The 141,126-nt window shown below is 38.0% G+C and overlaps 16 protein-coding genes and 1 pseudogene across 18 annotated transcripts in view; 7 read left to right on the forward strand and 10 right to left on the reverse strand.

The window, feature by feature from the left end:
- Positions 1–580: 580 nt before the first annotated feature.
- On the forward strand, positions 581–1,555 carry LOC144662478 (uncharacterized). The gene is made up of 2 exons (XM_078523289.1): positions 581–1,130; positions 1,239–1,555. Exons 1-2 carry the CDS (start codon positions 803–805, stop codon positions 1,316–1,318), a joined length of 408 nt encoding a protein of 135 aa, XP_078379415.1. The 5' UTR covers positions 581–802; the 3' UTR covers positions 1,319–1,555.
- A 1,184-nt stretch (positions 1,556–2,739) lies between these two features.
- Positions 2,740–9,465, reverse strand: LOC144662493 (thialysine N-epsilon-acetyltransferase-like). Its single transcript, XM_078523305.1, has 5 exons — positions 9,397–9,465; positions 9,128–9,182; positions 5,189–5,383; positions 4,476–4,520; positions 2,740–3,216 (listed from the first exon to the last, which is right to left on the reverse strand). Exons 1-5 carry the CDS (start codon positions 9,463–9,465, stop codon positions 3,047–3,049), a joined length of 534 nt encoding a protein of 177 aa, XP_078379431.1. The 3' UTR covers positions 2,740–3,046.
- A 7,145-nt stretch (positions 9,466–16,610) lies between these two features.
- On the reverse strand, positions 16,611–20,976 carry LOC144662678 (uncharacterized). Its single transcript, XM_078523530.1, has 3 exons — positions 20,843–20,976; positions 18,030–18,456; positions 16,611–17,342 (listed from the first exon to the last, which is right to left on the reverse strand). Exons 2-3 carry the CDS (start codon positions 18,439–18,441, stop codon positions 16,897–16,899), a joined length of 858 nt encoding a protein of 285 aa, XP_078379656.1. The 5' UTR covers positions 18,442–18,456; positions 20,843–20,976; the 3' UTR covers positions 16,611–16,896.
- Positions 20,977–21,530: 554 nt separating this feature from the next.
- Positions 21,531–22,391, forward strand: LOC144664319 (melanopsin-like). Its single transcript, XM_078525421.1, has one exon. It carries the CDS (start codon positions 21,531–21,533, stop codon positions 22,389–22,391), a length of 861 nt encoding a protein of 286 aa, XP_078381547.1.
- A 3,171-nt stretch (positions 22,392–25,562) lies between these two features.
- LOC144664321 (chymotrypsinogen A-like) lies at positions 25,563–30,610 on the forward strand. Its single transcript, XM_078525422.1, has 5 exons — positions 25,563–25,617; positions 26,414–26,626; positions 27,736–27,948; positions 29,401–29,742; positions 30,515–30,610. The coding sequence occupies exons 1-4, from the start codon at positions 25,563–25,565 to the stop codon at positions 29,724–29,726; spliced, it is 807 nt and encodes a 268-aa protein (XP_078381548.1). The 3' UTR covers positions 29,727–29,742; positions 30,515–30,610.
- Positions 30,611–31,376: 766 nt separating this feature from the next.
- Positions 31,377–36,834, reverse strand: LOC144662098 (chymotrypsinogen B-like). Its single transcript, XM_078522841.1, has 7 exons — positions 36,689–36,834; positions 36,093–36,290; positions 35,406–35,612; positions 34,065–34,385; positions 33,583–33,615; positions 32,442–32,543; positions 31,377–31,475 (listed from the first exon to the last, which is right to left on the reverse strand). Coding segments are annotated over exons 1-7 (918 nt in total). The 5' UTR covers positions 36,744–36,834; the 3' UTR covers positions 31,377–31,473.
- A 2,132-nt stretch (positions 36,835–38,966) lies between these two features.
- LOC144662097 (chymotrypsin-like protease CTRL-1) lies at positions 38,967–42,884 on the reverse strand. Its single transcript, XM_078522840.1, has 7 exons — positions 42,749–42,884; positions 42,028–42,225; positions 41,555–41,761; positions 40,835–41,152; positions 40,329–40,367; positions 39,721–39,822; positions 38,967–39,079 (listed from the first exon to the last, which is right to left on the reverse strand). Coding segments are annotated over exons 1-7 (921 nt in total). The 5' UTR covers positions 42,804–42,884; the 3' UTR covers positions 38,967–39,077.
- Positions 42,885–48,074: 5,190 nt separating this feature from the next.
- On the forward strand, positions 48,075–53,177 carry LOC144664322 (uncharacterized). Its single transcript, XM_078525423.1, has 7 exons — positions 48,075–48,414; positions 48,525–48,740; positions 49,003–49,139; positions 49,276–49,575; positions 50,060–50,325; positions 50,745–51,739; positions 52,267–53,177. Exons 1-7 carry the CDS (start codon positions 48,183–48,185, stop codon positions 53,175–53,177), a joined length of 3,057 nt encoding a protein of 1,018 aa, XP_078381549.1. The 5' UTR covers positions 48,075–48,182.
- Positions 53,178–56,385: 3,208 nt separating this feature from the next.
- On the reverse strand, positions 56,386–71,799 carry LOC144662095 (chymotrypsinogen B-like). 2 transcript variants are annotated; one of them, XM_078522838.1, is made up of 7 exons: positions 70,721–71,799; positions 69,862–70,059; positions 68,977–69,180; positions 68,038–68,358; positions 67,391–67,468; positions 58,151–58,252; positions 56,386–56,515 (listed from the first exon to the last, which is right to left on the reverse strand). In XM_078522838.1, coding segments are annotated over exons 1-7 (960 nt in total). In that variant the 5' UTR covers positions 70,776–71,799; the 3' UTR covers positions 56,386–56,513. The 2 variants fall into 2 exon arrangements, with proteins under 2 accessions (XP_078378964.1, XP_078378963.1); XM_078522837.1 differs by having other exon boundaries at positions 67,391–67,477.
- A 3,008-nt stretch (positions 71,800–74,807) lies between these two features.
- LOC144663521 (uncharacterized) lies at positions 74,808–78,982 on the forward strand. Its single transcript, XM_078524491.1, has 2 exons — positions 74,808–75,531; positions 78,609–78,982. Exons 1-2 carry the CDS (start codon positions 75,204–75,206, stop codon positions 78,944–78,946), a joined length of 666 nt encoding a protein of 221 aa, XP_078380617.1. The 5' UTR covers positions 74,808–75,203; the 3' UTR covers positions 78,947–78,982.
- Positions 78,983–90,311: 11,329 nt separating this feature from the next.
- LOC144662275 (uncharacterized) lies at positions 90,312–94,590 on the forward strand. The gene is made up of 2 exons (XM_078523052.1): positions 90,312–90,704; positions 93,746–94,590. The coding sequence occupies exons 1-2, from the start codon at positions 90,383–90,385 to the stop codon at positions 94,048–94,050; spliced, it is 627 nt and encodes a 208-aa protein (XP_078379178.1). The 5' UTR covers positions 90,312–90,382; the 3' UTR covers positions 94,051–94,590.
- A 5,690-nt stretch (positions 94,591–100,280) lies between these two features.
- Positions 100,281–104,168, reverse strand: LOC144662180 (homeobox protein vent1-like). The gene is made up of 2 exons (XM_078522937.1): positions 103,737–104,168; positions 100,281–101,584 (listed from the first exon to the last, which is right to left on the reverse strand). The coding sequence occupies exons 1-2, from the start codon at positions 104,071–104,073 to the stop codon at positions 101,283–101,285; spliced, it is 639 nt and encodes a 212-aa protein (XP_078379063.1). The 5' UTR covers positions 104,074–104,168; the 3' UTR covers positions 100,281–101,282.
- Positions 104,169–110,038: 5,870 nt separating this feature from the next.
- Positions 110,039–113,394, reverse strand: LOC144662179 (homeobox protein vab-15-like). 2 transcript variants are annotated; one of them, XM_078522936.1, is made up of 3 exons: positions 112,975–113,393; positions 110,563–110,856; positions 110,039–110,531 (listed from the first exon to the last, which is right to left on the reverse strand). In XM_078522936.1, exons 1-3 carry the CDS (start codon positions 113,297–113,299, stop codon positions 110,518–110,520), a joined length of 633 nt encoding a protein of 210 aa, XP_078379062.1. In that variant the 5' UTR covers positions 113,300–113,393; the 3' UTR covers positions 110,039–110,517. The 2 variants fall into 2 exon arrangements, with proteins under 2 accessions (XP_078379062.1, XP_078379061.1); XM_078522935.1 differs by having other exon boundaries at positions 110,039–110,856; positions 112,975–113,394.
- A 4,948-nt stretch (positions 113,395–118,342) lies between these two features.
- LOC144663614 (uncharacterized) lies at positions 118,343–120,882 on the reverse strand. Its single transcript, XM_078524624.1, has 2 exons — positions 120,553–120,882; positions 118,343–118,779 (listed from the first exon to the last, which is right to left on the reverse strand). The coding sequence occupies exons 1-2, from the start codon at positions 120,830–120,832 to the stop codon at positions 118,430–118,432; spliced, it is 630 nt and encodes a 209-aa protein (XP_078380750.1). The 5' UTR covers positions 120,833–120,882; the 3' UTR covers positions 118,343–118,429.
- Positions 120,883–127,340: 6,458 nt separating this feature from the next.
- Positions 127,341–130,132, reverse strand: LOC144664323 (uncharacterized; annotated as a pseudogene).
- Positions 130,133–132,676: 2,544 nt separating this feature from the next.
- LOC144663985 (SH2/SH3 adapter protein NCK1-like) lies at positions 132,677–138,256 on the forward strand. The gene is made up of 3 exons (XM_078525080.1): positions 132,677–132,811; positions 134,985–135,866; positions 136,698–138,256. Exons 2-3 carry the CDS (start codon positions 134,985–134,987, stop codon positions 136,899–136,901), a joined length of 1,086 nt encoding a protein of 361 aa, XP_078381206.1. The 5' UTR covers positions 132,677–132,811; the 3' UTR covers positions 136,902–138,256.
- A 412-nt stretch (positions 138,257–138,668) lies between these two features.
- LOC144663984 (ubiquitin-associated domain-containing protein 2-like) overlaps positions 138,669–141,126 on the reverse strand; it is a 7,732-nt gene continuing 5,274 nt past the window's right edge. Inside the window, exons 7-9 of the mRNA XM_078525079.1 lie at positions 140,727–140,957; positions 139,606–139,794; positions 138,669–139,072 (exon numbers count right to left, since the gene is read on the reverse strand). Coding sequence (XP_078381205.1) covers positions 138,962–139,072; positions 139,606–139,794; positions 140,727–140,957 — 531 coding nt within the window. The 3' untranslated portion in view covers positions 138,669–138,961. The remainder of the gene's footprint in view (positions 139,073–139,605; positions 139,795–140,726; positions 140,958–141,126) is intronic.

Raw genomic sequence — 141,126 nt, forward strand, 5'->3', positions numbered from 1 at the left:
ACCATTTTCTCGATTAAACGTCGGACCCCGATTAAACGCCGGCCTCGTATAAACGCCTGGTCAAAATTGCTATTTTTTAAATAAACGCCGGGGCGTTTGTTCGAGGTCCCGGCGTTTATTTAAGGTCAAACTAACAAGTAAATATATTCTGTTTGTTACAAATCTTGATTGCAACATAAACTATTCAATCCGTAATAATGCATCTTTGGGAAATAATCGCCTTTGGATACCCAGGGACAGTTTTTCGGGGCAGAACGAAGAGAAAAATCGTCCCGCCTTAACAAACTGCCCCTTGGTCTCGAAGATCGGTAACAATAAATCAATCAGAAAAATTGGCAGAAAATTGCAGTCCGTTAATAAACGCCGGGCTCCGATTAAACGCCGGCTTTAAATAAACGCCGAGTTCACCAAGCCAAGTTTGAAATAAACTCCGGGGCGTTTAATTGAGAAAATACGGTACTTCCCTAGTGGACTCCCCAGTGCTCTTCGATTCAGTTCACGATAAGGCAATAACATCATGATGACGTCATCGCCTACAAAGCGAAACCAAACTCAAGGGATTGTGGGTCAAAATAACCAATTTGTTTGGGCAGGAGTCATGGGCTCCTGGTTTGGGAGAGAAAATAGAAAATATCAAAGCCAGACTGTAAGCTAACTTGCACTCGCAGTCTATTTTTCTCTCGAATTTCAGTCGGTACCACCATTCTGCGTTCGCATTCCTGGGGATATAAAAACGCTCGTCGGATATTGAGAAAAAAGACGGACTACAAGTAGACTAAAGCCCACTGGACCTGTACTACTGATGGAGTCAGCAACGGACGGGAAAAGCCTCGAGAAACCTCCCCTCACATCAAAGTCGGCTGACGGTTCGTTTCGTTCTTTTTCACGGCGATCTCGCGGCACCGCGAGTGTGGAAGAAAAAGTGAGAAGACGACGGCAAATTCAAGAAAGAACGGAAAAACTTAACAATTGGAGTGAAAACGAACGCAAAATACAACAACAGCTTACGGAGCCAGCAACGAACAGGATAAGCCACGAGAAACGTCTTAAATTAGCTGCTTTGGCCTGGGCTTGTACCCTCACACCACCAACAGGCTTTCCCAATGATCAGCATGAGCCACCGTCGGATGGTTCGTTTCTGACCGTTTCTCTCTTTTTCATGACGTTCTTGTAAAATTTGCACCGCTTAGCTCCATAAAACACAGCGCTAACATTAAGTTAATTTTTTCGTTTCATAGACGAGAGCCTGGAAGACAAAGTGAGAAGAAAACGGCGAGAGGCACTGTCTTACAAGTGGGATGAAAACGAAGGCAATTGACATGTATTAAAGATTATAAACTAAAGTAATCGACAGGAGTTTCCGCATATTAACACCATACTAACATACTTAATTATGCATACAACTCTCATTCTATTTACAACTACGGTTTCGATACCGTTCGCCTGTGAAGAATTATGTGGAAAAATTTGCATGTTTAATTTTAACCACAAAAGTTTGGGGCTGTGCAGAAATCTTTCTCGTGTATAAATAAATTAAGTCTCTTGCTTAATTGATGGTAAGAAACTGCTCATTGTGCTCTTGTCACTGGTAACAGAAAACTTCAAGAGTGCTATAGATATCATATCCAACCCTTGGTTTGATAGAATACGAAGCCATGAGCCGTGACCTTGGAAAATTCTGCGACATATCGAGACATACATTTTCCTATCTATAGCGTTCTTCAGAGTCACTCAATATCAGCCAATATCATAGTTTGGATTGGCTAAGTTCTTTTGATTTATAAGAAGTAAAAGATAAATCGAACTGCCGCCGAATTTCTGACCGTTCGTAACATTGGTTTGTAACTTGCTTTTAATAAAAGATAAAGCTACAGAAAATTAAAATTCAAAATTGAAAACCAGCACTGCACATCCGTAAGTTAACTTTTTATCCCGGACCGACATTTGAATGCGATCACATGAAGTTTTTCAGCCCGTTTGCCCGGGCCATAAAATCGCAAACGTCTTTTTAAGAAGATTTCTTCTGGAGGCCGAGCTGTTTACAAATGGAGGAGGAGAACTGAAGGGATCAGGGGGCGGGAAGTCTACGGCATACGGAAAAAAAGAGAGGCCTGAGAGGGGGATGGAAATAATGAAACATTTCTCGACATCGGGTACTATGGGTCAGGAGTTGTTTAATCCATGGACCAGTAGAAAGTAGAATATTGCTGGCCTGGTAACTAATTCAAAGCTCTTCATGTACACATAATGACACACATGACTACAGCATCCAAAGTAATATTTATTCCAATTTGATGTACTTAATACAACACGCGAGCTCCGCGGGGGGTCGAACTAGTTTGCTGAAGATGATATGGGATACAACAAATAAATCATGGTTTAGCAATTTTTGGCCATGACTTCTATACTGTGGCGGATTTAATTAGAAATCAAATAAAAGTGTACTAGTTAACAGTGTAAGGTGAGAAGAAAAATGTGTCCCAAAGCTCAGTAGATACCAATGATCATCCGACACATGGTGTTAAGGGAGTGGAGGGTGAAACAATGATTTTCCAAAGAGATCTACTCGCTATGATGGTGAAAGCAAAACGGGGATGGATTTCAGCGAGACCAATACTTTGTACTCACAAACAGCTACGCTCTTCAACCTGATTAGCTGTTGTGTCGCAAGATAAACCACCACCAGATCGACCAACAGATGTGCGTGAAAACAATAAAAGAGATTCTATCCGGCGACACAAATAACATCCTGCCTTGACATGATGTTTGGTTTTATTTCACAATTTCTATACAGTCTTAATAATAACTTGAAGCCCAGAAGAAGTTCATGCCATTTAATACACACTGTGCAGCAAGTACTATTTTCAGGATGGAGTTTCCCAGCTAGTGATTTATTTGTAACATGACGTCACCTTCTGACATCAATCTGACATACAACATTTGGTACGCTCGTGAGTGTTTGCCGTGTATATTGTTTAATAGGCTAGTTGCAAGTTTGAAAATCTTCCCTTTTACTAAAGAGGTTTGTGAGCCACATTGGTGCTTGTTACTCTATTTTTGGTTGCTTGCCAGCAAATTCCAGTAAATTTTCTCCGGTGATGCGATACAACTTCCACTCATCCAGACACACTGCTCCGAGCTTCTCATACAAGTCCCTGGCACTTTTATGCCAATTTAAAACAATTCCATCCACTCTGGCACAACTTTGCTCTACAGCTATCTGAAATTATAAAGTAAAATTCACTTTACCTTGTTGGTAAAGGTAAAGTCTGTGTCGGAGCCTAAGTGGCCCATACAGCCGGAGCTTATCCCAGTTTCCGTAGCATTAAGCGACTGAGAGTATTACTACTCCCCCCTGGATGGGATGCTAGTCCATCGCAGAGTTATCCCCCAGCAGTAAGTTCGCCGGTACCCATTTATACACCTGGGTGGAGAGAGGCACTGTGAGAGTAAAGTGTCTTGCCCAAGAACACAACGCAGTGCTCCGGCCAGGTCTCGAACCCGAGCCGTTCGACTCAGAGCTGATCGAGCGCGCTAACCATTAGGCCACCGCGCCTCCCATGGACCCTCATGACCTCTCCCTATTCTTTTCTCTTCTCTCTCTCCTCCCCCTCCTGAATAATTTTTCATTATAACGGAAGACAGACATTCATGAAATGAGGCAATGATGATTCAGTTCAAATCTCACAACATCCATCATTTTTCACGACCAAAATCTTGAATGTGATGTAAGAAGGTATAAAAGTGGGCTGGGGGGGGGGGTATCAGAGAGTATGGAGGTCATATATCTGCAAATAGGTTTTTATAGATACAGTATTCTCTATGCCAGTTAAATCGATGAAAAACTCCAACATAATGGGACTGCATTATTAATTCATCAAATAATCAGAAAAAAAATGAAAGGTGAATTCAGTTCTGAAATCACAGTGATATCAGCATGAAGCGCCCCTGGATGGAATGGAATGGCTTCCATGTCTGGCTACTATGCCTTTATTTCCTTCTGCGATTTTATTTGGTTCACTATCAATACTTCTCCAGAAATTAGAATTAAAGAAATTAAAAAAAATAAAAAGACATAAATTTGATATTTACAATAAAAAGAGACTGAAATTTAACTACATTGTTTACAAATAATTTTAACAGTAATTCTAAAGTAAGTTAAGTAGATCATGTGCTACATAAAACACAATTCTCGCATTCATGGTTAATTTTCGGTGAAAAATTGCAGAGACGGTAAGTTTTAAAAGTTAGTTGAGATTCGATTCCACAGCATAGGTCCCATATATATGTGTTTCCCATAGGTGACAGTATTAAATCTGGGCATGTGGAAATATATCTATATCCAAAATCTGGGCATGTGGAAATATATCTATATCCTGTAGCCTTCTTTCATAATAAAACCAACATTTTCAAGAGAGACCATAGTTTATGTTTTTTCAAGGCTTGAGAGAGCTATGTTTATATACAATCTCCACCTACCACACAAACTCTTTTCAACATCTCTGTGCCAATACCTTTACCTGTTAACAAGCAAATCAATATCAAATAGATAACACAAAAATAAACAAATACCAGTATATGTAAAATTAAGGTTCAGCATAAAGTAAATTATTACAGTTCTACATGTATACAGGCTTTTAATTTAGAACTACATAAATCAACTTCTTATTGTTACTTATTTTCGCGGGACTTTAATTTTCGCGATTCTCGCGATTTTCAGAAAATTGCGAAATTAAAGTCCCGCGAAAAACGGTTCTCGCGAAAAATAAAGTCGCGAACTTTAAACCCTTCAATAAAGTTCGTTACAATTAATCAACGTTTCGGTCATTTTCTACAAAAATTTTTCTTGGTCCTTTTGGTCAGTTTTCTGCAAAATTATCTTGGTTCAGTCGTCAAACTAGCTCTACTTTATGTTAACTAGCTCTACTTTGTTACAGAGGAACATGCCAAACTGTTTTAAGTGTTGTGTCAATTTTGAGACTTACTGATTGTTATTGCAGACCAGTATTTTGACAATTTTCGTGACATTTAGCCCCTTTAAATGCATTTTTTTGGCCAAAGCTCAAAATGTGAGTCCCATGAAATATGCCCGTTCCATTTTCGCGAAATTAAGTTTCCGCAAAAATAAGTAGCAAAAGGTAATTTAATTTCAAATTGATACAAATCGGTTCTGTTGTTTACACTGTACCTCTATAAGTTGGATCGACATAAAGGTCTTCCAATTGTAGGGACCGCCCATCCCACGTAGAATAGGTGTAAAAATATGATACAAAACCAATTGCCTTTTTCTTTGGTAAACAATTATTTTCGTCAGTGAAACATAGCTCCTCTGTTATTAGGCATCCAAACCACGGCTTCTCTCCAAATCCGTCCCTAAGCATTTCTGCAAGATACCGCAACAGATTTGATTTAGCACGTTCCTTTCAACAAGCGTCCCCTACCCAATGGCCAGTGCCTCTTGGGTATCGTTTTTTTTTTTCAATAAGTGCTCTTATTCCCTATAAGCATCCCCATCACAAAAGAGGCATTCGAGATATTTTAATATCTAAAAAACAGTCAAGTGAATTTTTTAGTGACTACAAAATTTACTTGACTGTTAAATATCAACTCTCCCATCTCGGGGGCGGGGAGGGGGGGGGGAGAAGGGGGGTTCAGGGTAGCAAAAGGGTTATGCGTGTCATGTGATTTGACAAAAAAAAAACGCGTGACACGTGAAAACAGCTCAAATCAGGCCGTGTTCCGTGAATTTCCCGTCCAGAATGTCTTTCGTTCGATTTGCTAACTTTTACGACCGTTATTCATGATTCATGCTAAAATGTTCGTGTATAATTTATGGTAGTAAACCGAAATTGACAAACGACACGAATCATGAAGACAAAGATTGTTCTTGTGTGGAGGACAGGTTTTTCTCGGCTCGAATTATGGGGTTTAGGACTTTTTTTATACACTGAGTTTGCCTGAGAGTTCACGTCTCGCTACTTAGCTGTTACTAGGCTTTTGAAAGGTAATATATATATGTTATTTGCCGGCCGGGAGGTCCGTATTGGGAAAAACTGTACCTGAGGTCTTGAGTTCGGCCCGAGGCCGCAGGCCGAGGGCCGTGCTCAAGACCGAGGGTACAGTTTTCCCAATACGGACCGACCTAGGCCGGCAAATAACATTTTTATTTTTTTTTCTACGGTTTACTGATTATTTCTTCAAAAAAATGTGCGCAAGCGGTGAAAGCCGTTCTCAAACTTGGCGCGCGAGTGGATTCCACATCTCGGCCATGAAAGAATTCTGTTTGCAGAATGTTTACCCAAGGAGATTAAGATTTCTGCTGATTTAACGTATCAAAATGAGAAATAAGCAATAAGCGGTTGTTTTTTTACCTATGTGACAGAAAAAGGAATTATTGCAAAGAAAGGATAATCAGGAAAAACGGCACACATTCAGGAAAAAAAATTATAAATGGCTTTATTTATGGTCATACAAGCCAAAACGTTACCTACTCTGGTTAAAATCAATGAAGTGTAAAAACGCCACTCAAATGCTTTTAAATGCCTCTCAAATGCTAAAAATGTCACTCAAATGTCACTAAATGTCGCCCGAATCCATAAAAGGGAAAATCACCTGATCTGTTCATGACAGAAAGTTGTCAAAGCTTACAAATTTATTCATTTACAATCTGCCGAAAGTTTGCCGTGTTTTCGCAAAGCTAAGAAAATCTTTTCAAATACTAATGTATGTAAACTTTTTAAACACGTTTCAAAAGGAAAACTTTGTCCTCAATGATTTTTAATCCGAATCGGAATCATCGCTTATGATCGCGACGCGTTTCTTCTTTCTTGAGGGCCACGAGGTGCTGTCTTCTGAACTCACCGGCGCTGCAGAGGACATAAAATTGAAGGTACATCCTTCGAACTTGCCAATCGTGGCTCCTGAGAAAAATCCTTCAGTCTTCGAGGAAGAGGCTTCTTGCTGGACTGACTGACACATCTTTTCTGTTTTCATCTCAGAGTTACCAGAGAAACTGGCGGAGGACCGGCTCAGCACCATTGACATTCGTCGCTGATGACCTTCAGATGCTGCCTTGTATGAATCTAAACTTTTCAGGTTTTTGTGTCCGCTGAGTTGGGCTACGTAGTTTTCCGGGAGGTCTGCATCCATTAAACGAGATATACATGTTTTTCTTACTGAGTGGTTACTGATTTTTCCGGATAGTCCTGCGGCTTTGGCTGCGTTTACGAGGAATTTACCGATCGCATTCTTACCGAGAGGACTGTTGCAGTACCATATCTGTGAATCTGGCTTCCTCTTGTGGTTAATGGCCAAAAAGAACGGAGAGTCCGGGTGTTTCATCTTTTCCGAGCGATGAGCGGCGAACATCTTGTAGAGCTTTACAGGGCAACGCTCGTTGTTTGTGGGCCGCGCGGTTGGATTAAATGCTCTTTGGTGCGTACCTTCGCCATGTCTTGTTTTTGAACCTCTCTCAGCTGCCCACACCAGAACTTCTTCATCACGTTCAGGATCTTTTTCAATGACAATGTCTCCCCATCTTAATTTCCGGGACTCGTCTCGAGCTCTGAAGCCAAAATGCAGGGATAAAACCCACCAAACGGTTCGCTGCAGTACCTCTGGGTCGTGGTCACCGAACTGTTTCGTACGAAACAACAAATCTTCTTCACTATCGGTGATTGCCCTTGCCGCTTGTGGGCGATTTCCCTTGGCGTGCTTCTCAACCAGCTCTCTTTTCTTTGCAAGGAGGACTTCTCTTGACTTTGCAAACTCCATGTCTTGGAAGATATTAAAAGATGAATGTTTGTCCTTTAGTTGCCGCTAAATACTTCTTTGGAAAGAGGTCAGGGAAGAGGGTTCGTAAACACCGCCATCTTTTTTTCTCACGTTCATGAAAAATTTGCACAGCAGTACGTTCAGTTCGTTGGCTGAGATATTTTCCAGATTTCTACGCTCACCGATTGACAAACAATATCTGTTCCAGACATTTATGTCATATCCTGTTTTCTTGGTCGTATTTTCCGGTCTCTGTTTTTCAATGTACTCTTGGATTGTGAGCATTTCATCTTCTTCGTTGTCGTTCCTCGCGTTTCCGTAATTTGTGTTGGCTGAAGGTATGTTTTCCTCATCTGGATAATAGAATTCATTTCGCTATGATAGCTATCGCTGTCAGAAGCCATAACAGTTTTAGTTTTTCTCGTTAGTGTTTACATTTTTCTTTTTTTAGTGTAACAAAAACTTCTCGAAAAGTTGCAAAGCTGGAAAACTCGGAGCGGTCCGTAACCGGGGTCCGGTTGAGAAAAACCGGACCGCTGCGGCGCGCGCAATTAGCCAATCAGATCCAAGGATTCAGGATTCCGGACCGCTGAGATGCTTGAGAAAAAAATAATTAACAATTATTCGCCGAAGGCGAAGTGATTATTGTTGAATAATCACTGAGCCTGAGGTGAATAATTGTTTTAGTAAAATTTTTAGAGGTGATCATCAAGAACTAAAAAAATAACGATAGCAAACAAGAAAACAGCAAACACAAGTGTTCGCTTGCATACAGTGTAAACCAGTTTAATGCTTCTGGTTTAATTCATCGATTGCAATCAGAATTTATTTAGTTAAAGCAATAAAACGGAACAAAACAAACACTATGAGAAAGATAGATGTCCGGTACCTTTGTATGATTGTTGATGACTTCTAAGCGAATGTGCGAATCCTCTCGAAAATGAGTAGCTCCGGTGAGAAGAAAACTAAATAATGTTCGTTCAATCGATCTGACTGAGTTTCTCATCGATCGCCAAAACCGCCGTGTTTACGATCATTTCTAATTCCTTGAGAACCAACTCTTGAAAATATGTTCGGTCCAAAAGCCTTGGTAGTTAATTTGAAAAATTCCCAATGTTTAAAATATCCAGGACTTGGACTGGTTTCTTTCAAATCAAAGAAATTTTCATTCAGCAAGAGCGGCCATTTTTACTTGCCTGGATGTTAAAGGTGGCGTGGCTAAGTAACCAAGCCTTCAAAGCTATAATCACCTCGCGCGGGGTGATTATAGCCTCATAAGCCGAGCTTCTCGACCAATCAGAATGCTTCAATTCTTATAATCACCTCTGAAATTATACTAATACTGCAGTATTACCTTCTTCAGTGAGTTTTACTCTTGATTCAGGTTTTTTCATAAACAAAGCTAAATCCTGCAAAATCAAAATGGAATGAGTAAATTAATAAATTTTACTTTGAGTGTAGAATAAAATATCCTCATGTTGAAGGCAGCCTCAGTTACAGAGCCAATCACCCCCGCCACTGTGCAATGTTTTTTTTGCGCGTAAATGGTGTGACTCAAATCACACTCTTGCTGTCGATGACCTGCCCTGCACTGACGTGGTATAATGCATACTGGCAACTTACTTTTATCATTCTCAGGATAACTGGGACATCCTCTGCTACTGCTTCCCGTATTCGCCAGTCAGTTTCCATCCTCGATCAGTCGCAAATGACTCCTTTACTGCCAGAAAACTCTAGGTTGTTAGTAAAAAGCGTACTGGATAACGCCGTATAACGAGAATCGACGTGACTGCAGCTTCTGTTTTTTAAAATTAAATTTTCATTTTGCATTTTTGATTCTTGTAAATCCAAAGAGCTTAGTCAATCCAAAATAATCAACAATTAATTATTAAGCGATTCAGAAGAGTACATTAAATCAAGCCTTGGGGGGGGGGGGGGGGGGGGGGAATGTCAGGGTGCTCATCGGAAATATGCGAAAAGACCCCAAGAGGTACCAGAAACTCACTTTAGGGGTGGCTCAAATTCATTTTCACCGGCCCTACCAAATATCTGTTGAGTAACGAATAATTCCCTTCTTTTTTTGGTACCGAGATTGGTTTTAAACACCCTTAACGGTACCAATCTACAATTTTTTTACCCTTAAAGGAACGACGAGCAAAATGTTCTATCTTAAAGACGGCGCATGCTATCGAGCTAAAAATCTTCAACAAGATATATATTAAGGACTTCTAATAGCCAGTGAAGGATAAAAACTCAGGGTTCTTGCGATTCTGGGTTTTAGAATTTTGATGACGTCACGTGAAAACCAAGAACAGCGCTCTTCTGAATCCTTTAGTTAGCACTTCTTAATTGACATAATATAGTTTGGATAGGCTAAGTTCTTTCAGTTTGGTTTACAAGAACTGAAAAAATTTCGGACTACCAGTCATTTAGTGTTTTAAAGACCTCATAACCTTGAATGCGCGAAACAAGTACAAAATCTTTTGCCCAGGCCACTTATTTACATGTCATTAAATGAGAATCTAAGTAACATCTATTGTGTTATGCCTCATTCTTCAAAGCCTTCCGACACATATAAATGAAGTGTGCCAAAGTGGCCCTGTATTCTGCAGTTGCTTTTTCCTCACATGACGCGAAAATTAAAGAAAAACGGCCGATTTTTACCGATTTTCTCGAAAACAAATCGATATTTAGTCAAACTAATTAAGCACGCATTGATTTGTATCACAGTCATAAAGGGCTCTTTTATCAAAAGTTAAGAATGTAAGTAACAATTCATTTTTCGACGCTTGCCACCGAATGTCTGACTGTTGGTAGCATTGGCTCGTAATTTGCTTTCAGAAGTTTAAAGATAAAGCTGTAGTAATTCAACCCCAGATTGGAGTATCTTTCGAGCGCCTCGACTGTTTGCAAGCATAAAACCAATCGACTGATTGAACTAAAAATTGGAATGCAACGTTGAAAATAACACAAAGGGGAAAGGAGTCACCAACAAATATTAGTTCAATTTGCTGAATTTTAAATTCAAACAAGAAACTTACCTTAAAAAAATTGAGACGTGAATGAAATTTTTAACGCTAAAACCTCATGAAAACAATCCAATTTTCTTTGCTTGGTTGCCTTGTTTAACATTTTTGCCACAAATAAGAAAGCCTTTCAATCCACGCTCTGCTTCTCTTGGACAAAAGCTACTTATTCTTTGTACGTATATAATGACGTAATTCGGCGTTAACTGAAGGTATCTTGACCACTATATGTTTCAGTTTCCATGCCTACAAAGGGTTGTATTTTTTCGTTTAATGTTATGTGTTCCATGAAAGAGGTTCTGAAATTAATGAAACCACGACAAGCTAGCAAAAAGGCATTATTTGACAGGGCGCGAAATTATTTCTTGAAAGTTTACACCTGGGTATAAATTCTGACTATAACATAACAGTATGAAAAATTGCAGGTTATTATATTTCTCCAAGGTAAATTATGAATACTAGTGAATAAATTGTCGCTAAATTATCTATACTCAGGTGATGGAAAGACCGCCTTTAAATCCCTTTAAATACAGCTATGCATGTTGCAACGTGACGGCAAAACAGCTCGCCGTCCAATCGCCAGACGCAAACACCTGTTCTATTGTTCACTTCTTTTTGTTGAACATTTTTTTCGGAAGAGTACGTAAAACTTTTTAAAATTGTTTTGATGCTATGCATTGCAAACGAAGGTAGAAGCACGAATAATATATTTTCTTCCGCGGAATACCTGATCGGCATGTATCTCAGCTCATTCGCTTGCCGTTCTCAACCGGTTTCACCTGAGCTTGAGTTCGAGCAACGGATCTTTCTCTGAGCAAACATTTTGAGCCACTGAATAAGAAATGGACTTTAAAGAACACAAAGGAATCGAAAAAAGGTTAGTACGAATGAGCTTTTATTTATACTTTTGAAGATGAAACTGGGATATTCAGTTTGCGTTAATATGATTGATCTTTGCCGAAATGCTCTGAGCGCAAAACGGCCATTTAGCCCACATTTAAACGTGCCAAATTTGTAATCAGGCACAGCTCCAGAAAATTTCGTTGACAGTTCAGTCACAGTTTAAATTAAACCATTCTAACGGCTACATTCTTGCTAACAAGCTCCGATATAAGTGTCCGGCAAGCGAGCGCACCAGATTTATCCTTGAACTGCAAAAATACACATGCATTCAGCTGTCGAGGCAATAGAAACAGATTAAAACCAACAAATCCCTAGGAATGAAATGTTTTTCGGTTAAAAAATCGGGAAATTTAGCGGAGATCGTGAAACTTAGTATTTAACTTGTATCTAAATAAATGTAAAGTAATAAAAATGTTCGCTCAACTATATACATGACCTTGGTATAAGCGCGGGTTCTAATTGGATCGGCCGAAATATTCGATCAAAGAAAGACCAGAAGCCGGGATTGAGTAAGAAGTTTTACACTTTTATACACGGTCGATTTTGCTTTTCAAGTTTTTTGATAATATACGCTTGTATATATGTCACTTTAAGACCACGAAATTTTGTCGCTTACTTTTCTTTTTCACCTAGCTAAATTGATTTTGGTAACAGTCATGTACATGCGACATGTATGCATGGATGCATATAAAAATCTGCTTTATAATTTTCCTAGTTGAATTATCGATCCTCGCCGAAATTTCTCCATCGGTTCTCATGATATTTTTGGCTAGATCCAAAATTTGCCGCATGATACTCTGAGCGCGAGGCAAAAAGTGAAAGTCATTCTAAAAGAATGGCTTTACTGATCATGAGGGAATTTATCTGCGGAAATAGTGCCTTTCAAGTTTGCCCAGATGTAGCCACCCAAGAAATTTCGGGACAAATGTTTTCGGTGGCTTTAATTATGTGATTTTTGGATTGACTGATTTATTTACTGGCTGATCGAATGATTGATAGATTTTTAATGGGTTATGCATAGTTTCCTCCGGGTTTCAGGACTTGTATAAAGTAATAATCATTTTAAGTCGCAAACAGAAAAAATTATTGTAATTGGCCAGAACTCACTGTATTACGATAAAATTAAGATGATGGTGTCTTTCGTGTATAGCCCCCTCTACAAGGAATTAAAAATTGAGATTCAGGTAAAATTCAAACCTGTCTATGTTGTTTTTAGGGTGTAATGAAAGCTTCTCGCAAACGAAAGTTAACATGACTCATCTCAAATTTTCTAAAAAAGCAGTAAGTTATTCTAATGATTTTCGTTAGATAGTTGAGTTCTCCTGTATGGTCCTCTGTCTCTCCCCCCTCTCCCCTCCCCATTACACGTACACCATCTGGCTTCTCCGTGAGTACACTTGTCATGACCATGCCCCTTATTTCATTTCATTTCTTTGCAGATCTATGACCAGCAGCGATCGTAACGCGGAGAAGGAAAGAAGGCTCAATGCAAACATGATCGAACGAAGAAGAATGCAGAACATTAATTCAGGGTTCACAAGTTTAAAACGACTGCTTCCCCCCACAGATAAGAAGCAAACGAAAGCGGCCATTTTGCAGCAGGCGGTTCAACACATGATGCGTCTTCAACGGACAGTGATTCAACTCAGGGAGAATAACAATGCTCTACGACAAGATTTAGCGGAAGAAAGAAAACAAAATCTATCCTGCAGGGAGCAGTTAGATGCTTTTATTAGCGACAAATTTATTTGGCGGGAGTTGAAAGGACCAAGTATGTTCCAGTTCCCTCACGCAGCGCAAATGAAAGGACAGCCACCGACTCCTCCGCATGAAGTCTGCAACGACAGAGCGTTTAACCGCTGGTCTCCGGTACCGTACGACGGTGCAGCAGTGAATTCTTATGAATACAAAGTCTTTGATCTTCCCAGTTGCCGAGATTCAAGAAAACGGAGTCTTGCTCCAGTGATAGAGAAGAGATGTGAGTCTTGGGATGGCAAAGGACGCCCTGCAAGACATTTTAACCAATTGCAAAGAGCGAGTGGTAGAGCATGCGCAGAGGAAGCCACACCTTCGTACCAAGGGGCAAGCTACTTTACTGTGTCACGTGGTTCTCCGGATGCAGGTACACCTGGTCACGTGATGCGGAGTAATAATTTGCATTGCATCGTAGATGCAATTAATTTGATTGAAAAAAGTTAATAACAAAAGCTAGCTTCATTTATTATCTTTAAAAATGTTACACATTAACGAAAGAAAAAGGAGATCTTCGCTGTTGATCTTCTACCTTATCAGTTAAAAAGAAATCCTGAAGAAAAAAAATCCAGGCTCCGAAGGGATTCCAATTCACCCCAGAGGGTACTCGGGATTTCAAGTGACGGGGATGATCGAATGGGGGCAAAAAACAAGACCTAAAAAATCCCTCGGGCTTCCAACATAGCCAAAAACATCCCTGGTTCAAACTCTATTCGCAGAACTACACAACCAAGGCACTACCACGAATCTTCAGATTGTTTTTTAGATCCCAAAACATCCCTACTTAAATGAAAAAATACTTTCCAAATTTCCTACCCCCCCCCCCCCCCCAAAAAAAAAAAAAATCCCGGAATCGAAAATTTCAAACCCCCCAAAATCCTCTCATCATCCCTGTCACTTGAAATCCCGATTATCTCCCCCCCCCCCCCCCCCCCCGGTCTATTCGCATGGCTTTTAAGATTCCGATGGAAACGCATTAGACTAAGATCATGGGTTCAAAAAAATAAATTCCGTTAGCTTTAAAGATCTCATTTTTCTTTTTTTTTATTTCCACGAGTTTAAATTTTTTTTTCTTTAATTTTTTTTTTTTTTTTTTTTAAAAATTTTTTAAAAAAAATTTTTAGGGGGGAATGAAATAAAAGCCAATACGAAACAGAACACAGAGAAAAAAAGAAGACGAAATGGCAACAGGCTGCGAAATAAAGAGACTTTGTCAACAGAGAAAAACGTCAAGTAACAGTTTATGTTTGTATATTTTGCCTATGCGTGAAGACTGGCATCTTCGTGTAAGATAGTATTGAATTTTGTAGCTTATTGACAGGAACAAATCCATCAAAGCAATCTAGTTAGCTACTGTTTTAATAAAATCGTTAATACAAAAATAGTGTACATAGAAAAATTTTGTGTATAGCATAGAGCATAGAAAGAACAATGTAATTATGTAATTACTATATTTTCATTTTCGACTTGTATCATAGTTAGTATGCTTGTATATAGGAGTTTATTGTAGAAAGGTGTTTCTTTTGTTGTCTGAAAATCAGACGTGTAAATTGACATGGGGGGAGGAGAGGGTAGGTAAGCCCCTGGTGGGTGAGGAGTTGGCTAGTGGCCAAGTGTGCTGCTGTGACGTCACGTAGTTGACAAGGAGGATTTTCTCGCCTCAATGTATTATGTTGCGAGCAAAATTGTGTGGAGTTACTTGTATTGAGAGTGAACATGTACCATGATTAAAGCAATATTCTGGCAGGACCAGATACAGCACAAATAAGCTTGTAGCCTTGTTTAGCATGAAATTATTGGGCTTAAGGATATTTTTTTCCGTATCGTATGAAATGAGTAAAAAAAAATTCTAGCTAGCCTGCGCAACTAGAAGAACCCGGAAGAGGTATGGAAATCAACTTTGTTTTACGAGGGTTGCACATAACAGTCTTTCGACTGACAAACCTGTGGCCCTCGGATTCCCGATCGAATTGGAATTTAGAGGTGTTGATTTTTGTGGAGGGAGGAAAACCGGAGAACCCGTTTGAGAAAAACCCTCGGAGCAAGGACGAGAACCAACCTCACCTGGCCTTGTCCTCGTTCGCTCTTCACCTTTGAGAACTCAGGATTAGCTCAGAGATATTCAGTGCAATTCATTCTATTTTGCTTACTTTAAAGCGCGTGAAAAAATTTTTCTGTCCCAGCTTGATGTTGATACCAAAATAATTTTGATTTCTTTGTAAGATTTAAAGTAGATAACGCAGGTACGCGTGGAACCATTCTATAATCTTAGTACAAGTGAGGAGTATTGCACAAACGATTTACACTACGAATGATATTTAACAAAATATTTTTAGTTGCTTTTTCGTTCGGCCTCTGTTTCGAAAGAGTTCAGAATTTGCATTTATAATTACGGAATGGAAATGCATATGTGACTTGGACAGTTTAAGACTGGTTTTCATATGAGAGATTTTTCTCCAAGCTTCATTTTGCAACAGAAGTGTAAGGAACCAATAATAACCTGTTATTAATACGAAAAAGCAAGTGAAATTTAATATATATCTTCCGTTATTGCACAGATAAATCATTTTAATACTTATTGAATAATATCACAGTTAAAAGCACCCAACCGTATATTTCTTTTCAATCGCATATCTTTCAATAAAAAAAATATTGAAATTGCTACCAGAATCAAAAATCATTTGAAAGTAAAATCTCGAATCCTTTAATTTTGGGCTCATTTCAAACATTGTTTTCGACCTTCGAGTCATTTTAGGACATTTTCGGATATGCTCGGGAATGTCTTAACTGTCCTAGGTTTTACGAGAGAAAGTATTGATTCGAAAGTTTTAGTAAAAATTAGATTTTAATCTTTGACCAATCAGAGTCGAGCAATTTGTCAGTTACGATAAGTACCCTAGTTAGTAATTTAAACAATTAAAACGGCTCATTAAAGTTAGAGGATCTTTGTAAGAGGGTGGAAAAGGACGACGAGGGAGGGTTGGCAATTAACATTTTTCCTTTCATCATTTGTATGATCCTATTAGAAATTATGCGTAGCGGTCACAAAATCCTTGTTTACGGAAAACTGAAAATTGATTATTTTTTTAAGATAATTTTTTTTGACCACGGTCTACGTGTAATAAAGGGCTATTCCGCAGATCATGTTTCACGTAAGAAAGACGAAGGAAAGAAAAAAAAAAACCAGTAATTCCACTTGTTTCACGTCGAATGCTGAATTATTCATTTCACGGCTTGTAAAAAAATATTGTTTACCACCCTCTTGTAAAAAGCCAATTACTCAGATTCGTACCCAGTAGCTATTTATGTGTTTTTGGGGATAGAGGAGATTTTTTTCCGGTATTCCCCTCCCCCCACAACTCCCCGCGCGCGTCGCTTCACTCGTATCCAATCTCTCCTCACCCGAAAAACATTTAGTAAAGACTGGGCATGAGTCCGACAGTTACTGTGTTGGAGATCCACTGCAACTTAAACTATCATTATCGCTAACATCGGTGCTACTGCTGCTGTGTTTTCGTGCGGGGCTCTGAGCAGTTGAGGTTGGACTGTAACTCAGCGCGTTTTTCGTATCAAGGCCGTTCGCTTCGCATCCGTCAATCCGACTGTTTTCCAAATATTGCTGTAATTTTTCGGCTTCCAGCTTTTTCCTGTCTTTTGCGCGCCTGTTTTGGAACCAAACTTGAATGCGATCTTCTGTGAGCCTGGTTGGCTCTTCCAGCTTTAACCGTTCCTCTATGTGTGGATATTTTTCTTTTGCGTACACGGCTTCGAGTATCTCCAGTTGTTCCTTGGTGAGATTTTTTCTTTTCCTCTTCGATTCTTGCTTCTCGGTGACCGTTGGTTCTGGCGAGCTTGTGGGTACATTAGACAAACGCATTTTCTTTGCGACTGAAATAAACCCCAAAAGAATAATGTAAACAAACAAACAAACAAACAATACAAACAAATGGTTTGCTACGCTCATGTATGTTAACGCGCGCTTCATGCACTATTAATAATTTGCGCGCATGTTATCAATTGCTTGAATTAAAATGCAAAGAATAACATAAATTGAATGTTTATTTTCATTGGAGGGAGTGTTTTTTGGTTTAAAGTGAGACTCATTTTTACTGAATGTTTTGCGCTCTGTTTTTGCTTTACACAACCCCAGATGCATGTAACTGAAATTGTGGTATACAGAATGGAATTGTTTAGTGAGAGAGGGAATCTGTTTTGCTTTAATAGCGAGGATTTGAAGAGAAATTTTCCAATCAACGGAGGCAAGTGACCTCAGTTTAACTAGAAAAATATATCGGCAACAAAACTCTCAATGTAAGACAGAAATATTTAAGTAAAGATTTTGCTTAAACTTCCATCGTCAAAATCAGAAAATGGGTTGGAGAGACCGGGTTTTTATTGGCCATACAGTGGAGTGGGTTCTTATAACCGGAAGAAAGTTTCTGTTACCTAATTCTTAGTTGGCGCAAAGCCGAGGTAGAGGGGGAGAAGGGTTAGAAGCAGCATTCTACAATATTCCTGATGGTATCCACACAATAGTGAGAGTAACATGGAAAGATATACTCACGTAACACTCACCTGGTTGAATAGTCTCACTCTCCACCACCCCCTCAGTGGAAGCCACACAAGCTGCACTTTGTTCTCTGGGCGGTCCCACAAAACACTGCGGGGACGCCAGCATCCCATAATATGCAACTGGTTGTGGAAGCGAGCATGGTTGCGCATGCGTCAATGGGAAATGATAAGCCGCTGGCATGGGAGAAATATCGTAGAGATGTGAAAATGGGATGCGATGTCCTGAAAAATAGTGAAGCTGACCAGAGCCAGGATTAAGCGAAGTGAAATCCAGAAATGAGAGTTGATAGCGAGCTTGTTGAGCTTCTGAAAGAAAATATCGCATTCCTCGCTTCATGGCGACCAAAATACTCGCAGCTTCCAAGACATCAGGAGTGAGATTGTTAGGTTTAGCTTCATCTTGAGGTTCCACCATTGTTATTTATTTTTCCTGCAGCAAAATACTGTATGTGAGTAATTAACTTAGACTGGTTTATCTTAAATTAAAATGGCTTCTACCTTCCTGATTTATAAGCACAGAATACATTTAGTAATGAAGTCTTCACTACGTATTTGTCATTTTGCTCACAGTTTTTTATGTAGGAAACCGCAACAGACAAAGTACAATAAAAAATTATAATTTCACGCGCGTTTTCAGACTACGCCAACTCGCATCGATCATAAGTCGTCGGATTACTTCGGAAATCTTCGAGTTAACTTTGAAATTTTCCTGAGTCGTCGGCCTGTAATTTTCTGCTCTTGGTCAGTGCACTTTAATGGCTTTCTCATCTTACGAAACTTACAACCTAGGTGTATACGTTGTAGCTACCAAATTGTAACATATATAGTTATTATTATTGAGTTCCAATACGGAAACTAAACAATAAGTCAATAAATACACTTTAATTTGATTCTCAAAAGCTCTTCTTGTACTGCTCGCTCGCCCAATGTTTTAGCCCTTGAAGATTAAATTCACAGTTTCGAGCAAAAATTTGGGAAAGACCAAAAATAAAATTTTGCCTGTCTTGGTCTGATTTTTGCTAAAGTTAATCAATCTAGACTAGGAACAGTAAAAAACTTGAGGGAAATAATAGCGACCCGCGAACACAAGGGAACGATCGCGAGACGTATTTCGCGCGGGTCTCAAACGGGCCAGGTCTCGCGCGGGTATTTTGGCTCGCCAGTTTTCTCGCTAGATGAACCATAAAGGGAAAAACAAAGAGGGACTTCTCGCAGTCTGAAATAAATTTGAGGAAAATCGCATGTAGATTTTTTTCGACAAAAAAACTTGGTAACTTTATTATATTATTAGCAAATAAAATTAAAGAAACGAAAATACAATAATTCATAAGAATGCTTCGCATAGATTTTACTTTAAAAAAAATAACAAGTTTCTCGCCAGGATGAAAAAAGCCGGCAAAAAAGTCTTTATTTAAAATATCCGATCGGTCCTAACTGTTAGTGCCGGGTTTAAAACAACGAAAAATTTGAGCTTAATTTCAGCTGTATGCGCAAACATCCTAAAATTCCACGACAGTACCGGTTAAGTTGTAAAATCAATGCCTGCTTCTCTTATCCACGTAAAATTTAATATCAAATGGCCGTATAAATCGCGACTACAGAAAGATTATCTGCCAAAATATTTTCATTTTACAATCTAAAGGCTAAAACTAGCTTCAGCGAAATTCGTTGACACGAAGCTGGCGACGGCACCGGGAGCTTCCACTAAAATAAACAATCGAAAACAAGCTCTAATTATTGTCTATCAAAAACGATAATTCTCAAAACAATTAAAGAGTTAGCAAGTTTACACAATTTATTAACTGTTAGCAGTTTCTTGGATCAGTTAAGGATTAAACTGAATCTGCTAAAAATTAAAGACGATTGTTAAATGTTGTGTATCCGATCAAGTCGGTTATTTATCATAATTGTGTTTAATAATTATTATAAAGCTAAAAGTTCACGCGCGAAACTAACCTACACATCTAAAAATGCGGTTTACAAGTACGTTATTGCATAAGTATGAATGAAGAAGGAAAGATTACCAACTCAAATTTTAGCATTCGTCAGTTTAAAACTGATTCAAACAGTTTCACAAGTAAAAATCTCCACTGATTGCGACGCATCGGTTCAGTAAAACCTGAAGCTGACGTTTAACAACGTTCTAATTGCTCGCTCATTTTAGAATGGCGAATAAATCATCAACCGATTGATTTCGTGATTTTTTTAACGTTTGTTTTGAATAAAAGAAACTGATTTAATTACCTACGTTTAGCTAGTAAGTTGAAACCAGTAAAGAGAGTCATATTTAAAGCGCTGATTCTCTTTCAAGGCAATTTGATTTAATTTGCTACTCGGTGAAGTAAATCAAAGATTCAAGGACTTTCAAATTTGTGAGGAATACTTCACGTTGAAACGGTAAAAAGTAGCCTCAAGTTATGATCTTCCATCATTCAGCCGCAATCATTTCAAAGCTTACAGAAATCTGTTAATTAGCTTTAATTCTACAATTCTTATTAAATTTATCGGGTTGGTCGTGCATTAGGTTAGCGATTTTCTGTTCTTTTCGTGCAACTGCAAGGTCGAAAGCGAAGATTGAACTCTCGATCTAAGCAAAAGTTTGTAAAACTATTTAATTTACATTTTCACTCAATTAACATTCAATTATTGGTAGCCAATTTAAATTTTCAGCAGTAAATTTGTAAACAGTAAAGCTGAAAACAGCCGCGAAGAGGGGCAAAACCATGCACAATTTCGCCGGGGTTTCAACAAACTAACTTGTTTAAGAAATCTAACGCTTTCAATCATACTACCGCAAATATCCGACTGGAACTTACCTAAAGTCGAAGATATCTATCGGGATTTGGGTGGATTTAGCCCTTGGAAGGAGAAGATCTCCGTTCTTGCTGACCGGTCGATGCAAAAACTAGCAGAAAGTCCCTCATTTCGACTGTTGAAGACAAGATCATTCATTGTTAGCAACGAATCTTGCGTCAGCTTTACCGCGTGCTGTGATTGGCTACTTGCGCGTTAATTACAGTCGTCACTGCACTGGAATGGTTTCTGTTTTAATTACCCGAAATTTGAAAGAAAACGGCAAGAAACGAAGGCAAGAAAATCCATAGAATAAAATGCATTAAATTAAAGCGGCGTCCAGCCTGACTCGTCTAATTATTTGACAGAACAAACTGAGAAATTTTTGTTGTCTTGCAGAGAAAAATCGCAAAAAAATGATTAAAGGTTAAAGTAGCTTGCGAGAAGTTTCATTTCTCATCCAAAACTGGAATTACGCAGTAAAAAAAAAAAAAATAAATAAATAAATAAAAAAGTAAGTCGATAGTCATAAGTAATTTGCCATGCACACAGCGTCGGCTAGATCAAAGCTAGCCACTCCTATTGTGAGCTGCCATATAAGGCTAAGTGCATAAGCATAATACGTAAAATATAGAAATTATTCGCCTCTCACCTACGTCAAGGGTTGAGGGTCGATGCACTTTGATTTGTGGCTGTTTACAAAAAGGCAAAATGGACGAAAAAGGCGAATTTCCTTCGCCGTTGCACGACGCTTTAGCGGGTTTGATTGCGATATTACTAGTGCTTGCTCCAATAGAGCAAATCCTAACGCTAAAAATTCTTCTACGAGTCGACAACCGTCGAAAAAGGCTGACACCGTATATTATCAACCTGGTGGCGGCAAACGTGTTGTTTGTGTTTTTCAACTTCCCGTTGTCAGTCGCCTCGAACTTATCTCGCAGATATGTGTCTGGCAAACCAGTTTGTATATTTCTCGGTTACATTTCGAGCGCTTCCGTGCTTGTAACGTTCGCCACATTTGCGGCTTGTACAGGCATCGTATATTACGCAACAAACGAATTAACAACAGCCCCACGCGCCGTGAAGAGACGCAAGGACATTATAATCATTCTTGGAATCTGGTTGCTCGCCTTTGCCATATTATCCCCAATGATTGCGTTTTGGAGACAGGAAACATTCCAACCCGGTACCACTGGATGTACCCCCGTGCGCACGCTGCAAACTCCCGGAGACATCGCTTACTTCGTGATCCTAACGGTTGTCGCGTTTTCAACACCAATTGGCATTAGCTTCGTCTACAGCATCAAAACGTATTTGTATTTTGCCCAGATCAAGCCGTTCCAGATGTCCTTTCTTCAGCAACAAAAATATCGGGAATACAAAAATGTCTCCAAGATGATAATAGTTTCAGTAGTGGTTTTCGTTATCTGCTGGACGCCTTTTGCAATTGTGGGCCTGTTGTCGGTGTTTGGATACACACCGAGTCCTGAATTAAGAGCAATTCCCTATCTGCTTCCCAAAACAAGTGTGCTCTACAACCCCATTATTTACGCCATATTTAATGCCAAGTAAGTCAAACATATATTAACCTGCGATCAGGCGTTGTTTCTTTCGCGGCGGTAGTTGACCCTTCCGCCGCGAGAAAAATAACGCCTGATGGCAGGTTAATCATGAATTTTTCTATTTTCTATCTCTCAGAACTGTTTAACTGGCTGTATTCTACAGTACAGCCCTCATCCCTCAGGCTTAATGACTTAAAATGTTATACGCTCAATGAAAAGCGTGCAATCCATAAACATGATAAATCGAACTGAAAACAAAAGGGTCCGTATCTTTAACCATACCTCAGGGCAGAGAGTTTTAAAGCGAAAAACCTTTATTTATTCACGATATTCTTGTGATAAACTCCTTTTTCTATAAGAATATTGTTTTTCCGGCCCAGGCTGAATATTTTTATTTTTCTGCCGATGCTAGGCTGAAATATTCTTGTGAATATTCTTATATCGTAGCTTATGACGTTTGTGCTGTATACCATACATATGTATTACATGTATCGTTCATCGAACTGTCATTAGCAACGAATATTTGGCTAATGTTGGTTTTTATCATTTTATTGGCTAGTTTTGCCGTTGAGAAAAAGGACGAATTTTACATGGTTTAGTTAAAAACATATAATTGTATTGTATTTTCAAATTGCCAACACACAAAATTGTATTCTATTCAAAATCCCAGCCTCCGGTTTATTCCTAAAATATTCTTTATTAAAATTTCGCAAATTTCAGCCCTGATTTTCTTAATAATAAATTCTTATAGAAAAAAAAAGATTGTACAACGATTCTTTTGATAAAATGCTCGGAACCGTTAATTGCTTGTCGAGTGTCGGGCGGACAGTAAGCCAAATTTATGCACTGCGTAATGGTATGTTTAATGATTTCAATTTTTATTTTAGGTATAAAGCATATTAGTCAAAAAAAGAAAGGATAAGACTAACGAATACTTGAGAATTATCGGATGGAAATAGTGGATAAGAATGGAAAAGTATTTCGCTTCAACCCCAGATTGCACAGCTAAATAAATATTTAAAACCCTTACATAACGTTAGTGGCGGTACCGCTGATGACGTAAGAATGATGACGTAAGCTGATGAAGTAAGCAAATTGTATCTCATTAAAAGAAATGTGTCACGGATTTAAGCCAAATTTAGGCTTAGCAAATGGCCACCAAATTCGGTGTAATATAGAAATTACCGCTAAAAACAGTAAAGCAACATTTCAATAACACAGCAAATACAAAAGAAGGTACGGATGGACAAAGGTGATGAAGATGATTGAAACGGATTACGTTATGGGCTTTTGAAATACTCAGTTGGGCTGAACAGTTTTCAAAGTTAATCTCGTTTGCTTGTAATTTTAAATTATAACGTCCGGGAGACATATTGATTCGCACTAAAGCTCTGGTTTTGTCATTTAGATCCATATAGATTTAATTTCTTCGTAAACATTATAAGTTTCATAGCGAGTATTTGGAAAAATTTTATAAAATAAAAAGTTTACTAGTAAGCCGTGACTCAGTCCTTTTAACTTTAATATTTAATTCTTCACTGAATCATTCAACTATATATTACCATCTCCCTGTGGTTACTGACTAGTTCTTTTCTTTTTGTTGTAGGTTTAGAGCCGCTGTTGTAAGCCTGTTTCGCTGTAGCAGCTGTCGGAAGACGCAAATCAGTGACTCGTACCCAAACCACGCAGGACTGCATCATGTGAACCTGCCTCGCGAGATGGTGCCCAGATCCCCTGTAGTGGGCTTTGCTAAAGATACACGTCGTGTGGACATAAATGAAGAGCAGTCCGTATCCTATGATAGCTTGTTTGGTGTACCGCGTTACATAGAGAAATTGACCACTGTTGCATCAGGACTTAAGATTTACTCACTTGAGGAATGCTAAACGATAATGAACGATAATGCTAATTTAATTTATACACGATAATGCTAATTATCCTTTGAAGGAAAAATTTGTAAGCATTTTCATGCAATTTAGCTGCAACATAAGTATCTAAATAACAGCTAAAGGCCAAAATTAATTTTGTTGAATAACAGAGGTTTCTTTTACTATAAAGAACAATCTAAAGATACCGTTAACGTCATGTTTATTGACGAGCTTTTAATGTTGAATAATCCGAAAGTTGAAGCTTCGTCTGAACTTCATCGGAAATCTTCGGCAATTTTTTTTAATCTTCGGAAAAGTTTGAAAAATGTTCGGAAACGTTCGTATGGCCTTCAAACAACACTCGGACAATCTTCGCAAATCTTCGGTCTAGAAATTGCAAAAAGTTGCTGGAAAGGAAAAAGTTGCCCTAACTGTAAAGTTGCTCAAACGTTTTCAAGCATCTTTGGGATAGAACGAATTCGAATCTCTTGAATTCAGTTGTTTTTTGGACTCAAACTCTTTTCATGACTGGCTACTGTAACCTGCAGTTAAATTCTAGAATTTAAAGCTTTCATAAGCTTAAAGGGACAGTAACACGAGAAATCTTCGAAGTTCTTGTGTGTACTGTGCTAGAATTATTAGTTGCATTTAAGCAACAAAAGAAAGGCATAGACTTGTCAGTTCCGAGATGTAAAGGAACAGCAATCAATGGTTTTTATGTCATTTTTTTTCGATTTACAATTGAAACTTGAAAACGTAGACCCGACGTTTGTAAGCCAATTAAAACTCAGGAATTGCAATATACAATGGCTAGTTTTTAATAACCACCGTTAGTAAATACGCTATACGGACCTACAATTCTAAACAAAAAAAAAAAGGTCGCAGGTAACTGATATGAATATGCTTTTATAAAACTATTTCTTAGTCACAGTTGGTTTTAACATGCTAGAAAATGACTCGTCATTGAAGAAAGCAATATAATATTTTAAAGAAATAATAGCGCTCTCCATTTTGCACAAGGATTCTCTTTGTCGAGCTCAAGGTTGTGCTTGTGTTGTATGTCCGAAATAATTAAATGTAAAGTGTTCTATTTAATTAAAATATATTTAAAGTAAACAAAATTACGACGCAGTCAATAAAAATTATTTGAGGACTATTTAATCTAAGAGTCTGTATTTGTGTCCATGAAATGCCGATATTTAGTCACTTGTGCAGGTGGGACAGCTATTAAATTAAGCACTCGGCGCAGTGTTACAAAAAGCGTTTTTCTTAAACGAAGTGTTCATTTTACTGGCTGAACACTACTTGAAGACATGCTTCCCTTTATCATCTTTTTGGTGGCCTTCTTGGCACCATCGATCTCTGAAGGTAAGAATAACTAGAGGAAAGGAAATCATTTTTGCAAACGTATCTATTAGCAACTGGTAATTTAATTTTTAAAATTTTTAACACAATCTGAAGATACGATTTCTCTTCGGGCATGTTGTTAATATTTAGAAAAAAATAAGTGCTTAATTGCGTTTATCTAAATCGTCCAAGGCGCAGTTATGAAAAGGCCACTTGTTTCCAAGAATTTTTTCTGTTTCATTTAAATCTGTAAGGTTCCTCTTCGCTCAAGTCATTTGTACAGATTTGGTATTTTTGACTAGTCTGCATTTCTGGCCATATCTCAAGAAACCTCAACTTCGCCGAGTTATTGTTAAAGGGACACTGTCACCAGTTTCACTTCAAAAACTCAAGAGCCTAAAGACATATGGAAACTACGAATAGTGGTCCAATTTTGTTAAAAAATCACCATGCGAGTGTTCTAAAGCGAAAAACAAGTCATATTATTGTGATGCAATCAGGAACTTAAGATCTCACAGATCTCAACTAGTAAAGTGAGGATGATTTTGTTTTAAGTTTGGATCTTGTGGACTGTATAAACACCTAAAAATTATATCCCCATCTTGATGAACTAGGTGAATTTAATGTACGAAAAGACCTATTTGCCAATTATACTACTTTAAACCAAAAAGCACTAAAATTCCCGTACAGTGTCCCTTTAAAATAAATCAGGTTAATTAGAAGCCAAAAATGAAAAAAGGTCATGTTTAATTTTTGTACCACTTTTATTGTTTCTTCATTTATTCACTTTTGTGCTCGTTTTTCCAATTATTTATTTGCTCCTATATTTTAGCTTGTGGAATACGACCCTTTGGGACCCGTATTCGTGGGGGTAAAGAAGCGGCCCCTCATTCATGGCCCTGGCAGGCGTCTCTTCGTTTCAATGGCAAGCATACATGTGGTGCTTCACTCATCACTCCAGAATGGCTGGTCACTGCTACGCATTGTGTCAGAAATAACCCTGATCCCAAGCAATACAAAATCGTTTTAGGTAAAATATTAATATCACTTTCACTGTAGTTACACCTTTAATAAATAAGAAAGATAAGGCCTAGTGGCCCAATCAGACCGAAGCCTATCCCGTTTATTTCCATAGTGTGAAGCGTCTAGGAGTATTTCTACTCCTCCCTGGATGGGATGTTAGTCCATCACAGGGTTATCCTTTTAGTTTTAAATTCGCCGGTATCCAATAGTGTGCCACTTGGCAAAGAGAGCCACTGTGAGGGTTATTTCTTGTCCAAAAACACAACACAGTGACCCCGGCCGGGGACGTAAACCCGGCCTACTCGGCCACTGAGCTTTCCTTTTATAGTTTAAAGACACTAGAAAAAATGCACACTTTAAACTAGAGAAAGGGCAAAAGAACAATACAACGAACTGCAAATGGTATAAAAGCGAACAAATAAAAAAACTGAAAGGCTGACCGTACGGTAGAGGGATCGAACTTGTATCTTTTCTTCCAATATTTCGTCAGGCACGGCCTGACTTCATCAGGGAATGAACAACTAAATAAAAATCGTTACAATTAATAAACGTAAAGCGTCTGGCGGATCGGGCCTAAGGTCAGATTGAGTCTCCAGATTAGGGGTACCTGAAATAAATTGGAACATAACAACTTTAATTTGTAAGGGGTACCATACATTTTAAGATTGACATTAATCGTTATAACATGAGAGTTGAAAAAGAAACGGATTCTAAACGTAGACAATATATTGTATAATTACATCCCTGAATGATGTTATTCGCTTTTTCCCTAGATCCATGTAAATTTTATTTGGAATACGAAAAATAAAAACCAATCTGATCAGACACACCCCGGATAGATTTTCCACAAATCTTGTGTTTTGTTTTGGCTTGTAACCCAGAGAATTAATAAGGAAAAATAAAAAAGAACGAATTCTCAAACAAGTCTGTTCCAAGCTCGCCCCCAACCCTTTAGCTTTCCACGGTTGCATCAAGTCCTGACTTTGGCGTTCGCCACTTATCGTATTATGATTATTTGAAAACCATTTGTTATTCCCACTAGCTTTTCTATACAATAATTTTTATACACTATGCTAATTTTGTTAATTTTATTTTTCAATCTTTATTAAAACACAGGAGCTCATGAGAGGAAAAATGATGGAGAGGAATACGACATTTCTAAAGTGATCATGTACCCAGTAACTGACTTCAGTGATTGGTTTAGTCTAAAGCATGACGTAGCAGTATTGAAGTTGTCTCGGCCTGCTAAACTGGGCAGGAAAGTGAACACAATCTGCCTGCCACCTCACGGGTCACGTGTCAAACTCGGAACAAAGTGTTTTGTTACAGGTAAAGCAAGTTAAACATCTCACGCCGAAAAGTTCTTTTAATAAATGCCAAAATTTTTTAAATGACACGAAACGATACGACTCTAAGTTTGCTATCTAATCTGTTTGTTCAACAATAAAGTTAAATTAAACACCGTTTTTAATTAAAAAAAAACTTACAAGTGACGGGTTTGTAAGATGTGAGAGCAAACTGATAGAATTCTAATTCAATTGGGGAGTTTGTTTTACGCTCGAACACACTGTCCTCAAACTTCCAGATCTAGCAATTATATACTTCTCCCCTTCCCCCCTAGGTTTAACTGAGAAAAACATTTTAGTAGTCGGACAAAATTACAAATGAAACGTTTTTAAAGTTAAAGGAACTAAACAGCCATGAAGGAGATGGATTTGAAAAACCGTGCAGTTTCAAGACACCGAGTGTATGGTCCACCATAATTCTTTTGATGGCAGAACCTCACACTGAGTTCTTGTACGCGCTTAAATTATATCTTCAGTTTTACGTGCTTAAGTCTGTTATTCGGCGAAAACGAAAGAATACGGAATAGATAAATTCAGAACAAATTTCTAAAGCAGTGTTTGTGGAACTAATCTTTATTCTCAATACCTTCGTCAGTCTGTGAAGTTTGTAAACTTCCAAAGTTTTCGTACAGTCTTTTACCTGCTTTTACTTTCGCGGTGAATGACTCCGGCCACAATTTGCTAGATTTCCACATCAAAGAACTTTAAAATCGTTGAATACATTTTATACCGTGACAGTTTGCCTTTTTCCTTTCCTTTCTTATGACTTCATAGCTTTAAAAGAACTTTTAAACGTTTTTGTCGCGTCGATTTGTGGATTTTGTGTGTGGAGCTGAACCTGTGATTTATTCTTTTGATTGGTTTACCGCGTCATTCGATGAACTTGTTGAGAATAAAACATTTGATCACGAAAAATAAAACAGATTCGTATTTCTTTGAAGAACGTTTTCTATAGCTATTTCATAAAAGCAATAAACCACACTTTCTAGGGCTTTACTGGCGTAATAAAGCCACTTGGGATGTTGGGAGAACACTCGAAAAGCTTGTAAATCACTTGCCTGCGGCTCGCGATTTACAAGCTTTTCTCGTGTTCTCCCAACATCCCGCGTGGCTTTATTACGCCAGTAAAGCCCTAGAAAGTGTGGTCCATTGCTTAAATAATAACTGGACAGCCAATTGCAAAAGGCAATAATAAACCGCAAAGAAAGAAGGATTGTTAAGAGTATAATTCGGAGAAGGTTTATAAAAGACGAGCTTGTAAAATTCGAAAGAGTTTGTTCTTAAAAATAATAACAATTAGTCGGCTCTAAATGAAGACTAAGCCACAGCAACAGTTTGACATACCCACTGTTTTAGAATTGCTTCAGTTCAACGAAACCAGAAGCAATATCTGGCAAGCTTAATATATTATTAACGCTTTCATTTAACAACACAGGGTGGGGTAGAACACGACCCATTATCGGCGTAACTGCGTCACGCCTGAAACAAGCCGAAGCTCCGCTGGCTACCTACGATGACTGCAGGCGTAAAAACGGCGAAGGGGTGTATGACAATTCTATGGTCTGTGTGGGAGGCAAGGGAAGCAGTGTTTGTAACGGAGACAGTGGTGGGCCCTTATCGTGCTTGGAAAATGGGCGCTGGGTCCTTCGTGGCGCGGCCTCGTGGGTAACCGGGTATATCTGCCCCAAAAGGAAGTACGGCGTGTATGCACGAGTGAGCTCCTACGTAAATTGGATCAATCAGCAAATTCAGGGATATTGAGAGGATTATTAAGCTGGTAAGAAAAAAAGGAACGAAATTGATTTTCAAAAAGTGTGTTGTTTCTGTTCTCCGCGATTGTTCAAGCTAACATTGATTCTGTCTTCTTTGCGTCTGCGTGTATGTGTTTGCATAAAGTGCGTTTCTAAGCCCTGTTCTTTAATTTGTTGTGATTTAACAACCCATCGGTTATTTTTTAAAATAACGAATTGCTAAGATTTCATCCGTAAAAAATAAACTGTTTGATTAATTTATACTTATGATCATTATTATGAAGACAGGCCAGTCTGGGATTTAAAAAAAATATATCGTGAGCTTGATGAAAAATGTCAGTACAGAGTATGAAAAATTACACCAATATTTCGCCTTAAAAGTGAAATATTTTTGTCTGAAGTAGGTAAACCTTTTAAAGTAAGGCACCACCACAAAAAGCCCGAGAGTATTTCCCACTCCCCTCTCCCCGGGTAATGCTGTAAGTCTGTTTCGTCTTGTAGAGCAGGTTTCAATTGAGTGTCGTAAAACCAAAACCAAAGTAATTACTCTGGCCAATCACAAAGGACACAGACAAACCAGGGAACCAATCAAAACTCCAAGCAAATTCATGTAGCCGGCACGAAGCGCGGGAAAACGTGGAGGAGCGAGTCACGATTGGTTTTGGTTTTAGTTCTGATTGGCTGAGAAAGTGGCGCGAGATTTTTAAGCCAATCACTAAGCGTAGTAATGCAAAACCAAAGCAAACACAATTAACTTTCGACACTCAAGTGAAAACCGCTCTATGTATTCTTTTTCAGGATCCACCTTGAGGGAATTGTGGTCTACAAATGATGTTACAGTTGCTGAAAACTGAGAGGTTCAGTTGGTAACTGAAAAAGAAATGTAATTAAAAAGGGTTTTTAATTGAAATGCTCAGTCATTTGTGGTGTGCTTTCTTGTTAGCTGTACTTAACAATTGGTTCATGCTTTATGGTGTACAGCTGTACTTTCGAGTTATGGTGCACGTGGGAAGTTTGGGGTTAGATGAAGCGTACGAGGCGATAGCTGAGAGCAACTCTAGCTTCATGAGTGCTCTCCAAACTTCCCAACTACACCATAACGTTAACCTGATAGTACCCAGCTAAAAGCATGAACCAATTGTTTTATAACATTGCTTGTAGAAATTTACATCAAAACCCACGCAATAAAAATAATTTTCAAGCGAAGCGCTATACTCAAGCTACCAGCGTGCACTATTGGATTATTGGATTATGTGCAAACCCGTATCGGGGGGGGGGGGGGTCACGTATACTGAATCTGATTGCACGGCTCTGCATGCATGCTATGGCCTTCACTCCCTTACATTTTATAAGAGGATGCAAGTAAATCAAATCACTGTGCATGTTCGCTAGCTCTGACTGATGTTCGTTATCCTTGAAACAAATGTTGAAACGTAACTCGTTGAGTCCTCGTTCCCCATATTCCCCATATTATAAAATAGTTTGTATAACTATTAATAGTTAGTCTTTATATTAGTCAGCTTTAAGCTTAAAGGTTTTCTTCTGTTCATTTTATCGTTGGTGCGTTTTTTAGCTGTCAGGGTTGCAGAGTGCACATCTAAAATATTTCAAAGCTACTCAGAAACTAAATAAAAACATTTTAAAATACTTTTGACGATAGTTGTTTTTCAACAATATTTATTTCTCTTAAAAGGTTTTTTTTTTCCAACTACAATGCTGTAGAGACATAACTTTCCTGATGTCGCTCGCTTTCCTGACTCTGAAATAAAGAAAATAACAGATAAATCAGTTTGGTATTTTTACGATGATTTTCTTCTAAACCGACCATCACTCTAGCAAAACGTTCACTACCGAGCCCGGGCTTTCTTTAGTTGATACCTACAGGCATAAAAAGCTGGGCTTTCTAACGAAAAGTTTCTGTGCTTTGCTAAACTGGATTGTTCTTGAAAGACTTTATGCTGGACTGATTAGATCATTAGTTCACAGATGGAAAAAATATTTCTCTGTAATTGTCTACTCATTTGGAAATCATTATGAGTAAACCAACAAGTTTGGCAAATAGGAAATTACATTCATAACTCACAAACAATATGCGCGCTTAGTGATTGAATTAAAACTCTCGCGCCACTTTCTCAGCCAATCAGAAGTAAGACCAAAACAAATCGTGCAGGACTAGCTCGCGCACGTTTTTCCGCGCTTCGTGCCGGCTACATGTATTTACTTCGAGTTTTGATTGGTTTACTGGATTTTCCATGTTTTTTGATTGGCTAGGGTGATAACATTGGTTTGGTTTTTGACACTAAATTGAAATCGGATTAATCGGAGTATTAAGTGGAATCATGAGCTCGGCGGAATCGGAGTCGGAAGAATCAGAACGTTTCCATTTTCTTCCGATTCCGCTTATGACTCCGTCACTTATGATCCAGTGAAAACTAGATTGTAGAAGCAAAAGTAGAAGAACAAACTAATCACGATGCTAGCTGTCAGGCTTTTCGAATACTTCTTTTCTGCTTGCAACTCAGACAATAACGTTTTCATCTAAATTAAGCGGAGATGAGAAGTCTGATTACGACTCCGTCAGTTTGATTTTCACTAGATCGTAATCTGCGCATATGATTACCACTCAAACTCCGACTTCGTCGCTAGTTAAAACCATCCTTAGATGATTTGATATTTCTTTGCAAATTAACCAATTTTCAGTTGGATGTACTAGTACTATACTTACAGCATCTCCCGCAAGTCTTTTTGCAGTAAGGGACGAATGACCCATATTTACAATGATGCTTGTACCGCTCACACCATGATGTTCCCGACTCGTCTTTGCAATCTGAGTATGACAAAAACAACATACCTTGTAAAATTCATTAACTATTCATGAGGGTGCAAACCAATCCCAGCACTGTATTCAGATCACAGTACACAACTATAAACCCCAATACAAATTAAACAATAGAATTAACTTTTGATACAGACTCCTGCTCAGCTAATTGGTATTCATTAACTTTTGATACAGATCTCTACTGATTCGCATAACAAAACTTTGCATTCAATTTATTGTTTTCATTTCACAAGTAGAATAAAATATTCGCATCCGATCTGTATGGCCGTTTACAATGGCTCGCCTATCGGCTCGCCATTGTAAACGCCCATACAGATCTCCGGCTCATATTATATTTACTACGTAAAATCTCGGTTATAAGCCCTGAGTCTATACAACTTCGTACGTGGTTTTTAGATGGGCTTATAAACGGAACGGGGGGAGTCTTAAAAGCTGAATTAAAATAAAAAATAAAACAAAAAACGTTTCGTAATAAGCTCATAATACATGATCGAAATACATTTTCTGATTATCTGGGTTTGAATTAAGCTTTAAAAACTCGTAATAAATCAAAGTCATTTCAATATTTGGAACGATATTGGGAGAAGAGGGCATATAATCTGAGATATTTTTTTTTTTGTCTAAAGGTAGATTATTGGGCCTATAACCGGGGGTTATAAGCGGGGGGGGGGGGGGAGCTTATAACAGGGATTTTACTGTGTTATCAACAAAAGAGTTTTGACGTGGAGCAGTGTAAGACATATTTTATCAGAACATCATATCTATGGATAAATAAATAAATAATAATTCAAGGAAGTGAATGTGGAAGAAGAAGCTGTCGGGTTAAAATTTCTACCTGGTATATCTTAGATCCGTTGCTAACTGAAACAAAAATGAAAAGGAAACAAACAAACAAACAAAAAAACCAACAAACAGAAAAGCTTTTTCTTTGTGAAAAGGGCATTTGCCTGATACATTGGTTTTCACAGATAAAAAAAAAAGCCTAAACACTAGGTTATTCGGTTTAGTATTAGGTTTGATTACTTACTTTCACCGCCGCCATCACCACCATCTCCTCCATCTTAAAAGAGAAAAAAATGCATGTACCACAAGGGTTGATGGGCTATGGTAATTAACTTTTTTACGTCTATGAAATGAGCTGGTTTGGAAAAGAGAATCCGCGCGCGCAGGAGAACAGGCAGTCAAAAAGAACGAAAGCTAGCGTTACGGTACAATTGGGGGGCAATCGTCCACAAACGGCAAAATTTTACAACGGAAGTACAGTCCGACCTCTATTAAGCGGCCAACCTTTATTAAGCGGCCACTTTTCAAAGTCCCGAGGGTGGCCGCTTAATAGAGGTCGGACTGTATCTATACATTACCGTCTTTTTACCGCCAAAACAAGCCACAAGTGCACTTTCCGAACTAGTATGCAAGCATAAATTAAAACAAAATGCAAAATACATGACTTCGAACTTGCTTTTTTTCACGTCTATAACCAAAAATATTTACACAAACTATCTCACGCACCTTGTATTTGCTCATTGATCCAGTTAATGTATGAACTAACACGAGCGTACACAGAATACGTGTGGCCCGGGCACGTTTTGCTAGTCACCCATGAGGCCGCTCCCCGAAGGACCCACCGACCACCCTCCATACATGACAAGGGCCCACCACTGTCTCCCATGCAGACACTGCTTCCTTCGCCTCCCACACAGAGCATGGAGCTTTCATGTACTGTTCCTCCATTTTTCTGCCGACACTGGTCGTAACTCACCACAGGAGCAGAGGATTGTTTTAGTCGAGGAGCAAGTTTGTGAAGGTCATTTGGATCGATTCTACCCCATCCTAATCACACAAAGGAAAAACAAAAGTAAAATTAAATATTTTATACTGCAGGGGTAAGTGAACTCACTTGAGTGGCAGAAATCAATTTTTAATATATCTACGAGGAGGGTTTGGTTTTTGAAGTTGATTTCCAGTCCGTACCGCACACTCTCGGGGTTTGTTTGATACGTTACACTTCGTTGATAGCGTACATGAAGTTTGTCTGATATGCTACATTTTGTTGATATCGTACATGAAGTTTTTTAGTCCACCATTACGAGTCGTATCGTTCACATGCGTTCACGAATGCTCAATGAGCTGAAACATTGGTTTGGAATAACGTTGAGCTTCTTCTACTCGTTAAGCATTATCATTGTTTTGCAAGGATATCTGGCGCTGATAATGAAGGAAAAGGTAAGTTTGTCCCCTAATTTTTATTTTGGTTAGTAAACATTCCTTCGAGTGAGACTCACAAAAACATTACAGGCGAAATTGCGCACCTTGTTTACCTCCCTTTTGTGTTAACTCGAATGAAATTTTATATCCGCGCTAAATTCTTGGACAAAAAATTGCTTCTATTTCATGTCTATTTTTACGCTTCCGAAAGCTTCCCGAGCAAACACAAAATGCAAAAGATGTGGATATGGTAATTTTGTAATTTTATTCCACGGGCATTTGTAGACAGACCAATGCATTGCAAAATAGTGAATTTTACCAAACAGCGCTTTTGCATGTGAAATACGATGGAACACTGCGGAGCCTGTTCATAAATATTTCGCACATTTTCGGTGTAACTCGTCGCACTTCGTGCATACAGTTTTTATAAATGCATACCAATGAGCAGAACCTTTCTCCTTCTACCTTCAGAGAATGCTTTTTAGACCAAAAAATTCCCATTGTTAAAACACAATAAAAAAACAATGAATTCATACAACTGATTTTTTGAGAGAGTCGCACTGTTTTGGATCAACATTTTTTTGACACAGGAAAAAGTTCGGGTGATCAACGTTCGGACAATTTATATAACGGCATACCAATCACCTGTTATGTAACACGTTGCTCCCAGACTGACACGTGACCCATGTGACGGCAAGCAGATGGTTCCGATTTTCTCGCCAATAGTTGCTGGACGCGACAATTTCAACACTGCTACGTCATGACGCAGATGCAACATGCTGAATCCAGGATGTTTGATGACGCGGGAAACATAAAAGCGCTCTCCGTCCTCCCCGGTTCTGCTATGAGCTCCTGTAGAAAACATACCAATAATAATATTTCATTAAAAGAAAAATAAATATAACGGACGGAGATTGTAAAAAAAGTAAAATGTTCACCGATATTTATTTCTTAGGCGTCCTTCAGTTACGATATCGTCGGTCCGTCCGTAATGTAGGTAAGGTTTGGTAAAACTTTATTTAAACACGATCATAATTAAAGCTAAAAGCTTTCGTTTGTTTCACTTTGTTTGTTCGTTCGTTCGTTCAATCGTTCGTTATTTCGTTCGCTCGTTCGTTCGTTCGTTAATCGTTGGTTTGTTCGTTCTTTCAATCGTTCGTTCAACCTTTAGTTATTTCGTTCAATCGTTCGTTCGTTCGTTCGTTCGTTCGTTCTTTCGTTTGTTCGTTCGAAAATCGTTCGTTCGTTCGTTCGTTCCTTTCTTCCTTCCCTCGTTCCTTCCTTCCTTCCTTTGTTCATTCTTTCCTTCATTTATCCAGGATTTCATCTTACCTAAAAGCAGTGAATATCGATAAGGGTCGTCACTTCCATCAACGCAATGTGCGGCGGATACAACCCAATTTTGGTTGATAAGGGAGGCGCCACAAATGTGCCCTCCATTAAATTGAAGAGAAACTTGCCAGGGCCATGAATGACGGGGTGCTTCTTCGCCTCCCACAATACGGGACCCAAAGGGCTTCTTTCCGCATGCTGTTGAACGAAATTAAAAATAATTGTTATTTTACTTTTTCTTGCCAGTTAGATGTACAAATGTAAAAATAGTTTTTGTAAGCAGAAAACAATGTAGAACATGCTGGGCCAACTGGTGTTGCCTATAGAAAAGGCTACCAAGTAGTAGGGTTATTCTTTTTTTCACCGTTTTAGTTCAATTTGCTGAGCTGAAAAGCAATGAAGATAATACGCATATCGGAGCAAGTAAATTGCACTTGTTAAAACGGTTCATGCATGGTAAATGAAAAATCCTTCAATTCCGTTTTTTCACATTCAAATTTAGAAAAAATGATAATTACTTTATGTAAACTGCTGTTATTACAATCATGCTGTAAACATAATGTCTAAGTCATAAAAAATGTGGATTCAAGAATTACCTTCTGTAAGCGATGGCGTTAAAACGCACACCAACAAGCTGAGAGCAAAAAACATCTTGGTAGTTATATGACCAAATACATTCACGTTGTTCTTTTATGTTGCCTCTCCCCGCTCCTTCCTAATCAGCTGTGTTTGACCCAACCTTAAAACGAAGAAATCCAATATCTTCTTGTATCAACAGATTTTTTGTATCAGTTATGAAAAACTCGTTAACGATGGATCATTTTTTGTGAGTGTGACATTTAAATGTTTCCAAATGGTATACTGGATTTAATCACCTGGTTCGTCTGTGTTTTCTTCGTTCTTTTCATTCGTACATGCTGACTTGTTGTTGTAGAAAACTGTTTAAATACACTTTTATAATTGGTAGTATACAAGCTTAAATTTTTGTCGTTTTTTAATGAGAGGGGTGAATAGGGGTACGCAATTCCGCCGATCCGTACTATTTCTGCCAAATCCATCAATCCGCCACTGTTTTCGTTGAAATCCGAATCCGCACTACTTGAAAACTTTGTCTGGTATAGTTTTACTGCAACGAAATGTAGATGTCGTTTTTATGCCAATTTTTCAGGAAGTTTTGTTCCATTGCTTATTTTTGCGACAATTTCGCCAACATACTGACAATGACCGACCAAAGTGATACAAACTTTGTTTAGTATCCACGATCGGAACATTCTGACAAAAAGAGTCCGTCACAAAAATCCCCAATCCGTTTGCTTTTTATGAGCAAATCCGTCGATCCACGAACCTATTCACGCACCCCCTCTTTAATCTGGGCAGTAACTAGTGTTGTTCGAATTGAACTTAATATGCCATCCCATAATACGCAACCCGCCTCAAGTCTTCTAGCTGAAGGCCTGGCAAAACGAGAAAACATGCTACCAGAAACATGTGCAGTCCATAATTGTTTAACACGAAAAGGTTTCAGGCGCTGTAGCAGAAGCACATTTTGCTTCTTAGAAAAAAAAAATTGACCCTGGAAATAATGCTTCCCGTGTGGAAAAACTGGAAAAAACTCGGGTAAAAACATGCGGGCGCTACGGATTTTTCTGGAAACATGTTTCCTCGTTTTGCCAGGCCTTAAGGTACGTGATGTTAGCGTTTAATAAGCCGCAATTTTACTTTTGTAAATTGTATTTGTTGGCTTCGAGCGGCCTTTCGAAAAAAAAAAAAGATAATTATATCCATTCAGCTGTGGCGCCTGAATTTTTGTTAACTCAGTATATTCCACAATCTAAAAATGAGATTCAAATATTTGTTTAGCTGGAAAATTACGTTAGATTGAATGAAACGAATCGATCGTTTGAAATCAAAAGTGAAATCAACAACAACCGTCGACCGAGGATTGATGATCCTGGAAATATATCATTATATTATTAGGTTGAATAAGATGGCATAATTATTGCCCAAATGATCATGATTTGAGTTGGTAGAAGCTGGTAAAGATGTCAAGCCGCATTGCTCCTGTTTTGTATTTTCTTTTTACTAATTAATTTTTTGTTCTCTCCCCAACAAAACTTAAAACCCCCCGCCTTATAGAGAGTCGAGGAAACGTGACACCACAAATTTTAAGATGACAACGAATACACGTCCTGTTTTAAGTCGCTTACTTCAGCAAAACCTATAAAGTGGAACAAAAATAATATCAGAAATTCGGCACGTTTGTTCATTACAAACGGTAATACTGTAAGTAGAAAACTACTTCTTCGGTGCTCATACGCAGAAAAGTAATACGTTAAAGCGAATTTTTTTTGGTAAGTTTGGTATTCTAAACGCGCTGACTTACTATGCTATATGTCGATACTAAGTTATGAAGTATTATTTACTAAAAAAAAACTTTTTGTGCGTGTCCGTTGGCGGTTTCAAAGTGTCCGTTGTCCGTCTTAGAGAGGTGTCCGTCTTACAGAGAGTTTTGTTACAGTAAAATGGCTGAAAAACGGCAGGGACCATCACCAGGTGTCCGTCTTATGGAGGTGTCCATCTTATAGAGGTGTCCGTTAAGAGAGAGTTGACTGTAGTGCACAAAAACATATTCAGGGGAGCGGTTGCCTAATAGTTAGTGTGCATGATGGACTCTGGATCGAGCGGCCCGCGCTCAAGCTTAAGGCCGGGGTTACTGTGCTGTGTTCTTGGGCAAGCCACTTCAGTACTCTCACTTATAAATGGGTACTGGCTTATTTAATGCTAGGGTAACCCTTCGATGGACTTTCATTCCATCCAGGGACTCATATAGTCCTTCATGCTACTTCAACCAGCCAACAACTAAAAGACACTTAATAGGTTTTTGACGATAGTTGTCTTTCAACAATATTTATTTCCCTTAAAAGGTTTTTCATCTCATACAAGGCTTTAGAGACACTTCTTCTTTGGTGTTGCTGACTTCAGTGACTCTGAAATATATAACATTACAGAAAAATCAGTTTAACTTTTTTACGATAATAATCAATCTCCTAAACCGACGATCATAATTGTAAAGCTGTTACAAATATCTTGGAGTATGAGGCGCTGGCTAGCAAAAGGAGCATTTCTGTGCTTTGAGCTCACGGATAGACTGGTCTTTGTTATTGGACTACCCAATAGCGAAGCGCGCGAGTGACGTCATGACTCAGACAAGACTCAGACAAACAAACCGAAATGGTGGACGATTTTTCTAAAACTTTTCTAAAACAGCCGGCGTTCCTAAAGCACTTTCATAAAACGAAACCTTCGCGTATATTCGCCTTCTATTTCCCTTAAAACACGCTGATGTTTTCTGAGCCTCGTGGCGGTTATATTAATTTGCATTCTATTTTTAGACTCCGCGCGCTTCGCTATAAAAAGGCAACCTTGTGATTAAGATTAAGTCAATTATTGTGGTTAATGGGAAGTTTCATTCATAAATTAAACAATCATATGCTGACTATTCAGATTGCACGGAGAGAATGTGAAACGGTGTCGAACACGTGGACTGCAGCTGTCTGAGAGAGACACTAAGGCAGAAATTTTTAATTTGATCGATGTACTACTAATAAAAGATGAAATTTTAACTTACAGCATTTTCTGCAAGTCTTTCTGCATTTTTGGTAGAAATACGGGTTTCCGCAATGACTCTGGTATCGCTGGCACCACGATGTTTGAGACTCGTCTTGGCAATCTGTATATATGGCAAAAACAACCTCTTGTGATGAAATAAATACATAATCAAGTGGAAAGTTAATTAAATTAATGTTAAGTAATGTCTACATCAGCTATGTTTCACTTTCCATCAGTTTTTAAAAATCAGTCGTTATCAACGGAAGAGTTCTTTCTTGTAGCAGTGTAAGATATAATTGAGGGCTTTATAATTTCAATTTACATGAACTGAACACGTGTATGGATTCAAAAATTAAAAAAAACCTAAGAAGTGAATAGGCCGTGTGTTTATGAAAGAAGTAACTGTCGGGTTTAAGGGTCCCTGCCGATATATCGAATAACTTAGTTAATGAATCTTAGATCTATCACTAAATGAAAAGAAAAAAAAAGAATTGATTGGAAGAAAAGAATTGAAAGAAGGAAAGCGTTGTCTTTGTGAATACGTTTTCAAAAAGCCAGGGCAGTCACTTGAATATGTGTTTAGAAATGACCCTTAAAGATCAACTATAAAACAGTTTGATCACTTACCTCCACCGCCACCGCCACCTCCGCCAACACCTCCTCCACCTTACGAGAAAAAAAAAACATATGTTACAGGGATTCTATACTAAGTTCTTAACTCAGTGTAAGGTGAAATGAACTGGTTTCGGACAGTGAATCCGCAGCAAAACAGCCACGAGAAGAGTTTTGAGAAGGGTCAATCAGAAAAAAAAAGAAATCTTTAAGGTACAATTGAGAAAACAAACTTACAAAGACAAAATTTTAGAATTGAATAGTCATTTGATTTTTCTCGCACTATTGGTGTCATAACACCGTCTTGTTATGATGATGATGATGATAAAGATGATGATGATAGTCATTTTTATCTCGATCTTAAAAGCCCTGACCTGTCTATTGCTTGGTTAAAAGGCAGGAATTATTGGTACTGATGTTGTCGAAATTACTTGTAAAGTATCTGTCAATGAAACACGTCTTGAAATTTTTTTGTCGCTTGCTTGTCTGACCACAAATATTACCCAATCTATCTCACACACCTATTTGCTCATTGATCCAGTTAATGTAAGAGCTGACACGAGCGTACACAGAATATGTGTTCCCCGGGCACGTTTTACTAGTCACCCACGAGGCCGCTCCACGAAGGACCCACCGACCACCCTCATTACATGACAAGGGCCCACCACTGTCCCCATTACAGACGCTGCTTCCTCTTCCTCCAACACAGAGCATGGAGCTTTCATGTACTGAATTTCCATTGGTTCGCTGACACTGTCTGTGACTCGCTACTGGAGCAGAGGCTTGTTTTAGGCGAGGAGCAAGCTTAAAATTGTCCTTTGGATCGATTCTTCCCCATCCTGGTTACAGAAAGAAAAAATAGTAAATATAAATACTTTGTACTGGGCGAGTGAGTGTATTCGCTTGAATAGCAGACACATGCGGTATCAAAGAAGGAAAGGACCACGACAGAAAAAAAACACCTTACCAAAATCAATTTTCTCTACATTTTCACTAAAAGCTTTTTTTTATCTTGCTTTTAATTCATGTTTTACATACCCGGTCAAATTATTTGACCAAAACTTTTGGTAAATCTTAGGCGAGTGTTGTAAGAATGTGAAGACAGACATTTGCGCTTAGTTTGGTTTGATTCATTGGCAAAGTTTAACAAATTTTCAAATCACTTTTTTGATGATCCAATATAACGGTGCCTTTCTGGGTGCAAGAGGGTTTTTTTGTAATATAACTGAATACGAACTAACCTGTTACGTAACACGTTGCTCTTTGACTGACACGTGACCCGTGTGACGGAAGGCAGATGGTACCGATTTTCCCGCCAATAGTTGCTGGACGCGACAATTTCAACACTGCTACGTCATGACGCAGATGGGACATGCTAAATCCAGGATGTTTGATGACGCGGGAAACTCGAACCACCTCTCCGTCTTCACCGGTTCTGCTATGAGCTCCTGTTTAGGAAAATATATCAACAATAATATTTTATTAAAAGAAAGGATAAAATAACGGAGATTGTAGAAAAAATATTTAAATGAAATGTTACTGGGAATTATATATTGCGCTTCTTTTCGTTCGTTCATTTGTTCGTTCGTTCCTTCGTTCGTTCGTTCGTTCGTTCGTTCGTTCGTTCGTTCTTTTGTTCGTTCGTTCGTTCGTTCGTTCGTTCCTTTCTTTGTTCGTTCGTTCGCTTTTTCATTTATCCACGACTTCAACTTACCTAAAAGCAGTGAATATCGATTAGGGTCACTGCTTCGATCAACGCAATGTGCTGCAGATACGACCCAGTCTTGGTTTACAAGGGAGGCGCCGCAAATGTGGCTTCCGTGAACACGAAGGGACACCTGCCAGGGCCATGAATGACGGGGTGCTTCTTCGCCTCCCACAATTCGGGCTCCAAAGGGCTTTCTTCCGCATGCTGTTAAATGAAAAATAATTGTTACCTCTCTTATCGTTTTCCTAGATATATAAACGTAGATAATTTCTGTTAGTAGAAAACAATACACAAAATGATGGGCAAGTTAGTGTTCCCTAGAAAAGGGTACTGAGTGGAAGGGTCGTTCTTTTAGCGGATTTTTGCGCCGTTTTCAATTTTCTCAAAAACCAATGCATTCAATTTTGGCACCGTTTCCAATTTTCTCAAAAACCAATGTAGTTCAATTTTGGCACCGTTTCCAATTTTCCTAAAAACCAATGCATTCAATTTTCTCAAAAACCAACGTACGAGATACGTATATTACAACAAGAAAAATACATTCCTTAAAACGATGCAAGGCAAATGATAAATCCTTTAACGCATTTTTTAACATTCAAAATAAGAGAAAGTAAGAATTTAACTTCCTTAAAAACTGGATCCTTGCTGTAGATTAAACTCATATTATTACAAAGCATAGATAACATAATCCTTAAGCGAAAAAACACAGATTGGATTTTGTACTTACCTTCTATTAGCGATGGCGTTAAAACGCACACCAACAAGCTGAGAGCGAAAAACATCTTGGATGTGATATGACCATAAACAGTCAAGTCGTGTTCTCTTATGTTGCCTTCCCTCACTCTTTCTTAGTCAGCTGTGTTTGACCCGCCCTTTAGACGAATGAATTCATTAACTTCTTGTATCAACAGATTTTTAAAATCAGTTATGAAAAATTCTGAAACGATCGATCATTTTTTGTGCGTCTGACATTAAAATCTTTTCAAATGGTATATCTCGCTACTACATTTAATCACCTGGTTCGTCTGTGTTTTCTTCGTGTCTTTCAGGCGTAAATGCTGTCTGCTGTTGCAAAGAAATATATAGAGGCTCTTCAATGTAGATCGATGTAAAAACATGATTTTTTTTGTCATTATTAATCTGAGCAGCAACTAGATTTTTTTATTTGTACCTATTTTATTCTATACTAAATATGCATAAACCCCTTTTCTATAGTTTACAGCTAAGAGTACGTGGAATAAGCGTATAATAAGACGCATTTGTATATTTGTAAAATATATTTGTTTGGCTTTGAGTGCCTTCTCAGAAAAAAGACAAACTCCATCCATTCAGCTGCGGCGTCTGAACTTTTGTTAACCCAGCATATTCCACAATCTAAAAATGAGATTTAAATATTTATTTAGCTGGAAAATACGTTAGATTCAATGAGACGACTCGATCCTTGGAAAGCAAAAGTGGAATCAGCAGCGACCGAGAATTGCTATTCCTGGAAAGATCATTTTATCATTAGGTCTAATAAGTTTAAATTTATCGGCCAGTTGATTTGAGTCGGAAGAAGCTAGTGATGACACATTGTTCGTGAATTGCATTCTTTTTGCAATTTATTTATGGCGGCATACCGTAAAATTCCGAAAATAAGCCCTCACGCACCTCCCCCCCCCCCCCCCACAACAATTAGCCCCCTCCCTAATTTTAGACGCAAAATATAAGCCGATTGAATATACGCCTTCGCAATTAATATAAACCCACAGGCAGGGCCGTAGCCAGAAAAACAACTATGACTGAGGCAATGTGAATGGTTAAATTCTGTTCCTATTACTTTCCCCTTCAAAAGAAACAAAAACAAAACAACAACAAAAACAACAACAATGACTGAGAGACGGTGCCTCGGTTTGCCTCAAAGCAGCTATGGTCCTATATTTAGAGAGTTTTACCATGTGGTATTCCTCTATGCGCTAAAATTTCAGTCGCCGTATCCTTTCCAAATATAAAGTTTAACCCAAACATATTTGAGCGAAAATATATAAGCGCGCCCTCCCCGAAAATAAGGCAACCTGAATTGAAGGTTTGAGCAAATATAAGCCCATAGCTTATTTTCGTAATATTAGGATGTTACCTACAATGACCAAATATAGCACGGCCGAAGACTGTTAGACTGTTGACCAAATATGGGCATAGCCGAAGTTGGAAGTAGTCAGTTTTAGATCGATGCTTTGTCCCTTGCGAACGACTTTTCTACTGTTCTGCGAACACATTTCGGACTTTGTCTTTGGACAATGACTTCTGTGGACAGTTTTGTTGGCAAGTGGAGGCTGTGCCAGCAGATAAGCTTAAACTGCACCGTATTGCTTCGTACAGAGTTGTGTTTACTGCACTGATAGCTTAATTCTATATTGTTTACATTCATTCAATAAATCGTGTGTTGTTGTTATTGAAATACCGCTGGTCTTGTTACACGTCCGTAACAATGGTACCTCGATGTTACGTGGTGTGTCTTTGGAGGTGCACCGAAACCTTAGATAAGGGCGTGTTTCCTCGTTACCTTTATTTCTCATTTATAATGTCTTACATTTCTTGACTGGTGAAAAAGAAAACGTTGAAAAAGGTTGTTTTCAGTGTTTTTACACACTGCGATGTAAGTCTGCCAGACTTACAAATGTCAAATATGTATATATCTATTATGTAATCGAATTTTCAGAGATAGACTATTTGATCTGTTTATTGCTACTAAGAGTTCATGCTTCTTGCGAATTAGAAGCAATCATCATTCTTCCGCCTCAGGGCCTGTTTACATGGAGGGAGGGTGTCCCGGCTAACCGAGTTACCCGGCTAGAAGGGATGAAACATAGTCTGCCTTTACATGCAGAATTCACAGCCCTTCTTCCCGAGTTGAGACAGCGTCATTGAAGCGTGTCACGACGTGGGAAAACAATCTAGCTCCAAATGATTGAAGAAAAATATAACTTTTTACTGAATAATCAAGGCTTTTCGTCTTCAAACTTATTTTAATTTGATGTGCAATTTCTCAGAAATTTACTGCGTTCATTTTTGACGAAATTCATTTGAAATTCAACAGTATTTGGCCGCCAAATTGAAATTAAATTTGTTGTGTCGTGAATTAGGATAATCATTCCCACGAAAATTTCGAATTAATTAGCTGTTGCTCAAAGAAATATTTCCAGCCGACTGATAAAACTAATTTTGATCAAATAGCACTGTTTGGGTCCAGAATTTATACATTTTATGCCATTAACTTCAAATTTAGTTTAAAAACACGCGCGAAAACTTATCCGGGATAGCTCGGGCATAACCGTTTACATGGCAAAAAGCTATCCCGCCTAGAAGGGTGCCCAGGGCAAGTAGACCGAGTGCCCCGGCAAGGCGGGTTACCCTTCTAGCATGTAAAGGCTTCAATGCGTTTTCTTAAGAAACGTATGAAAAGTTGGCTCGCCTAGGGTTGCTCGGTTAGCCGGGTAACTCGGTTAGCCGGGGCACCCGCCTTCCATGTAAACAGGCCCTCAGTAAGTGTTCAGAGATATTTTTCTTTCTGGTCTTCTTTTCCTTAAGTAAACGGTTTGCCAAGTAAAGATAAAATTTTTTTTGCCATGTTTCACTGCACATTTAGCTTCCGATTTCAAGTTTATCTATGAATATAATCTATGCGTATGTGTCTCAACGAATAGCCAACCACGGTTCAACAATCATGGTTGATATTTGGCCGAATCATTCCTAGTTTGTCAACTTTTTGTTACTTAATGTTGCTTTCAATATGTTTTAGCCTTGAGGATGCTTTGTGTGGCGAGTCTGGAAATATGTTTACAGTTTTTACTAAGAGTTTACAAAAATAAAATCATATCCTTGTAAAATCTCAGCATGTCTTAATAAAAACTCACTGAGTTAATTTTTAGCAAAATGATATTTAAAAAAAATCTTAGGAAATCCAAACTTAGAAAAATGTTATACGGTAGCAAAATTCTCACTGAAGCTTTGTAGAAACATGTCACTAAATGTAAATATAACTCGAGGTAAAGTCTGCATTACGAAGCCTAGTGGCCCATCAGGGCCGTAGCTTATCCCGGTTTCTGAAGCATGAAGCAACTTGGAGTATTTCCACCCCCCCCCCCCCCCCCCCGATGGAATGCTAGTCCATCGCAAGGTTACCCCTAGCCTGTTCCAGGCGTTCGGTTCGTTGGGAAGCGCGAAAAACGGCGAGCGAAAAACGCTCCTCGCGCCGCTTCCCAACTAACCGAACGCCTGGAACAGGCTAGGTTACCCCCAGCAAAAAATTTGCCGGTATCCATCTATACACCTGGGTGAAGAGAGGCACTGTGAGGGTAAAGTGTCTTGCCCAAGAACACAACACAGTGACCCGACCAGGGATCGAACCCGGGCCGCTCGATCCGAAGTTCAGTGCACTAAGCATTGGGGCACCGCGCCTCCCTAAGAATGCAGATATTTCCAGAACATAAACGAGCTACGTTACCATTGGCGCATACGAAAGAAAAAGGAACGAATATTTTGACGTTTGCCATGTATTCGTAGACCTTGGTGTTTATTCTCTCCAGTGTTTGTTTTTAATTTACTTATAAATAGTTCGAATCAATTGAATGTTTGTACTTTGTTGTTTATATAAGGGTTTCGGCATGTATTTAAGAGACAGATTCTGAATTTTTCGAGAATCGTCCGACAGAAAGGGAATTTCAATTTTATTTTTATTTGCCCCAAATAAACCTTTTAGTAAACTATTTTCGAAAATAACATTTAACGGTTCAGTTTCCTTTAACTTTTTTTAAAATTAAGAAAAGTTAAAAATTCGAAAAGCAAATCCACCGTGGCGACCATTTTGGATGAAATTTAAGGTGTTTTCACGACACTCGTGTATACATACCAAACAACTACTCAGTATACCCTTTGCACAGCTGTTTAGGTATCTCTTGAAGTTTATTTTCAGATATATTTTGTTTGAAAATATTACGTTTAAGAAAAGTTACGATCTTCGACAACCGACCCATTTCTAGAACATAAACGACAGGGCGAATATTAGCTAACTTCAAGATTGTCAAAAGCGGTCTGGTATATTGTTTTGGAGTTAAAAAACAACACCAAATTGAAGCTAAACCTTTCTTCTCTCTGTCTGAAAAATATTACTGGTGGCCCGTAAAAACTGTTCCGCTGAGAGAATTAACCATAAAGGCTGTTTTTCGCTCTGACTCTCTCTATTTATAGTAACTATTTGGGAATTTGTCCCGAAATATAATTCTTCCTAGCGGCTTTAATTTTGTACCGTAAAGATCCCGATTAATGCCACGAAAGAACTTGAACGTTTAAACAGGTTTTTTAAATTCAGTGTGCATTGGTCTTGGTAGTTGCCCTAGTATGAAAGAACAGCTTTCGTTGCGGGATTAGTAATTAGGAAGATGTACGTTTCGGTCTCGACATTCTGTCTGGATGTGAACGGCGTGGTATAAATTAAATTAAAGGCAAATCACGCTTCTCATAGATAGAACAAAATAAAACATAATCCAACCCAATTTACTTAAAACATGTTCATGCTACAAAATCCTTACTTGTGAGAGCGTGATATGATGGATAAATTTATAGAAAAGAGCCACAACTAATCATGAAACAGGAAATATTATCTGTTTGTTTATTTCCGCTTCAAGTCCTTCAATAACTTGAGAATTAGTTAAGGCATTTAATACTGCGAAGCCGTCCTGCTTTCTTTTCACATCGGTCAAAAGAATGATCATTAATGCTAAAAAAAAGTTGAATCGATCGATTTTATATGAAGAAAAAGAAAGTGACAAAATCCTTCGATACAACGATTTTCCGTAAACATGTTCATCACGCAAAATTTGTCATTCACAAACATCGTCTTCATTTCCTCGACTTTAATTTAAATACTTCATTTTCGGGCAGATGATTATAAAGCTTTAACACGTACCTTAATTCTTCCGCAGTGTATAAAATGAAAAGGACCCGCTTCTCGCCGATTATTAATTAGAGAGAAGGGACTTTTACACCTAAAAGTTTTTTGGTTGCGTGACAAAAACGCCAAAATACATGCATAGTTAATTAGATTCAGGAAAACAGTACGCAATGTTTTTACGCTGTGGTCACATTTCGCAGAATTTTTACTCTTTTTTGTGATCTACTTGTGAATGTTTTTTAACAACAAATACTTTTCGATATTATTTCTCGCCATTATGGCGTGCTGTAGCTATTCGGAATTGGTGAGTGGGGATTGTGGATCAAGCCTTGATAACCCAACTAACATCAAATGTGTTACTTTACGCGAGTGCACGAAGGAAGTCTACAGTCACCTAGTTTTTTGCAAAGTTAGCGACGACAGCGAGATTGATACTGAATGGAAGTTATTGCTTGCAAGAGCAGGTAATGTGCAAAGTTCGATGTATAATGAGACTCATTTTTACAATATTTCACACTAACAATAATTCCGCCGGCAACAGCAAGGAAATAATACCAAGTTTGTTGTTGTTTAGGTGTATTTGAAGTTGATGAATCTCACCTAGCAATGAACATATGCCCTCGTCATCGGGACTTGTTTGGTGTGCGCTGGAGGTCTTCTAAGACAAACTGCACCATACCAGATGAAATAGCTTCCCACAAATCAAAAGCGAAAGGCCTTTGTGGTTTACGGAGAAAGCAGTCACAATTTGTCTACCACAGAACCCAAAAGCTTATTCCAGTAGGGTCCAGTGAGTACCATGATGTTTTAAAGAAAACCATATATACGTACTAATTCAGTGGTGTTGTTTTAAAGTTAATCATATACACGTGCTAATTCAGTGGTTCAGTTGACCTGTTGACGGTTTAATTAAAATCCGGACAACAGACGATACAGCGCCTGATCATTGTAGTCCAGTCTTAACTCCTGTCACCCTGGCAATGTTATTATCACACCAATAGGAGAATTTAAATATCCGTTATATATCTAACATTGTTTTTGTACTTTATTAGAAATTTGCAAGCGATGTAAAGAGCATCTCACAGGAAGTTTGAGCATTGACGCAAGCTTTCAAAGTTTTCACGATCAGCCAGAGCTAGTGACACCAAATGTGATAGAGGAGCCCACTCCAAAGTCTTTAACAATTAAGGTAAGAATTTGAACAAACGGAATAATCATGCCTAACAGAATGATAGTTGTTATCTTAAGGCCATTTTCAGTGACACATTAATATATCAACCATGATAATAAAAAGAGGAGCTTAACGCGGTTTTCTTTCTTTGCAGGCACGTAAAGAAGTCTCAAGCTCGTCATCTGATGAATTAACCGAAGGCATCAGGGGCATTAAAATTACTGACGAGAGCTACTTACTTTCCTCTGATGCTGGAAGCGAGGTGTCATCAACAGCCGATGCGAGTGGGGCCTCTTCTGACGATTGCGCTCGCCGTCAGAAATTAAACGTGTTCTTAGAGGAGTGTGGAATCCAACCACTTGGAAGGGCGTGGCTTGCATGGCGTGAAATTAGCGAGAGAACAAAAGAGAGATATCTGAAGCAGACATCAGAGATCGTGTCCTCAGTGCTTAGGGTAATTTCTTCAGAAAACTCCCCCTGATCTGTGGAAAGAACTGCAATCTTCATGCATTGTGAACGATGTGCTGGGCATAAGTCAAACAACTCTTCCCTCCGAGGTGGCCTACTTGGAAGCTCTTGCGGAGGCGTACAAATTGGCGAAGAGCTGGGATACCCGCCGACAAGTATTGTCTACCATGGCTGGTGTGGCAAGTTTTAAGTCTATTTCAGAATATATCCCAGGGCTCACACGATACCGTTTTACTATGGCTAACCTGCATGGCCTTCAGCATGGCCGGGGCGCCCAAGTCCCAAAGAAGAGCACTCCACATTTTCGAATAGACAGACAGCAGCTTGACCACTTTCTAAGTTTCATCACGAGCCCACATTTAATTCAGGATCTGCCTTTTGGGGAGAAGCACTTACAGCTGTCGAATGGGAAAGTGCTAACAGTGCCGAACGTAATCCGCACTTTGATTCCCAATCGAATTGTGTTGCAGTATAAGCGTTTTTGCGCCGAAAGCAATTTCAAGCCATTTAGCGATAGCACTATGCTTCGAGTGTTATCCGAATGCAGTGCATCAGTGCGAAAGTCGCTACAGGGTCTCGATTATTTAGCAGCTGATGGTTCACGCGCCTTTGATACCCTGGCAGAGATAATAGAGGTAGTCTCCTTCAAAGCAGATGGGGGCAAAAAGTGGGCAGATGAGATGCGAGAGACTCTAAAAGAGGGAAAATTTTATTTGAAAGGAGATTATAAGGTAAGGTTTGGCCTAGTCAGTTCCGGACTCTTTCTAGTAAGGGCGAGCGAAAAAGCGAACTTTTCCCAACCTCGCATCTTCGCTCACCACCAACTATCGATAGCCTGGAATAGACTATTTTCCAGGTAAATACACATCTCATACATATATGTTTGGATTTATCAAAACCAGGTCAAGGAAATTTTCACCGTTTTAAGTGCAAATCGCTGTAAACGCGTTTTTTCTCGCCAGAATCTCCAAACTCGATGATATAAAAACTAAAGGGAATGTCAGTCTTTTTTTCTCTTCTCCTCTCTCTTCTCTACCTTTCAGCGCTGTATTTCTTTTTTCCCTTTCCTGTTGCGTTTTAAGCCAGTTCCCGCAGTAACGTACTTTTTCAAGAATACTGACGTCAGACATATATATATCCATTGTTTGACTGTAGGTTCATGTTAATAAATCAGTCACATGTGGCAGACCATTGTACTGTGTTCGCTTTGAGTGACAAATCTGATGCAGACTTCAGAAAGGAGTGTGACCACAGTCACGACGAGGTATGTGACCAATGTGAGGCCCTCAGTGCTGCAATAGAAGATATCAAGAAAGTTGTTCAGAATGCTGCTTTTGATTCAATTGACGACAAAGAGGAGTATTTATACCTGTGTCACACCGCCGCGCATGCAATACAAGCGTGGAAATGCCACCAGTTAAGATCCGTCCGTCAAGACCAGGCTCGCCTAGATGTAATTGAAAGTTTAAATGAAGAAAGAGTGTTTATAGTGAGTGATTGGGCGATGAAATTTCTTCCACAAATGTTTCGAGAATCCCAGCAAGATTGGTTTGGTAAAAGGGGGATATCTTGGCATATCTCTGTTGTGTTTCGTCGCCTAAGTGGTGTTCTACAGTCACAAGCGTTTGTTCATGTAATCCAATCTTGTTCACAAGAAAGCCACGCTGCTGTGATGATAATGCAGCACGTTCTGCAAACGCTGAAAAGTGAACACCCAGAGGTAACCCAGGCATTCTTCCGCCAAGATAATGCCGGGTGTTACCACTGCTCCAACACAGTCTCGTCTCTAGCACAAATGGAAAGGGTGGTTGGCATCAAAGTTATAGGCGTGGATTTCAGCGATTCTCAGGGTGGCAAGGGGCCAGCTGACAGGCTTGCTGCCACCTGCAAATGCCACATCAGAATTCATATTAACGAGGGTCACAATGTAACAACCGCACAAGAAATGAAAGAAGCTTTGCTCTCACATGGAGGAATTGCAGGCGTAAGAGTAGCTGTAATACCTTGTATAGAGGAGCCCTCGGTGCTGGAGCAGAAGATACCTGGGATAAACAAGCTTAACAATTTTGCATTCACTGACGATGGGCTCCTGGTCTATCGCGCTTACGGCATTGGGCCAGGCAAAAGCCTCAGTTTGCACACCGACTCAGGTAAATGGTTTACATAGTTCGTATTATTATTTAAAGAACAAGGACGGCAGCAATCATTTTACATTTATTCTGTAACAAATTAGATACACATTTACGGCACTGTGGACAGTCGTTTTTCACCCTTGTGTAAACACGTGTTCTTACGCAGGGACCGCGCAAGAAAAATTTGAGTGGGGGGGGGGGGGGGGGGGTGGCTGAAGTTCGAACCCTGGAGTGACTCAACTTAAGGGAGTCGGTTGGAGGACAGGGCATGCTCCCCCGGGAAAAAAATAAAAAAATAATGCTACTCACTGACCTTCAGGGTCAGCATTAACTTTTTTTATGTTAGTAACTGCTGTTACTTTCGTCCTTCACAAACTAAATCAATAATATGGCTTCCAGAAACAAAATATTTTCAGTGATTTTTCGTTTGTTTTTTATTCATTATATTTGTTTTTCTGTTACTGTAAAAAAGTGGGGGGGGGGGGAAGCCCCCTAGCCCCTCCCTTTGAGCGGTCCCTGTTACGTTTGCTGTTCTTTGTTGACAGGCGCTGTTACATCCATCTCCACTCCATTTTCTGCTGGTGACTTCAAAGAAGTGGCGCAGAAGCCAGTTAATACGCAAACCCATTGCTCTACATCTGAGGCGGCCGAAAATGTCCAGGAGTCAGATTCAGAAGGATCTGGAGAAGCTGCTGTGTTTTCCTGCCCGCAAGAGGGGTGTGTTCGCGTTTTTCAGCGACTTTCCTCGCTTGAAAAACATCTTTCACTTGAATCTTGCACCAAAACACTGGAGAGACAGTCTTTATCAGACATCGCTAAGATAACGTATGCTTCTCTGCTGCAAGAAGGCGCGGCACCAATTCCAAGTACGTGTCCCACGTCTACTGAACACCGCGTTGTTTCCTCGTCTATTCTTTCAGAAGGTTGGGCCCTTAGAGCCCCCAAAAAATCCTACAGATTTAATACAAAACAGAAGGAATATTTGGAGGCCAAGTTCAATGTTGGTCAAGTTACTGGAAGAAAAGTGAATCCCGATGTTGTCGCTAAAGACATGCGACGCGCAAGAGACGAGGGCGAAGAGAAACTTTTTTCCAGTTCCGAATTCCTAACGGTCCAACAAGTCACTTCGTTCTTTTCCCGTCTTGCTGCAAAAAGGCGACAGCAATTAGCCACTGAAGAAGACGTATGTGCAGCAACAGAAGAGGAAAACTTTTGTACGGCAAGAGAATCTGTTCTGTCGTTCTTAGATCTGCAACTTCCGATAACATATGACCAATTCAACATTTGTGCATTGGTCCGGGAGAGCAAGCTCAATAAGTTAAAAGTTGCTATGCTTCAAGAAATTTGCGAAGCTCTCAATTTGGAAACACCTGTACCAGCCGTCAAGAGAAAAGCTCCTTACACAGCTTTGCTGGTTGTTGCCGTAAGCAAGTGTTCCTGTAGCGACACTGGTTGAGTTGACGTCATCCATGTCATGATTGATATCATAATAGTCGTCCCTAGAAATTAACTGTTTTGTTGTGTTATATGACACTGTGTCATCTGACAAGATTTAGTAGATAAGTGTTTGCATATTATGAGGCCCGAAGTATTACTTTTTCAAACCTATTTTATACCCCACCTGTTTCTCCACTGATCTGCCTATTTTTATGCCTTTTTTTATCGAGAAGGTGGTGGTGAGAGTGGAGGGTGATCGCCTTTTGTATGAATTTTACCAACTGGTGCACCCTCTCATTGGGAGATTAAAATGTAATTTAGATTCCAATCGCTTTGCCCCGCCGCACCTCCCCTGAGGGAAGTTTGTAGGGTGATCAGACGCAAGGGAAATTACCGTGACTGGGGCTGTGTCACGTAATTGCATTCCGTGCGTTTGCGCGCGAACAAACGGTTGGTAACAATATCACACACCAGGTGCTGTTTATAGAAATGTTATATAGTGCAGAATCGTTTCACTTGTTAAAACGTCGAGTTTGGAGACATTTCTGCCGCCCAGTTGATCATTTCTAGCGGTTGTTTAGTTTGGTTGGTTAGGAACATTGTAGACATTTATGAGGGTCCTGAAGGGGGGTTCTAAATCCCATTTCCCAGCCAAAATTTTTCCCAAATCCCATTTCCCAGCCTATATTTTGCTCAAATCCCAGTCCCAGCGGTAAAATGTTTGGTAAATCCCAGTGATTGGAAAATCTGGGCTCGAACGCACTGTACGTGCAGTAATTGTGTTGTTTTTATTATCCTAAATCACATTTTTATTTCTGCTAGTTATCAATGCTGTTGAGTACATTACTCTTCATTTATTCATTAATTCGTTTGCCTAAAATAGAATTAAAAATAAATCGATATTTCCTGATTCACCGAGCCTTTCTCAAATGCAACTACTCGTTTGATTACTCTGATTGACAGCGACTTGCTATCACTTCTTTTGAACATTTCCATTTGTTCGTGAGTCCGGAGAACGAATGATGCCTTGTGTGGATTTCCTGGATCCACGCTGAAATCGGTAAATCCCCTTCCTTTTCTGACATTCTCAACTCCACACATCCAAATCAATGTTTTCTCCAGTTCTTTTGGTAAATAATACAGAGGAATCTCTAATTTACAATTTTCCGTGTGTGTTACAAGGTTAGTAGAGGAATTAATTGTTTATCTTGCCGTCACATGTTCCGCCCAATCTCGTACCTCGAGTCTTTGCTCGTAAGCTTGACGAAACAAGCAACTCTCGAAAGTTCTTTTGCAGGATTGATTTTGATTGGTTTTGAAAACAATAAAAATGACCGGAAGTAAACACCAAGAAGGTCGTCGATTCATGCTTTTGAAAGCTAAGCACATGTAATTCAACCGGAAGTCCGATATTTTTGGACTTCCAATCAGAATTTTCCAGGGTCGCTCGTTTCCTGACCGCAGGATGTGTTCGACCATATCGTATTATGTTAGTTTAAGCATGCTAAGTCATAGCTGTTTTGGTGAGTAACTAAATCACTGACACAAAAATTGATCAACACTTCGATGAAAGCCTTGGTTTCAGTCTTTTCAACATTGTAACTATGCTTAAGGAATATTATTGAGTGTGAAATATGTTTTTCATGTTCAGAAGTGCTTCCCATTCCCATTTTTTCTGATTGTGAATCCCAGTCCCAGTGACCCAAATCCCATTTTCCCAGTGAAAACATATGCAAATCCCCGTAAAATAGGCAAATCCCAGTTCCCATTTTACCCCTTCAGGACCCTCATTTATGTAAGTATATTGTGTGTACATTTAAGAAGTAATATTTATAATTTATGATCACAAACAAGCCGCAGTTTCGTTACTATTTATGTTAACACCGAGGTTATCTTTGCAACTATCGTGATGGTTAATTCAGTTATTTTTAAACAGCAAAGGTTCAGGACGAGACAAATGCAAATATTAGCCGTCACGAAACTGGAAGTTTTAAATTCGTTTGAGTCACTTCCAGTAGGGTCAGCAATGTTCAAATAAATACGTTCCCCCTTAAAGAAAATAATGTTAAACATTAATAGATTTAAGCACATAAAAGGTGATTTTAACATCACACAACCGTAGTTTTGCACAATAAGACAACCTGAACTATCATTGAAGGGACGCAAATGTTTACTTTTCTCTTTTCCTTCTGTAAACACGCCGACGGTTTGATTTATTCCCGGGTAGTTTTTCTGTGATTTAATTAAGATAAAGAAATACTTACGCTCCCATCATTAAGGACTTTATACCATGAACATGTTTTAAGTAAATTGGGTCGGATTATGTTTTATTTTGTTCTATCTATGAGAAGCGTGATTTGCCTTTAATTTAATTTATATCACGCCGTTCACATCCAGACAGAATATCGAGACCGAAACGTACATCTTCCTAATTACTAATCCCGCAACGAAAGCTGTTCTTTCATGCTAGGGCAACTACCAAGACCGATGCACACTGAATTTTAAAACCTGTTTAAACGTTCAAGTTCTTTCGTGGCATTAATCGTGATCTTTACGGCACAAAAGCCGCTAGGAAGAATTATATTTCGGGACAAATTCACAAATAGTTACTATAAATAGAGAGAGTCAGAGCGAAAAACAGCCTTTATGGTTAATTCTCTCAGCGGAACAGTTTTTACGGGCCACCAGTAATATTTTTCAGACAGAGAGAAGAAAGGTTTAGCTTCAATTTGGTGTTGTTTTTTAACTCCAAAACAATATACCAGACCGCTTTTGACAATCTTGAAGTTAGCTAATATTCGCCCTGTCGTTTATGTTCTAGAAATGGGTCGGTTGTCGAAGATCGTAACTTTTCTTAAACGTGATATTTTCAAACAAAATATATCTGAAAATAAACTTCAAGAGATACCTAAACAGCTGTGTAAAGGGTATACTGAGTAGTTGTTTGGTATGTATACACGAGTGTCGTGAAAACACCTTAAATTTCATCCAAAATGGTCGCCACGGTGGATGTGCTTTTCGAATTTTTAACTTTTCTTAATTTTAAAAAAAGTTAAAGGAAACTGAACCGTTTAATGTCATTTTCGAAAAAAGTTTACTAAAAGGTTTATTTGGGGCAAATAAAAATAAAATTGAAATTCCCTTTCTGTCGGACGATTCTCGAAAAATTCAGAATCTGTCTCTTAAGATTCTCTAAAACTATTCTGTACCAAAAACAAATTAAAGAATTGTCATGAGACAGAAGTCGTTTTTCAGCAATATTAATTTTTAATTCTTCCAAAGTTGTCTACTCCAGTTACGGGACTGTTAAGACACTGACCATGTCAGCCCTTCTAGACTTCCTTTGGATCAATAATTCTGAAACAAAACAAAACAAAAGCATATTAATAAACCCAAAAGTTTTTGACAACAATAGCTTGTGGAAATAGGCAAAATTTCCTGTGGAATGAGAGTTTCTGTGCCTTGCAAGTGGAGCTGTAATCCTTGAGAAAAAATTCGGGGTAACATCGGAGGGGACTATAGATCGGGAAGGCGTTAGGCTATTTCGAATTCAATAAATAAGATTCAGTTTCATTCCTTACTATAAAGAGTTTACTATAATATTATTTACATGGAGAGATTTTGTCCAGGGACCACACCCATTGATTGCCAGCAAGAAGTACGTTTGCACTGTTACGCCGGGGGGGGGGGGGGGGTACTCCCATAAATTTCGGGTAGGGGTGTGCCGCCAAGGTTCTTAAACCCTGACCCTATTTAAGGATAAAGAAAGCGAAAATTGATACCCTTTTAAAGGCCCAAAACCGAAAAATGACACCCTATTTAAGGGGAGGAGAAGCGTTCCGTGACGACCCAAATAACGGCTAACCGCGCACGGCAAACACGAATCTTTATAAAATCGCTTTTCTAATACCTGAACAGAAAATTCAGTTTTAAGATATCTTTTTTCGTTTAGCTGGGCGTTTATTTTAGCTAATAGAATTTAGGTACCCTATCTAAGGATCACACCGGGAACACATTGCCAAAAGGAGCAAAAATGATACCCTATTTAAGGACCGAGAACCTCAAAAACCATACCCTATCGAGCGGCACATACCTATATAGGCCACATATGGGAGTACCCCCCCCCCCCCCCAGGGTTTTACGATTCTACGTCACACAAGTACATGGATTTTCACAGTAGTTTGACTGTTGTTGAATTAAGTAAATACGTCACAGTCTCATAATGTCAACTTTTACGATGTTAGTGGAGTTGTTAGGTGTACTCGAATTTCAGTAAAAAGAGGGTCTGGATGAGGGAATTGGAATCTTAGTTAACAGTTAAACTAATTGTGATTTCTCAGTACAGTTTTAATTTCAGCCGATTTTTAAGCTAACAGTACATTTTGCAGATCTCAGCTATAAGTTGAAAAAAAAACTTCATTTTTCAAGATTTTGACCAATGCTTAGCCAACAGACACTGGTTAACTAGTACACGCGTTCAAGCGTCACTTGCAATTCACGATGTACCATTAGAGCGGTTTTCACTCGAGTGTCGAAAGTAATTTGCGTTTACTTTGGTTTTGCATTGCTACGCTTAGTGATTGGCTTAAAAATCTCGCGCCACTTTCTCAGCCAATCAGAACTAAAACCAAAACCAATCGTGACTCGCTCGCGCACGTTTTCCCGCGCTTCGTGCCGGCTACATGTATTTGCTTGGAGTTTTGATTGGTTCACTGGTTTGTCTGTGTCCTTTGTGATTGGCCGGAGTAATTACTTTGGTTTTGGTTTTACGACACTCAATTGAAACCTGCTCTAAAGAACAGTAATTCCGCAATCACATGTTAGCAACCTTAAGCTTGAGCTAAGAGGCAGAAATTAAAGCTGTTTAACAGTATGTGGTTGGGGTGGCATAGACACTTGTTTATGTAATTATACTGTACTTGGATTTATTTGCTTTTTTATTCTGCTTTTATAAGACCATGTACTTTTATAGATCAGTGTCGTTTTACATACAGCACAAGTTGCAAGTATTTCTGCAGTTGGGTCCGATGCCCGGGTGACTGCACGATCCCTTGTAGATTTGGCAAAAACTTGATGGCCAGTTGTCCTTGCAATCTAAACAAGGCAAAACATAGTGTGAGAAATTAAGATTATTCCAGTGAAATAAAACCTGCACTATCATTTTTTGGCCAAACTTTGCATATTGATTGTTTATGTTATAGGAACTTAAACTTTGAAATAAAAATGGGGGGGGGGGGGGGGCATGCTCGTTTAGGAGCAACAGCATCTTGTTCATACCCAATAAATCCTTATAAAATCACAATGATTATCGATTTATACCACTGCTTGCTAAATTCACGTTTCCCACAATTATTTCTTATTTTACACGGAAAATTGGTCCATATTTATTCTACAGAAAGAAAGTTAGTACTCAATTTAGACTTGCTTACAAGTCGAGCTCACAGAGCGCGAGGCGCGAAGGCGAGCGCGCAGCGCGAGAGCGAGCGCGAAGCGCGAGAGCTCGAGCGCGAAGCGCGAGAGCTCGACTTGTTTCCCCTGCAGGAGAACGCATCAAATGACGTGATTTTGGCGCGAAATTCTCCGAGACGGCAGGGTGTCAAAACTGTCTAGACTTACTATAAGTCGTTCGCTTAACTGTCAAGCTGTCAAAATTTCTTTTCGCAAGTAATGGCTTTTGGAGGAAAACGCCGCTCATTTTCGCGCTTTCGATATGTAGTCAATTTTACACTCGGAGCTCATGGCGGAGGAAAACACTCCAACGAAATGTTATGTTCGCGTCGCTTTGCCAGAAAATATTTGTCTGCAATGTGGAGGGTCAATTGCAAATACGGACTTACGAAGGAGATTGTTTTCTGGCTCGGATAACACCAAAACCGGCCGAAATCTGGAGCTACTTCTTGGAGATGTGCTTCAAGATAAATATGATAAATCGGCAATTATTTGCCGAAACTGTTCAGAGCGGAACGAAACGCTCTGTAAGAAAATTTTTTCAGCAAGGGAGAATTTCCACAAAACACAAGAAATGATGGTGGCATCCAACTTGGATAGCTCCATTCGCGTCAAGCGTTTGACAAAACCGTCCGATGAACGCGAGGACCTCAGTGAAGGTGTGAAAAAATTCTCATCGAAGAGAAGAGCATTATTTCATGCAAGCGCTATTCACTCGAACAATCTGTTCCTACAGCAGCTGCCGAGATCCCTCGTGTGCGTAGTGAAGCAACTTGGTCTTTCATGAGAGCGACCAGTGGCACAACAACCAAGCAAATGGACAGGACCTCTTCCCTCTCGCCATGCTCTAAATAATCTAAAACGTATGGAGCTACTTCGAACGTCAAGCTCTTTCCCGATCCCGTAGGCGCCGAAACAAAAACGTCTTTTCCGCTGCAGTAAGCTTCGATAACTTTTCGCTGATGTTCACGGGCATCTTTGTAATTTGTCTTTCGTAAGCCATATTCGATTGCCTCCTCAACTGAGTGCATGGTGAAAAAATAAACGAACAAAAACAGAAGAATCGACGAATATCACAACACGACAAGAAAGTCTACGTGCGATATACAGATTGCTGGTTTCATCTTTCACGCGTGATCGATCATTACCTGGCGGGTCTGGCAAGGATCTGGTTTGATTGACGTGAACTTGACAACGCTGTTCTCTGATTGGTCAATTCTACCGGAGGAAAATTCCTCCGGTAATTTTGGCGCGCTGCAAGTGATAAAAGTCGTTCGCACCGGGGTCTACTACCACCAAACCGGAAATGAAAAAGCGAACGACTTTTAGAAAGTCTATACTCAATTCAAAACAACCGAAATAATGAAATGGTGAAATTGTGCGCAGTAGCGATGCGCAATGCAATACTGGGAGGGAAATGCTTTTTCGCGTCTCATTTTTTATTAATCGGGCGTGGCCGATTTAGGGATGGACCATTAGAAAAGTGATGGGGGGGGTGGGGAATTTTCGGCTTGCACGAATTTTTTTTTCTGTCCATTTCTTGTGCAGGAATTTTTTTTTCGGGTGAAACCCTCTGCTCGAATTTTTTTTTTAGCCAAACGTTTTTTTTCTTCAGACAAATGCCATGTTTTGTTACTTTATACCATAAAAATGCTGTTGTTCATTGACTTCATCCTTTAGGGACTGTCAATAAGTACCGAGGGGGGGGGGGGGGTGGTCAAAGAGCGGTGCAATTGGAAAAAGTGGAGACCCACCTCTTTCTTCTAGCTCAAAACACTCACCCCTGGGCGGGGGTTGGAAATTACATGATCCAACTCGGGGATCCACCCCTTTCTACAAAAAATAGTTACCGGTAATAAAGAAAAAGTCTGTTTGATTGTCTGAAATGGATTAGAGGTTTTTGAGTTGATGTCAGCTTTTAAAGTGCGATCCCAATCATATGCCACCATAATTGTCCCTAATGGACACTGTAATTCTGTGACGAGCTCAGGCCTTCGAAAAAAATATGCAAAATAGCTTAGCGGAGATTGAATCTCCGCTAAGGTAATTTAGATTGGTAACATAAGAACGTAGTTAGCACGTTGAACTACCGCAACGTACAGTGAAGTGTCAGTCATAAACGTCGCGGCTTCTCTGTAGAGAAAGAAAAAAAAAAGATATTAACTGGAGTACGGGGTTGCCTAACAAGAAAACAGCAAACATCGAGGCAAGTAAGACAGAATAATCATTTAGCGCGAGGTTAATATTCTGCCCACAGATAACAAGAGCTCAGTAAAGAACTCACCACCCAAGTAAGACAGAATAATTTAGCGCGAGGTTATATTCTGCCCACAGATAACAAGAGCTCAGTAAAGAACTCACCACCCAAGTAAGACAGAATAATTTAGCGCGAGGTTATATTCTGCCCACAGATAACAAGAGCTCAGTAAAGAACTCACCACCTAAGTAAGGCAGAAAAAAATTAGCGCGAGGTCAGTAAAGCGAAATAAGTCAGCGCGCGATTAGCAAGGTTTAAGCACCGCAAGCTGATTATTATAGCAGTGCTTGACATAAGCGATCATTGTGAAACTGAAAACCCAAGTTAAATTTTATATTCCACAAATAAAAAAAAATAAAACTTACCATTGTGCGGTGTTTGTCTTGCTTCTATCTTGGATGAACGGCGGGCCGCGCTGTTTGCGAATTGCGTTACCTTATTAGTTCCCGCCAGAATAAATTAACCCGGTAACAGTAATCATTTAGACGAAAATGCCGAATCTCTTTTCGTTTATTGGGCGAAACCCTTGCAAAATCTTACAGGGCTTTCCTGTTTCGCATTCATCCACACGAGTTTTGCAGTGTAGCGAGTACCATGTAGCAAAAAATGAAATAAAAACATGTAACAATGCTACTCAATTCATGTCGTGAAGACTAGCTACAACAATAGACTCCTTGAAAGCCCCGATCTTCACACATTCAACTTGTTTCCGCGTGCAGAATTACTGTTGATCTCGCTCTTACCGATATCATTTTCGTCGACTCGCTTTTACATTCATTATAACTTACCAAAGTCGACTCATACTTGCGGCTGTCCGTCGGATATCCAATGTCGTATAGCTTCATTTAGCTGATACAAAAACACCAAAACGCCGCCTCAAACTTGACCGTGTTGCCAAGAAAACTTATGAAACAGGACTGAATCATTTAAGGTCGCAAACAATACCGATATCGACAGTTTAGCAAAGAATATTGTTAAAGAAGATACACCAGCACGTTTCGAAACCGCAAAAGCAGAAACTGCGTGACACAAGAAACATCACGTACACATAGCTAGGACCGGTTTCATTTCACATTTCCTGGCATGCGGTAACAAGTTATGTACAAGATTAAAAGACCTCCTGGACAGAATTTTTTCTGAGGGCTAAGCTTGTCATTAGTTTCTTACACATCTTCTTTCGTTTCTTAACACACCAAAGCAGGATGAATTTCTCAATCACTTCGTATAATAGATTTGTGTTTTTCATATATTTCTGTGAAAAGTCCGTGGGAAAACTTAGACATAAACATATGCAAAAACTAAAACTATACGTAATAAAAATTCATAAATAATTACTGCAGAAATCCTATTTGACCGGAATTGACAACATAAACTAAGACCACTGTATATCGTACCATTCATGTTTGCAATCTGTTTGAGAAATGAGTTAACTAGTAAGCAATCTACGCAGGCTAGAGAGAGACGAGCTAAAGGAATGTTATGATCACAATCCATTTACGGGGGGTGTGGGGGCATGCTACCTAAGAAAATTTTGAAATTTCTAGGCTCGGAAATGCTACTTTCAGCGTTTCCACCATATATTTCGTCGAAAAATAGATCTCATCTAGTGTTAAATGATGGCAGGTATTATCAGGTATTAATAGGACCTTTCCTTCTGCACGAATTTTTTTTTCTTTGCCTTCCCCTTTGCACGATTTTTTTTTCTTTCCATTTTGGCTTGCATGAATTTTTTTTTTGTTTTTTCCCCACCCCCCCCATCACTTTTCTAATGGTCCGTCCCTTAAGGTTTACCCTTTGGTCGTCCTAGAGCGTAGTCTCCTGGCGCGGCCAAAAAGACGGGGATAGCTCGGGGTTGCTACAAAACCGCTACGGGTGACGCATACCGCAATGGTTTTCATTTTAGTTTTGACAGGAAATCGTTGCAGGCACACTTGGTCGACTTTTGGGTTAATGTGTAATCAGGTTGTGTTTTTTTGCTTCGGCGGAAGGACAGAGAAAAAAGCTTACGGGGCAAAGTACAGTATGGGGCCCAGTTCTCGGCCACTTTTGACGTAAACTTGTATTTCTTACCTCAGAAGAATCGCAGGAACTTAAAATTTCTCCCAGAGCTAGCTACATTATTCAGCTTTTTGGTGTAAAGCTATCGACCGGTCAAAAATTAATTTGCCCGAGCAATAATAAAAATAAAAGCTCCATTTGTGGGCCCAGTTCTCGGCCACCTTGGCCCAGTTCTCGGCCACTTTTGACGTAAACTTGTATTTCTTACCTCAGAAGAACCGCAGGAACTTGAAATTTCTCCCAGAGCTAGCTACATTATTCAGCTTTTTGTTGTATAGCTATCGACCGGTCAAAAATTAATTTGCCCGAGCAATAATAAAAATAAAAGCTCCATTTGTGTTCCCAGTTCTCGGCCACCTTGGCCCAGTTCTCGGCCACTTTTGACGTAAACTTGTATTTTTTACCTCAGAAGAACTGCAGGAACTTGAAATTTCTCCCAGAGCTAGCTACATTATTCAGCTTTTTGGTGTAAAGCTATCGACCGGTCAAAAATTAATTTGCCCGAGCAATAATAAAAATAAAAGCTCCATTTGTGGGCCCAGTTCTCGGCAACCTTGGCCCAGTTCTCGGCCACTAAAAAGCTTGTCCGTAATTATCTGTAAAAAATGCTCAATTAATTTTCACAGTCATAAAATCACTCTGTAAACCTATTTATACTATATCGATCCCAAATTATTTTTATGATGCTTTGTTTTACTTTAGAAAAGAAGGATTTTAACGCGCCTAGTTGCCTATGTGCAGGTTCTGGCAAAACCGCATTGTGTGACCCGTGCATTTAGATGGTTTATTTTGCAGTGAAAAGGTCTTGAAAGATTTAGGTGTTGTAGAAATAATAGACAAGACAAGAGTCAGCTCAAAACTTAGAGATAAGATTGAACTTTATTTTTAAAACATTTATTTCTTTCATTCTGGCAGCAGCAGATGAAATTATATTAAAAACCAAGCGCTAAGCTGTGATAGCGAGCAGGGTGGCCGAGAACTGGCAAATACGCAAACGTCGCAAGAAAAAATTTCGAAGTAAATTAAGACCAAAAAATACAACGGTTCAACGAAAAGTTAACTAAAGCAGAAAGCTGAATTATTCTACGTTTCACATGCCAAAAATTAGCTCGTATGGTGGGGGCTTTTGGATAAAATACGAATTTAACTACATCCATGAATTTGGAGCCGTAAACAAACAACTTTTTTGGGAATGCAAATTCACCTACCTCCGCGTAAACTCGACGTGTGAGCTTTCTATATCGAATTGAACGATCAAACTCAAGATACTTAAAGCACATGAATCAGTCTATCGTTTGAAGGAAATACCTTTTTCTTTTGATTCAACTGGAGTGTGAAAAAACGCGTTAAACACAAAGTGGCCGAGAACTGGGCCCCATACTGTACTGATATTCACCATTGTGAAATTGCACTTACTTTGACAAGTTAAAGTTATTTTTGTAAATGAAAAAGGTAACGTCATTGATGTCACGCAGTGTTTTTTTTTTAGCAAACTAGATGGTTTGCTGGTTTCTGACTATGAATGGGGGTGTGATCTTGCGGTATATTTTTTGAGCCTGACTCCGCCGTAAAACTTTTTTTTTATTTAGCAAGAACTGTGTCGATTTTCATTTCTGAACAATTGGTCGTCAAGTCGTTTGTCACAAAGAGTAGAATGTTTGTACAGCATGTTTTGGAATTATTTTAGATTTGGTTAGTAAGACGCTTCTGAAGACCTGAGCAAAACATTGGGAATGTACAGTATTAATAGGAACTTGAATGGAATTTTTCACAAGTTGGATAAAGGTATCAACTGAAAAAAATGGAATTCAAAATGAGAACTTGGATTTTGTTGTAATTAAATTTTATCGCGGATTGGATGCATAATATCACGGCTTTGAAAGTCTTCAAATAATTAGAAAGGTTCCTTTCTTCCTTTTGATCTTATTGTTATTTTCATGTATTGATTATTCGAAAGTGGTTTTCGTTGATACGAAAAAAAAAAACGGGTTTACACTGAATTGCTTGAAGTATTTTTAGACGTGATAATATTGGCTTAATCAAATTACATTGTGCACGAAATATTTGTTATTCTTTTGTCTTGAAACTTTGAGGAAATTGAAATTTTTGTTTGACAGTAGTGTATAAAAGGCATTTTATAGAACTGAATAAAAAATTAGAAACTTTGATAAAGGTTATTTCAAAGATTTATTTTGCCTGATTTTGAAGGGTTTCAGGAGTTTTAAAGAGTGCTGGTAAACGGCTGTATGTTGTTTGTGATTACGGATCTTATTTAGTTTCGAACGCTCTAATTTTTGAAAGGTTAAAACAGGTTAAAACCGGGCGGTTTCATGAGTTTTTTGGGTAGAAAGGTACGGTGGTGGTAAAAAAAAAAATGTTTAGAAAGGAATGACTGTAGTAGCACGTAAGTCGGAGGTTTGCGTGAGTCACGGGGTATAGTATGCGTGAGCTGGATTTCCGGCGTCACAACGGCATGTTTTGTTTACTGAAAGATACACTCGACGTTTAGTTAGCTTAGTCGGCTTGGGAAACTATTTTAAAAATGAATGTTGTAATAGTTAATTAATAGTAATCTAGAATTAACCCACTCTCGATTGGAGTCTGTTCTGGATTCGCGCTACCTTTTCGCCGCGAAGGAATTTTGTAAAATTTCGCTAGTGGAAAGAGGTACTGTAAGAACAGTATCAATAACTCAAAAGGAGGAACTTCTTTGTAGCTCTGAATTAAGACGTATGATAAAATTTTAGAATAAGAAACTTTCGATATATGGTTTTCATATTGTTTTTGTCAATTTCCTTTTGTGGCAGATTTTTTGAGAATCAGCTTTTCTTTCGTGTGATGACAGACACAGGACAGAACGAGAGGTGGATGAGAAAGATGCCGAAGATGAATATATAGGCACCGAAAAACGACAAGAACCGTCAAGGACTGCCAATTTCTAACTTCAAATTCCAATGTTAAATTCACATTAAATTTTCAATATTTCTTAGTTGTCTAAATTTTACTAATTCTTTTAAAAAAACTATCACCTGCCAAACATCCCCAAAAATCACTCAAAAAATTACAAAATACCGCAATACATAGATACATGGGATGAGTGAAGTTTCCTTGGATTCCTTGAAACACCAACAAGATATTTCCGTTTAAGGTGGCTGATAATGGGTTTCAGTATTTCCCAGTCCTTATACTTTGGTTCAGGACTAAAAGCCTTCATCAATTGCTATTACAGTAATGGTATGAAACAAATGTTCAATCATTCATCAACAAGTTGTGATCATTTTCTTGACAATAGTAGTTCCCCGGTAAACAGTTGTAGTACTGTCCCATCAAAGTGCAATGCCTGGAAAATACCGAAAAGCACACGACCTTCAGGTGAAACCGCACCTTACAGTATTACCAATACACTGCACTTTGCTAAGTCTTAAAACTTTACATTGTCTATTCGTCTACTTCAATCGTTTATTTGTATTGTGTGAGATACATTTATAAATTGAAACCATCATGTCTTTAAGTAATAATGCAATCTCGACAACGTTCTAGATATTATATTATGCACACTAATACAGCTCATGCAAGCCCTGTGACTTACACAAACACAGTCGGACTGAGTGCTTAACTTAAGTAACTGCTTCGTGGTTTCTGCTGTACTGAACCCTGCCTTTCAAGGCAAAGCGCCCGATTTTAAGCTTCTCAAGCTTCTCAATGTTCTTGTTACAACAGTACTATCTGTGGTCCAAAAGCTTTTCATTTTAACGAACTTACATCTTCAGTTCGTGCATGATACCTTTGGTCCGTAAGGGTCATTGAACAGAGGCCTATAAAGTTTTTATAAACTTTTTTAAGTTTAATTTGCTTGCATGTTTGTTTGTTTGTTTCGTGGTGACAGTTTAGCGGTTTACCTATTCTTTCAAAAACATTACAAATCCTGCCGAAAGCCCAAGAAAAATACAAAATTTACGTCAATTTGTAGAGCGAAACATATTTTATTAATCATGCATGTCATTCCCCAAACAAATTGATCGGCGGATACCTTCCCAAACGTAACGTTTAGTATCCAACGTTGTAACAATTGACTGTAAGGTATATCTTGCCGTACATTTCCCAGAGTTTAGCTGACTTGTAATATTCACAGCTGATGGGATCGGTAAAAAGGAGGGGGGGGGGGGGGGGAGGAAAGCCTAGAGCCAAGTGGCCCATACTTGCCGGAGGTAATCCCGGTTTCTATTAGCATTAAAGGGGCTAGGAATATTTCTACTCCCCCTGAATGGGATGCTTGTCCATCACAGGGTACCCCCCCCCCCCCAGCATTATGTCGGTACTCATTTATACACCTGGGTGGTTTTAGTTCTGATTGGCTGAGAAAGTAGCGCGAGATTTTTAAACCAATCACTAAGCGTAGTAATGCAAAACCAAAGCAAACGCAATTTACTTTCGACAGTGAAAACCGCTCTAATATTTTTTTGACTTACTTCCTCCTCCACCGGGCGTAGTCGGCACCGGCGGTGGCGGAGGGGTAGCACCACCACCACCTCCTCCACCTCCTCCACCTCCTCCACCTAGAAAATAAAAATAATAATAATAAAATCAAACGAACACATTCAGGCTCCAGGATAAATACTTTCTGCCGTAATAATTTACAGTGAATGATGATGAAATAATCAAAACTGAGCCTTTTTAAACCTGTTCAATTACAAATAATGAAATCGCCTTTTTCTTCAAAATAGACAAGTTCTATCTTAAAAAACTGAAATTTTCATGTACCAAAAATAAACGATTAAGAACATAATCAGACGCGATCTATTAATCTAATGCATTGCAGCATGTAACCCCTACTTTGCGTAGAAACAACAATATTAAATGAGTTGAAAGCGCAACTTATTAAGATTGATTATCAGTTGCTACATAGAACTCTAGAAGTGTGTTAACTTTGCAGCCGTAAAACCTAGCTAAAACTCTTAAATTTTCAAATGATTGCGGTCTGTATGGTGACTCATTGAGCGATTAATGATTTGAAATCGTTAAAAGTTTAAAATACGAGATTTCGCGTTATGTTATTCAATGTAATATCCGAATTGTTTCCCATATAATACCTTAACCGGTAAAAGCAGTGACTTACCTTGCCCGACGTAACCTGTGATCCAGTCAATGTAGGAACTTACACGAGCGTACACAGAATATGTGTGACCCGGGCACGTTTTGCTGGTCACCCACGAGGCCGCTCCACGAAGGACCCACCGACCACCCTCATTACACGACAAGGGACCACCACTGTCTCCATTACAGACGCTGCTTCCTCTGCCTCCAACACAGACCATGGAGCTTTCATGTACTGTTCTTCCATTTGTCTGCCGACACACGGCGTGACTCGCCAACGGAGCCGAGGCTTGTTTCAGGTTAGGAGCAAGGGTGTTGGTATTTGCATCGATTCTTCCCCATCCTTTATAATTACAAGAATTTATTCATTTTTTGCCAAGAAGGAAACAAAAATGACAAGTTTTCAAATAAAAGAAATACACAGGAACGCGGAGTGAACATGCACATAACGATGGCAATCAACGGAATTTATACCAAGGACTGGCAGAATAAGTGGAATAACCTCGACAAAACAATACGAGAAATCAATTCAGTTTTACTTTTTGCAACCCGTAAAGAAGGTTTTTATCCTGTAATTTTTACTGCAATCTTGATGTTTTTCCTTTTTCATCATCATCATAATCATCATCATCATCATCATGATTATTATTATTATTATTATTATTATTATTATTATTATTATTATTATTATTATTATAAAGACATCGTTGAGGATTTTTCCAAAGATTTCCGATCATTTTTCGAAGTTTGTGCGAGCCTCGATCTTCTAAAAATTTCGAGAGAGTTCGTTCCAAAGCGTGCCAAGATATATCCTAAAATGTTTTGTTTCTGCATAACTTCCTCTAACATAACAAACAATACAGCAATCCTATGGTTTGCGGTCTTTTACTGTTATGCGTTCGTCTGTCTACTTCACATGTTGTTGTTTTTATTTGCCCGTGTAAACAGTGAACAATATCACCTGTCACATAACACGTTGTTCCCAGACTGACACGTGACCCGTGTGACGGCAGGCAGATCGTGCCGATTTTCCCGCCAAGAGTTGCTGGGCGCGACAATTTCAACACTGCTACGTCATGACGTAGACGCTGCATGGTGAATTGAGGATGTTTGATGACGCGGGAAACTCGAAAGACCTCTCCATCACCGGTTCTTCTATGAGCTCCTGTTTAGACAAATATATCGATAATGAGATAGTATGTCGGGGAAATACAGAGTGAAAAGTTTCAAAAACTTTGTAATCATTTTGTTTCGTTGCATCTTAGGCTTCTTCCAGTAACCATTCAGAGAAATGCTTACTTCAACTTATCAAGAGCCGAGAAAATATCTGCCTTGTTTCAACAAGAGGTGCCCAGCAGGCTGACAGAAAAGGCCTGAAATTCACTAACAGCCACCTTTCCTCCCCCTTAGGGCCCCTGGCTAGACCAGGGGGCTAAGTGGAATGCCTAGTCACCTTCGATGACAGCCAAGCTGTCAAAGGGCTGCAGACAGCTGCCAAAAACTTGACGATCGTGAGTTAAATACCAAAACATTGCTCTGACTGGCAAATTCTGGTGAAATTGGCCCAAACCTTGACTATGCCCACCCCGTTAGCAAGCCAACAATTCAATGTCTGATCCTGGGATCCCTAGGGCTGTTAGGTCAATGACTCATCTACTCGGCACAACCTTCCATGACGGAGCATCCCCCCCTCCCACCCCTCAATTCTCCGGGCGGGACTGGCTCGAAGTCGCACTACCGTCGGCCTTTAAACACAGATCCCGGAGTCCACCTTTTGTCAAATCAATGTATATATGTACAGTCAAATCTCTAGGAAAACAAGATCACAGAGGGGAAGTTAACGTACCGATAGCCAGTGTATATCGATTAGGGTCACTGCTATGGTCGACGCAATGGGCTGCAGAAACAACCCAATCTTTGTTAACAAGGGAGGCGCCACAAATGTGCCGTCCATTATAACGAAGGGACACCTGCCAGGGCCATGAATGACGGGGTGCTTCTTCGCCTCCCACGATTCGGGACCCAAACGGCTTCTGCCCGCATGCTGTTGAAGGTAAAAGATTGGTTAATATTTGTATTTAAGGTAATTATTACCCAAAAAGTTTTTTTCTTTCAGAGAGTGGCTTCGTTTTGTTATATAAATGAATAACATTTGAAACATCTTTAACATCAAATGTGTAGTGTATCATTGTTGAACAATTCATGTTCATTACTTCTCACTGGCTTAAAATTTACCATCTTTATTATTTACTACACACTTGATGATCCTAGCAGTATGCAGGACGCGTGTCACATATCAACCTAGTCCCGGGGGTCGGGGGGCCGGGGTTTCAATTGACTGATGCATAAATGGCCCAGCTCATCACGAGTCTCTCGTAGCTCAGTTGGTTAGAGCACCCAACTAGTTTCTGGGAGGCCATGGGTTCGATTCCCGTCGAGGACTCAGATTTCTTCATGTTCCATGCTCGTGTTATTGTTGAACAATTCATCTTCATTATCTTTAACATCTTTATTTTAAACCCAAGTTGGTTGACAGCAATATACTTTCAATACATCCATGAAAATTTTGTCTTTTTGTCCAAGTCAGAAGAAACTAGAGAATATTTCAATCATCTTGAATTTGCTTTCCGTAGTATTAACCTACAAACAATTTAATTTGAATAATTTGTCATTTTAATGGTGAAAGACTTGCCTTTAAATCTTACCTTCTATAAAGGAGGGCGTTAAAATGCACACCAGCAAGGTGAGAACGAAAAACATCTTGGTGGTGATCTGAACAAAACAGGGATGAATTCTTCTTTTAGGCTGCCTTTCAGTTGCCAGTCATTTTGTGCAGCTGTGTTTGAGTCATGCTTTTGGCGACAAAAATCAGTCAAAACTAGTATAAACAGTCTAAAACCAGTCGTCATGTATTCTAGTGTATATGTTGTGAACACAAAAGGGTGGCTTGTTCTTTTATGCTGCTCCTCAGTCAATTCTTGCAGCTGTGTTTGGACCATGCTTTTGGCGACAAAAATCAGTCATTTTTTGTATCAACAGTCTCAAAAACCCGTCATCAAGAATTCTCAGTATATGATCAATCATGTTTTGTTAACCTGAGGTAAGAAAATTTCCAAATTACATAGCAGGCTATGAGATTTAATCATCTGGTTTGCTGTGCTTTCGTGTCCATTATGTTATGCGCAAATACTATAAGTGGTAGCAAAACAATTTACAGACAGTTCCATGAAAATTTAAAATAAGACTTGACTTATGTCATTTATACCCCGAATGCGATAATATATATGTAGCTGGATGCATATGAAAACGTTAAAATGGAGAGTTTCTCTTGGAAACAACCTGAGGGAAAGAAGCTATATCCATATATTTGAGAACTATCATTATTCTTAATAACTGCTTTGCTATTGAGTGGTCGTTAATGTTAAAGTTGCATTGCCTTTAAGTTTATTGGTAAAAATATATTGTAATTATAAACCTGTTTTAAGGTTAAAGTTTGTGTGATATACCAAAATCCTTATTCATTGGTTGTCTAACGAGCTTACATAATTATATAAATACGCCAGCGCGTCTGCATCTAACATTGCTTGTTGTTTTTTGGGATTTGAATTGAGCGCTAGAATACACTGGTGCAAGCTATCTTTGTGAATCTGAATGAATCTAAATGACGGTTTTGTTCGTGCGAGTTTACTGATCCTAAGTGTCTTACTTACCTACATCGCTTTGTATAAACATCAAGGCTGTTGTCTATTCTGTAACGCAGGTGAAAGGAACGTTATTTTTGTAGCTGGAATGTGTATGTTTTCTCAGCCGATCTTAGCCGGTCTTATTGTTTAAATAAAATATTTTTCTGTTCATGTTTTTCCCAATATAATAATTGGATTTCTTTTGAGGTATTTTCCTTGAACTTACTTTATTTCGGTTGATTATTTTCAAGTTCGGTTAAAAAAAACGTAGTAAAATAAAATCTTAATCAATGTCGGATTGTTAACCGTTTTGATTAAAAAACTCTAAAGGCCCAGCGATCAAAGACATGGTCAGGAAGAACTGAATGTGGAGAACGTGCTTAGAACATCAGATGATAATATTTAATTTTACTTGATGTGTCCGGGTAGGCAGAAGTTTTTGCTAAGAGTGATTAGGATTGTCCAGTCTGGAAAGAAAGAAACAATAGCACTATTTTATAAAACGGGAAAAGAAACTCAACTTGAAAGGTGGCTTTTAATTTGCATGGAAAGGGGCCGTGGAGAACGTGCTTAGAACATGATAACATTTTAATACAATTAATGGGGCCGGGTAGGCAGAAGTTTTTGCTAAGAGTGATTAGGATTGTCCAGTCTGGAAAGAGAGAAACAATAGCACTAGTCTTTACGACGGGAAAAGAAACTCAACTTTAAAGCAGGCTTTTAATTTACGTCAGATTATCTTGCCATTTTTCAGACCAAATCTTTATTCTGACCTGTCACAAACGCTGCTAATTTTTAACCTCCCTTGTTCGTCAGTCTTGTTTTTTAAATTCGATTTGAAGATATAATTTCACAATTATGTATGCATAGCTCTTTTGCAACCCAACTCATGTGAATTTCGAGCCGTCTATTTGTGATTAATTGTATTTTAGGCATCGTTTACACGGACGCGGTTATTAATCAACACGGTTTCATAACCGCGAAACCGCATCGAAAACGACACGGTTTCGAAGTGTTTACACGAAACATATCCTACCGTTTTCTAAGTGTTTCCAAACGTGATTGTAAAGCAAGCGCTGCACTCTGTGCGAGGTTCGTCATGTTTACCCCTCGCGATCCAGTCAATTTGTGGCAAAACACTCGACCGTTTTCACATCAATGCGGTTTTGCCGTTTACACGACCAATGAAACCGTATTGTTTTGAAAACGCTCCACTTTTGAGAGCGTTTTCAGAACGATCCGGTTTCATTTGTGTCTCGACAAAACCGCATATCGGTCCTCTAAATTCGGTCATTATCGGAGATAATCGAATCGACTGGGTAAAACACACTCGCCTTTTGGGCGTCACTATCGATGACCGGCTGGCCTGGTCACATCATCTTACAGATGTAAAAAAGAGTTTTGTGAACAAACTGAACCTCTTAAAGAGGAGTTCGTTCTTAAGGAGAGAAGCCCTTCTGGATTTGTATTATAAGGTCATCCTGCCGGCAGTTCTTTATAGTCTTGTCGTCTGGGGCGGTTGTGTTAATGCAGAGCAACTAAATTCTTTGGAAGTGCTCCATTGTAGGGCGGCCAGAGTGATTTACAACCTGCTCCGCGCCGCGATATGCCATCCGCTGAAGTCTACCAGTATACGAAATGGAACACACTAAACTACTTATACAAACTCCGGATAATTAAACTAATTTACAGGGTGGTAAACGGTGAAGCACCAGCTGCATTGTCACACCTAGCGAAAAAAGCCAGGATTTCTTACAGCCTCAGAAGAAACAATAACATCGTGGTCCCTAGATTTAATTCATACTTTGTAAAAAATTCAATTGAACATAGGGGGGCCATCCTATGGAATGCTGTTTCGTCGTATAATACAGGATCCCAATTTTCGGTTTTCTATCGAAAAGTGAAAAATGACAATTATATTAAGGAGCTTAATTTCAATGCTCAGTCGGTTCAGTCGCTCCCTAGGCATTACAATGACTTTAATGTTACTGATTGTTATGTAATTAATTATTTTTATAGTAGATACGATCCAATTTAGTATATAAGCATTTAGTTGTAATTTAGAAATCTATTAGTTTATTAGTATTTTGTAATATTAAGTATAATACACGACCCCACAAGCATTGTGCTTTAAACCCTATCGTGTGTAAATAAAGGTTTTGATGATGATGATGATGATCGGCGCCGTGTAAACGAAAGGCGTAACCGCATCGAAAGCGACGTGGTTACAAATGAAACCGCGTCCGTGTAAACAGTGCCTTAAACTTAAACGCATGACGATACTTAAACGCATGACGATACTTAAACGCATGACGATACTTAAACGCATGACGATACTTAAACGCATGACGATACTTAAACGCATGACGATAGCCGATCTGCGATTTGGGTGGGGCATGTCTATATTTGGAGCATTTGCGTTGATGATTCAATTCATCATTCATTCATCACAAGGGCTTACCCCCAAAGCTTTGTTTACATTATCAAATGAAAACAAATTGTTTCAAAGTTAAACTGGTTTCATGATCAAGTGATAGCGGGTGTATTAACATCCCTCAAAACAAATCGGAGAGGAGGTGTGTTTCCTTGCCGGACCAAGTGCGATCATTTTCACTTTCGAGCGAGTAATCCCCAGAGCTTCAACTCAGTGTGGCATAGGGTTTATAGTCATAAGTTCTTTATTCTTTATCCAAACTTCAAATAATTTTGAAAATATCGACTCTTAATATTTTCAGTTTCTATAAACTGAAGTGCACTTTAGCGCTTAGATATTCTAAATTATATCAACAAAGAGCAAAGTTATAAGCATCAAAAGCATGAGGTTATCGGAAATCCTGGCAGTGTTTCCTCTTTGCAATTTACCTTCATTAATAAAATAATCCCCCCTCGTTAACCCCTAGACCTCCATTGCTCTACGATAAAATAAGGAACAAGCTTTCAGTGTGTACATAAGTTGCCTATTAACTGACTGAGTAGTCCAGACGGGAAAATCTTTCGAATGAGATCATGACGTACATGCAAGCGACTGATATTCCCACTTGGCTCGACTGACCAACCCAGACAATAAGTATCTTATCTAATGAATCTTTCCTCAATACGATTTAAAGAAAAAAGAAATGCTTTGGTACAATTCAAACGAGAGATTTGTTGAAGTGCTCCTACTTAGCGAATAGCTGACGCATATAATGTAGGATGGCCTTGCTCGCGTCATGGCGTGGGACTGTTTTTCTATAGAATGACGTCAGTGGGGTTACAAGGGTCACGTGATAACACACTGATGTTGTTTTCAACGGTACCTTGTGCGTTACATTCTAAAGTGCCACACAATGGGCTCTGTTCCTTAAATAGCGGATTAACACTTCAGTTTGCCCATCCCAATAGCTTATACGGGTGTATATAAGCAGGTGACAGACTAATTCTAAAATACTGACTAGTCAGACTGATACCACCATTTTCGCTTTCCGTAAAGGTAAAATATTGTCTATTCACTGTCGCCGTTATTGAAATGGAATCTCGTCAGCCAAAAGTTAATGTCTCCTTTTCCATTGAAAATATTTTACGAGACGATTTTCCTTATCGACAGAAAGCAAACGAAACTGTCAGTCTACCAACAAGTGAAACAAATTTTGAACGATGGCCAAATACAGCAGTTTACCAGTATTATGCAGCTCATTTCAGTCCCGTTGTTGTCAGGAGTCTCCCCAACATGCACAGAGTTGAAGGAAGATTCAATGGATGTAACGGAGGAAGAGAACAGATTTTATGTCAAGAGCATAACACGACAGCAGGTTATTCAAGATGCCAAGATGAATCTGCGCTCCAACATAAAAAGGGTAAGAATTATGTTTTTCCAAACTTGATGCTTGGCGAAATGACATCCCGGAAAAATTTATTGTTAAAATATGGCTTATTCCGAACATTAAATTGACTATATCTTTTAAATTCATAAAATAAAACACGATTAAAAAATTTAAATTATTACATATCAAACAGGCGATAACATTACTTTGGTATGCTAATAGGGTATAACGTGTTTATTTTGTAACGCTCAAATACAAACTGTAAACCGTGATTGAGTTTTAAGCTGTGTGTTGGATAAATTGAATTTCTCTGATGGGAAAAAGGAGACTGATCTTGTGAAAAATATTCATTGTCATACATACCCTTCAAGAATACAGACAATATATAGAAACATTAATTCGCTATGACGCACTAACATTGTCGTAGAAACAAATTTCACTTTTCAAGTTAAGGGAGGTGAAAAACCCCAACGTACTGAAGTCAGTAGCTTAATTTATTCGACTTGGAAGCCAATTTTTGTTCCCTTACTGTAAAATTCAAACAGAAAAAAAAATAGATGAAAATAAGAGGTACTAAATTTATTTCATTGAAAACTACAGTTGTAAGCATTGTTGTAAGCATTAATAAAAAAAATAATAATAAAAAAAATAAAAAATAATAAAAAGAAAAAAAGAAAACTACAAGCATATCATGACTTGCTCAGGGTCTGCAGCTCAACACCCGGGCGAACTGTAAAGCGTAACTCTCGAGGAATGCCCGTCGGCATTGAAGAATACCCTAAAAGCTCAGAATCTCTTTCAACTTTAAACTGCCAACCCAGAAATTGCATGGAACAACTTCTACACTCAGTTTTGCAGAATTACTCTTTTAAATTAAAGTAACCGCGATAGAAACAGCTGTGAGCTGTATCCCTAAGTTATACTAAAAGTAGTATATCCCCAGCATACAAAATAGGAAATTATCTTTCAAAACTTAACTCTTAATGCTGAGTCATTTAAGTTTGCGTGTTGTAGACAACCGCAAAGTTCTTTTGATTTCATTTCGTTTCCGCGGTACCCATGAAGTCAATTGCTTACAGCCTTATATTACACTATAAATTGTAATGAAAAGTGGTTACGAAACATGACTATGATCCTGTTAAATTTCTTCTCATGAGATATGTTTTTAACCATCCCTTGTTGTATTTACCTTAAAAAAAGAGGTTCGGGTAATTCATTTGTTGGTATGGAAAACAAAAACTGTACCCAAAGGGCTGTTCCATGTACACAACGAAGTTAATTCTCGTTGCAATATATATAAGGATTCGTGTTCTCTTTGCTATTTTTATTTGGTTTAACATAAACTTAAGGTTAAAATAAAAACTGGGTCGAAGGTGTAAGTGCCACACCCCGACCACAGCTGTTTCTAGACATAAAATCTCTTTTGTTCTTTATTTTTTCAGCTGAGTATAGGATATGATATCGGTTTTCCAAGCATATTTTGGTTTCGTGCTTCAGTGCTTTAGCTAACAAAAGGGTGTGACCGATTTGAGAGCCCTGGCGACATAGCTGTCCGCCTTACAATATTTTCAAAAATGTCGTGACAGTTAACAGTAAACCTTTGAAATTTGTACGTTCTTTAATATTGACCTTTCAGCTGGTCACATTTAGTCTCAACTCTGAACGAACTCGGGCATGGGTAAACATGCATGCAATAGTTACACAAAGATTCAAGGTGCAAGAAATCGTATCAGGAAAATTGTATGATTAAGTTGCAATGGTAACTTTAAACTTTACACTTAAATTAATATGAAGTAATAAATTGCAGCTTTAATTAATTAATTGAGCTGGTCAACTGCTTGGACGTGCTTCCTAACCTCAGTGAAAAAAATATCTAAGTATAAGTTTTTTCAATTGTTTCCATCCGCTGCAGTTGTATTTCAGGAAAGACTTGAGTGTTTGTTTTGCTTTATATAGTGGCTTTTGAGAACTATTTTATCAGTTTAACCTTGTGACTGTGTTAAAAAGTATATTGCTTGAAGCGGCGCGCTGTAAAAGCAACTGTTTTTAGGAGGATAACAGACCTGCCAACTCCCACGGTTCTGCAGTGAGTCTCCGATTTTTATTTTTTTTCTCACGGTCTCACGACAAGGCTACCAAATCGCGATTTTTGAAAAATCATTCTGAAATGAAATATTACCTTGTTGAATATGAAAATGGAACATTTATGGGTTATGTTAATGCCTTAAAGTAATGACTTATCAAAACACTGCACTACTACATTTTGTACCGTACTGCGTGTTTTTACTACTGTTTGCCGTTTCTTAGTTCCAAGGCTTCTGCTTAAAAATTACCTGCAACGGTTGTTAACTGTTAATGAACGAAGGGAGATTCCATCCCATGCTGAATTTCCCAGTAATCTTTGCAGTTTATTAATCTTGATCGGGAAAAAAATGAATCCCACTTCTTTTTAAAAAATCTTCCGTTGGGTCTCTAGAGTTTTCGTTATTGGGGTTTGGCAGGTTTGAGGATAGGATATCAGGCTGCCATTTGACTTATTAACTTTACGCTTTATATGTAACAATAGGGTATTCAAATTAAAAATATTAGAACGTTGGTAAATATAAAACGAATTGATCGGATATTCTCTTATATACTTTCTAGTCTTTTAAATTCAATTTGTATTCAGACGTTTAAATATAGAAGGAAAAATTTAAGTATATACAATAAATTAACATCTTTTAAAAACTGCAACTGTTTTTACAGATATATTTAATTCCGGGTATGCATTGTTATTTGCAAACAATAACTGAAACCTTTTTGTTGAATACAGCCATGTTTTATTTTAAGACCGGTATTCTATATCTTGGTGTTGCAAAACCGTTTTTGCGTGCCCTGTCTCCAATTGTTTATGCGTAAACGTAGGTGAATATTTTATTAGATAATTTGGATATTTTATTCACTGCTTGATAAGTAATATGGATTGAACGGTTACCGCAACATGCAATGTAAACACTTATTTATATTGAACCAGCGTGCAATGCACATCACGACCCAAAACTCCTCAATACGTCTCTTTTTAATCAAAGCTTGCAAACTACATCTTAATCTAAACAACTGTTATTTCTCAGGCCCCAAAATAAACGGCAAAGAAGAAGAATCATTCAACTCAAAAGCGTGTAGCAGTGACGATGGCACGCGTAAACGAAAGAAAAGAAATCGCAGCCATTTCACCAAGCATCAACTCGAGTATTTGGAGAAGCTGTTTTCCCGCCAAAAGTACCTAACGCGCGACGAACGCACACTTTTAGCGAGAAGCCTGGAAATGACTGAACTACAGATCCGAAACTGGTTTCAAAACCGGAGATACCTGAAACGACATCAAGCCAATAGAAAAACACAAAGCAGGATGAACCGGATTCTTCAACGCGTGTACGCGTGTAAAGCAAAGTGGCAAGTTCGATGTTAGTGATGGAATAGAGATGAAACAGTTAGCAAACGCGAGTGTTAATCGAAAAATAAGCAAAGCTAGAGAAAATATATTTTTTCGATATAAAATTATAATATATGGCGCAAATGTTCCTTCCATAGTGATCGGTTGCATCTGTCGCCATGAAAACCTAAAGTACTTAATAGTTTACTAGCCTACTATGGCACTATGCTGTTGTTAATATTCTACACTTTAAAGTGACTAAAAGCATTAATCTTGAGGTAATTTCCAAGTCGATCTGAGTGCTATTAGTTTTGATTTTCAATTTTTCCTGTCCTTCATTAGCCATATCATCGACACCTTGCTAGGTTTTTAATGCTTTTGGTCCTAAAAGTATCTTCAAGAAGACCATCGCTTTAGGTTTTTCGTACGTAGTGAACAACAGTGCTTTTAGCTCCATTAAAAGAAATCAATGCTACAATGTAAATGGCAGTTGCGTCTCATATAGCGTTTTGTATCACAGGAATCAGAAATATTGAATGAACAAAATGTTGCTAGAAAGCATCGCAATTTAAAGCAAGATCTGGTTATAGAGCATGGTAAAAGAATAAGACGGACCTTACTTACTCGGGGATAAATGAAATTAACGTAATTGGGACAGATTTTACCAACGATGTTTTCTTCCGAAGTGACTACGGATTTGCGTGCGAGATTAACCTTGCTTCAAATAACCGTAGATGCCTTTAAATCAATATATTTGCCTAAAACAACAGCTATGCGGGCTCACAAACGGATGGCTAAAGGTCTCTTTAATATATTTTATTTGAAGATCGGTCATTTCTTAACCGATTGCGTGCGTTCGTCGCGTATTGTATTCTTTTGTGGGCGGGAAACTAACGTCTTCAGATATCAGACGATATTGCTGTTGAGGCTGGATAAAACGGCATTACTTTGGCTCTTAATTAGTTTGGTAGCGTATTCTCTGAATTAAAGAGTGTCATATCATTTTTAGAATCATCTGCTGTTAAGAATGAACGCTTCGTAAAAAGGTCAAACAAAAAGCTAGCCACTTCGTGCAAGTAAAAGCATTGATCATTTCCTTACCAGACAACAAGTTAACGTTATGGTATGTTACCTTGAATTGCATGTAAATTTCGTTTTTAATTTGTCTACGTTAAAGCTGTTGTCGTGATGTTTGTTTCAACCTGATTCAATATAATGCACCTATAACTACCACTGATCTATTTTTAGCAAGATTTCGAGAACCTTAAAAAACAAACCTTGATCATAGAAAACCACCCGAAAAATAATGGTTTGTTCGTGCTTTCATAGAAGCGTACTCGACCAATGACAGGAACCCATTAGGAAGTGAGGACGACTTACGGTTTTTTTTTTCGCTCGTTCGATCGCGGCTTCGCCACTCTCTCGACGATTGCGGCTTCGCCGCTCTTTGTCACCAAAAAAAAAAACCTTCTGGAACCCAGGGTAGCTGTTTTCGGTCCTAGCCACAGCAAGTCACATTTGCCTTTTAACAATGCAGGAGTAGAGTCAGTAGAGGCTTGTTTCCATATCGTTTTCAAATTATATTGGGTTTTTTTTTGCATCATCCATTATCAAGTACACAAATTTGTGTGTCTTTTGCGGCTTTGCCGCTCTTTGTCACCGCAAAAAAAAAAAAACCCTCTGGAACCCAGGGTAGAAAACAGCTTGTTTGGTTCTTAAGTCAACGTTAAAATGTTTCATTGCCGGGAGTGCATGCTGAAAAACCGAGTGGCGGCTTGGCTAAGCACTCTTCTCTTTCTAGATTTTAACAGTGTGTAAAGCGAAAAATGATGATATTGATTATCAAAGAATTAAGCTAAAACCAGAAATCATTCTAATTAACGTTAATAGTACTTCTTCAGATATATGCTTGAATATGAGTTATAAATATTTTTTTTTCCTCATGTAACAAGGATGAATAAAACTAACCAAAACAAGAGTTAGTTTATTGTTCGCACAACTGAAGCCTCCGTTTCGCTGAGTTTGTTCGGCCACCATGTTTGATATAACTGCCAAAAATAAACTTAACTTGGTGATGTTTACATAAAGAGTAATCTGGCTGCACAATTTTCACAAGTTGCACTTTATCAATTGAAATATTCTTTTTTTTTATCCAAGCAAAAAGTCAACATCATTAACAATACTTAAGTGTTGTCGGACTTGCATGTAAATGTGGTTATAGCTTGCTGTTATTATTGGACCGGCCAAATAGAATAACTGAACAAAGATTATTTGTTTCCTAATGTTACTTGTTTAATGTCTTTCTGATCACAAATATCCATCGCATGCTACCTCAATGTAAATTGGGCCACTTGTAAACAATTTGTAACTGCTTTACTTACCTATCATAGATTTCGTTTCATTCTGATTTAATTTGTTGTAAAAGACAAAAATCCTGTATGTTATCCACTAGCAAGTAATCGTTTACTAAAAGCCCTAAAAACGTCAAACTTATGAATGGTTTTTTATATTAGAAGTCACTATATCGGACAAAACAAACACTTGAAAACGTCTATTAAAGCCGACATGTACAGAGCAATGCTTTATGATTAGTACTATTAATAGTATTAATAGACCGCTTGACGACAAAACACGCCCTGCTATAAAACATAGTCTTTTTTCGCCGTTATTTATAACCTACAGTTTATATCAACATTTTAAATGACTCTTGCAATTTTGAAACATCGTTAAGCAGATAGTTGGTGACTATAAAATTAAGAAAACATCAACTGAGCTGGTACTGTTTTAAAGTTCCACCAAACTCTCAGAAATTAAATTGAAAAGCATATTTGGCAATTTATCAGGAGAATTGAAACTTTAAGGTTTGGGTGAACCCACAATTGAGCTATTTTTGAAGCTAACTACATACGTCTATTGTTCAAAGTCACGGTTGCGAGTTGATATTGCGAAGCGGGCATAAGGTGTCGCCAACGCTAACTAGTTTGATTATACAAAATGGACCACACCCAACCACAAAACAACTCAACTGAAGCACGGAACAAAAGCACTTTGCAAGCCAACTGATATCATATACAAAGCTAAAATAACATTAAGGCAATTAGCATATTTCTTTCGATGTTTTTTTTCCGCTATCTCGACCTCTTTAAAGCGTTTTCTAAACCCACGGAGCAATTGACGTCAACGATCGTAATTTGAACACAAGAGTGTATTTTTAAAGTAAAAGAATTCAATTATAAAGCTGTGTTCTGTTGGTACAAAACAGGTTTGATGTTTTGGTTTTCTTCCTCTTTTAAAAACTGTTTTCTTCTTAATCCTGACTCTTCCCTGGGAAAATAGGGCCATTGTTGATCAACATTTCTGTAGAAACACTTACTTTGGTTGAAACGGTTAAGAGACAACAGTAACTGCTTCCAACCATTTCATTAAATTGAACAAAATGATCAAACATTAATTAACCCATATAGTACATGCCCTTAGTAGAAAGTCCGCAGTTGTATATAATACTAATCTCTTGATATATATTCATCATCACTCAAATAAGCTCTGTGTACGAATTTGATTAAAAATTACCCAGTCTTGGAGTCTTCTTTACAAATTATTGTGGCGGGTCCTTGTTTGGTCCACAACTCATTATATTTACGCAATCGCACCCTTAACTTCTGAGCTTCATTTCCTTTACAGACATTACTAACCCAGGGGTGACTTGTCAGCGAGCAATATCTAATTAAACGACTTCTTCCATAAGTTTTCTATAAAATTCTTTAAGGCTTGACTTGCGAGCATAAAGCCGGTAAAAGGGTTAGAGAAAAACAACAAGGCTGATATAGATTCTCTCCACTAAAAATGGTGAATTTGGTTTTGAGCTTAGTCAGGGTGAACACTTGCGTTATTATTTTTTTTTTTTTTGCAGCCAAGGATACGGTCGAGTCTTCTATCCAAGTCACGGTCGTGAGTCGATATTGTAAGGTGAGCATAAAGGTGGATTACCACTGACGCGTAATTTTTTTACGTGCGTTAACGTGCGTGAAAAAATTTACGAACAATGTATGAGCGACGTGCGTAAACGTTTTCGCACGTCGTTCATAAATTGTCACTAAATTTTTTCACGCGTTACAGGCGCACGTAAAAAATAATTATTACGCGTCAGTGGAAATCCACGTTAATTTGTCGCTGCGTAAGTTTGATCAGATAATACAAAATGGGCCACACCCAGCTACAAAACAACTAAAGCACGGAACAAAAGCACTTTGTAAGCCAACTAATATCATATACAAAGCTAAAATAACACTAGGACAATAAGGATATTTCCTGCGATATTTTTTCCGCGGTCTCGACCTCTTTAAACCTTTTTTCGTAGCCCACACAGCAATTGACGTCAACGATCCAGTAATTTGAACCACACAAGGGCTAGTTTAACAAAAACAAAAGTGTTTCAAAGTAAAAAGTTACAGTTATAAAGCTGTGTTCTGTTGGAACAAAACAGGTTTGATGTTTTGTTTTTCTTCCTCTGTTGAAAACTGTTTTACACTTACTTAATTTGTTGATCATTATCTCAGCAGCCAACGAGCCCTAACTTTGGTTGAAACGGTTAAAAGGACGACAGTAACTGCTTTCAACCATTTTATTAAATTGAAAGAGAATTGAATCAGATAATCAAACATCGAAAAATCGATTTATAGAACATACCCTAGGTAGACAGTCCGCAGTTTTATATAATACCAATCTCTTGATTTATATTTATCAGACTCAAATAAGCTCCGCGTACAAATGTACTTGAAAATTTCTTTTTGAAGTCTCCTTTACTCACTGTGCAAGTGAATCGCTGCAATTTTTTGTGGCCAGTCTTAGTTTGGTCTACAACTCATTGTATTTACGCAATCGCACTCTTAGCTCCTAAGCTTCATTTCCTTTACAGACAGCTGATCGAGGAGTGATTTGTCAAGGAGTTATATCTAATTAAACGAATTCCTTCATAAGTTTTATAGAAAAACCTTAAAAATTGACCTGTAAGCAGACACCTGGTAGAAAGCATAGGAAACACACATCAACAAGGCTGATATTGTCTCGAATGCACCATCATGTTCTCGCATCTAACATCAAAAGAAATGTATGACACTTGTCACTTGTGTATAGCCGGCCAGGGTGAACAGTTAAGCTATTTTTGTAGCTAAGGATACAGGTCTTTTGTTCAAAGTCACGGTTGTGAGATGATATTGTAAGGAGGGCATAAGGTGTCGCTATAAGCTCCAATCTTTTGGGTGGTCAACCCTTGTTGAATTACATGATTTTTTTATATTTTTAATCATGTTAATTATATTATCTATAGTAGCTAGCATTTTTATATTGTATATATTTTAATTAATTTAGATTTTAGTTTTTAATTTCGTGAAATAACTGTAAACTAGCCGTAAAGCTAAGATTATTTCACGCTAATAAAGTATCTATCTATCATCTATCTATAGACCACACCTAGCTACGACTGAAGCGCAGAACAAAAGCACTCCGTAAGGCGAGTGATATCATAATACAATGCAAAAATAACACTTAGACAATTAGCACATTTCCTGCGTCGTTTTTTTCCCGTGATCTCGACCTTTCAAAACCCACCCAGTGACTGAAGCTCATAGCCTGCAAAAAAATAAACTGGGTTATAACCGAGAATAATATGTTCCCAGTTATAATGGATGATGCATTAAAATTTCAGCGAGTATAAAAGTTACTGTTATAAAGCTGTGTTCTGTTGGTACAAAACAGGTCGATGCATTATTTTTATTTATTATTTTTCTATTGAAAACTGTTTTTCAATGATTTTCCTGATCAACTTTTCAGGAACCAGCGGGCCCTGAATCCAGTTGAAACAGGGACGGTATAACTCGCTTCAAACTATTTCAACAAAATGAAACATACTTAAACCAAATAAACCAAAGTTTGTTTTAAAAGCTTGGACTATATCAGTCCCTTTAATTATGACATGACAAGGAGTTGTAAATCAGTGATGCACATTTGTTGATTTGCATCATGATAAGCTTCAGTTGGTGTTCGAGTTGAAAAACAAAACTCATCTTGGAATCTTCTTTACTTACAAAGCTACAAAGTATTTTAGCCATGCAGTCTCAATGTATTTAATATGCAATCTCACACTTAGCGACCTTCTTAGCTTCATTTCCATTACAGACAGTTAATTGCGGAGCTGTTAAGCTATTTTTGTAGCTAACTATACGAGTCTATTGTTCAAAATCACCGTAATGAGTTGATATTGTGAGGAGGGCATGAGGTCTCGCCAACGCTAAGTTGGATTAAACAGCCGGATAACACACCACACCCAACCGCAAAAAAACCACAGAACAAAAGCACTCTGTAATACAAATCAAAAATATTTGCATATTCCCTGCGAGTTTTTCCGCAAAGTCGATCTCTTTAAAACTTTTCTTAAACCCACTCAGCAACTGACGTACTAACCTGCAAAACAATGATCCAATCACTGTATTTATTTTCATTTATTTATTGTAACCTCACGAACTAAATTAAAAATGGTAAGAATTCAACGAGAGCAATTACGTATCTATTTTGCGTCTTTTGTTGAGCACTCTTTCCCGTCGATTTTGAATTGCTGAACAAGTAATAATAGAGAGGTTAAGCATGACGTTAACGGCAGACGGCAAACGGCAAAGATGACTTCTGATTTTAAGTTCTTTTCTTCTAATCGGTAAATAAAGCACACAAAAATGGAATAACGTCTCCTACTATTCATTGCAAATACAAATAATTTCACTCTTCTGTACATGGCACAACTGAAGAGAGACGGCAGAAGTTTCATTTTTGCCGTTTGCCGTTTGCCGTAAACGTCATGCTTAACCTCTCTAATAACATTTATTTCACCTCGGGTTGATGGGGCTGAACAGGCCCCAAGCAAAAATTGCTTATGTACCGAGAAAAAAAGGCAAAAAAAAAAAGGAAAATACACAAAGTTATGAAACTGTTAATAATCATACCTCAAAAAACATTAGCAGACGTGCGATGCAGTGAAGGACAACTACTGACGTACTGCCTTCTTTATGCCTTTATTGACGTCAACGTCTGCATGTGTCAGGGATCGAGTTCCACGCCTTAGCAGCAGTATATGAAGTGTGTTTACTTTGGGATGACCAACTTATTCATCCCTCGCAAGTACTTTACATTGTCCCTGATGCTTAACAAATTTCTAAGGTATTCATGTGCGGAACCGTTCATTGCCTTAAATACTAAGCATATCTTGTATGCAGCGGTCTTCTAGAGTATAGCCAATGCGATTGGCCAGACAATCAAACAATCTTTTTCTTAAAGGTTGAACCATCATGATCAGTCCCGATAGAACACGGCCTATGTGTCGATAATGTTCCCGCTACTTTTAATTCAATTCGTATTCTTGACTCGAATTGTTTTTCTCACTGGTCATAAAAATTTAAAACATAATTGCTGCCTACCGCTGATTACCACACATCTACATTTATTTTAACGTTACAGTCGAATACCGACTTTTCAAACCTCCAAGGGAAACGAAAATTAAATTGCTGGGTTGCAGCTGACGTCAGGGCGGCCATGCCGGTGGACAAGAACAAAGCATTTCCCTCCGCTGGGAACTAAACTCTTTTCTGATCATGCAGATTCTGCGAGAAGATTTTTTATTGTTTTGACCACCAACATGGCCGCCTTGTCATGTGGGTGCAATCCAGCAATTGGCCATGTTCAAAACGAGCAGGGGACTGGGTACGAATATTCAATATCGATTGCACTGAAAAACTGGGCCCATCATCTGAAAGAGCATCCAAAAATTAGTAACGCAACCAAATTTGAGAGTTATTGGTTTAAACGCAAAGGCATGGAACTCTTTTAAAAATCGTTAAAATAAGAGAGCTTAGTATGGCTGGATGGACAGCTGTCCCTCCAATCCATACTAAGCTCTCTTATTTTAGCAATTTCTAAAAGTGAACCATACCTATGCGTTTAAACCAATAACTCTCAAATTTGGTTGAGTTACTAATTTTTGGATGCTCTTTCAGATGACGGGCCCAGTTTTTCAGTGCAATCGATATTGAATATTCGTACCCAGTCCCTGCTTGCTCGTTTTGAGTATGGGAGCTGAAATTGGGGGTTGAAAGGAAATCTAGGGTGTCTCGGGAGAGGTGAAATCGGGATTGCACTGCATTTTGGAGAAATTGTTGGTTTATCAAACCATGTAGCTCCTGTTGCAAGTTGGCGAGTGTTCATCCTTTTATCGCCACTGTCCCTGACAATAAAGTGATAAAGTAAATGTATAATAGTGGCTCGCAGTTTGTTAGCTCTGTGTATGTGTCTAGATAGAACATGCATATGGTCAAATTTAGCAGAAAAAAGAATGAAGAGAATTATTTACACTATTCGCATGAATCATTTTTCGTTGAAGGATAGTTAAGGGGGCAGTGAGTCAGTCACCCAGAGCAGCCAAACCCGATAGCTAGAAAAAATTATTCTCGGAAATCTACAAAATAAAAGTAAAAAGAAAAACATACAAGGCAAAGCATACTTTTAACAAAATTTATGTTCTCTTCATATTTCAGTCAATAATCATTTCTTAAACTTTGGGCGATTCCTGGTTTTAATACATGTTATACTTCATCACCGACCAGCACAACCCTTTCCAAAAGATTTCCTATCCGTCTGTGGGCTTCATCAACGTTTCTTTGTGCTTTATATTATTTGTGGAGTCGTAGCCACTTGGAAAGATAGGGATTGCCATGCTAATTAAATTACAGAGGAAACTTAAACTGAGAGTAGGTCAGTAAACCCTCTCTAGCAACTGAACATAACAAACCTCGACTGACAAGAACCTCCAAGTTATGGTTTTAAATAAATACACAAAAAACACGATCGAAAAGCTGGCAAGGGAAATCGTCGAATTGTTCAGATGTTGAAAATTAGACAAGCTTGGAACGTATGGCTTGACAAAAGTTTTGACTGCTATAATTTGAAAGGCCGCGGAAATTTGGGAAATATAGTTATATGCGTCTGAATTTTCAGATATACAAATTATAAAGGCCTATAATGGCTATGATACTCATATACTCTTTTCTTGGTAACTTTATGATTTTATTGATGAATATAGCAGCCTTATGTTCGTTAAGCAACTGAATATAAGCACAGCATGTCGTAACCAAACCCAGTTTAGACTCCGTATCTAGCCTCTATCTACGCAATCATGGTACTCTTAGCGACTTCCTGAGCTTCCTGAGCCTCGTTTCCTATACAGACAACTTATTGAGGAGTGACTTGTAGACTTGTCTACGAGCAATATTTGAATGACTTCTTTGATACAAAAGTTACATTGTCTACAAGGAAATGACTCCTTGTAAAATTGACAAGCATAATAATAATTTAGGAGTGGCTGCTTTTAGCTACGGAATAAAACTTTGTCCGGCAACATGTGGTTCCGGCTCTCACCAAACTCACTTAAACACACTTCCACTAAAAGTACCTGAGCCCAAAAATGGGAAAAGCAGTCCCAAACTATTGAGAGCTATTAAAGAACAAATAGCACTTTGTGAAAGTGCAAATAAGTAGTTTTCATTTGAATGGTCAGAAATAAGGGTATCATCCACAGACTTAAAAGTAAGAACTTATTTGTACAGCAAAATAAACAGTACCACATGAAAGTACTGCTCAAAGCGATGGCCGCACTAGGGTTTTATCCATAGACTTTAAAGTTAAAATTTTATTCGTACCGAAAATAAACATTGTCATATGAAGGTACTGACAGGCTAATGGTCCCCATTAGATTTCTATTCACAAGCTAAAAAGTTTATTTATTTACTTCCACCGTATTCAGCATAAAATAAACAGTGCCACGTAAAAGTATTGTTCGGTAGCATTTGCATCACCCACACTAAGGTCATCACAACTAAAGACATAGAATTTTGTTTTTTTGGTTAGTAAAACTCAGGGTTTCCTCCTAAGAAGGCTTGGAAATAGGCCTTTTGTGTTATCAACCGATTTTAAAACCGTTCGTCTTCTTTCTTTATTTTGTACATCTTTTCGCTGATTAATTTCCACTGAAATATGTTGTTACATCAAAATAAACAATATCCCTAATGCGTCATAAATGTAACAGACTTGCCATGTTTATAATGAGTTCTGAGTAGCAGCCTAGAATATTTATATAAAAAGACATTAAAATAAATATAAGAGCCGATCTGTCGCGCGATGAAGATATTAAAACAACTGGATTGTTTCAATATTTGATAATTAATCTGCTCGATTAAGCTATATGTCACGATACGTTACTGAATTCACGCATGTTTTGTTATCGACGGAAACCCCCGGGCCCAAAATAATTGTTTACTGAGGTATAAAAATGCCATAGGTAATAATAGGGCGAACCAAGAAGTTGAAAAACTTTTACTAATTTGTGCCACAATTTTAATTGCAGTTGAACGTGTGATTCCAGTTGACCGCATATATTTTGTAAAACAACTTTATTTGGTATAAATGCCATGTTGAATAGGCAAAGGTCATTTTGTAAAGTGACACAAGCTTAGTCATGCGCGAGACACCCAGGATTAGAAAAGCGATATTTTTGGTGAAATCAACATGACTGACGTCACCGGAAGTACGTTTAACGGGCTTACAATTGGGAAGCGGAGGATACCCTTAATTATCGACAAGTAGAATGGGTTAATTTATACTTTAAGCTGTTAAAAGATTGATCGTGTAGTTGGCGCCGGCGGTGTATACATTTCCTACGATTGTTTTTCATCAACGTTTTAAATTGCAATCGGTCAAATGCATTCAGGGGTTTACCCTCCGAGTTGAGTCATCTGAGCATGTCTAAATATAAACGTGTTTCGTCGCTTAATTGGGTGTCGATTTCCCAGTAGTACATATCTGCTTAATCTAAACTGTAACAGAATGCATACAATACAGGCCCACGTAGATTCAGGGGGAAAAATTTAACATAACTTTTATTTTAATGAAACAATGTACTAGATGATTGAATGTTTAATCCTAACTGAGTCTTAGATGAAGTCATTTCTTTATTCAAACCACGGTGATTGGAAATAGGAAATCATAAGGAAATCCTTCTTGGCATATTCGGTTTTGTGGTTTTACATCAGTTTTCGAAAGTGAAATCGAACTTATCACGGAAAATCAAAACAATATGAACTTTGAGTTAACTTCTCGAGCTGTCATGTAACGTAAAATTACGAGCTTCGCTTTAATATCAAAGTTGCCTTTTATAGACTCCTTATCCAATATCAATAAGTAAACAATATCTCTGTGTGTTCCTAAAATAGCTCAGCCCTTGAACACGCGGGTCCCGACAGGTATTGAGGGCGGGAACTTGGGAAATACGCGTGACCACAAAAATTGTGTATTTAACGAAAAGACAATTTCACTTTCGACAGACGAGCTGACGGGTCGACCGTTGAATAACATAAGGTCACTGCAATTGCTTTTCCAATGGAGTTTCACCAGCGCAAAGTTAATCTATCTTTTTCAATTGAGAATATTCTTCGAGACGATTTTCCACACCGGCAAAGAGCAAATTTGCCAAAGTTACAAGAGTCGGGTTTGGAAAGGTGGAGCAAGACACCATATTACCGATGCTATACGGTTCGCTACAGCCCTATTTTTATTAAAAGTCTGCCCAGTATGTACAAAGTTGAGGGAAAATTGCATCGAGTAAGTGAAGGAAAAGATGGTCAAATTCTACATGAGCAGCAGAAAAAGATTGAAGACGACCGCCTAAGCTGCAAGGACGAAGCACTCCAACTGAGAGACGGTATGTGTTCAATAATAATTTTCAAAATTTACTCAATCGTATCGTTATTCGGATTTAAAAAAATTGAATAAAATTATGATCTTTCGAGACAAAACTTCAAATAACGCCAAATTTAGCGCTTACCTTGCAGTTAGAATTGTAAAATATTTATAAATTATTGGCCGTTTATGCCATAACATGTTTTTTTAGCACTCCTTGCGTGGGTTGAGTTAAACATTGCCACGCAATTAGTTCTAATTTGTTTTAGCTTGGTGGTTGCATGAATTTTAGGGATGACAGAATTGTAAACTATCTATTGTTTTTAGAGGGTTTCACCTTCATGCCCAAACTTGCGTTTTTAAGGCACGTACGCGGAAATTTTACCCTATCAAGTTGAAAAACTTCCAAATATCATCTATTATGCTAACTTTGTCACTGGGAGGCTTAAAAAAACACATTTCCGTTAAAAAAAATTATTTTGCTGCTGTGTAATAATACTTAAAACAAAAGGAAGTATAGGGAAATCGAAAAGGTTCAAATTATCTGGAGTTCGAGTGTCGAGGGTAAAATTAGTAATAAATTGACCTGAACGGGAATCGAAAAAGGTTTGAGTTACTGAGGGTTCGAGTTATCGGGATTCAATTGTAGTTAAGTTTACATTCGTAGAGAGAGTTTTTTTTTTCTTCCAACTATTTCCTTGTAAAAAATTCGGGCTATTTGCAAATGGCCGTTTAAACTCAGAAGGATATGTTGCGTTGAGTGCCAGATTGCAAGGGTCACTTTATAATTAGATAATGCTAATAGTTTAACCGAATGCGGAAAATATCTCTTTACAACCAAATAAGCTCACCTATAAATACTTTCAGGCATTATGGTTGTACAGGGTTAAGTATTATCCGAGTACTTAGGTCGGGGTATTGATGTTTAACTCGCTCTTTAATCAAATTGATCGCATTTTTTCGTTGACTAGACACGCAAGGAAATTATAGTTTAAATTCTTTGCAAGGAAAACTGACTGCTAGTGATAAAATGTGTCCGGGGCACAAATCCATGAGTTTAGTGTATTTCTATAAAACAAGAAAATCATAAAACAGTTAAGACTGTACTTGTCGATGAAAAATACATACAGCTGAGAAATAATGGTAACAAATATTAAAATTCCTTAAACTTATAACTTCATTGCTGTTTAAGTGAAGAGGAAACAGCATTATTTTTGGAAATAAAATTTAGCTTTCTGGTCGAGGATCGAGAATTTTCCGGCATGTTAGTTCCTATACTTAAGAACTTGAATATAGTCCAGAAAGGATTGAAAATAAGCCTAGATTTTCCTGTCAAGTTATGTCCCTTGTTTACGATAGCAATTTTGTCAATTTTGGTTTCGTGAGTGTCTCAGTTGTTTATCTAATACATAAGGGTCGTTTTTGGCGACAACAGATATCTGCCTGCGTTCATTACAATATCAGCTGGGAAACAATACGTGACCCTATGGCAACAAACCAGTATTTTGTACTTAAATATTGGTCATCGAGTATTCTTCTTCACTTTTTGCGTTTATAAAGCCAACAATTTGGCAATAAAAATTACGTTCAGGAGTACAAAAACTTGGCCATTGAAAGCGTATCAGAATGAGAAAGACTACCTGCTATATTTGAAAGTTCAACTGAATACACCCATTATGTATGGGAGGGTTTTGTTATTACGTGTTTCGGTTTGATCAACAAGGGCTTTAAGTGTTTGTTTGGCTAAATAGCGGCCTTTGAGAACTCATTTATCCGTTTTGGCAATATATATGATCTTCAAACTGATGAATGCGTGATAGGGACGTGCTAAATTACGCGTCCTCGTTGAGCACTTTAATAGGTCTTTTTGAAATGCATTCAACTGTAATAAGCTAAGAAGTGAAATCCACTTTAAAATTATTTATATCATGCACCTAATTCTGTGTAAACTGTACTAACTATAATTAACTTTTAAAACAATAAGTACTACAGAAAGTGAATTATTTTGAACATTTGCATGTTCACCTAATTGCTTAAAGGATCGAACCTTTCTTAAAGTAATATGCCAGCCATTGTATTTCTTAGTTCAAAATAAGCCGTTAAATATAAGTGGAATATGATCATGACTTAGCTATTCCCAGTCGATAATTTTGTCAAATACTGAATAGTATCAGTTCCCTAACACTGATGAAGGACTTGCCTTTACAAACTGGTGTAGCTTTCATTTGACTCAATTTATTTTGAAGACATGCACTTAAAAAACTAATCATGCAAATCCATACTATGAGTTAATTTGCCATACAAACTTGTGTGAAAAAAGAGTGCTAGCATTTTCTAGTATTAAACTCTTGTTAGTTCGACTTTTTTTAGTATATTTGGAAGAAAAGACTTTACTGAATTGTAAACATTTTTCTGGCTGTCGGCTTAAAAATAGTTTTCAAATCATTTAGTTTGATACAAATATTTAGGTTTACTTCTCGTTGAATTTGTTCAGTCCTGTAAATTTACAAATTTACCAAAAAACTTACAAAATTTACAAAACATTTTCAAAATTCCGGCCCTTATTCACTTTCGTGACACATTTGTTTGTCAGGACTGTACAAGGAATTTCATGTGGGCTAGCCACGATAAGGTATTGAACTACGAGCAACAGCACTGTCTATCTCGATAGAGTTAATAACGAATAAGTGCTTCATATTGAATTAACGTACATTGTACATCACGACAAGAAATTGACGGCCTTAAATTTGGGTCTCTTTTTGGCTTTCAGCTCATTAAATGACTTAAGGACGGCAAATTAGAGAAGTGGAGTGAAAATACTTCACCATGCAGCTTATATTTGGTTATTTGTGTGTCATCGTGATGAACAAAGGAATGAACGACAATCTTTATTGTGAACGAGAGTGATATATTGAAGCAGTTAAAATTAAACATCACGAAAACAGATCAACAACAACTTTTCATTCGCAACTATAATATATAGAAGAGTTGAAGTGTAAAGTGAAACTGTCTTCTTCAATGGAAATCTATCTTATAAGTATTATCTTTTCTTTTCTACTTCAGATGAAATCAACGACAAAGAAGTCAAGAAGTCAAAAACGTGCTTGGTTGAGAAAAACCCTAAACGGAAGCGACGGAATCGAAGCCATTTCACCCAGCGTCAACTCCAATATCTAGAGAAGATATTTTCCCGCCAACAGTATCTCACACGCGACGAACGCACGCTATTGGCGAGGGGCCTGGAAATGACTGAACTCCAGATCAGAAACTGGTTTCAAAACCAGAGATATCAAAGAAAACATCGCACCAATGAAGAAAAGAAACAGGAAACACCAGATTCTTCAGTTTGTGTGAAAAGCGAGGCTTAAGTTCAGCGTGGACCAAATCCTGCTAAACTCCGACAATTGCTTGCCCTTCTAGCGAAACACATTCGACGAAAATACGCACAATGTTTATTGACATTTACGAAAATGCAAGCAGTCATAACGCACTATGCTATTTATCAAAGCTTAGAAGATTTTCAAAGCCGGTTCTGCTTTCATCACGAACTGAAAATTGTGAAATACAGATATCATTTACGAATAGTAAAACTATAAATTATAACGGAGAAGTTATTTGTAGTGTTAATTTACTCATACGTTGGAAAGTTAATTTATTAAAAACGTGTACGTACATTAATTTGTTAATCTGAACAACTGACGCCAGCACTAATAGCTGGAAAACATTTGTAGTTGGACAGAAATTTTAATATAAAGGACGCAAAAAGGTGGAGGACTTCTACATCATCTATTGACATCTATGCTGGAAATACCAACATAGCTAGAAACTGCAAAACTATATAGCTTATTTTATCTTCAGACTTGTATACAGTTGGAAAAATATTTTATTAAAGATTTGTATTAAACTGACATGCTGTGTACATTGATTGACGTTGGGAACACCTTTGTTCATTTTACCCTTTTAAAGGTTCGTCAATAACAGTAACTCGGATATTACAGCTAAAACATTCTTTCAGAATTTCCCAATCATTATTATAAAATGAACCCATAAGGGACGACCTCTTCACAAAAGCAGAGTGAGATTATTAAAACCGCCCTATATAGCTAGCTACCAGAGACTAAAAGTTGCATAGATGTCAGTTTTTTATTTAGGATATCTGAAGTATCAGGTTAGGCCATACATTCTTTGGCTTTAGACTTAAAAATTTAAACCTCAGTTAACATCTCTACTTTACACACTCATTTACATTTAAAGCTTACAGTAAATTTATACTGGTATGACACTGAAATATGAGTTCGTAATGAGGAGTAAGGGAGATGTTGTTCACTAACCATGCAGCAAATTCGCTGCATACATGAAAAGTTATTATTAAAATACATATTTTTAATAACAACATCGTTTTCGATTTATAATTTCCCTAAAAAAAAGCCACAAAAAGGAACTAAGTTTTTTTTCACGTCACATTTAAACTATTAAACTTTGGTGCAAATATGGCCGGCATATAAGACAGAAATTGTAACAGGGAGGCGAAGCAATAGCTGACTTATAACTATCCAAACAATAATCAGGGTTAAATTTATTGGCTTAGTATTTTCAGTTGAACTTTTTGAAACAGAGGTGCAAAAGGGCCACTGTCAAGGGGATTTTAATGCTTTTCGCTAAGAAGTACTGAAATTGGCGAATAGGCCGTCTTCTCGTTCATGAAATGCACCCAGTACATCAAGATGGAGATATAAAGTAAATTGATGTTGAAAGAAGAAGGGAGCCATAAATAAATAAATACTGAATAAATAAATAAAATATAAATAATATTCTAGCTCAAGTTCTTTTAATGAATAAAATTCCACTTCTCGACACTTTCTCGCAGTTTTAAGAAACATACAGTAGCAACTTACACCTTGGAATATGTAGATACATACTTATAATACTATATGCTTATAATGAAAGTCGCGTTTAGCTACTCCGTACAGGTCTTTATCTTTAATTAAAGGTTAATTAAAAAAATGAAAAGCTCGCAAAGTTTGGAGTGGCACAAAAATACGAGGCCGGCCCTTGTTTTTAGATTGTATAAGTGATTGCATACTTGATCATACTTGTACTTGACGAGCAGTGTTCGACATTATGAATGGTCACCGGCAAGTTTTATCAAAATTTATAACAATATGTTGAATACGCTCTCTTTTCTCCTAGAATTTATTTTATAAGAATATCAAGGCTGAAATTTGCAAAATTTTAAGAATACTTTAAGAATACACCTGAGGCTGAGATTTTGAATAGAATAGAATATTTTGTGTGCTGAAAATTTGTAAATACAATACAATTATATGTTCGAGTAAACCGTATAAAATTCTTCCATTCTCTAAACGACAAAACTAGCCAGTAAAGATCAGTAAAACGATAGAAACCTGCCCTGGCTAAATGTTCGTCGCTAGTACGGTACAATTCATCTCAGAGTATTCACAAGAATATTTTCAGCCTAGCATCGGCAGAAAAATAAGAATATTCAGCCTGAGCCGGAAAAACAATATTCTTATAGAAAACCACGTGTGCAAGGCTATTTTGAAAATTTCAACACCGCACAATTCTTTATTGCTATCGATAACATCTGGACACCGTTTGTCTCTCTTGTCCTCTCTTTGCAGGTTAATTGAGACTAAAAAGAGTGTCGTTCAGTATTCGTTCGCAGTAGTTCTCGAAAATATAGTAAATAGCAAAGGAAATATTATAATAACATTGCTACCTGTACATGTTTTGGGCGTCGTAGCGTGAAAATTAAACACTAATAAGTTCAAACAACAAGATTAAAATACGGTCTCAGAAAAACAGGAGACTACTACGGCTCTGTTGCTGTATTTCCAGAAGTTTCGAGGATTGAAATAATTCCTTACGTATTGTTTTAGCGACTAAAGTTAAGGATACAAGGCATAAAGGCAAAGTGTACTTAGAGTCGAGTGCAATGAACTGATAGCGGCGAAATTGATGTCAATTTACCCAGCGTCAACTCCGATATCTAGACGAAGATATTTTCCCGCCAACAGTAGTTTACACGCGAACACCGCACGCACCCGACGCGGGGATTGGATATGACTGAATTTCAATACCCAAGGAGCTTGTTTTAGAATAGGACATACCAGAAATGTCACCGGGTGAACGAAGACCAAAAATAAGTCAGATAAACAGGATTTTCCCTTCAGCGTGCAGAAATCGATCAGAGTCAATGAGATATGTGACTTAACATAGTTGAGGTTTCCGTTTTTGATATACGATCGCCTGGACTATGTCAGCCTAACTGTTTATACCACTTCTAACGCTTTTTTCAAGACGTTTAACTGCCAGGAATTTTCTCTTTGAAATTAAGTTAATATCTAAGTACTGTCGTTCTCTTTGAAGTCTTGAAAATATCCAAAACATGTGTATTTAAGTATATTTAAGATAACACTCTCGGACGCCATCTTGCGTGCGCAAAGATAAACTTCACAAGTGCGTGAAAGTTCTCGCTGATAGACAATCTTATCAATTTATAATTGGCTTTTGATTATTCAATCTATTGACTATCATCGATATAAGAAGGAATGCAAGACAACAGATAACAGATGTATTTTTAATCGATATACTGTACTTGACAATTTGAGTCAACAATAAACTGAAGGTGGAACCGAGAATCCCCACTCCCCCCTCCCTTTCGACTCAGTGTGTCTTTCATTACCTCGGACGTAATGTGGGTGACAAATTAATAGGTAAGAAGACTTTAAACACGGCTTGCAGTCCCTCTAAGTGTAAGAGAAAGTGCGAGAAAGTTCGTGTTATCCACTGATAAAAAATAGTAGTCGAAGCAAAACAACACGATATTTGTTAAAGCAAAAAGCCGCTCGACTCTGTCATCAAAGCAAGAAAAAAAGCCTTAAATTCATTTGTACGCAATTCTTACGCATACTTTTATCAGACAATACCAATACAGTGGCTTCATCTACTACAATTTAGCTCTTCGACAAAACAGGTAAAATGTATGCTTTCTTTAGCGTTTTTACTTTTGTTGTTGTCTGTGGCGAGCACTGGTGATGACATCGGCATAAAGGTCTTTAACTAACTAAACACTTGGATCAAAAAACCAATGTGGCGCCGACTGGATGGGAAGTAATAAGTTTGTAGTCCACCTTCATCGTAAACATAAGCTTCTAGAGGAATTTTAAAAACGCTTTTGCCCGATAAACAAACCTCGGTAGCGAGTCACGTCTTCAAGCAGGGGTTTCTGCATCTTTTCCTGTTTATTCAATAGTTTCATAAATGTATACGTGCCTCTTTCTTCATTTGCATGAAAAAAATTGCGTGACTCAGCTGCCATTGGGAAAACCAAACCGGTATGAATTGTATGACACGTGGGATGGCAATGACGTCATACAGATTATCTAATTGAAACCCCTTCCGCGCTACACTATTGTTTATAATATGCCTTCTCCAACATTGTTTCGTGTAGCCAGATCCACAAAAGATATTTCCTTCAATCGTTTGGGCGGAAATTACCATAAGCACACGCCAAATTCTACAGAATATACCTTACTTCCTCGATTTCCAAGTTTCTTTTTAAACAAAGGGCGTTTAATCCGGGGGTGTGACAAAGGCAAAACTTTTCTTTGTTGTGGTAAATTTTCTGTTACCAAAAATATTAATGCGGTTAGCATTACATGGTCATGACATTGTGGTTACCACTTTGTATATTTTAGCCATAGTCAACATTCATTGTCATCTTACTGAATGTTGACAACACTTGTTAGGATGCGGTGTAGCACTCCTGATTTCGAGGCGGGGCGCTAAAATCGGGAGTGAGTGCTAATCCAAAGTCCTCGTGGCATTAAAGATAGGAATTGCAAAAGAGCATTTGGCTTCCTTCCAAAATATTTGCCAAACTTTGATATCAAGTCAAGTTACGTTTTTACCATTTCAATCATTAATAAAAGTCAAATACAAAAGATGTTTCCTTCAATGTAGATGTAGATATTGGAAACCTTTGAGGTTATGCAGCAAACAGAACGCACAACGTTTAGAGCGCCTGCAAAACCAAGCAATGCGAATAATATTGCATGCTGACCGTAAGACATGTACTCAGGAGATGCGCATCAAATTACAGCTATTATCACTTCACAGTAGACGTCTTTTCATCAAGCTACAATATGTTTACAAGATAATTAACAACATTAACTGCCCTAAGCAGTTGACAGGTTATTTAATGAAACGATCGCAGAGACATTGTCGATCTTTTAGAGATCCAACACTTTTAGATCTACCACAAATTAATACCAAATGTGGACAGACTTCGTTTAGGTTTTCGGCTGCGAGTGCCTGGAACAAACTGCCAAGAGAGATTCGCGAGCTCGCAACACTTACACAATTTAAAGGCAAAACATACAGTCATCTCATGAACATGGACAGTGCAAATCACACGTGTACAATTTAAATTTTAATTTTTGTATATATATTCACAGTTTTTTAGATTTGTAATTTTAAATTTTATGCTAGTAATTTTTTATGCTTTTAAATTTAATGCTTTGTAAATTTTATGCTTTTATACTGGTCACCGATTGATACCAGTCAATCTCCTTGATTGACTGACCGGTTTTCCAGGATAAATAAAGTTATTATTATTATTAATAAAACGTAGGTAATATAAAGAACATACTTCTAATAAATTTGCTTGCAATTTGCTTATGAGGAGTAGTAGCTTCGTTATAGCTTAAAAACATAAAGAGATAAGGTGTAGCAAAGAGCGTCAACTAAAAAAAATGTATGCTCTTCAAAGAGACCACTTACAATTGAATCGTTTTAAAGTGTGTAAGTACATTTTACATCAGTATGTCTACCCTATAAGTACACACCAACTTGTTGTATTTATTTGAGCTTTGGATCCCAGTACGGCATTGAAAAATGGAGCTTATTTCTTACTGAATAACAAGACAAAAACTTGCAACGTTTTTCTAAAATACGCAAACAATGAAATTCCAAAGGAAACCCACGGATGAATTCTACATTTCCGCAAAACATAAATATGCAGACAGCCAACGGACAACTGGAATGAAATCAACCAATCACATGCATCCCACGCACGTGACAGCTTGACTTGACAGCTGAAATGATTGACAGCAATGTAAAATAAAACTGATGGTTAAATTTTGAATTAAGGGATCGCGTGTTTTTGAAACGTTCTGCAATTAAGTTATATTGTTTGTTTTTGTTAAAAAGAACATTCGTCTCATTCAAGTAATTGTAATCATGAATCATCTTTACTATATCATCACTGTAAGAATCTACCGCCAAAAAGATGGAGAGTGCTTCAAGCACGAAATCCTGATTTTCAAATCCATGTACAACTTAATTTTCCTTTATACACCGCAAACGTCTAAAAAACTTACATAAATAGATGTTTGTTTGACGACATCCTTTTTTATTCTTTCCCTGGTTCTATGGGTTCTACAATGTTTGGTATTAATATTACATACTATTCGCATGCCCTGATAATTTTGCAGTCTCTTGGTAATAACACTTTTTTGTCCTGTTTTTCTTTTCCAAAAGAAATCAGCGAAGCCCCCGCAGACAGAACGACGTACTGATTATACTTTATAAATAAAGTTCATTTATTTATAAAATATGGTTGGTTGGTTGATGCATACTGGTTTGAAATAAATATGGGAGCTTAATTTCAAGCAGACGAACGCACAACATATTAAACTATCGCCAATGAGTCAAAATACAATCTTCTATTTTTCCAAATATATTTTTTTATTATTCGACTGTAATGATTAATCACAACTACGATAAAGTTACGCTTTATTTATTAGAACTTCTTTGTATATACACTTTGATTTAAATTTGTGATATAATAAAAGACTTTGACGCATGGAAGAAGCATCTTTGTAATGTACAAAATTATCTTTGGACTTCAAAATAATGATTTAATAATAATATAATATATTTTTTTAAATTAATACTACCGTTATTTTTTAGTACTTTTGTCATCTATTTATGGTAAATATAACTTTTTAGTCAATGATCCTGAAACTTAGTTTATAACATCCTTATCTAAAAATCGCTTAAGACAGAGTTTAACTCTAGTTTAACTAAAAACAGCCTTCAAACAGCTATACTTCGCTGTAAGCGGCGCAACAGGGTAGAAAAATAAACGTCAACCCCTTTTGTATGGTATTATATTCAACAACTTCAAAACTAGGAAATACAGAACACATTTTGTGTTAATCTGTTGAGAAATCAGTTGAGTTTTAATTTGTATACTTTTAAACTCTTTTACGGCATACAGTAAAGTTTACTGTTAATCAACTGATCTTGTCCAGTTTAAACTTTCCTCGAACTGGCAATTTATTCAGAGAATGACACAATCCCGTTAACAACAGAACGATACTTAATCAGGTAGTTTACTATATACAGTATAAACACCAGCCGTCAGATAGCTTTCCCATTAAAAAATTTAACTATAAATAGAGCATAAATATTATCTTTTTAACTCGTTTCAGCGCGTTCTTTAAGATGTAATTTATCAATGTACTTTTTGAGGTAGCTTTTGTTCTCATCTCCAGGTATTTTTGTTTCCTTCTCATATCGCCACTGACGTAACCGGTTCATCTTGTTTCTTTTCTTCGTTGACACGATGTCTTCTCTGGTATCTCCTGTTTTGAAACCAGTTCCTGATCTGGAGTTCAGTCATGTCCAGGCCCCTCGCCAATAGCGTGCGTTCGTCGCGTGTGAGATACTGTTGGCGGGAAAATATCTTGTCCAGATATTGGAGTTGACGCTGGGTGAAATGGCTGCGATTTCGTCTTTTCCGTTTGGGGCCATTTTCACTGAAGCACTTCACAGACTTCGATTCCTTCTTGCAGTCCTTGTCGCTAACGCCATCTAAAGAAATTGAGATTTAAAAAAATCATTAATCAGTTTCTATACTGAGAGCAAGTGAATGAGCTTTCAGGCAAAACGACAGACTTAATGCATTTGTTGTCGTGCTGACCGAGTTAACCTGTTTCAATATTAAACACTCATTTTAAATAGAGTAGATCTTTTGCATAAATGACGCGCTTCAATTCCATATCATGATAGCTATCTTGCAAGCCGCATAAGGGCCATATTAGAGCCCATGTTAACAGACCCTATTTAATACACTTGACATATCTACACGCAAAAACGGAATCACGTCCCTTACATTTAAGGTTTTCTTGTTGTTTGGTTGATGTAGTTAAAGATGAATCTTTCATTTTGAGTTGTAATAACATGATAAAAAACGAAATGTCTTTATACTATGTAAAAAAGACTAAATACAACTCAAAAACACGTCAACTTGTTTTTCAACATTATATTCTATTGTCTAAGTGTACAAGTTAAATTTGGAACCTGTTTATCTTGACGATTATCTAAAGTGAATAACAGAATGTTCGGATGCTTTTCAATATTAACAGCTTGACCTCTCTCTATTTAATTTCAATTTTGTTTTTTGTCATAATAACTAAGTCAGACATTTGGTTAAAAGAAAATCTTAATCGTATTTTCGTTTACGTTTCGTTTACTTTCCAAACATGCCTACCTGCATGATGTTATGGATTTTACGAACGCACGTTTTACAAGTATATTAATTATAAATGAATTAATGCATAGATAAGCTAAAACCCGCTGAATGAATTCTTGAAAGCCACTATTTAACCAAACAAACACTCAAGCCTCTTTTAAACCAAGCGGATATACATAATGAAAGATCTCCACGCTTAAATTATTTTTACCGCCAAAACGTCACACGCATACACACACCCATGTAAACAATGGCTAACAATGCTATAACTTCACCACCATTAATAGCTCAATTGATTGTTGCCCATTAGTTTTTAAGTCGTGGTAAAGGAAGAACCTATTCCGGTTTGACTGTAGTCAGTGGATTGCATGTGAAGGCAACTTCTCGACCAATGAGAAATCAATATTACTGCAGACGAATACTGGTTTATTGTTCAGCGAGTCACGGTATTTTTGAAGATATTGTAAGGCGGACATCTGGTGTCGCCAGCCGTTTTTAAGCCCGTCACACCCCGGTATTAAAAACAACTGAACCATGCACGAAACAAAACTATGTTACAAAACTGACGCTGAATATTGGATAGAAAAATTGACCAAGAGATGTTATGTTTGGGTAAAGGCAGCGTGGAACAAAAAACGCTTATAATCCTTTCATTTTCATGCATTTAACGAAAAAATAAACATGAACTGGATAACAAAGAACTAATGACTAAAAGCAAACAAATTTTACTTTCTTCGGCTAAAAGGAAAATGCCTTTTAAAGATAAAATGCGGAAAATGTTGGCCATCGGGCTCGGAAATTTAGATTTGGTTGTCTTAACAATATCTTCTTTGTATCAACTTTACAACTTTACGAAACATTGCAAACTTATCACGTAGAATCAGCAAATATATTGAAATCAAAATGGAAAAAATGTATCTTTTATTCTACAGACTACACTGAATTATAAAGAAAACAGGCCTGTCTGTTTTTAGCGCCAAAACATTTCTCAGTTTCCTTTAAGAACAAGTATTGAACAGCCACAGCACAAAAACAACTTTTGTCCACTAATAGTCTTCCGCTGCGGACATTTTCAATATTACATTTTAGACCTTTCGAAACTCTCTTGAAAAGTGAAATTTCTTACGTACACTTAATAAAATATATTCTCGATAAAAAGCATGTACGCTTCAGCACTAGGGCAAGAAGAAAACGAAATGGGTTTTCCCTTTATCCGGTTGACCTTTCTCTAATCGGCACTCTTGAACAAAATTCAATTACGTTTGACTATGTTTTCAAATAAACAAGCCACGGGGTACGAACGGCGTATATACTAAATTACATGTTTTTCTTTACTCTATTTTCATGGCCAAGATTTATTGCCAAGCTAGATAAAAAAGCTTTTCTATCCAACAAAGATTTTATACCGCAGTAAAAAAAAAATCCAGTGTTCCAAAATATGCTATTTAAACTTAAGATGTATTGGAGTTTTAAAACACTAAAAATTCTTACCATTTTCGTTCTGAATGACTTCATCTTTGCATCGACCTAAGCTGTCTTCGACAGTTGTTTTCGTCTGCTCTCTGAAAAACTGTTCTTTATCTCCACTTGGTCTATGCAGTCTTCCTTCAACTCTATGCATATTGGGGGAACACTTCATATAAACGGGAGTGTAACGAACTGCACAACATTGGTAAAGTGCTGAATTTGCCGGCCATCGTTCAAAGCCTGTCTCGTCGCAGGCATTGGGAAGATTTACAAAGTTTGTTCTTCTCCGGTGGGCAAAATCGTCTCGCAAAATATTTTCAATCGAGAAGGAGAGATTAACTTTCTGTCCGTGAAAATCCATTTGGATAATAGCAGTTGTGACCTTACGATATTCAACCTGTGATCAAAGTGAAATTGGTTTCGTTAAATACACAAGTTTTGTAGTCATGAGTATTTAAAGTAACCGCCCCCTTAAGCTGCCGGGAAATGTGTGTAAAGTGTTCGGCTATTTTTGGAACAGAGATATATTGTCTACTCATCGGTCAAAGAACATCGGTGAAGTTTGAAAAATAACACTGTTACCAATCGAGGTACACGAAAATTTGGAGCAACTTTTGTTGCAAAGATGAAAGTTTATGCTAGCGACGCTAGGGCTGGGCGGGTGTCCCTTCATCCGCTGGTTTCTTGGCCGACAAAACGGATTAACTCATATTGTATTGTTTTCTTTAGCATTAAAGTTGTTTCCGTGATTTTCTGTTATGTACTTACAAGAGTTCAAAGTGAAGAGACCACAAACAGAATATACCAAGAATGCGTTTCCTTGACATTCTAGTTTGCAGTCACGAAAACTGAAGTTTACGTTTTGCGAAGAATTTTCGCTTAAGATCGTTTTTCCCCTGCTGTTAGCTTTTTTCTTCTGTTGTTCAAAAAAATTCAACTTATGCTAAGCCGTATTGTGGTATGTTTTAGAGATTACCACCCAACTAGGCAGACTATAACTTCATATTTGCCGGGAGTGAATGCGCTTAGTTTATAGTGGATAATTCAGATCTCAGAGACCAAACCCATATCGTGTTTCTTCTCTTGTCCAATCTGCCGAAAAACAAGCATTTTAAACTTTTAACGCTATAATCAATCTGTCAACAATTTAAAAGTCGTTTTAACCCTTTAATGAACATGCAGAATTTCATGTACTTCCGGTATTAAACCTAAAAATGCAATTAAAACCAAGAATATCGCTTTATTTGTAAATTGTCTGCATGTCGAGAACCACACGCGCGGCCCACGCGCGTGGAGAACCTTTGTTTGTCATACATTTTCTCGAAAATTTATAGAATTGTGGAATTTGTAATGATAATAGAAAAAATATATTTAGTTTATATAATAAGGTTTAAAATTGTTTTGTGTTTAAATGTTGCCTACTTAATAAGTTTATAACTTAAAAAGACTCTCACAATAAAAATATAAACGCTTTGTGAAATTTTCGGTCAATTTTTTTTTCTAAACTTGGCGGTTTCCCTACTTACGATTGTGAAGGTGAAAGAGATATTTAAGATATTAAGATATTTTTGAAATCACACTCTTCCCATATAGAATAGAAAGGGTGTGAACTGAGATATGTTGACAAAAAAGGGCAACAATACTCTTTCTTTTTTAAAAAACAATCTGCCTTGTTTCAAATTCATGTCTAGTAGATTTTACGACAACACTTCGGTATAAAAACTATGTAAAAGTTATTGTCTCACGATTCTATCGTGAGACAAACGAATAAACGTTCAATTCATTCCTATGCAAAAGTATAGCTTTATTTCTAGGAAACTAACCCTTCAGAAAATTTCTGAAATAAATTAAGATGCCCCGCAAACCGACGCGGAAAAAATCCAAGCAATTTAGTCCAACATCATAAAGTTCAACTTGAGTTCTGTGAGTTCAGAATAGATACAAGTTCCTTGAACAGTATTAGACAAATTATGCCATAAATACTGAAAGATAAGGCATAAGATGTTTTTCAGAAATGTAGCAAGCCTAACATTTGAATTGACTAATGGATTGTTTTTTATGACTTTTCCCAGGGCCTAATACCTCAGGGGTTACCTCTTAACCAGTGAACTCTGCCATTCCCAAAAGTATCTACTACGCCATATCGAGTTCAAAATAAAAGGATAAAACATCCAAAATTCAACTAACAATTAGAAAATAACAGCACCACATAAAAGTACTGCTCATAAACTTTTATTTTAATGGTCACACACTAGTTTTTTTTCCACAGAACTACTTTGAACGATTTAATTGACAGTAGTACATAAAAGTACTTCTTAATATGTAGCTTTCATTCGAATGGTCAAGTACTAAAGCTTCATCAACAGACTTCAAAGTGAGAAACACTGACCTTATACAGTATAATAAACAGCACCACATGAAAGTAATGCTCATTAGCTTTTCATTTATTTGAATGTTAACAAACAAGTGTACCATCCATAGGCTAATAGTTGGAACCACTTTGTACAGCATAATAAACAGCATCACAAAAATACTACTCATTAGCTTTTATTATAATGGCCATATACTAGGGTTTTATCCACAGAACTAACCAGTGAACGACACAAACAGTACCATATAAAAATGTATTGCTCAATAGTGATGATTACACTGAATAGGGCTTCATCAACAGACTTAGAAAGCTACAATCTTGCATTGGACAAAACCTGTTGAGACAAATCTAAATTATCCTCGAAAAAACAATATCACACTAAATTCCCAGCAAAAACTGTTATTGTCCCTCTCCCCTCATTCAATGTTTCTTTAAGTCTTCAGCAAATTCAGTGTAAAGCACATGAAAAACCAAATCAACTTTGACCAGCGAGAAGAGGGATGGAAATTTGCTGTTTAAACATGGGCAAGGGTGTTTTTATATTAATGAGTTACGTACAATTGCCTCAACAGTTTTGTCCAAGATTGTAGACTCGACCTCGTCTATTTTTGAACTGTGCTTCCTGACGACAAATATTTTAAATTTCAAGTACGTTTCTAAAGTACGAAATGGCTCTTGAACTAATAGTAACCCTTGGAAACGCTTAAGGTCTAATTTAGTGCGTCGCATTCAAGTCTGATCATGAGTAATTGTATATAATTCGACTAAAATTCGCCACCAAAAATACAATACATCCTGCATAGAAACGAATTATTTCTTGCCAACTAATGCAAAGTCTGTTCAGTAGCCTGCAAGCGATTTGAGCAAATTTTCTGAGAGTCGATATCCATACGCCACGACTTAAATGCCATGTGAAAATTACCTTAACGAGGAGAGAGAGTATCTTATCTATTTAAAAAAAAATCGATTCAGATATTAGCCTTTTCACGTGCACTTCTGACGCTAAAAATAAAATGTGCCATTCAAAACACACGATAAACCCTATCTAAACAATCTTATGAACTTCTAAACATTCGCGAAGGAAAAAGTTCATGGTACTTTAATTAAAGTTTGTAAGCAGGCTCTTAGTTAATTGATCTGTATCATGAAAAACTTGATCATTTCAGGCAGTGAGAACTGAGGAAATGAGTATTCTCGTTCCTCGCGAGTGCATTATAGATGCTCCGAATAATCTTTTGACATACTTAAGTCACTTGACAGAAATATACCCGATATGATGTTAGGGATACCTGTTTTAAGGTTCTAAGAATTAGAGGAACTTGAAGATTCATCGATATTAATGCTAGTGGTTTAATACTCCGGTTTCTGCACGATGAGGGTACTAGGAATGCATGCCATGAGTAGAATGTAGAACTACCTTGGGTTTTTATTATAGGAAATTAAATTTTTTTTCTTTTTTTTTTTTTTTTTTTTTTTTTTTTTTTTGTTTTTTTTTTTATTTAATTACCCGCAAACTGATTTTACCCGATTGCTCCAACACTAGAGAGTTTCCGCAAACTAAAAGGGATAAAACAAAACGTCGCTAAACAAAAATTACAATGAATGACTCTGCACGTCAGTTATACATCTTGACGCATTCCTTAGCTGTCCCGGCCCCTCCCCACATGCGGGGAATGAATTGGTTCGCGGATCGCGGGACGGATTTGGCCTTAAAAGACGCACGGATTGTGGATTTTTGCGATACATTAAGCGGATTCGCGGATTTCGAAAATACAGCTGATCGCGGATTAGCTGACTGGGTGAGAACTTTGGGTCCGGAATTCTCATGTCAGAAAGTTTGGTCGTGGATACTACACGAAGTTCGGATCACTTGATCGGTCTTCGTCGGTATGTTGGCGAATTGCGCAGAAACAAGCAGTGAGACGAAACTTCTTAAACAATTGGCATTAAAAACAACATCTTCTGCCCGTTGCAGTGAGACTATACCACACAAAGTTTTTAAGACGGATTCTGTTCGAACGAAAAAAGTGGCGGATCGGCGGATTTTCATACCCCTATCCCATATGACCGCGAAGTAAAATGATCAAATTCTTCGTTGCGCTCATTTGTGAACATCAACATGCGTCTTTACATATTCTGCTATGCCGTGAGACAGTTCTGAAGGTTTCTGACATATAATCCACACACTGACTAATAGATAAATCAATCGCGAAACTGTTGATAAAAACTGGCGGGTATATAATTATCGAATGCTGTCACTTTTTAATGGGGCTTTATCACGGATTTAAACAGATTTTTGAACAGCCAAAATTTACATTTGTGTCGTGGGAAACCTAAAAATTACGGTCCATTTTTATCAAAAATTGCTATGTTAGAGCTTAACAAGCGTCATTCGCTGTAGATACACGATGGCTAGGATGGAAATGAATTGCAACTTGAAAAATTAAGGCTTAACTTTTCAAGTTGTTTCCGAGCGTCTTGGTAAAATCAATTTATAGCTGAAGTTTGATTTCTCTCCGCAAATTCAGGTTACATCTTCCTTCAGATGTTCAAAGATAATGTTTTTCATGGGTTAGGTTGCCTACCACCAATTTCAAAACAGTTAAGTCCAAAAATATGTGAAATCCCCGTGACGTAACTTCTTTAATCCGCATCAGTCCTCGTTAAACTCCCTGATGATATCATGCACCCCCCACCCTCACACATTATATGAAAAAATCGGTGGGTGGAAGTTGTTTGTATTGGCTTTCGCCCGGTTTTTAAACAAAATGAAGTGATATATACGTATAAAATTCCCTTCTACTTCTCGTGACGCAGTTGTTAATTTAGCCTGTATCTCTTTTCACCAGCCAAGGGAAAATGAATATTATAAATAAGGTAAACTTTTTCAACAAAACGAACCCGTGATAAAAGGTATGCAGTAAATTCAGCTATATCGAACACTTCGGAACCACAATTTAGTGTCCGTGATAGAGAAAGTCCGTAATAGTGAGTGCTATTTTTAGTAATGCTTCTCAACCGGTAGAAAAAAGAACCTGTGATAAACGGTCAGTGTGTGCCATTCCGGCTTTATCGAACATTTCGCGGGGAGCTACATTTTAGTGTCCGTGATAGAGAAATTCTGTAATAGTGAATGGTTATTTTTAGTATTTTAAAATCTCCACCGGGACTTCAATTCCTCTCCGCAACAACAGAGTGTCCGTAACAGCGAAGTGTCCGTAAGGCGGGAATTGATTGTAACAAATTATTTATACCAGCTTGCCGGGTTTATGCCTGAGAGAACCGCAATTAGCGGGCGAATCGGTTGGCTAGTTATATGGTGTGGCCAAGAGGATAAACTCTGGTCTACAAATTGAAGAAATCCGGCCAGCTTAGTCCCAGATAACAAAACCAGCGCCCTAAAGCCTGGTTCTCATATGATCGCCCGATCGCTTCTATTGCATCGATCGTGTCCAAATACTAAGACGATCGTAGGCGATAGAAGCGATTGAAGCGATCGGGGGTTCTCATATGATGGTCCCGATCGCCTGGTATGAGCGAAACCTGCAAAAAGCAATCATTTTAGCCCTAGATTCAACACAATGGCAGCTCATATTCTAACTGAAAGAGCAAATACTCCTGGTCTCCTATCTTCTCAGAAATTGTAGTTTTAAGAACGAGCGAAAGAGAGAGGAAAAAAAAAGCTAGAAGGATAGAACACGGGCGATTCTCACACGATTGCCCCGAAATGCCGCAATACGAAAAATCGATTTTATCTTGTTACAGCATAAAAAGTGGACAGAGGTGCGATGGAACCGTCAGCGATTTTCTTCGCTTCAAATCATAAAACACGAATCAAGACACGCACTACAAAGAAGCGGAGAGCATAAATCAGCTTGCCTTATAATGCATTTCGTCTATAAGGCATTTTTTTCTGTTTGTAAACACACAAAGTTTTTGGAAGTCTCCGTTTTGGATAGTATTTTTTTTTTTATTAAACTAACTCACTTAAAATATTTTAATACAACTCTCATTATTCACAATTATATATAGTTACCATGTTCTATAAGTTTTAAAAATATCTTTTTGAGTAATACTGTACAATCATCTTTCCTGACAATCAAATAAAGCAACGCCAAGATTATATATCTTGTTGAAGATTATAAATAGCATAAGACATAAATAATGTTAAAATAGAAAACTGAAATCGTGCGTTGAATGCATTTTCATTTTTAGGTCAGTTTTTTTTTCTTTTTTTTTTTGGTTTGTTTCAAATTCAGGGTAGGTCTTCCTGTTTCATCTTTGTTTGCTTGTAGTCGACATGTAAATGTCCGATTACAATGTTATATTTTGTTCGCCCTTAAGAGCGAATCGTTTTACAAGAACCGCGCATCTAACGTGATCCTTTGCCCTTTCCTGTTATTTTATAAAACAGCTTATTTGCAGTTTTTTAGTTCAATCCTTGCTGACTCAGTCAGTTTTAGACTTCGCTTTTCTCACAGGCTACAGAATCCGGTTTATCCGGGTTCGTGTTCTTGTTAGCGCAATGCTTTTTCTGGTATCTCCTGTTTTGAAACCAGTTTCTGATCTGGAGTTCAGTCATTTCCAGGCCCCTCGCCAATAGCGTGCGTTCGTCGCGTGTAAGATATTGTTGGCGGGAAAATATCTTGTCCAGATATTGGAGTTGACGCTGGGTGAAATGGCTGCGATTCCTGCGTTTCCGTTTCAAAGTATTCACTTTCAAGCACTTCTCTGACTTAGTTTCCACTTCGGCTTTCTCGTCCTTTGTTTCATCTAGGAATAAAACATAAGGTATAACGCTTAGAGATTTCTGAAACTCTAACACCAAACCGTATTTAATCAATGACTGTTTAAGTTCAAAATGTGTTTATTCTCCGTGATACCTCATTTTAACTGAAGCAATAACAAAGCCATTTTTAATAGTGGATCTTTCGATATAGCTATTGCGGTTAAATCGAATAATAAGATATGGCTTATTTTGATGAATGTTCCAAAACTCATATTAGTAATAATTTAACTGATTAAGGAGATCTTTACTGACTCTTCGTTGATCTTGCCGATCGGTGTAAATTTGAGTGCGTAAATTAGAAACTCACGTAAAAACACTCAAGGGAAAAGGAAAAATATTGTATAGAAAATGTCTCTATAGCAATCAGTTGCTAAGACAGGCGTTTTTGATATTTTATTGTCTGAAAGCGCGAACAATTAAATTTAGAACGGGAAACTGACTATTAGCCTAGAGAGTCGCAAGACTCAACTCCTTCTCGAGTATTCTTTAAATTTTAATTGCCAGATTTTAATACAGCCAAATATAGATAGAATTCATGGTGTATTTGCAGCAAGTTATTGAGTCGGGGTCAAAATACGATCGGTTGTTATGGGAATATTATACGTACACTAGGTAAAAAAAAGGAGTTAAAATACGGATATAAATGGGTTCTTAAAAGCCAGTATATAGCCAAACAAACACTTGAATCTCTATAAACATTTGCAAGCGGAAATCAGATACATGAGATTATTTTCGCCGTTAACGTCAATACACACCCACTCACGCTTAGAAGTGATTTTCCGCGCCCGGCTCACTTACAAAAACAGCATAAATTTATTACTTAGACTTGTTTATCGCGCTTGACGAAAGCATAGCAGGTCTTAGTAGGGCTAAAGAAAGCACAGCAACTTTAATTCAATGTAGTTAGGTACATTAATGCGAGCTGTGGTATTTTTATGATATAACACGCAAGCGAAGGTGTATATTTGGTATTGCTCATGGCAACCGTCACGCCCTATTGGGAAATCTACTGAAGCACAACACCACAATACATGTATTATCTGCCAAGCCGGCGTCGTTACTAAAGATATCTTTGTTGGCAAGGGAATAAGTTTAAAGATTAGAAACAATCTAGGGAAAAAGCAGTGATTTTAACGTTTCGTTTTGAAGTGAAAGTAAAAGAGAATCTGAAAGCTTCTGAGATTCAATGACGTTTAAGGAAGTTGCACTGGAAAACAGTGCAGCACTGAGGAACCAGTATTTTATGAGTTTTATGACCAGTTGTTGAGTGGGCATGATGACATTTCGAGACAATACATGATAAATAAAACTGAGAAATTTGTTATAATGACCTCATCTCCTTAACTTGGGTTAGAGAGAAGTCGTTACTCCTACGGAGATTTGTTTTCTAACGCTTTGTTCAGTGAAGTCAACAAAAATTTAAAATTGCGTAATTTTTCATGACAAAAATACGATAGTATAAGAATACTGCAGGTAGGCGTTGTTATAGTCTGGCCAACGATTCTGCTTTCATTACGAAATTCCAACACCATCGCCGTGCAAAGATATAACTGAGTTTCGGTTTTTCCGCAATCTTTAATTTAATGACGTGAAAGACACCTGACTTTGCTCCTGTTATCAGCAATTATTTCTGTTGTTTTTGATACCTAGAAATAACTTAACACGGAATATGGACTATGCCCGGAAAAAGTTCACCTTTAAATTTGGCATTTGTACCCTGTTCGATTTTAGAAAAAAATGTGTACGTGCTTCATAAATATAACAATCGGTTTCTTGCCGAGACAAGCTCCAACCGAGAAGGAAATTGGTCAATATATACGTAAATTCTGGACTCTAATCCGTGAAATCCATGCTATTTGTCACGCTTTGGGTTGTAAAACAAAGCTTAATCATATGAGCCAAGTTAAGGTTCAACTATGTTTTTAAATAAACACATTATGACTATATACCTAAGTTATCCTGTAATCGTTTGATACCCTAATCGGTTAAAACCCAACTCCACGGATTTAAGGTCTTTTTTCTAAGAACTCTAAAAGTCTTAGCTTAATGTTTGATTAAAATGTGAGTCAATGAATATTTTAGGTTTATTTTAAAATACTTACCGTCGCCCCGAGGTGGTTCAGAGTCTTCGCAGCTCAAGTAGTCTTCTTTAAAGTTTTTTGGCTGGTCTGAAAATTCTAGCTGTTTTTCTGCATTTACTCTGTGAAATCTTGCACCAACTCTTTGCACAATCGGCACAAAATGCATAAAAACTGGACAATAGCGAACTGCACAATAGCGATAAACAGGAGTGCTTGGCCATCTTTCAAAACTTGACGGGTTCGACGGAATACTTGGAACATTTCTTGTCCGTCGCTGGGAAAAATCCTCTCGTAAAATATTTTCTATCGAAAAAGATAGATTAGTTTTCTGGTGGTGAAAATCCATTTGATTAAAACTCGACCGCAACTAAGCCCCGGCCGTGACCTTACAATAGACAACTTCTGCGGAAAGTGAAAGCTGTTTCGCTAACACATGAATTTTAACTAGGAGTCAGCGATATTTAAAGCAACGGACCGCTGGACCTGTCGGGACTCGGATGAAGGATGGTGCTATTTTTAGGAACAAAGAGTTGTTGTTTTTCCGGGCTCACACTTACAAATTTTACCACGCTACTCGGTAAATTACATCAGTTTAATCCATTATTAAAAGTAACTTTTCCGGGACTGATAGCACTCTGTGGGCAAAGAAATGTTCTCCGAGGTCTCAATAATCTCTCCTCCAATCACTTCAAAATGTTACAGCGTTTCCGCTGTTACGGCGAAACTGAAAACGGGCAAACAGAAATTTTTTGTTGATTGTGCATTTCGATGAAAATGCTCGGTTTGCAGCAAAAACGACACAAAATAAAGAAATCAAAATAATTATTTCCAGGACTCAATACTCCTTTTAATCTAAACAGAGAGAAGTTTGTCGCCCCCCAAAATCCCGGACTTATGTAAAATGACAGCAATGTATTTGACTATGTGGGTTGTGTTATAAACTCATTTCAGCTCATTCGACACGGTTCAGTTTACATGACGCCTCCCTGGGACAAGCCCCCATATTTTTCGTCATCGTTTCCATTACTAAATTGATATACAATAATTCCTTTGAAAGAGTTATCAAACTAGTTAACAGGATAAACATGCACAGGACAATAACAGTGATAGATTACGGTCATTTCAGCAATTTTCTTTGAAGGACTCCATCTGTTGGACGTACTTCCGGTTGACGTCATCATTAAAAACATCACGCTTTGTTTGGGTTCAACCCACGCGCGTAGCGTGACATGAACTTCAATCGATTAAAATCACATTTCCGATGTACTTATAATAACAACATATTTGCGTTATGATTCTCAGATGAGATCACGAGAAAATCATGAGCTTTTGAGTGTGGGAGACCATGATTCTGCAGAATTCCGTTAACTTTAAAGGTACAATTTTTAACATCATTATGCCGTAATTAAACTCAGTCTAGCCGCTCCGCCGTGTGAATTTTAATACTCACTGTTGGCTATTGTTTGATTTTTATTCAGGAGCCGGATAGCTTTAAAACATGCAGGAAGGAAGGAAATATGATGTGTATTGAAACAGCTGTTTATAGCACAACCAAAGAATGGTTAATAGTATGAGGTCTATGAGATGTCTCGCCAAAACTGACTTAACTGAATCGTCTCGGAATTTTCAGCCGGGGTTCCGCGATTATCATTTTCAAAACTTTGCTTTGTGTCTTATTCAATTATCGGGTCAGCCAGCGAAACTCGGCTCGGAAACTTAATTTATATGACGAATTTTCTTTAATTTACAATAGACTTTCTTTGTCGCTTTTATTGCCCAATATTTTGTAAATATGACATAATTCAACCTTTGGGTTGCAAAGTTATATGAATAAAGTATCTATCTATATATCTATCTCCTTCGGCTCCGCTTTTTTGAGTCGAAGTGTACATCGGCGCTCCTTATATTTTGAACCAAAAAAATGTTCGTTAATGGTTAAATTTTGGGTACTAAAAATGACTCAGTAGGGCTCGTTCTCTAGATTGGCGGTCAATCATTACCCTCATAATTATGTTAAAACAAAATAAATGCTTATATTGTTTTCAGTGCAGTTTTATTTTAAAACATGTCTGAAACCACCGCCTTAAGCTTGACAAATTTCATCATTTCTAATAAAAAATCATTTTTGGCCGATTTCAGTTTAGAATACTGGCAACTAAATACAGTTTTCCTGTACGTCAAGAAAATTAACTGCTTGGCTTTTGTGGCCAAACCCGGCACAAATAAAGCTAAATAACGTAAGAGGATGGGAGCAGTAAGCATTAGGAGAACAATCAAATAAACTTTAGTTCCTTTAAGGACTTCCTGTCGGTTTTTTAGGCGTAAACAAGCGTAATTCAGATCGCATCCTGACTACAAACAACAAAACAAAGCAGAACAGGCCAGGGAGCTGTCGCTCCACCTTGACGCAAAAATAAACATTTACTGCATGAATTGCATAAAAACAGAGGCCCTTTTGCACTTCAGACACTTACGGTTTTCGTTGATGCCTTTTGCGCCTGTCCTTCGATGATCGAAAACGCTCCTCATCGTTTTCATAAAAAACGCACTCTCGTAAATTCACGGCGGAAAACGGAGCCTCTCTTATCAGTGTGGACGGCCAAAACGGAGGATTTCGTTAACGCTGCTTTTATTTTCTACGATATTCAATTGAAAAAGCGACACTGCCTTGATTTGGCATCTCGGATGACGTACCGCAACAAAAAGAAAAAGAAACCTAGAACCATAGGACAAGCAAAGTTAAAATAACTTTTGAATATAAACCTACGAGTGTTAGCTACTGTATCAGCTTTTTCATCAGGAATATTAATATGTGTAGAGCATTTGGAGCTAACGGAACAAATAAATAAACTTGACATAACCTTATTCTTATTTATTTTCACAAGAACTAATTTTCGCGATTTTCGCAAATTCAAAATAAATCGCGAAATTTAATACGCGCGAAAAAAAGATTGCGCGAAATTTATGCACACGAATATAAATACCATATTATAATATATATCAAAACAATAAAAATTTTAAATGTTTGGAACTGCAACTGTCATCCTTGAAAATATACTGATTTCCGTCTTGTTTTCGACTAGCACCCTTCCTCTAATTACTGCTTTCTTCAGCTTGTAAATCGGCCAAAACCTCTTTAGTTCAGTCACCAAAGTTTCCGTTTGCAGTCCTTGTAGTTACTTGAGAAGAGAGGATATGGGAAGAGAGGGAGAGGGAATTGAGCCAGACCTTTGCATATGTCCAGTAATTCCTTAGTCTTTGACGACTGATCGGCCATATCACACTGACAAATTCGAATCGCGACACTAATACACTTTTGCTCTACTTTCTTTGCAATCGCGAAAATTAATTAATACTCGCGAAATTCGGCACAACACGAATTTTCGCAATAATTAAGTACGCGCGAAAATTAGTAAGAATAAGGTTAAACGCTTGGTTTAAAGTAACCACTTCAGTGCCTGCATGAAAATTCGAAAATTGATCCAATTCAACGTTAAACACAAAAGCGCATTCTAAAAGGCGACAACACAGGAAAGAACAGAATTCGTTTATATTGATCATGATGACCAACGCAATTGTCTTTAGTCTCGCATGCTTCGCGCCTCATGGAGAGGAAGTTCTCTCTCGGCTACGAAGGAGGCGCAAATTACAGAGGGTCGCTCGTCTTTTAAAAACATCACGGAATCTCATTTGTAGTTCGACCCATTCAGCTTGTCTCTCCCTTATAAACATGTAAAGAGAACTTTCAAAACAAAAAATTAAGTTAGAAACATAGAAAAATTCCACAATCCGTTTGTCTTGTAAGTTCTCCACATAGCCCACGAATTGGTGCAGAGTTGACGTTGTTCTGCAGATAGCGGCTTCGAAATACTACCAATATGTATAACGCTCATGCAAAGTTAAATCACTGCTCATGCATGAGTCGCTGGCCTCAGTTTAAAACAGAGCTCGTAGCGCCGACGAGAATTCAGTGAAGAGTTCAAGCTCTCAACTGTACTGCCAATTGGTGCGATCCCATTAATGTTAACCCTTCGGAGTGTGCTCTCGTAGAATTTAAGAACTCGATTTTGAGTCTGATTAGAGTTAACAAGTTATCAGTTTAACATATTGAGTATAAAAAATATACTGTTTTCAACTCCTCCATTTTTTTAGAAATACATATTAGCTAGGTAACCGCTCAGTTGGCCGACCCATCCCAGCTTGTGATCGACCCAAAATGGATTCCCGCGACAAATCAGATTAATTCCAGTGAAGCCTAAATCCGATTTGCCTCAAAATTGGATTGACTTCACTTTACGCCGTTTCCAGACGTTAGGGCTTGCTACAATTTCCGATCGTACTCAACAAGAGTAAAATATTCACGGGTATATATAAAAAATCGCTCCCTTATTAGATGGAATCAGTCAATGAAATTTTTGAAGAATTAAAAAAAAATGACAGAGGTATTTTCTCCTGTGGGATGCCTACAGCAGATTTTCTTCCCTCCATTTGAATTGATAATCAAACTTGCACTGTATATTTTAGCTGAGTATTTTGCAGGACATTGAGTACATTACAATCGGCCGGCAGTCCTGTTTTCCTTGTTATGATCGAATGTGAGCTTTTCCAGTCAAATAATTGATATCGCCTCAATATGCATGCAATCCAACAAAAACAAGGGACATTTCTCAGTGGGTTTTTCTCTTGAAGTCCTTAGACATGAAGAGAATGCATGTCACCGCAGTGACTCATCAGGGCATGTACGCACACACGAAAATGTAGCAGGGAGACATGTTACAGCGACACGTCCCTGAAAAGCATTAGCACACACGAGGCGATGTGTCGCTGCAACATGTCGCTGAAACATTTTCTTGTGTGAGTGCATGTTGTAATTTTCACCCTGATACATGCGTGACACACCCTTTGTGTGTGGCAAGACGAGCTAGTTTTGGTGGCAAATAATCCCCAGTCGAACAAGATTGATTTTTGTTAAGAAATACCTCATGAAAAATGTCTCTGAAAGAGATTCATAGCTTCTAGATTTCAAACTTTTCTGGAAGGCATACTCCAGAACCCACAAGTAAGATCTTGCCTCCTCTATATATGGCAAAGGACTGGCTACGGCACTAAACAATGTGTGGAAACAGTTTTCTTCGGAGCATTAAACGATCGAGCGGAACAAGGGGGTGAAACAGCCCACCCCCAACCCCCCCCCCCCCCCCCGCGCAAACAAATCGTAACAACAATAATGCACTGTATACGGTATCAAATTTATTTATTCACGTTTCCATACATTGCCAGCCTTAATCAGGCATTATTTCTGTGGAAGATAAACCATTCATTAATCTCAGTCTTCAATTCTATTCAGCACTAATTCATGCGCCAGCGTTATACAGGAATGAACATCATTCAGTTCTATCTGACACTTTTCAAGCTAGGCACGAATCAAGATCAAATCCATTTTCTCCTGCAAGACATAAAACGTGTAAATCACATGTCATCGATCGTCTGAAGCATGCGCAGTACAGCCAGTACTGCTGCTGACCAACACTTTAACAGGAACCTGTCTGGCCCGGTTTATTCCGCGGTGCCTCAACTGGTATCTCCTATTTTGAAACCAGTTTCTGATCTGCAGCTCTGTCATGTCCAAGGCGTTCGCCAGCAGCGCGCGCTCGTCACGTGTCAAGTATTGTTGGCGGGAAAATACGTCTTCCAAATACTTGAGCTGCATCTGTGTGAAGTGACTTCTGTTTCGCTTCTTTTTCACCTTGCTTTTCTCTGCCCCAATTGTTTCATCGACCTGTTTAGTTCCCTCGGTCTTTTTACTTGAACTGGCAGCACTGTTATCTATAAATGAGAACGGAAAGAAATAATTTTGCTGCTAAAATTTAAAATGTACGCAGAAAAGAAAAGAAAAGAAAAGAAAAACGACTTTTGTAGGGTAACAAAATTCCTGGTGTTCCAGTAGTTTTCATTGTGGCCCTGAATCCCCAATCAAATTGGAATTTATACGTGTTGGTTTTTGCAGAGGGAGGAAAACCGGAGAACCCGGAGAAAAAACTTCGGAGCAAGCGACGAGAACCAACAACAAACTCAACCCACATATGACGCCGAGACCAGGAATCGAACCCAGGCCACATTGGTGGGAAGCAAGCGCTCTCACCACTTCGCTATCCCTGGCGCGAAAATATAGCTTATTTAATTCGCAGACGTAAAACGTTAAAGTTATCTTTAGGTTCGTATCGCTGGGACGATAAACTTAGCTTAGAATATGCTATTTAAAAATGTACCTATTATGAGCTAGGTTAAGCGCCCTCAGCACTATCATTGGAAAATACCAAATTTATTTACCCCATAATTATCCCAATGATTTGTGTCAAAAAAAGAGAAATATAAGAAAAGAAAAATGCGTACGCGGATTATCACTTGATTGTCAAAAGATTTGTGTAAAGGAATGGAACAAATTTCTACCCTTTGCAATATTTTTTTTTCGTTTCTAAGCTGGCTGTCACTAATTTGCATGGTGGTTCAAAACTAAAAGGCAATACTTCTTGATGAATTTGTTCGTTCTCATTACCCGACTAATTGAAATTGTATAATGTTGTACGGAGAAATTATACCATAAACACTGATGAAACTAGTACCAATAAAGATATAGAACGTAAGATAATTAAGTTTGAGTGGATAATTAAGTGGATCTCGCTTTACGACCATACTTTAAATACTAACACCATGTTCATTACGCCCATTTTTTTCTTTTTTTTTCTGGCAAGAACAAAAACTCAGCGAATTTTGTATTTGAAGAAAATCCCATTCGACCAGCGCGCTGATGCGACCAACGACCACCTTTTAAAGGGCGAATATCTTAGTTTATGAAATTACCACGTTAACACCGTGAACGATGAATTGACAGAAAGCAAATAGAAACTGAATTTCGCGCAGTTACAATGACAGTAGTGACATCGTTTATTTTATATTTGTGTATTTGCATTTGCGCTGCATGTCTGATTTGAGCAAACCCTCTGTTAATATGACTGCCCTGTTAATACAATGCAACCAAGATTTTATGGCACGTTGGATATCATATGGAAGGGGTTTCGCTGTAAAACGAACGCGGGGCACAGGAAAAAAGTAAAACAACGACAACAAAGGCTGTAAAATAAAACACAAATGAAAATCTTAGCTAACTCTCGATCCCATGGGTCTCTAAAGTGAACCTAAAAAATTAATATTTCGACTTTTATTCAAAACTGACAAGACATGCATTTAAATGGAAATCAGTGAAGTTATTCACGGCTAACAAACGTGCGAGTTTAACTACGCATATACTTATCCTTTTTCACCTAAAGATGCAGCGCTTCATACATATTAAAAGAGGCGACAATTTTTAAGCTAAATTAACCCTAATTGCGTTCAGAATCCGTGCGAACTAAACTCTTTTCTTTACTAAACATTTTCAGCACCTACAGAGCTAGAAATTTCAAGTGTGATGAGTAATTAGAAAAACCACGTTCTTTAACTGAACTGCGCTTAATTTTGAGTTGGCAAGAGAGTGGACGCGACTAAGTGAACTGAATAAAAACTTACTAAAGTAGGTTTGGAAAGATATATTCAGCATACCTCTCTTTCGTTGCTGTTCTTTGACATGGCCGGAGTTTTGAAAGGCCTCTCTCTCCGGATTTGCGGGAAGAGTTTGAGCGCTGTAGCTACCTCTGCCAAAAAATTCTGTTTCATTGCAGTGGATCACACGTTGATTTAGTTGGCATCTCAGAGCCACAAATGGAACTCTACTGCTTTCAGGTGCCATGTATAATACTCTCGGCGCTTTTGTAATGCGCGAAGGATGAGGGAAGTCCGAACGAAGAATATTAGCGACAGAGAACGGCAAATTTTGTGCCATCGTGCCGGCTTTCACTATATTCAGCAAATTCTGATGGGTCGCATCAAGCTTTACTGAAATGACACTGCCCTAAAGGGGGCGGACTGGCACGTTTAAGATTGCGGGCACGTGAAAATTGCGCCTAAATTAAGGACTTATTGTTAAATGAGAACAATGGGACTGCCTTTCTTTTGTAGGGAGAAATAAAAAGAAATAACAGCGATGTGTGAACTGATGATCGAAAAACGTAAAATGTGACAAATATATGTAGCCACGTTGAGGCAAAAGAAATTTATCTCTCGATAGTTTAATTTTTTTTAGAAGAAAATTTTCTGGCTTCGCTAATGACATTGTTTGAAAGTTGTACATCGTTAGACAGTTTTCAGTTTAACTATATACTTTTATGGTTATTTTTCCAATATTTCTTGAGAAACACTTCCGTTGCAACATCGAAAATTTCTTACTCTTAAAAGAATTTCAGCATTTTTTTGAAGATTGTCTCAGTGCGGTTTTAAAAAGACTTTCTTTTTCCGTTTGTCCTGTAGCTAAATTTTTTTTTTTTTAATTTTTATCTTATTTGCTTTTTACTCGATATCCATGACAGAAACAGAAATTGACAACGGATATCCGGTGCTGGACTGGTAACGAACTGAAAGTAGCACCGCACATGTATTCGTTTTCTCAATCGTCAAACCGTTTCGCGCGAACAGGACCGATTCGTGCCAATGTTAACGTCCTTAACTGAAACACCGTGGCATACAAACAGAATAAATGAAATTAATTTCACAGCAACTAGACACAAGAATTAACACGAGCCCACCAATTTTAGCAATTGAGGAAAGTAAAAAATTGAGAGATTTTCCCGTTGAAGCCCTGAATTTCTTTCCGGCTTCTTTTCCCCCAATTGCTTAAATTGGTGGGTTTACGGTGAAAACCGTGTCAATGCTTGTGCTTACAAACATGTACAGTTTCAGTGGCCATACAGTACAATTTCAACCAGACAGACATAAAATAAGCCTCTCCTAACGAAACCTTACCACATGAAAGTACTGCTCAATAGCTTCCATTGGCATGGTTCAGTCACACTAGGGTTTCATACAAATGTTAAGTAACATTCCATTTATGTCAGATCATGCGTTATTCTTTAAATACAGCCTAAAAAAATACGCAAATCAAATTCAGTTTCCCTTAATGTTTCCACTATTAATAAACAGACAAATCAAGCCCTTTCTAAATGTTAAGTTTAATGACTTTTTAACGCACATTTTTATATCTTGATATTTGATTTCAATTTTAGCGAAAAGCTGAAAACTGAGTCCGAAAACTGAAAAGTGTTATTTGGTAATTTCAAACCGCGAAACAAGTTTGTGGTGAGAGATTCATGATCGTTACAGTTGAGATTCAGTGCAGCAATTAAGAATCCACTTGTTACCTGCGGTTTTTTCCTTCGTATTTTTCAGTCCAGAACTGCTACAGTTCGCCGCAGACTTGCCCAGCCAAAGTGCCTTACGTGGATAGCGATTACAGCCATTATGTGTCAGAGAAGAGCGCTGAACAGACAAAAAACGCGGGAATACCGAGCGGCTTTACGCCATGTTCCTAACGTGTAGTTCCAAATTTTTGGTCGATTTCATTTTCTAAAAGTAAAATATGACTTTCATTCACTTGCATTATTTTTTTTTTTTTTTTAAGAGAACGAATGAAAAGAAAAACTATTACTTTCAACTAACTCCGTTTTTCATTTTCCAATTAATTCCGAAAACGGTGTTTTACCTATTTTCCAATTTCTCACATAACTTGTTTATCTAAAAATTATTTTCGATTGAGGCGAGAAATGAAATTTTTTCAGAATTTCATTTCATTTTCGGTTTACCAATTAAAAAGAAACATGAAGTTTAAAAGTTCATGTTCCTATTATCCATAATAAAATGATGAAACTGAACTTTCGTTTAACTGATATTACTTTTTCCCAAAAAGTCCATTTGACAACTATACTACAGTAAACACCCGCGTGTAAGAACCTAGTGGTTTAAGAACCTGCTGGCAGAAATGTGCCATTTTAATACCCCAAAATATAAGAACCTGGCTGTTTAGCCAAGCAAAATTTCAGCAGGTTCTTATATGTGGGTTATAGAAAATTTTTATGAACATTTTTAACAGAACATCCCAAACTGCATTTACAAATAAAGAAAAGACAGATTCACATAGACTGTAATTGTCTTCTTTGGACCTTGCATGAGGCTTGAAGCAATACAGTTATGAATAAATGCTGCATAATGAAGGACCAAACCCATTTTTTTTCTTCTCGTACAATCAAAACTTGAACTATGGCTCCTCCTTAGAAATTAAGAACCTTATTAAGAACCTACTTAGCCTAAATTACCAATAACTACCCCCAAATGCAAGAATCTATTTTGCCAAACTTAGAAAATTGTAGGTTCTTACACGCGGGTGTTTACTGTATACCATTTATGAAACGTGCGTCCACGTACATCAATTACACAGATAAAAATTAAGTGTGGTCGAAAAAAAATACGGTTGTCATAATCAGCATGATGGCATGATTTAAAACTTACAAATTAGGGTTGTCATTTATTAAAATGTTAGTGGTAAAACGTTTCGGCCACTTTGGTGACCTTCATCAGTTAAAAAAAATGCAGGCAATATTGCGGTGAACGTAAATAAATATAGAAAAAATATATAGTGATGAAAAATTCGTTAAATTGTGTTAAAAACTAAAATTAAATTTAAATTAAATTGTGGTCGACTGCTAAATATTTTTGACTTCCTTTCAACATTGTAACAATCAATAAGCGTTCCTCTCGATACTCCCCCTTCTCCTACTCCCCCAGCACACGTATACATTTTTCGCGCTTCCACTCCAGTCTTTAGATAAGTTTTGAGCCAGGGGCTTGATTAAGGACTCCTTGTATTTGCGTATTTCCAGTACGTTACACGGGCTATGCAACGACGCAAACATAGGAATAAGCAAAGATGCCTTTTCTTGTACCTGCGCATGCATCACCCAGAGACAGGAAGTTTCTTGTGCTTATGCTTGCGGTAAACCAGGTGTTAGAAGTTGCAGTGGCCTAATGGCCAGTGCATTGAAGTCCGAGTACAAGCCTCGCGACTGGCCGTTTTTGCCGTTTTCGTAGAGCTATGTGTTTGGTTGTGGGAGGCGTGGTGGCCTAATGGTTAGTGCGCTGGACTTCAGATCGAACGGTTCGGGTTCGAGCCCTGGCTGGGGCACTGCGTCGTGTTCTTGGGCAGGACAGTTAACTATCACATGTACAGTACCCCTCTCAAGCCAGGTGAATAAATGGGAACCTGCGAATCTACTGCTGGGGGGTAACCCTGTGATGGACTAGCATCCCATCCAAGGGGGAGTAGAAATACTCCTAGTTGCTTCATGCTACAGATAATAATAATAATAATAATAATAATAATAATAATAATAATAATAATAATAATAATAATAATAATAATAATAATAATAATAGACCTTTATTTAATCACGATCTGTTTTAAAGCAAATACATGCTTAAGGGGTCGTGTGGGACTATCTACCTACCTAAGAAAATTAATATTACATTGTAATAAACTAAAATAAACGATATTATAGTTTAAAAAGATTAAGATTTAAAATTGAAAACCACACATGTGTTTCGGAGTTGTCTGGATAGACAAACTGCTAAAATTAAGTTTTTTAAATATGGGGTCCATTCTCGCTTTTTTGCAAAACTGCTTGTGGTTGGTAGCGTTATTAAAGTAGCTTGACACAAAATTCCATAAGACTGGATTGAGTTCTTTAAAAAGGACGTTGAAAATCGTGGGACAACCGCTTTTTTGTGTCCTCTTAGGTTGTAGGGTCCGTGTCTCCACGTTACTAAATCTGAAATCGTTTTAGGAATCTTTTCGATTACAATATTGTAAAACAGCTTAATAAGACTGAGTTTGTATAAATCGAGTATTGAGTCCCACTTAGTGATTTCCATCACCGTATCCGATGGTGTGTCCCATGACAAGTTGAAGATAATTGAAGAAGATAAACCGGAAAAAGCTCCGGCCTGATGAGCCACATGCTTAGCTCGAACGCAGACCTTTACCTGTGTTTTTGGTAATATGCAACTCAGATGTAAATGAATGCTTGTGAGCTGCTGTACCGGCATCAGCTACTGTCTGTTTGTGTTAAGGTCATAATTTTTCAACCAACTCATATTTAAAATCCAATAAAATGCAACTACTGACACTATAAATGTACGTCAGGTTTCACGTGTTTGATATAATCTTTTCAGTACATCGTCGGCTAAGTATCAGGCGATATTCCGCGCGATTTCGCAGGGTAATTGTTGAATCAAAGTAAAACAGATACACTATACGTTTGACTTGTTTATTATATACATTTTCAATACACCGACTAGGCGTACCATGTTAAACGCTGTATTACCTTATGTTATGTGAAGGCGGTTTTCGATTGAGTGACCTAAGTTATCCCTGTGAGCCAATCAAATCCTCAAAGGTAACCAAAGCGAAGCGCAGGAAAACGTTTATGACGGAATCGCCATTGGTTTTACTTCTAGAACGGTTTTCACTTGAGTGTCGAAAGTAAATTGCGTTTGCTTTGGTTTTGCATTATAACGCTTTGTGATTGGCTTAAAAATCTCGCGCCACTTTCTCAGCCAATCAGGAGTAAGACCAAAACCAATCGTGACTCGCTCGCGCACGTTTTCCCGCGCTTCGTGCCGGCTACATGTATTTGCTTCGAGTTTTGATTGGTTCACTGAATTGTCTCTGTCCTTTGTGATTGGCCAGAGTAATTACTTGGGTTTTGGTTTTACGACACTCAATTGAAAACTGCTCTATTTGGTCGAAAAATTAATTAGCGCGAGATTTTCAAACAATGCCATGTCCAGAGCGTAAAGAAGCAAAACAAACGTAGTACTGACCCGATAACTTTCGACACTCAATCAAAAATTGCTCTAATATTTGATTGATTGATAATATGAATGAGCAACGACTTGCCGAAGTCTAGGATGTATATGTACCAAGTTTTGTAATGTACACGACGAGCCACTGACTGCGCATGCTTATTTAGAAAATCGTTTTGGCTGAATGATAAACTCGAGCTCTGCTAGCCAGAATTTAAAACATACAAGTTTGTACGCAAGATATATCCTTAGCATAGAGCGATTTTCGATTGAGTGTCGTATAACCAAAACTAAAGTACTGGCCAATCACAAAGGGCACAGACAATCCAGTGGACCAATCAAAACTCGAAGCGAATACATGATGTTAGCTGGTGCAAAGCGTGGGAAAACGTGCGTCAGCGAGTCACGATTGGTTTTGGTTTGACATGTCTGATTGGTTGAGAAAGTGGCGCGAGATTTTAAAGCAAATGGGACTACTTTCGACACTCAAGTGAATACCGCTCTAATGTAAAGAGGCACTGCTGAATAAAAATATCATAAATACAAGTTAAGCAAAACTGATACAAAATAAAACAAACCAAAAAGCTGATTCTAATATAGCAGTATCGAATAAACTGGAAAGTCAGACTAAAATAAATATAATCAATCTATGCAGATCAGAATAACCTTTTTTGTACCATCCTTGAGTAATTTGTCCTCATACTATATAATTATAAAGCTCTCGGTGGTCATCATAAACCGACCAAAAGAAGGCGATGTAAAACTACCATTATTTTTTTGGAGGGGGGGGGGGGGGATGAAAAATATTGAAAAAAATTGTTTGCAGGGCCTGGAAAGACAAAATAAATTGTTTGCAAAAGCGATATGTATAACAAAAAATAGTAAGAATTTCGAAAAAAAAATGTTTGCACAGGTGCATAAACTAAAAAAAAAGTTTGCAGAGGAAAATTTTTCATCCCCCCCCCCCACCCCCCCTCCAAGAAAATAATGGTCCGTCCCTAAATAGGGTCTGGATGGGAGTGGCAAAATGTCAGTTATCAACTAAACTTTTTAGCGATTTCTTAGCTATCAGTTAAATTTTCATCCCATTTCTCAGGTACCAGTAAATTTTGCTGATCTTAGATCTCAGCTATCAGTTCAAAATTAAACGCGTCATATCTCAGCTGACAGTTAAAATTTTGACCAATTCTCAGTTATCAGATAAACCCCATCAAGACCCTCTATAAATTCTTGGGTGACATAGTAAGGAAAATGGTCAAAACTATATTGTACTCAGACAGGACCCACCACTCTGCAAACAGACAGGTGGTCTCTTCATGTACCCTACTTTCCGCACCTTAAAAGATGGTGTCTTGTTTGTATAGCCCCCGCTCTATCAGGAGTAGAAACTAAGAAAAAAGATTCAAACCTCCTTGTGCCATTTCTCCAGCAATACAAGCTTCGTGCACACCGAATATGAAAGTCTCAACTTGAATTTTGAGGTCAATATATTTTGTCCATTTGGCTAATCAGACAGGTGGTGTATTGCATAGCCCCCCTACCACTACACAAGGTGGCTCCTTGTCGAGTACACATGTTATGACCACTTTCCTAAGTTTTATTCAAACAAACGTGGTTTCATACTGTATATTAGATGAATCACTTCTCACAACTTCTTGCTCCTTAGAAATCATGTCCTCAGTTCCTTTTTTCTGAATTTTTACAGTAATGAACTTCACGACGGCGGATCCAATCATTTCTTTGGTACGAAGTTTTTCCCAGCCACCAAAACTGTACCCTGTTGTGACTTTACTGAAAAATACTTCTGACATTTTCCCACTTACAAAAACAGCAATAGTGGAGACTATTGCTGACGAGCTATATGCTACTTGAAAGAGGAAAATTGCCGACAACGCAATAAAAAAAAAGATGAGAATAGCAACTATGTTCCACAACATGCGGCAAACTTCATTTGCTAATAAGGGTAAAACATTGCACTCGTTACAAACGAACCAAAAGAGATCTATTGGTATTGTGTCACTGTTGCCCGCAGTGAGCTCTTTCCACTGTTCTGAAATCATTTCTTTGATTGCTTTGTATCTATTTTGCAAATTGCTGTAGCAAAGAGAAATGTTGTTCCAAACTACAAAGACAAATGTTACATAAGGTACTGTAACTTCCGCGTTTAGAGTTATACCCATCACAATAAAACCAAACATTCGTACAACAAACTGACACGAATAGATTGCAACGATGCAAACACTTAGGGACGAATAAACGAGAGTTACAAACAAGAGCCACTTATAAATTGAGCGTTTGTGTATAAATCTAAAAGTAATTATCATGATGCAACAAATATAAGGAGAAAATATTATAATGCATAAAATGGACGCAAAGAAAACAATTAAAAAAATCATCAATGCAACTACTAGCCTGGAACTACAATTAATACAGATGCAACAGACCATAAAACACACATTGCATGCCCACACGGGTTGAATGTCGTGAATGAAAGAATTAATGACAGAGTGTCGAGAATGAATTATTGAATTAAAGTTTCTATTTCGTAGTATTTTGCACTTCGATTGGTTAAGAAAATCCTTCAATCGAGGCCACAAGTTATTAGAAATATATTGCGGCATAGCTTTTACATACTCAAGTATTTCCTTTTGAGGAGTAACACTTTTTCTGCAAAGACAGCATTCTTTTGTTTCATCTGAAGTCTCTGTAGTTTAAGGACTCCAAAACGAAATTACTACACCAGGAATTATAAATAATGGTACGATAAACAGAGCATACACAAGGGGTCTGTCTAAGCTAAAAACGTTTAAGTAAAAATCTCCTACTTGAAACAGAAGTATTCTGGAAGCCTCGTCAAAATAGTTACTTTTGATTATGAAGTACAATGCTAACTTAATGTAGAAAAATATTGGAAAACACAGTACCAGAGGAAAAATAATTTAACATTAAATCCGTGGCTTAAAGTTGGGAGCTTTTCGGCACATGTTCGGGCCATCATCAAGATTGCACAAGTAATTGGACTTAAATCGTCCACTGGGATTTTTTAAAATGATTTTCTTGTGTGGTAACTTTGTTCATGATTATTTAACCCTTAATATGCTAAGTCAAGAGTACTCCGGGATTTGGAGGAATGGCCATAAAACCATTTATGACGTCACCAATTTACAAATCAGCAGATGTTTGTGACGTGCAACTTATAGAGTTTGGATAGATCTTTCCACAGGAGTGTTCATTTTGAACATTGACTGTATTCCGACAGAGCTAATCGAAAAAAACGTGATCAGTTTTTGGTGTAAAATTGGTGCTAAAACAGGCCAATATACCCGTACTTGATCATGGTCTCCTTTCCAGGGTTTTCCATTGATTAAGATCAAAACTTTTCAGGCCAGTAGAAGGCGTGCACAGACTAAAAGATAGAGAGAAGAAGAAAGCAGAGAATAACGAAAATAAAGGAAAGGAGCAAGGAAAAAAAATCGGAACGGTTCAGCAAAAGTAAAAAGTTGTACATTTTTACATCGAAATGTCATCAAAAACTTAATGCAGTGTCAAAAAGTGCATTCTAGCAAAGTTAAGAGAAATTTAGGACCATAGAGCCAATAAAATCGATTAACGGTTAAAAAACGCGTTTTTTGGAGTAAGTTCAGCATATTAAGGGTTAAACTTTCCCTCACCTTTCGTTACGGTTCCGAAGTCAGTTTTTACCAAACTCTCACGGGTTTGGACTTCGTCTTCGCTAGTTTCGCGTAATCCGCCATCGAGATCTGCCTCGCAAAAGGAGTCTGGTATGACACATATGAGTATAAAGGCCAGTACAAGAATACAACCACTACAACTGCGGCAAGGATGGTGTTGAAAACAGCCAACCACTTGGTCTCTTTGATATCAAGGCCGCAGTGAATCGTGTTCTCGTTACTGTGTCCATCTTCTTTACAGCATTGATATTTAAAGCCGCCTCTAATACCGAAAGAGAATTCCTGTAACACCCGAAAACAAACAACCCCGCTCCCCTCATTCGACGGTTTGCTGGAAGTCAAGTTTCTTGTGATGCTCAACAGCGCCTAAGCGATCACAATATCCCGACATGTTGTATTCAATTCTGCGAGGCATCCAGCGTGCAAAGTTCTTTGAAAACGACGGCCATATTTCTGGCTTGATTGCTCAAAAGACCCAGGGACAGTACATCATAGTCATATCAAAGAGATAGCATATGCTCGCTAAAGCCTGGTTTTCACTAGCGACGCAAGCGCAAGCACAAGCGCAAGGATAACAACTCTTATTTCACCGTGAAAATGGCTTCGACTCAAGCAAAGGCACAAGCGCATTGCAGTTAGATGCTTGTGCTTGTGCTGGCGGCAATCACAAGCACAAGGATAATTTGTTCTTTTTGCGTCATCGCGCTTGCTCTTGTGCTTGCTCTTGTGCTTGCGTCGCTAGTGAAAACCAAGCTGAATACTTTGCGTCCATGTCTATCTGTAGGGAAGAATTCTGTTGGGTGAGTCGAGTGGGTTGTATTGTGGTCTATCGTTGGAGAATTTTAAATATAAATACTCGAGCCTTACTCCTTCTTCGGAGGCTTTGAATCGAAACTCAGATGATGAGTAACCTTGAATTGAAATCTGGCATCGCGTTTTCAAGAGTGACTTGCGACGATTTAACAAGTCAAACAGGACAAAATATAAAAAAAAAACTTTCCTGCTTTGGGCCATCTTGTTTGCGTTTTGTGTAATGAGTCGTAATGAATCAACATTCAACTTTTGCTCTACAGGTTACAGAGGGTGACATTTACATTGGCTTTTCTCGCGACAGTTGCAACAGTGTTGCGTTTTTGATCACGTACTCTGCACTAATTTGCATTTACAAATTAAGCCTTGTTTTCACTAGCGACGCAAGCACAAGCGCAAGCACAAACGCGATCACGCAAAAAGAACAAACTTTAACCCTTGTGCTTGTGCACAAGCATCCAAATGCAATGCACTTGTGCTTTTGCTTGAGTCGAAGTCGTTTTCACGGAGAAATAAGAACTGTTATCCTTGCGCTTGTGCTTGCGATTGTGCTTGCGTCGCTTGTGAAAACCAGGCTTTAAAGAATCCGCGGTTCTGTGGAATTGACCATTTGACATGCCTGTCACTGTAAATTGTCAGATTGTACATCATCTTATTTTGTTTGGTATTTTTTTTTTCAAGAGAAACCTGGAACATCACATCGTTTTCAAACTTGCTGTGGAACCAACTAAACCGAACTGCTAGGCATTGACTGTAAAACAGTCGTATTTGTTGGGAACACGCACGGTCCAGGGCGCAGTCTATTTAGTCATTTTTTAGACTATTTTGCGGTGCAAAATCACCTTCAAATCTCAAAATAAAAAATAGACTAAAAAACACTAAAGAGTTGATTGCGGGCCCAAGAGAGGCCCGCAACTAGGGCTTTCCACAAGTTGCTCGGCAACTTTTTGGCAACTTTTCATGTTTCGAGCAACTTTTTCCCCTTCGAGCAACTTTTTTCCTCTCGAGCAACTTGTTGCATTTTGAGCAATTTTTATACCGAACATCTCCGAAGATTATCCGAGTGTTGTTCAAAGGCAATACGAACGTTTCCGAAGATTTACGAAGTTTGCCGAAGATTTTCCGGGAACATCTGAAGACGTTTCGAAACTTTTTGAAACTCGTCATCAAAAATGACGTCATCGATATCTTCACGATTTTTCTCAGTTAAAGAAATCCTTGTTATTTAACCGTTAATTTGTTATTTGGATACTTTTTTGCTGTAAAATTGCATAAAACTGCTTAGAAATCTAACCCGAAAGGGAAATAAGCATATATTTAGAGAAATTGTCTTGATTAGAAGCGGCGTTTTGGATTTTTTGGAGCAACTTTCGAGCAACTTTTATTATCAGAAGCAACTTTTTTGGATTTTGGGAGCAACTTTTGAGCAACTTTTTGAGAAATTACGAGCAACTTTTTGGGAAATCTCGAGCAACTTGTGGAAAGCCCTACCCGCAACCCTAATCTTGACAGTGACCAGCGGATTGCGTTTTACGCGTGCGCGCCACGTTTATAAACCGAAAAGAGAAGCGGAAGTTGAAATTTTTTGTTCTTCCACTAAGCACGATCGGAATGCGAAAATGTGTCAATCACGACAGTTTGTCGTAACACCGGAAGAGAAAAATCTGTTCTCCAAGAACGAATGCGAAAAATAAGTTAATCTCAAAACAGCTTGTCACATAAGATCTAAACCTTCTGTCACATGGAAGGCGTTATGTGTTGCTTATTGTCGAGAAATTCGTTATAACACTGACAACATAGCGAGTTAACCGACTGAGAAAAATTCACATCCCGATCAGTTCACACCGCGTGCTCGATTACAATTCCCAAATCGACAATCAAAAGATAACTTTGATCGGTTCGCGGCAATAAGCAAAATTATTACATGTATTCCCGTTACTCGGAATAATTGTCTTTTGTCCATTTTATCATTTATTTATCGACACAGATAAATTACGGGAAAGCGAATGATTCCTTATGCGCCTACTGGCGCGACGAGAATTGATGATGATGAATGATTCCAACAACGGTTATTGTCGAGAAATTCGTTATAACACTTACAACATAGCGAGTTTACCGACTGAGAAAATCACATCTCAATTCACACTGCACCGCAAAAATCCTTGCTTGACGCGTTACTCAGAATAATTGTCTTTTGTCCATTTTATCATTTCAGTCATTAATTTATCGGCACTGCCTACCGGTACCTTGTCTATGCAGTCTATGTGCGTCAAGGCCCGCACTTTTTAACCTGTTACTAGTCACTAGTTAGTAGGAGTCAATCGAGTGATAGGCCCGCTCCTCCTCTCGTGTTCTCTCTCGCGCGGCAAAAACAAACTGCGAGGGGTACCGGTACTAGTCTGAATCAAATCACGTGACATGGGTGTAAGGCCGAATATTTCGGACGGCCATGTTGACATTCGTGGCTGAGCGTTAAAATTCCGTTTCGCAACTAAGTTTCCTGATAAACGGAGAATCTTGCAAGGTTTCTGGGTAGCGAAAGGATCTTAAATAACTGCTGGAAGCGAAAGGTTAGTATAAACTTGAAAAGTGGCCAATCTTGATGGAAATATGCCTATGAAATATGAAAGAACCCCTTCCCGTGTTGCAATATGCAATGAATAATCGTTTGAATCCTTTTTACCGGTGTTGTATTGTACGTCTGTCCTTAATCCTGCAAAAAATACAAATGTAAATAATCTACCGCTGGCTCAAGCGGATTTTTTATCTTTGAGACTGTTTGTGTTGCAAACTGTTTTGACACTAAAGAAGATTTACGCGAGTGTGGTCTCGTGCTCATAAAAATTATAAACGCTGTAGAACAGTTCATGAGCTTAATTATGAGATTGAAGGATTCTTGCAGGTCCTTCATTTATACTTTCCTACTCTATACTTGGAATTGTCTACGCTCTAGCAATTGTGACTAAAATACAAGGGGGAATTTTGCCAACGTTTAATATAACTACATACTGCGGGTCGCTTAAGATGCGCTGCAATTTATACGTTGCAATCGAAAATTTCTACTACCCACGATACTGTATTAAATAATGATAGATTTGTATATTTTCATGTATAACTAAAATAAAAAAACAACCAAATAACATTCCATCGCCAGCTGAAATGAGTGTTATTTTTGTTTTGTACGCTCTTAATTTTTCTGACCACATTTTAGTATAGCATGACTTACGCAACGGATGGAAGTTAGTCCCGGAATTTCGTTTCCTATTTAATTGTAAATGTCATAGCATTTCTCCTCTTGTGTTTTAGCCCTTATCATTTGAAAAAAAATATCTTTAACTTGTTTCACTTTTGCGTGTCAGTTGATCAGTCTGCTTATTTCATTCATTTACAATTTATAATTATAATTGCTTTTTGTGCGAGTGAGTGGTCACTTTCGATATTCGATATGGGGACAATGTTCAATTGTTTCAACTGTAAACATCTAATTTTTTAGCCATTTTCTATGATCACGTTCTTGTGAGAAAACCTAAAATTGATCTTCAAATGTACATTTGTGTTCTTTAAACTTTGCATGTTTGATTTTCTTAAAGAATGTCGTAAACTTGAAACAATGTAACATAAATATTAGTATCTCAATATTTGTTGTATATTTCTGGTCCTTTGAATATAGTTTATTTTTATTCTTGTGCACTCTTTTAGCTCATCAGGGCTAAAACAATCATTCATGTTAAGTGCCCCTGCATGTCCATAATGCTTCAATTTTTTTTCTTGGTACATTTAGAGTAAGAAAAATAGTTGTGGTGGGTTCAAAATTATCCTTAGCAGGTTATTTCTAGTCAAAGTTATTCTTGAGCTAGGTTCAAAATTGTTTTTATCGCATCATGATTGGTGTATTATAAGTGTCACTGTAAAGGAACATAACCAGCCACTGAAATTTGCCTGTTCCCACATGGTTAGCAACTTCACACTGCTTGGTTGATTGGTTATTTATTGGTTAGCTCCCAACATTTTGTCAGTTGGTTTCTCTAACAGTTTGTTAGTGTTCATTCCTGGTGGGTAGGAGACGTGGAAACCTAATGGTTAGCGTGCTCGATTCTGGATCAAGCAGTGTGGGTTTAAACCCTGGCTCACCCTGATGTGTTCTTGGGCAAGACACTTTACTCTCACAGTGCCTCTCTTCAGAGAGGCACTGTGAGAGTAAAGTGAGAGTTACCCAGGTGTACAAATGGGTACGCGCGAATTTTTTGCATGGGGGTACCTTGGTGATGGACTAGCATCCCATCCAGGGGGGAGTAGAAAATACTCCTTGTCGCGTCATGGTACAGAAACCAGGATAAGCTCTGGTCTGATGAGCCACTTGGCTTGGCAGCCAGCTTTACCTTTTTTACCTAGTGGTGGACTTAATCCTAAGGATCGTGCTTGTTATGAGAATTTTTAAAGGGCTAGTAAAAATAACTTTTAGGCTAGTACATCCTGGCTACAGCTTGCCCGAACTGGAGAATTCAACTTCTTTGCACCCTGTAGGACAGAGGCACTAACTGTGAGAGTAAAGTGACCCATCCAGTGGTTTCCATTCACTTTATGACCCTGGCCTGGCTAAGGCCCGGACTGTTTGATCCGGACTCTTGGTGCCAAACATTGTTGTTATAAACAACTCGCATTTGATTAAGTTAGATGCTTACCCTCTTGCTTACTTACTTATTTCAAACTTATTTATTTGCCTTTTTGCTTATTTTATTACAGATGTCATGCAATGCTGTAGCTCTTTATGATTACAAGGCGACAGACAGTGAAGAACTCTCCATTAAGAAGGATGAGAAGCTGGTGGTTCTTGACGACAGTAAGGGCTGGTGGCAAGTGGAAAATTCACGAAAAGAAACTGGCTATGTTCCTTCCAACTACGTGAAAAAGAGCAAGCCTGCTGGTAAAGGCTTGTTTAAAGGAAAAGGTGCAAAATCACCCAAAGAAAATGGAGCAATGTCATCACCAGGCGAATACTTTGTTCCTCAGGATGTTTTTAGTGCATTTGAGACTGTGGTTGCAAAATTCACCTTTCAACCGCAGCATGATGATGAACTTGCATTGAAGAAAGGAGACAGGATTACTGTTATTGAAAAGAAAGAAGACGGTTGGTGGAAGGGAAAAATCGGACGGCAGTCAGGTTGGTTTCCATCGAATTATGTCAATGTCGAAGAAGAGAACTCGAAACCTGCTAAATCATCTGCGCCACGGCCGGTCCTACACAAAGTGAAGACATTGTACAATTTTGATCCTAAAAATCCTGAAGAGCTTAGTTTTAAAAAGGATGAAATTCTGGATATTATTGAAAAACCCGAAGACGACCCCGAGTGGTGGCTTGCTAGGAAACAAGATGGCTCAACTGGTTTAGTTCCTAGCAATTATATTACAAACATCGAGGACAATGCTGTTAAGTCACCCATGCCAAGTGCCGAGCCTGTGATTGACAACAGGGTCCAAGGAAAAGTGATTTTGCCTCAACATAAGAAACTTTCATTTGCTGATGAGATGTGGTTCTGGGGTAAAATTACAAGAAATTATGCTGAGAAGATGTTGAACAAAGCTGCCGCAGATGGTGACTTTCTAGTGAGAGTCAGTGAGACGCAGGTAAGGTGGAAACCAAGGGAACTGTCACCTGAGATAACAACTGAGTCTATCCACTCCTTAGAAGTGCCCTTAAATTCATTTACAGGGGTTAAATTAGACTGTTCACAGTCCCCTATTTTTCTGTGAAGTCGTAGAGATCGATCGTTCAGTCTGACGGGCCACCATTTTGGTTCACGAATGTGAGCGAAAACTGGGGAGAGTGCAAAACCCTGTTGGTGGTGGGGGGGGGGGATAGGGATTATTTTTTCTGCTCTCCCACCCCACGCTATGAACATCTCACCCCCCCCCCCCCCCACCACCACCACCACCACCCACGGGGTTTTTGGACTCTCCCCAGTTTCCATCCTGTTCGTGAACCAAGATGGCGACCCGTCGGACTGAACTATTGATCTCCACTACTTCACGGAAAAATAAGGGACTGTGAACAGTCTAGGGTTAAATGAACAGTCCACTCTCTCTAAGACACCGTCGGGACTAGCTTCAACTGTCTGTTTTAGCGAAGCACCCATCTTCTCGAAATCAAAGTAACATGATTCAACCAGTAATTCTGAGATAATAGATTAAAATACAATTAGATTTACAGTGGCATCTTTCACATAGTGGCTCTTCCAATCCTACTTATTCCAGATCAAATTGGAATTTGGAAGTGTTGGTTTTTTTTTTTTATAAGGAGGCAAACTGGAGAACCTGGAGAAAAACCCTCAGAGCAAGGACAAGAACTAATAACAAACTTAACCCATATGCCACTGGGTCCAGGAATCGAACCTGGGCCACATTGGTGGGAAGCAAGCGCTATCACCACTGCGTTAATGTGTCTTTTTTTCTCACCAGGAGGACGGATATTCAGTGTCCATGAAAGCTCCTGATAAAATCAAGCATTTCAGGGTGGAGTTTAAGGATGGGAAGTTTAAAATTGGTCCACGGAGTTTTAGCTCAGTGGAGGAGTTAATAGAACATTACAAAAGAAGTCCCATATTTACTGATAAAGCAGGAAATAAGATGTTCCTTGTTAAACCATTCGAGGAGGGCTCCTAGTGATATATAATTCTAAAATGAAGTATGTTTTAAAATTTAGGACTGATCAAGACAGTTCAAAGTATCTACGCAGAAAATTTTACAAAATGTTCTTGGAAAACGGATGTCATCTATGACTGACAAGAAAATTGCATTTGGAAAATTGAATTTTGACTCAATTTATTGTTGTTATAGTGTATTGTACATTGTATCCATATGCTGAAACATTCAAATAACCAAGAGCTAATTGGGACCTGGTGGCATGGCTCCTGGGCATGCCAAATTACAGGGTCATACAGGGCCTGATCACCCTGATGTTTTCTAAGCAGGAGGCGCTCCATTGGATTTGCCCTTCTAAAACAAAGACTGCTTGTATAGACTGGCATCTGTTTAGATATCAGGACAACAGTAATATTTCCCATTTAATTCTCTTGATCTCTATGAGCATTTAACTCTGTTTCGAAAAAAGTTCTCAAAAGAAATCTGGCCGTATTTAAAAGGCTTCTCTCCTGTGTGTTTAACAACTTCGACAAAGTTAGATTTCTAAGTATCTTAAAATTTAAAAAAGAATTAAAGTGCAACTTATGAAAAGAAAATTTAGGGAAGAACTTGTGAATGTTTGCAACTCTGAGAATTTGGCTAAAAACTACTTGAGATGGAGTAAATATTCGAGACCAAAGGATTTTGAGTTTGTTTTCTTCCTTTTGAACCTGAGCACCAGCTGGTTAGGTCGCACCTTAGATAACAGTTAGTGAAAAATTAATGGTAATTATGTATTTTATACTCATTTTGTAGTCAAATATTTTTTAAAGTAGTGTTGCTCAGATGTTCTCATTTCTGACAAAACCTTGATCATGCTGCATTTTATCCTCCTACGCAGACAATCTTTTGGCTTGTCACGCAATCTTTCTTCCCCAGGAAAGATTGTGTGACCAGCCAACAGAACATCTGCCTAGGAAGCTAGCTGTATTTCAGTTACATTTTTTTCTGGCTTGTCAGAAGCTGTCAGTGCAACATTGTGGAGCTAGCTTCTAATTTCCTGCAATATTTGATGTAATTTATACCTGTTTAATGTATTTATTACCAACACTGTTATTCAAAAGCTTTAGTTCAGAAAAAAATCACTATGTCACGTGCAGGAACATCTGTGTCCAGTTATCTCTCTCGGAGATAATGTTTGTTTAAATGAAGTATTAAGTTTTGCATGCAAATATTCCTGCATGTACGTGCACTTTTCTTAGCTTGCTCTGTAATAAGTTGATTTTTTTCCCAAGTATACATAGATGTTAATTAAATAAAATACAAGTTTGCATAAAATTACTGCTGTGACTTGTAAATGTAGTGATATCTTCTAATAAATGTAGTATAAAACAAAAGTACATTTGATCAGTATTATGATTGGATAGCGCTTTGAAATAGCAAATCAAACTAGTGGGCATGCGTATGCGCGAATGTGGCAATCTCATAACCAGAGCTGGTGTGATTATGTACAGTGGTGACTTGAACCTTAACGGTTCTGGGGGATTCAAAAACTAGAACCAAAATTCCTGGTGCCGGTTTGATTGTGTGCATGTGTCGGAGATTGTGGATTAAATGAACAAGTTTTCAACAGCCAATCAGATTTGGCCATTTTCAAACTTGATCCGACATCATCCAACATGTTGCAAAAGGGTGGCCCAATGTGCAACTATGTTGCGTTCAAATGTCGCATCCGTTTGACCAGGATTTAACTGATTGTGAAACCATGATTAATCCATGAAAGCTTTTAAAGACGACACAAGGAAAATGTTTTTTTTTCTATCGGAGGAAATTTAATTCCAGTCTTAATTCTTTGTCAACTTAACTACACCAAGTACATTATTGCACAGTGTTTTCAGTTTAACAACTTAAACTTCCTTCAAGCAACCATCGTTATAAACCAGATTCACTTCTTTCTTTTTTTTTACAAATAAAACAATTTTATATAACTATTCTGACAAACTCAAGTCCTTAAAAATCTGATTTTTACATGACTATTTACAGAATTTCAAAGTTTGTCATGACTTGATGTTGCAGTTGTTTACTCCATGACAAGTCTGTTTCTATGATTGTGACAGCAAGATATTTGTGGCCACAGTAATGTCATTGTTGCTTGTCGTCAAAGCATGAAGCACAGCCAGTCTAGAGAATCCCATCTCTACTAATGTCTGAACCTAAAAGAAAAATAAAGAGAACATTAGACTTGGACTTATTACAGTGCACCTGCTTTAACCAGGCCACTTTGAACAATACATGTAGCTAAGAAAACGCTTAGCCGTCTCACCAACAAGCCCAGCTGGCCTTTCTGACCTTGGCAGCTCTAAAAGTTTACCCAAGTCTTTGTTTTCATGTGAAATTTTAGCCAGATTTATGTTCTCTTTCAGCCAGTGAAATTAGCCGGCAGCCAGCCCTTAGCGACAACCCTGACTAACCAATTGAAACATTAACAGGGAGGAAACGATGGTGACGTTTGTTCATAAAATGATGAACCAATTTCAATGAAGAAGACAAACAACAGTTCTTCAAAAAAACTTGAAACTTAAAACCGAGGTAATGATTTTTCATTGGATCATGGGCTCATTGACAAGTACGACATACAACTCTGAACTGTAATTTATTTTCTGTCTGCATTTGTCAGATGCCAATGGCAAAGTAAATGAACTGGGAGCTTTGCTTTTAGGTTTGGCTAAATCTATTTAATACAAACCTGCTCTTCAGATACTTCTACAGTTGGTTGCTGGGGAAGGTTTGCATTGTCCAGATCAGGGTGTCTGTCCTGCCAATCATTCAGTGGCGGCTGCAGTAGGTTGTTGTCAGCTGCCCCACCCCACAGCCAGCCTCCACCACCCGGGGGCACTAGAACATCTGCATAGCCTTGGCCCACTCTTGGAGGACCCTAACAAAATGTAAAGGTTTGAAAATATTGTTTTATTCACAGATCTAGGAGATCACATACATGTAGCTATGAGATTCAAAAATTATAGATTTTCTGCTCGGGCATTGAGTAGAATCTTGGTTAAATAAGGTAAAATAATTGTTTAATAATCAATTAATTAATGTAAATTTAAATGAATTTAAGTAATTCATTTGATTGATAAATAAATAAATTAATTGATTAGACATGCATATATAATTAATTCATTGATAATGCATAATTAAAGCTAGACGAGTATTATACATATTAATATATTATTATACATATTTATTATATTATACATATTTACATATTTACATAGATAATTATATAATTTTGTTTTTCCTTTTATACAATTTTGCGTTCACGCACACATTTTAACGAGCGCTTGCGCTCCTAGGTGTCGCGTGGGTAAATAAAGTATTGTTGTTGTTGTTGTGCCAGCACATGACAGTTAAGCCTGTTTCTGTCAAATAAACTGACTGCAATTACTGATTTTAGCCAGATAGAGGTGTGAATGGTAAATGTGAGACTTTGCGAGATGGCAAAATTGATATCTTTTCTGTGAGCTCGAGACCTTCTAAGCCTTGCAAAAGAAATCGAGACTTCCAGAAGGCATCAAAGAAAAATTCGAGACGACGACACCCCTGAAATTTGGCTAAAATTTTGCGAGAATGGTAGTCTGGGAACCCTGCAGACCTTGGTTACTACTTCATGTTATGCATCACAAATTATGCTGTTGATTGTTCTCTTGTCAATGGGTAGTGAGCCATTCATGTGAGAGCTTGTGAGAGCTGCTACACTGTATCTGCCCCGCATGACTGACTACATGTAGTTACCGTTTAAACAATGTATGACAGTAAATGGCTTTGAAAAGCACGCTGGCATGAGTACTTAACTACAGTATTACGTACCCTGTTTCTTAGATGCCCCATCCTTGCTCTCATTGCTTGCTGTTCATAATGTTCTATCTGTTGAAGTCGCTGTATTTCCAGTGTAGCACCCATGGCATACGGCTGAGCAGGGGGATTGTCTGAAGCAAACATGTTACCAACAGTTCTAGACACAGTGGAAGTCAATGAGTCAGGAAGCTTGAGCCACTGTTGAACTTGAAAGAAATTGAGCCTATAAATAACTCCTGCCACCTGTAAAGATAATGGAAACATGAATATAAATTTTAGCAACCTTTCTGAATATTAATTTTTTCCCAATAAGATTGCTGAATATAGTTAGAGATTTTTCAAAGATTGCCAGATGGCCATGACATGCCAACGTTTCTGAAAAATTTACATCATTTTTAGAATTTTTTTAAAG

The sequence above is a fragment of the Oculina patagonica genome, chromosome 8 (assembly GCF_052425735.1).
Source record: "Oculina patagonica isolate OP01 chromosome 8, crgOcupat, whole genome shotgun sequence".
Classification (NCBI taxonomy): Eukaryota; Metazoa; Cnidaria; class Anthozoa; order Scleractinia; family Oculinidae; genus Oculina; species Oculina patagonica.

Coding starts and splice junctions, on each gene's coding strand:
- LOC144662478 (XM_078523289.1), top strand. CDS start 803: ATGGAGTCAGCAACGGACGGGAAAAGCCTCGAGAAACCTCCCCTCACA. Junction 1,131..1,238: donor GCATGAGCCACCGTCGGATG/GTTCGTTTCTGA, acceptor TTCGTTTCATAG/ACGAGAGCCTGGAAGACAAA.
- LOC144662493 (XM_078523305.1), bottom strand. CDS start 9,465: ATGGAAACTGACTGGCGAATACGGGAAGCAGTAGCAGAGGATGTCCCA. Junction 5,384..9,127: donor AGTAAAACTCACTGAAGAAG/GTAATACTGCAG, acceptor GGTATCTTGCAG/AAATGCTTAGGGACGGATTT. Junction 3,217..4,475: donor GAAAAGAGTTTGTGTGGTAG/GTGGAGATTGTA, acceptor AATTTCAGATAG/CTGTAGAGCAAAGTTGTGCC.
- LOC144662678 (XM_078523530.1), bottom strand. CDS start 18,441: ATGGTGGAACCTCAAGATGAAGCTAAACCTAACAATCTCACTCCTGAT. Junction 17,343..18,029: donor GAGTGAGACTATTCAACCAG/GTGAGTGTTACG, acceptor GGTTTATTTCAG/TCGCAAAGAAAATGCGTTTG.
- LOC144664319 (XM_078525421.1), top strand. CDS start 21,531: ATGGACGAAAAAGGCGAATTTCCTTCGCCGTTGCACGACGCTTTAGCG.
- LOC144664321 (XM_078525422.1), top strand. CDS start 25,563: ATGCTTCCCTTTATCATCTTTTTGGTGGCCTTCTTGGCACCATCGATC. Junction 26,627..27,735: donor GCAATACAAAATCGTTTTAG/GTAAAATATTAA, acceptor ATTAAAACACAG/GAGCTCATGAGAGGAAAAAT. Junction 27,949..29,400: donor AACAAAGTGTTTTGTTACAG/GTAAAGCAAGTT, acceptor TTAACAACACAG/GGTGGGGTAGAACACGACCC.
- LOC144662098 (XM_078522841.1), bottom strand. CDS start 36,743: ATGTTTTTTGCTCTCAGCTTGTTGGTGTGCGTTTTAACGCCATCGCTT. Junction 35,613..36,092: donor TCGATATTCACTGCTTTTAG/GTAAGATGAAAT, acceptor TGTTTTCTACAG/GAGCTCATAGCAGAACCGGG. Junction 32,544..33,582: donor TGGTGATGGCGGCGGTGAAA/GTAAGTAATCAA, acceptor TGTCATACTCAG/ATTGCAAAGACGAGTCGGGA.
- LOC144662097 (XM_078522840.1), bottom strand. CDS start 42,803: ATGTTTTTCGCTCTCAGCTTGTTGGTGTGCGTTTTAACGCCATCGCTA. Junction 41,153..41,554: donor AGCAACGTGTTACGTAACAG/GTTAGTTCGTAT, acceptor TTCTGTAACCAG/GATGGGGAAGAATCGATCCA. Junction 40,368..40,834: donor CTGGATCAATGAGCAAATAG/GTGTGTGAGATA, acceptor TTTTCTCGTAAG/GTGGAGGAGGTGTTGGCGGA.
- LOC144664322 (XM_078525423.1), top strand. CDS start 48,183: ATGTTTTTTAACAACAAATACTTTTCGATATTATTTCTCGCCATTATG. Junction 49,140..49,275: donor CAAAGTCTTTAACAATTAAG/GTAAGAATTTGA, acceptor CTTTCTTTGCAG/GCACGTAAAGAAGTCTCAAG. Junction 51,740..52,266: donor CAGTTTGCACACCGACTCAG/GTAAATGGTTTA, acceptor CTTTGTTGACAG/GCGCTGTTACATCCATCTCC.
- LOC144662095 (XM_078522837.1), bottom strand. CDS start 70,775: ATGTTTTTCGTTCTCACCTTGCTGGTGTGCATTTTAACGCCCTCCTTT. Junction 68,359..68,976: donor AACAACGTGTTATGTGACAG/GTGATATTGTTC, acceptor GTAATTATAAAG/GATGGGGAAGAATCGATGCA. Junction 67,478..68,037: donor CACAGGTTACGTCGGGCAAG/GTAAGTCACTGC, acceptor TTTATTTTCTAG/GTGGAGGAGGTGGAGGAGGT.
- LOC144663521 (XM_078524491.1), top strand. CDS start 75,204: ATGGAATCTCGTCAGCCAAAAGTTAATGTCTCCTTTTCCATTGAAAAT. Junction 75,532..78,608: donor TGCGCTCCAACATAAAAAGG/GTAAGAATTATG, acceptor GTTATTTCTCAG/GCCCCAAAATAAACGGCAAA.
- LOC144662275 (XM_078523052.1), top strand. CDS start 90,383: ATGGAGTTTCACCAGCGCAAAGTTAATCTATCTTTTTCAATTGAGAAT. Junction 90,705..93,745: donor AGCACTCCAACTGAGAGACG/GTATGTGTTCAA, acceptor TTTCTACTTCAG/ATGAAATCAACGACAAAGAA.
- LOC144662180 (XM_078522937.1), bottom strand. CDS start 104,073: ATGGATTTTCACGGACAGAAAGTTAATCTCTCCTTCTCGATTGAAAAT. Junction 101,585..103,736: donor AGTCATTCAGAACGAAAATG/GTAAGAATTTTT, acceptor CAATTTCTTTAG/ATGGCGTTAGCGACAAGGAC.
- LOC144662179 (XM_078522935.1), bottom strand. CDS start 113,299: ATGGATTTTCACCACCAGAAAACTAATCTATCTTTTTCGATAGAAAAT. Junction 110,857..112,974: donor TGAACCACCTCGGGGCGACG/GTAAGTATTTTA, acceptor TTTTATTCCTAG/ATGAAACAAAGGACGAGAAA.
- LOC144663614 (XM_078524624.1), bottom strand. CDS start 120,832: ATGGCACAAAATTTGCCGTTCTCTGTCGCTAATATTCTTCGTTCGGAC. Junction 118,780..120,552: donor AGAACAGCAACGAAAGAGAG/GTATGCTGAATA, acceptor TCTCATTTATAG/ATAACAGTGCTGCCAGTTCA.
- LOC144663985 (XM_078525080.1), top strand. CDS start 134,985: ATGTCATGCAATGCTGTAGCTCTTTATGATTACAAGGCGACAGACAGT. Junction 135,867..136,697: donor TGAGAGTCAGTGAGACGCAG/GTAAGGTGGAAA, acceptor TTTTCTCACCAG/GAGGACGGATATTCAGTGTC.